General features: G+C 43.3%; 2 protein-coding genes across 3 annotated transcripts; one reads left to right on the top strand and one right to left on the bottom strand.

The window, feature by feature from the left end:
* Positions 1-41632: 41632 nt before the first annotated feature.
* ADRA1A (adrenoceptor alpha 1A) lies at positions 41633-57947 on the top strand. Its single transcript, XM_068421393.1, has 2 exons — positions 41633-42899; positions 55501-57947. Exons 1-2 carry the CDS (start codon positions 42017-42019, stop codon positions 56010-56012), a joined length of 1395 nt encoding a protein of 464 aa, XP_068277494.1. The 5' UTR covers positions 41633-42016; the 3' UTR covers positions 56013-57947.
* Positions 57948-86726: 28779 nt separating this feature from the next.
* DPYSL2 (dihydropyrimidinase like 2) lies at positions 86727-139407 on the bottom strand. Of its 2 annotated transcripts, none has more exons than XM_068421339.1 (14): positions 139042-139407; positions 125588-125676; positions 124060-124244; positions 106495-106659; positions 105341-105402; positions 104271-104351; positions 103336-103404; positions 99183-99303; positions 95537-95693; positions 95233-95374; positions 94850-95020; positions 91854-92033; positions 90245-90410; positions 86727-89575 (listed from the first exon to the last, which is right to left on the bottom strand). In XM_068421339.1, the coding sequence occupies exons 1-14, from the start codon at positions 139390-139392 to the stop codon at positions 89484-89486; spliced, it is 2031 nt and encodes a 676-aa protein (XP_068277440.1). In that variant the 5' UTR covers positions 139393-139407; the 3' UTR covers positions 86727-89483. The 2 variants fall into 2 exon arrangements, with proteins under 2 accessions (XP_068277440.1, XP_068277441.1); XM_068421340.1 differs by lacking the exon at positions 139042-139407 and adding an exon at positions 128822-129169.
* Between the last annotated feature and the right edge of the window lie 4772 nt (positions 139408-144179).

Raw genomic sequence — 144179 nt, 5'->3', positions numbered from 1 at the left:
GCAGGCAATTTCATATACACATATGTGATTAAGCCCTCCCAGTTATTTTTACCTTGTTAGTGTAGGAGGTAAAGGGAAAAAAAATCCTCTTCCGAGGCTCTCTTTGATTACCCACACTCTGAATTTCACGTTCTGTCTTCTAAAGCAATGTCAGAAACAGGCTCCTTACAAGTCATTTTAGTGTGACTTGGCAGAGCACTTCCTCTCATTTGTTGTATATCATGAAAAGCTGATGATAATTTAGCAAGAAGGACTCTGGGAGGAGAAAGACAGAATTAAGTCTCAGGCAAGACACCTGGGAAAACAGTTTGGAGGTGCTGGGGAAGTGAGCAGGCACAGAACTAGTATTTTTTGCCCTTTTGACTCATAGGCTCCTGAGTCACTTCTCTGTCTTGTCACAAACCCTTCTAGTTGACAGCAATAGCCTCTGTGTAATTCACCACCTTTGTTAAAGAATAATTGAGCTGACAGGAGGTAGATACCTAAAACTCAAGCACTAATTTTTCAAAATTCACTTACTGTTTCATGGAAGTTTCTGACTGTTGCCCAGACTGCATTTAAAATTCAAGCTGTGAAAAAATAGTTTCATCTCCCAAGTAGACAGGCACCATGTGAATTTGGATATTAGGCTTCCGAATCTGCATGTCCTGCCAAAAGCCATCCTTCTCTTTGGAGTTCAACAAGACATAACCCTTTTTATTACAGTGATTTGCATCCGTGTGCCTCTAAAATAGTTTTGTGTAGCATCTTGAATATGCAGCCTAGATGACTTGCTCTATAAATTGATACTTCTCAGTGATTATAGGAGTTGATTCACCTTTTCTAACACGTCCCAAAATGTCAAGTTTTGTGATGAAGGGAACTTGCGCGTGCCACTTCGCCTCTTGGTGCACAACTCCGTGTCTGTGTAATGAAGACATTGATTCTGTGCTGCCTCGCAGCAAGGATAAATTTGCTGTGGTGGGTAATCAGGGGAGGACGCCATAAAATCCATCAGTGAAGAGATCTCTATAAGCTACCAAAGGGAGGACTCATAAAATCTGTAAAGAGATCTCCATGTGTCAGAGGCTTGAGGCATTTTATTGGATCCTGGATAGTGTCAGACAGCTCCCTCCCGGTTATGGGAGGATAGAGATCCTAATCATTCGCAACTCATGGTAGTCTTTGTGAGTTTACATGGGATCTTGCCCACTGTTTGCACCTCATTTTTTTCACACTTTGTTCTTCTTTTCTAAAATATACTCCTATTTTCTCCTTTTTATTTTAAAGGTGAGCAGAAATGAAACAAAGACAATCCAAAAAACCCCAATGTTTTCCCAGGAAGAATATTAGTTTTTCTTTTGTTTTGTTTCCCTGTTACATAGTTAATTTATTGAAAGCCTTAAGTTGATGTGACTGCAATAAGCAAGCTTTCCTTTCATTAATTTAAGGCCAATTAAACTAGATAATTATTTCAGAGGGAAGCCTCTATGCTTTAGGAGATCAGAATATAACGGCTGATGCCACCCCTGGGAAGTCATTAAAGGAGAGCAGAGAGCAGTCTCCTTGTGTGAGAGCAGGCGTCAGAGACTCTGGATTGTCTTATTCATTGTAAAACAAACAAGGAATAGAGTATGCAGAGCCCAGTATGCCATTACTGGAAGGAATTTTTCACCTAGTGCTTAGAGCAGACTGTCCAGTTTCTTGTGTGGCTCATACTTTGCCACTTGACATTTAAATACTGTACAATAAAGGGCTTCATTATGTATTAATGCAAGATACAGTCAGGATTTATGATGGCTCCGAAAGGGGCTAACACTCAGACGCTCAAAATCAACAGAAATGAGGTGCCCAAATGCATCTGGAGAATGAGAGCCACGGCCACTTAAAACTTAATTGAAAGTGATGGGGACTACAGCCAGCAAGTAACCACAGAGAATGTCTCTCCTGCATTTAAATATGGCTTAAGTCCAAACCCATCCTTACCCAACTGAACACAAACCCTCACGCACATTGGCATGTCAAACTGGAGGACTTGGTGGACAAGCCTTAACTTTGATTTATCCAGAAATCTCCATTTAGCCCTGATTCATTTCAGATCGCAGCCTGGTTTTACTTCAAACTGCCATTATAAGTTTCAGTTTCTTAAGCATAAATGTAAATTACCAGTTGTCAAGAGCTGAATTATTGAGGTAACTCAGTGAAACAAACTTTCTCTAATAATGTGACAAAAGAACATGAGATGTATCGAAAAATCAAGAACTACTTTATACCAGAAATAAAGTTGTATTAGTGCAAAACACAGGGAGCAAAACTGAGCCAAATACATGCCCAAGAAATTGTTAGTAGCAAAGAAAAAGAATAGCAGCAATAAAAGCTGTTCAAAATATGGTGCAAAAGTACTCTGTCTGCATGGGGTACATGGGTCACAAACAAAGAGGGAGAAACTACAAATTCTTTAATTTCACTGTAAAATATTCTGCTGGAGCAGAAAATATGTGTGCCGCCTCTTCAGCCTCTCTAACTTGACCCAAAACTCAAAAACAAAACCAAAGCATTGAGCTTGCAGTATAAATTTTTTAGTGCATGTAGATGAGCACACAGCATAGTGCATTACCAGAGCTCCCAAACTAATGTTTCCATTGAATTTAAGTGACACATAAAGCCTTGGGCTGGTTTTATCTCCAGAGGTTGAATCCCAGGACATAAAGAAATTATCCAGGGGAAATTCAGCTCAGCTGGGGCACATACCCAGTTCTGGTGCAGAATGTGTTGTTTCTTTATATAAGCCAGAGTAACATGCCTTTCTCTCTAGCACCAATTCTGACCACTGTCTGTAAGTCACAGGGCTACGCTGAAGTCAGTGGAGTTACATCTTTTTGCAGCAGGAGAGGTCTGCTTGGCTGGGCAGAAGCTGTTTTTCTTCTAGAGAATATCCTCTGTTCAGCTTCTTTGGAAGCCCTGTGGGAAAATGATAAGACATCAATGCAAACTGCGTAATTTTATTACCATTGTTATTATTTATATTAAGGCACGTTTATTTGGAAAGCAGAAAATTTCCCCAAAAAAGACACTGCTGTTAAGCAATACATTAAAATAGAAATTCACATAAGAAGTCCAGGGATCCATACAAGCCAGATTAATTTGGTTCCTTCTCTCTTTTCATTGCCTGGATACAGGGCAATGCTGGCTTTGCACAGGCAGTCAAATAAAGTAACTCAGCACTCTTAACTTCCTGCTTGTTCAGCTAAGTTGTTTTGTAAGCATTGCTCCAGAAGAGCATCTGTGATTTGAAGACTATTTAATTTGTACTTACGCTTGGACGTTAAAATAACAGGGTAGTAAAATTACAGCCAAAATTGGGTGACTCATTTAGTTCCTACTCAATGTACGTAGAATGTTGCATTGTAAAGACAGTAGGATGTTCAAAAATGACTAGTAGGGCTTCCTGGAGAAACACGGGGGGAACAATCGTCCATTGTACTACGTACTTTCTTCATAACAACACGGCAGAACAATGAACTTATTTTGGTAGAATGTGGCTTGGCAGTTGGGGGAGGTCTGATGAAGCAGTAGCATCCCATTTTTGTATTTTCAATCTGAAGTATTTTGGAATTTTTGGTTACTTTTGTCATCAGTTAATACATTGCAGTCTTGTACAAAAGAGAAGTTGCAATGAAATGTTTTGAGTGTTTCCACAGACCTTCCAAAGAAAAGATCAAATCAGAACTTTCTCAGTGAGGAAGATCCTGTCTCACTTTGTAGCCAGCAAATAAGACTTGAACTGTGTGTATGGTTTTAAGTTCCATATTTTCCTAGCTAGCTTTTTACTGGTCTGAGTCATATAATAAAGGCTGCTGCACTGAGTTTGGATTCTGTTGTTGATTCTGTTTAGGAAAGAATAAATCTTCTCTGTGTCATCTCTGTGATTTGGGGAGAACAAAGGAAAGGAGGCAGCAATGCGTGTCCGAGTGGGAGGGCTATGGGAGCAGGAAGTGTTCATTATTGTGGTGTTATGATTTTTTTTTTAAAAGAATACATTATCTTCCATCTACCTTAAATCCATTCTGTGCTCTTAGCCTGTATTTTTAAGCCCATTTACTTGTTGTTATGCTTGTCTTTACACAGACTAAGCTGGTAAGTGCCATTTTCAGCTTGCATTTCTCATTATTATCGACCTTTTCTGCCTTTTACAGTTAAATCTTCTTTAGTGTATGCACAGAAACGTGCTTGAAAGAAGGAATGGATTGCTGGTGAGGAAAAGAGCATGTTTTATAACTTGACCTCCTGTGACTTCGACGTAAAACTGCTTGACTCCAGGGACGTGTCTGCTGAAAGCTGCCTGGATGACCTTAGCCAAGATATGTGACATTTCTGTTCTTCACACTTCAGTCAGTGCAACAGGACTGACAGTACTGTTCTTCTCCCTTCCTGCACTTGAACTGTTGAAGCTTTTTTGGAGTGGAAGGGTCTCTTGCTATGTGTTCGTACAGCAGTGGAGCCCCAGTCCTGCCTGGCAGTGCCGCAATACACGTGTTTAGTGCAGGGGAGTTGCAAAGATTCATTATTGCTGCAGGACAGTGCTACTCTTTTTCTCCAACTTACCTTTACACATTGCATCTAACCACACTCAGAAAACATCACTTGTTTTTAGGCACCAGGTTCTCTTCTCCTGCTTGTAGCAGGGAGATGAAAACTGAGGTCCTCGTTGTCAAATGTCTTTATGTTGAGTACCTGAAAAGTTTTTTTCTAAAAAATTTTGTTCTGAAGCATCCTCCTGCTGGCAATGGACCACGTTTCAGGAGTCAGAAACAGACAGATTGCATCCCCCCAAACCTACCCCCAGGCTGCAATGAACTCTGTGAGTAGAGTGAATGTATGAGGTTGGTAAGAGACTCTCAAATTCTTTTTCAATATCCACTAAGGATTCTTCCCCGATAAATGCTATCCATTCCATAAAACTCTTCTTATATGACACAGTTGCATCCAAGGATAGGAAGGATTCTTTTGTGTGACCACGGCACGGTGCTTTGGTATTGAAACATCCTTTCCTAAACTAAATGGAGGTCATGGTCTTCTAGTACATATTGTGAGGTTTGTCTAGTACTTTGTGCAATGGCAGGATCATGGGCTATTTTGGTTGCCCAGATGCTACCATAGTAAAAATAGATAACAACAGCAATTTTTAATGGAAATTATTGGAGGTTAGTTTGTAAAATCTGACCACATTCTTGCCAAAAAACAAAAAACCACCCTTCAAAATCCAATTTGCTGCTCACAGATCCATGAAGAAGTCATTTGCATTGTAAAATCAGACTTAAAGCACAGCATTAGTGTTTACTGCTGACTTCTAATCATGTTAAGCAAGTGGTGTCTTTCAAGACTGTTTGTCACTTCTTCAGTCAGCAGGATCAACCCAATCAACCACAGTGACTAGAGGAAAAGCCTGGACAGTGAACAGAGCCCACCTCCCAGAGCAACACTCCTACAACTGGTTGGTGACTTGGCTTCCCTTGAACTGCTCCTGTGAGGAAGAAATAGAAATCCATTTTATTACTTGTCTGCAAAATCCTTATAACCTCATTCTGAACTATTCTTCTTGATGTATCCCAAGGGCCAAGACAGGTAAAATGAGGCCAAAAATCCCCATCAGGCCCATTTGTCCCACATGTGTTTCCATTCCCACACTAAAGAAAGCTCAGTCTATTTCCTGGTGCACTTTCTGCTTCTTCTCAGTGTGGCTGAAAATTAAATTAGTGACTTTACTCCACCACAAGTATGTGATCTGGTTACAGTATTGGCTCATGTTTACTTTAGCAAGCAAATCACAGAGACACTCTAATCCTTTAGTGCTTCCATCAACATTTTTCATGTCAGAGAAAAAAATGTATCTACAGGCTTTTTAAATGGGTAAATACACATAGTGCACAACATGTGCTGTTCCAAAAGGTTGAAAGCCATATGACTGATAGATAGATAATACTGTTCTTTTCCTGTTCCAGTTCTGTACTATGAAAAACTAAATAAATGTTTGAAAGAGAAGTATTCCTATTTTTAACGCAGTAGCATAGAGTCACCCCAGTCTTTGTTAAACTTAGCTTTCTGAATGTACCTAAGCTGTCTTTGTCCAGCAAAGTACTTACACTTGTGTTTGACTGACTTCCAAATACTTCAAGCCTACTTCACATCTGAATATTTGCCAAAACTACGGCCCAAATGAATAGGCCTGGGATGATCACCAGAATTCATCAGAAGGGAACTATGTTCTCCTTTTTGATTTGCAGATGACAGCTTGCTAGATGTGTAGGAGAGCATCTTTTCCCTTTAAGAATATTGGGCATTAAGAAAAGAACCCTGGTCAAAATCAGAAGAAGAAAATGAAATGTGAAGACTAGGGAAAAATAATACAGATCAATCAAACCATGTTTGCCTTGTAAATGTACTTAACTATACTTACCTTACAATTCTAAAAGAAACACCACTTTGATATTAGTTTTTCATTTCATAATAGAATAGTGAGGCAATGCAGAAAGCTCATTTTGGCAGATTTTTGTGTAAGTAATAGATTATTTTTCTTTCTCAGAATCTTGTGCTGAATATTTCTAGACAATGACTTTTGTTTTGCAAATACAGAGGAAAGCATTTGCTATGCACTGATGGGAATTTCTGCCTTTTCTTCTATTTTCTTCCTGTAATGTGTGTGTCTGCTGATGAAGAGCAAACAGAAATCTGTTTTTGCTCCAGTGCACGCTCACAATTAGAAAGTAAAGCATGTTTCAGGAAACTGAAGAATGAGCACAATCTATAAAACAGACTGCCTTCAATAAAGTCAGTAGTCGTGCCACAAATATCAAATTGAAATTCATCCCACTTAATTTAATTCAGATGAAATATTGTCTTCCTACAGCCGTGCAGCATTTTTATCACTACATATTCTTCTCTTTCTTCTGTCCTTTTGGCCATTTGAAATTGTTAAGAATAAGCCAAAGACGCCTACAGTTCTTGATACCCTTATCTTTCCTCAAAGTCATCAAATTAGCTGAAAAATGAAGGGAGTAATAGTTGGCTAAGCGTGACTTGTATGGTTTGTGTTCAGCAGTAATGTTGCCCTTCTCTGTGGCAAAGTCCTGCCAGCCTTACTGATGCTGTAATTGATTTAATTCTATAGGAAGCCAAATTACCTTCAGGAGCACTTCGAAGGAGTCTGCTGCTCTTTGCTGAGAGTAAAATCTGGGAGCGTATGTTCCCCAGCAGAAGAAAGCTAGGAGGAATTGTCAGTAAAAACAAAATAACACCTTCTCCACGTTGTGTTTCTAGAGTGGTTTCTCTATACCTGCATCCATCGGGAGAGAGGAGATTTATTATAAAACAGGCAGTCTTCCCTGGCTGCACAGGGAGAGCACTGCAGCACCCCAGAATAAGGTAGAAATTTGTATAATAAATATTCTCTACAGGAGCAGGCTGAGCTGGGACAGCTTGTGAAGGCCACCACCAAAGCCTAAGCTGGATTTTAGGTACCTCTGCAGGAGGTATTTGCTTAATCAGAATTTAAGACAAGATATGTGTGATATACACAGCTGATGCCTAGTTGAAAACAGCTGATAGCAATATGCAGAACCCAATATGCCTGCTCTCGTGGGCCAGATTCTGCTCTCAGGATCTCTTGTGAGGTCCATGGAATGAGCTTTGTTGATACTTGTGTGATTGCCGCTGGATCTGGGCCCATGAAAGGCATACTGGATGGAGTTAGAGAAGGGGCTGGTTGGAGATTTTTCTCATGAAATGGGTTTCCGTTGGAAAACGTCAGCTTCTCAAAACCCAAACTTTTCGTGGGAACACATGTACCACATGCAACAAAAATGGTATTCCTGGTCACAGTGGGAGAAAGGGGAAACAAAGAAAAACACAGAAAGGAGGGGAAAAAAAATTCTTCCGTACCCCAGAATTAGAAGTATGAGTGCTAATGATATTTACATGAGATGCTGAAGTGCTGTTCCAGTAGTTATTTTACCGCAAAGAGAAATAACTGATAGGATGCTGTGGTGTGTTTGGAGTATTTAGCAGATGCAAAATGAGCCTCTAGTCCTTGATCAAACTAGGAAAACAAGTTTTCTGTTGATTATATTAATGTTTCTGTGTCATCTTCTCCTCATTGCACATTTTTTTCACAAGCACATCAAACTGCTCTCTTCACCTCTTTCTGCATAGGTTTAGCCAGGCATGAAGTGGTAATAGGAGTGCTGGTATGTATTTTTCAAGCTTAATTAATGGTCGTAAGAAGCTTCAAAATTCTTGACAAGATTGTTTTAGTGCAAGTAAATATTATTGTCTTGTTCGGACTAGAGCCTAAGGATGTGAAGTGGTTTATTTACACTAGCGGCCATGAATTAACTGGATGCTTAATGCCCAGGGCCACAAAGGTATGTAGGAACTTAATTCCTATCTAGGTGTTTAACTCCTAAAATCAGTAGACTTTGTATCTTTATATACTTGCAGGTTTGGACTTAACTTTCTTAGTCTTGATTAATCCCTACCTAAAATATTAGGTGACTTGGTTACAACACATGCAATATGGAATAGGAATGAAAAGAACACGGGTATACGTACAAAAACATCCACCTGCAGCCATTGATTTCATAGGACAACAAGGCTTAAACTGCCTGAAACAAGGGCTCCCCTTAGCGAGGTGAGGCCACCCACATCAGCTGCATATCTCTAGGAGACAGAATGAGCAATTTCAGAAAGGTATTTAAAAGTTACTAGATATTGTATAACGCCAAAACCAAACTGTTTTGAGGAATACTCATAGCTCAGAAAATGCCATCTGGTGGCAGAGCTCCCCAGGGCTTTAAAAATAGCACTGCCTCGTTCGCAGACACAGTTCCTTTCATATTCACATGCTGATTAACCATCTGATTTGTTAGGCATTTAGTTCTGACAGCTGCTCTGCAAAATTTAAGTGTGTGCATTAAGCACTCATAAAAACACTTATGGACAGTATTGTACATTGCACACTGTATGTGCCAGGCAAAAAATTAACATAGCTGGATTGTTATTGTCTCCAAGCAAAAAGTATTATTAGCACAACTGGAACATCTCCAATTCTCTAGCCAATCATGCTCAGTTCCCACTGCTAATAGGATCCTGCTCATTTTAGAATCCAGAAGCAAGACATACCACCACGACAAGAGCATACACATAGGTCTAAATGCTGAGAGAATGGCTTAGCTATATAAATGCCAGATATCAAATCCTTACCATCCCACCGGGATTTGCTAGGAAGTCTTCATCATTCTTGGGTAGATATAACGGAAAAAGAGCAGTAACCAAGACTATCTTGATGACGTTATCCTCCTCAATACGCATTTTTGTGATGTCTCAGTGCTGGTAGCAAGATTTAATCAATTCTCTCTTCTAAAGTATGGGCTGACTTTCACAGAGCCCATTGGAGTAGTACCTGAGGGGTTCATAAAGTACAGACTGGCTTTGCAACATCATTGAGGTCTGCTCTTGCTTTCATGGCCTCTTATGGGATCTGGCAGTGAGGGAGAACATCCATTAATGGCAGTGAGTAAAGCCGCACGGTTGTCATACGCTTCTGAGCAGCTTGGTTCCATGCATCTTGTATGTGTTCATGTCCGAGAATCCTGTTAGAAGACTTCAGAGTGCAGCATTTCTGGGTTTGGAGCAGTACTTCCTCGTATGATCCTGGAAATTCCCCCAAATCTATGTGTCTGACATCACTGAAAAGTGTGGTCTACCCCACTTTTCATTCCTAACAGCCAGAGGCCAGTTGGGCATAGGGTGAAGTGTCCTTTAGTTCAGCACATACCAGCGAGGATATGCCAGCGCATGAGGCACTCACGACAGTTTTGCCTGCAGCTGAAGAATCAGTCTCAAAAAGCCTTTCCTCTTCAATCAAAGACAGCAAGGTCAGCCCAGGGTTTATTGCAATCTTTCAGACAACAGAGGTCAAAAAATAAGGCTGGAGATAGTTAACACCACTGCTCGCATTGCAGTCATGAGTGATTAGTTTGTTGTATTGTCTGGGTCGACACTACATTGTTCAGAGCTATTCACTGTCTCAAGCTGCCATAAACTGGTAGTATATATTACAGGAAGATATATTAATGGATAAACAATTTCAGTGGGAGCAAGTTATGTGTAGAAATTCAGAGGGAGAAGATCAATACTACTTTTAACAAACAGCTTTTTAATAATATTGGTCTGCTTTTCCTTCTTCCCCTCCTTCTCTTCTGCTGTCTGTCTCAGCATGTTTAGTTATAATTTGTACTGGGCAGTAAACCTATGCTGAAGGATGATGTGGAGAATTCTTTAATTACACAGCACAGCAATAACCGTGATCAAAGCATTGCTGTCTCCAAATGTAGACTGAAGATAATACCAATGGCCACCACACCAATACCCTTCCTTCTCTTAAAGCTCTTTACAGCCTCCGAAAAGTCTGCGTGATTTTCTTCATTAGCAGGCTCTAAATTTCTTCGATTTCTTAACCCCTTGTTTTTTGCTTTCCCCTGAGTAGCACAATGAAAAACTTTGTCCTGTCACAGCGTTTTCCTCCTTACTTTTTGCCATGATCTAGCAGCAAACAAGTCATACCATCAAATGTGCAAATGCTTTAGACAAAATATTAATTAATATTGCATTGTTCCTGAAAGTCAGCTGAAATATCAGCGAGGAACGCAGCGGTGAGCACGTTGTGGTTAGCTAAAAGGAATTCCAGGAGCATTTTGAAGGTGCTAGTCTTGGGAATATTGGACTCACTCTCTTTTTCCCTGATTTAATCACACAGTAGAAAGTCACATGTCAATCAGCAAAAAATATAGCTGGCAGTTCCCCACTAGTGCAGTTACAATACACTAGGAAGATAATAAAATGTGGTTAATAAAATGTGGTTCAGAGATGAGCATAATTATAATTCAAAAGACAAAATTCTCCACTCTTACTGACTGTTATTTATAAAGAGCCAAACCGTAAGACTGTGTTTCAATTATCCCTCAGTGCAAATGAGATAGGAAATAAATGAGACTTTATCTTTGCAATGCAGAGTAACAGCAGCATCCATCCCACTGAAATTACTGCTGCAGAAGATGAGCCAGACACTGAAGGATGCACAGCCTGATGCATGAGGCAGGGGAGCTAACCTGGATTTGGGGAAACAGCAGGGTGAGGTGTTCCTGGCCATTCCTCTGTAAATACCGCATGTATCTAGGATGTTTTGGCTCTCATTCCCTCAGGATTAGCTGGGCTGAGGGCAGTGAGGTGAGAAGTTCTGCTTTATCCAGGTTAAAAGTACCAATCTTTACCTGTTCAATGAAACAACATCAATATGTTCATTCCAGGGAACACAGCAGATCACAAGGTACACACCTAAGTAGCTACTCCTAAATACATGTTTGATACTAAGCCTAGAAATTGTTTATATTATTAAGCAGCCTAGCAATAATTTTCTTTCCACCTGTGGTTGGTAGTCTGAGTGACTAACCCTTAGCAGGCCGTTGAACAAAGGAAACCAAAAACATCCTTAGAGTATCTGGGAGTTTTAACCTCTTCCCTCACTTTAAATCCAGTACTCAGTTTTGTTTTACCTTTTATTTTGTTGTTTCTCCAGGCTGCAAGTTAAAGCTCTGAGTTGTGCACTCACAGAATTTCAATCAGACCCGGGACAGGAGGGATTTGGGAATTCAGTTCATGAGGTAGCAGATGCTCTCGGCTAAAGGAGTGGGCAAGCTGGAACAGATGCCACTTTGTTCACAGAGCTGATAGCGTGCTGGCACAAAGCTAGCATTGGGCAAATGTTCCCACCTTCACAGACAATCATAGTAAGTGAAACCTCATCCTACAGAAGTCTGTGGGAATTTTGCCATGGACTTCCGTGAAGTCATGTTTCTTCTCCATGGCACTCTGGTGCTTCGTCATGGGCCCTCTTCTGCATAAAGAGTTCACTCCATCCATTTGCTTTCTATAGACTTTTTATTTAATACAGCAAATGCAGCCAAATATTTATGATGATTTTGCAACGGTAATTGCATAGATTGCTCCTCTGTGGCCTAGGAGGAGTCTGCCAAAATATCATTACTGTTAATTAATCAAGTCTACTTTGAGCCAACTTTGTCTCCCACTGAAATCAATTGCATATATTTCAATGAATTCAGGTTCTTTAGAATTTGGCCGCCTTCACTGCTGAACTCTATATTTCTTTGTTTCATTAAGCTAGGTTGCCTTTCCACTAATTCCTAAGATTTCTGCTTTATTTTAGCAAGTTTCATCAGATCAGCTGCAAAAGTCTGAGGCTAAGTGCAGTGAAGCATGATCAGGTTACTTTGGGGTACCAGATCTAAGGGGTTTCCATAATGTACCAGCCAGAATAGAGTTTTGTTTCATCCATTTTGAACTTGCTAGGGAGAGATACAGACATTAAAAAAAGTGGAATATGCTACACACTTGAGCACCACTCAGTAAAAGAGTTAGGTCTGTTCCTGAATTTGGATAGACTTTGAGGTATAAATACCAACGTTTTGCTCCACGAAGGCCTTTGAGCTATTACTGACTGTTTTGGTCAAATGCTCTCAGTGTCACTACTGAAGAATGTTATTTAAGTCTTGTGAGTGCCACACTGTACCTCGTTTGTAGACAAGCAGAGCATCTGAAACCTCAAAATTCTGGCATCTGGTCAGGCCACGCACAAGCTCTCACAGCAGCTGATCATAGGCAGATCCAAGAAAAGCCACACAAATTCTGTTTCTAGGTACAAATATGCTAAAATTGAAACCCCGAGGAATTAATTTCATTTCCCACCCTTTGTGTGCTGTCTTCTCAGAGCAGAATTCACACTTGATGCAGACAGACTATGCAGCACGTAGCCACCACAGGCTTTGGTAGAAGTGGGTTAATAGAGAGCATCTGCCGTTGGTTTAATAGCCAGCCCAGCCTTAAACTGTGACAAAATGTTACATGTATTAGAAGAATAGCAGACCTCTTCCAGCACAAGCAAATAATGTGGTTGCCAGGTGCCTTGTATTCACAATTCCCAAGGGATTCAAGTGTCCTATTGCTCAAATTACCTGGAATTGAACAGGGAAATCTATCACAGGGAAAAAATTCTGCATTGGTAGACAGACATGTTGCTTTAACGTGTCCTTGGTGTGCTTTTCTCAGTCCTCTGCATACATAACAAGGACAAACCATTTAACAGCCATGCTCTTCCTTTGTCCAGTTGTATAACACGGAAAAGGCTACACACCTTGAGCCTGTGGGGAACAAGTGGGTCTGTGCAGCTCTTTTATCTCTTTTCAAATGACTGTGTACAGGCTTTGATTTTTAGGAATATAGCTACTCTGAAATTATAGATTCATAACCCATTCCTTGAATAAGTCAGCCCTGGCAATTGGCTGGTCACAAACCATTTACTGCAGCCATTGCTTTAAGGCCTTGCTATTCATATCACATGCTTCAGCTCAGAGACCTTTATGGATTGTTTCTGTTGCCTGGATGACCCATGTCCTCGTGGTGATATTAGCACAATGTAGACATACATTCTATATTTAACACTCCCTGTCTCTTTTCCCTTTTTGACAGTAAAAAAAAAAGGGAAGGACACTTCTTGGCAAAACACTTTTGTGCAAATATGTTTGGAAAGCAAATAAAAGCTACTACCAGTTCCATCCAGCCTACCGGCATTTTTCTCTGCCAGTTGTTGCTAATATATTAAGTTTCTTTAGCATTCACGTTGCACACACTACTAGCCTCCCGAAAGCAGCACACACCTAGCTACAACGGATTGAGACAGGTGGTAGGCGTATACAGGGAAAAAGTCACTAAAACTAATAAGGCAAATAGAGTAGAGGATACATTTGGAACCTGGGGGTGCATACTTGCAAAAGAGAGGGGTCATCAGAGGTGTTTAATGCCTTGAGATGAACAGGAATTAGGCACTTCATATGCCAAGGTGATCTTCAAAATCCCCGAGATGCTGATCTTTATCGTCAAAAGCATCCACCTCTCTGTTGCCAGTTAAGTGTCTAAACATAAAACAGAGTTTAAGAACACCACGCACCTGGTTGCTCCTCGGGAAGGAGATCTGGTTTCCACTCCATGTCTCCTGCCTGTCATCCCCTCCCAACGCAGAGAAAATGCTCTTCCCACAACGATGCCACTCCAGCTGTTTGGTGCCTCCACCATGAACTACAGCTGAATATTTAACACAGAGCTGTTTGCAAAATCAGGTTTAAATCGTGGCTATACAATCAGATGAATCAAGACAACTGAAAGTGTGTTATGGAAATGATAATAAATGTGAAACTAGGAACGGGGGAGTCTCTGAAAATGCATTTGCCACAGAAGGAAAGGAAAAGTGCAACCCGAGTGCTACAGTCTTAGAGGTGCTTTGCACCCATCAAGTTGAGCTCTTTTGAAATAAATGTCCTCTTATATTTATAAAGCACCTCTCATCCAGAGAACAGAAAGTGCAAGGAATTACTATTAAATCTTACATTGCAATGCCAAGGCATTCCTAGATCGTACCGAATTATTTTCACATTTCAGTAATTTATTGAAGAAGTTAATTCTTGAGGATTTTACTGTCAAGCAGCCAACAAGACTCATAATTGATGTACAGTTCCCCTGATGCCAAGACAGCCAGGGGAATAGGGGTGTTACATATACTTTCCTCTTGTTTTATGGTAAATAACATAGCTCACATCCCTGTAGGCACTTAGATGGATCTGTCCAAGTAATGTAATATTCTGCAAAGCCAGCAAGGAGAGGTCTGACTGCAAAGGCACAGCTCTGTCAGAAAAGGGAGCATGAAATTGTTAAAAACCCCTACAAATGACAAAAATAGAAACAGTGAAGTTTGCCCATGGTCTCTTGGCTCCAGCAAGCATCCTGTGATGCCAAAGACTTGTCATCAGAACCACCAACAGAACATGGGAAGAGCACGCTGCTCCCCTGCTCTTGCTGCTGCTCAAACTCCCGCTGTTTGTGTCACTAACTTCTCCTGGGAATTTCTACAGATAAGAAAAGCCTTCATGCTGCTGACAGAGTTCAGGAAAGTAAAATAAAATACCTGTTGGTAATATAAAGAGTAGATTTCCTCCACATGAGAAATTACCTGTCAGTGAGTGTTCTCTTTAAGAAACACAGCTGAATATGGTTAAATCATTCAAAAAGGGATTAGTAAATATTTTCAGTTCTCTGTTGTCCATGGAATCACAGGAACCAGTGCCTGAAAGCGCTGGGACAACCGCTAGATAGTTTGTTTTCCTTGTTGCCTTTATGCTTTGCTTTTTGTGAGAATATTTGCACAGCCCCCAGCTGAAGTGGACTTTGACACCAAAGTTTATTTTTCGAGTTTCATCATTTGTCACCGATGCCTTGATTTAGTTCTTATTCTACAACAGTACGATTATCAAAACCCCACTGCAGTCAATGAATTTACATCAATGCAAAGCCAGCAGAACTGAGCTCAGAACCGTATTTTAAGGACTTCACATAGCAGTTGCTGAAGTCAATGGGAAAAGATGGTTGTTAGCTTTGGCATGTTACAGGTCAGCCTCGAAAAAATCAAATCAGGCCTGCCGAGAAGGGGGGTTGGAGGTGGCTCGAGAAGCAATACGCTGCAGTCTGAGAACATTTGAAGAACAAAAGGGGAAATTAGATGAGAATGGATGGGCGACCTTTGTTTGAAGGAGTAGGGAAAAGAGTTGACTTATTTTTCTGTCCATTTGAATGTACTCCATCTCTCCATGCAGCTCTTGCACTTCTTACGTTAAAACCTTTTAAGACACTGTACAATGAAGAGGGCCTGGTTCTCATACTGGCAGTATTAGAGAGCCATAAAGTGCATTTAAGTTTACTTAAACCTCTTCCTACTAAAAAGGCTTCGGTGTAACACAAATATCTCTTCAATAGTTCTTTCTTCTGCTCTTTCAAGTAAAGATCTATTCCATTATTTCACCTCATACAATCCCTGACAGTAGACTCCCAACTCTATTTTATTCAAAGCTATTCTGCTCAGGGGCTTGAGAGAAACAGAGTGCAAGGAACTTTTGAGAACAGTTTACACCTTAGCTATATTAATGGGTCACGCTGTGATGTAGATTGTGAAATATTAGAGACTAAAATAGCTCCTATGATTATCTTTTGTGATGCCTTGAAGTTACTTTGCCATAAACATATGACTCCTCAAATACTATTGGAATAGATTACTGCCAGCTCTCTCTTACTGTCTGTAAATTTTGCATTTTTTGCAGAAAGAAGAGCTTCCATTTTTTCCCCTTTCAACTAGAAGGATTTCTCAACATTGTTTAATTTAAATCCATAGATAAATGATTCCATTTTCAAGTTCAGTCTTCCGCCATTTAAGCCATGACTCTTAAATGATGACAGAAATCTCTTAGACTCATGCCAAAGTGCAGAGGTAGAAGAATGAAGTGAGATAACCAACTAGTTTCGAACCTTCTAATGGATCTCTCAAGACTTCATATTCATCTAGTTGACAATTTCTTCTAAATAACAAGAAAAATTTCCCTGCCAGTTTTCTGTATGAGATACTGCATTTTCCAGACACTGCAGTTCCCAAAGATCAACAGGAATAAACTGCAAATTAATTGGTTCTATCATTGTTCTTGAAATGGGCTTCCTGCACCTCTCTAGAATAGGACAACCTGTAGGATGTCTCAGAGAAGGTGATTAAAGCATCTTCATATGTTTACATTTAGACTTGCCAAATAATTTGTAGAAGGGAAGAAACGTCGCATACGCCCTGGGAGCGATGGAGTAGTTTAATGAGATATTCTTAAAGAGCTGCATAGAGATACAGATGGAACCAGTGAAGTGAGTTACATCAGTGTTTTTTCCCACATCTACAGATATTGCTAACAAAATATAGAAAAAAAAGAGGGTGCAACTCCTACTACTACGGACCATCCATAAGACTGGGCAATATAATGGGAATCTTTGTTAACTTCTCTCTTCTTCTGCCTTGTCTATTTTAAGGTTTTAATCTTGCCAGAGCAAGGAGTCCTTATCATTTGTTGTTAAAATATCTCACACAGGGACAGTACATCTCAAATAATGGTATATTGAGAATCTCTGTTGGTCTCTGTCCTTTAAGATGTCTTTCTGTACTTCATCTCACACTGCAAGGCAACCACAGCCTTTCTGGCCACACACTGCAAGGGCGAGTACTGCTTATTGTAGAACTGCATGCTTGGGGGACCATGTAACCCCTAGGAAGACAGCAAAATAAGGTGACAAGCTTTGTATGAGGCTTTGAATATTTAGCTCCAAAAGACCGCTTACCTGGATTTAAAGAGAACAACATATATTGTAATAAGGGACACTTAACCTGGACACAATGCATCCCATCTGTGTCCCACTCTAATTACAGCAGATGTTTGTACCTCCGAAGAAAACCTCTTTGTTGGTTTTGCGTGCTTTTAGGGTGACAGTGTTTGTTCTGGGAAAGCTCGGAGGATATGAATCATTTGGTTCATACAGCTTGTGGCTCCGCTAGTTTATTAGAATCTAAGCCTCGCAGGTCACACTTCTCATCTAGCACAACCAGCTGTTCACAGCGTGGTATTAGCTGATCAATATGGAGTGACCCAGGAGAGCTGTGGGCATTCACTACTTCACACAGCGGCTGGAAGCATCTGCTTGTCCCATACAAACCATTGTGAAGGCTCTTTCCATAAATAATAGAGACAGGCGTTGTTACGTCTCATTGTTAGCAGCAGCAAAATAAATGCACAGCTCCATCTGGGTTTTGGCATCTTCTCATACAATCAGAAGAGCTGGGAGGTCCCAAAGTACTCCAAAAGATCCCGAGGAACAACATACTGCAGGAATTAAAATGTGGCACTGGGGGTGAAGTGAAATTTCCTTCCTGCTTTGCTGGAGATGACCTGTGGTTGTACAGAAGTTTCTGAGCTATTTCCTCACCTTCAGAAAGCTGCCCGTTTCACAACTCGACCATCAGCCTCTGTCATTTCTGTTATTAATGGCTGATAATCCCTTCTTACACTTGCAGCTCCATGAACGTCTTGCACTGCGCCGTGTTTACTAGCCTGTAACAAATCAACACTGATGTGCTTGTTCTCAAGTTTGTAAGAGGAATTCATTGCAGGATCAAGGCATACGTTATTACTATTTTTAAATGCGATTAAAATGTAAAGTTTAAAACAATATTTTTCAGTAAATGAAATCAAATTTGTGTTATTATTTACATTGTGTATGAATGAGTGTATTTATAGCTTGCCATTAAGTAAATAGCTAATAAAAAAAGAGGGGTTTTTTTGCAATTTAAAATGACCACTAATGTAGAATCGGTTATAGTTGCCTCACTGATTTGCTTCAACATCAAAGGCAAAGTCCACATACACAGACCAACAGAGGACAATTATTCAAATGCAATCACAAGTACTAAGAATAAAACAAAAGCTCATCTGAGTGCAAGCAGCAACTAAATGGAAGAGAATATCATTACATTTTTCAGAAATATTGAAAAACTTTTGTTAAAGGTCAAATCATTTGCTAAAGACTTATTTTATGATTAAATTTGAAAGAATTTCAGTGTTTGCTTTATGATCTTTACTTTCAACCTTTTACTGAGTGCAAATAATTGCACTAGGCTGAACAATTTACATCTGCTTTCAGATACACTTACTTTTCAGTTACTGAGAAATAGTGCAGCACTATATGATACCGAACAGTATTGTTGGCATTTCAAAGCTTATTTTTATTTAACTAACTATATTATTTGGTAAAGCATCCTTTTACTCAAGACCAAGTTTATAACATATTCAGATACGCCAGATTTATAGTTAGGACTGGAAATTCACACGCAGCTTTGTAAAGATGCTACACAGGAGCTAAAACCTTCCTAAATACTTTCCATGAGCAGTAGACAGTGATAGAAGAGCTGTCATCTTTACCAGTATGGATTGGAACTACTCATGTGAGTAGGATAGGCTAAGAAACAGCCCCTTTTTACTAGGTGAACACCACTGGCATGACTTCATCACCCAGGCTCTGTCCTGTGACACCCAGTAGATACACTTTAGGCGTAAGCTTGCTAAGAGGTGCAGGTATCTGCCAGTTTTGACTTCGGTTTGAATGTGGCTGGGGGAATTGTACCATCTGCTGTCTCATAAAACGTTGAAGCAAAAGTTTGGAAAGCACAGAAGAAAATACTAGTTGGTTTCCTATAGTATCTCAAGTTTTCCTGCTGGGGAATCAGAATCAAATTGAATGTCAGTCGTTAACAAAATCTATACTCTTTTATCTGATGCTTCAGGCAAGACCATTATATCCATCTAATTAGTGGAAAGAACATGAGGCCAACAAACTTTCTTAAGAAGTTGGCATTGATGTTGCAAACGAGCTCCACAAAGTTAGCAAAACAAGACGACATCCAGCTATCCTTTTCAATAATCTCCCTGTTACTGGGAGCTCTTTTGCTAGCACAATAAACAAGAGCAGCAGTGCCTCTTTCTATTCAGATAATGGATACAAATTTAAAAAATCATTTCACGGTGGATGAACAGCCAACTTATTTGTAGCTGTGCTATCATGAAGACATTGTAAGCTGTGAATCGAAATGGGGAGAGAAACAAATGAAAGTTTGGGCAGCTTGTGCTTCTGTATTTGTTGCTTCTTCCACAGTCTTTTGCATGACTTTGGGAGCACCCTGCAACGCATGTGCAGGTTATTTCAGTGGCCTATAAATGTTTACCTCAATAAAGGGCAAAGTTAACACTGTGTTCCAGGTTGGTTTCTGACAGGCTTAACCTTTCGGGGGTATAATCCTGTCAGCCTCTCTCTTCATCCACCTGTCTTTAAAACTTAGGGAGAATTATTTTGCTAAGAGTGGGCACTTTGAGGTTTCAAAAATACCCTGCCCCTAATTAAAACTATTTTGCAGACACAACTATACTTAAAGCTCACCTTAAGGTAGAATTAAATAGTGGATTTTGGCTTGTGCATCCTTTGACCTCTTCCTTTATAACAATGTTTTTTTCCACAGATATGAGAATTAGACACTCAAATCCTACTTAACAAGAAACTCTGAGTCAGCTGTTGGCTGCTTATCACTGCCTAGGGAAATATTTTAATCAACATTAAATCTGGTGGTTTTGAAACCACCTTGTCTTAGCACTGCAATGAATTCACATTGAATGGGTTTAATTATTAAAGCCCAGAGGGAGAACTGTTCAGGGTTTTGAGTAGCCATCCAACAGTAATATCTTTGTTTCCAAACTAATAAGGCAACAAAGGGAAAAATATCATAGACTAAATTAATTTCAGTCTGTTACGTTTTTGGGCTGAACACAAACAATTGGCTTTGGGGTCCAGGTATAAGAATCTGAATAGTTATTTATTACTTGTCTGCCTGTTAGCCTTGGTATCTCCATACTTTTGTGCCTTAGCTAATATCTTCCTTCTTGCTTGGCTGCTTAAGGTTCTTCACTGAGGTTTACTTTAGACTGGAATTTGGGAGTAGCAACAAAAATGGGATGATTTATTCTGGAGTGCTAAAACAAAAGGGGTATGCCTAATACAAGGTCATTGAAAGCTCATAAGATTGTGGGATACACTTAGTATTGTCTTCTGGCCTTTGCAAATAGAATATAACCCACTTATGATCTATTTTGCCAAAATAGGTGACCTAGTTCAATATAAATTATTAATAAATATTTTGAGATTGTCCAACCTCAAACCTTTGATTATTAAACCTTGATAATCTTGAGTTTATCAAGATCATTTTATGTAGAGAAGTACCAGCCCTCTCATACTGGAGTGCCACTAGCTCTGTTAATGCTGAAGGTTATTAGCACAGGCTATCACAGAGATTGACATTTGGGATAATTGGATGATTGGGACCACGCCATGCCAGGAAGGGGCTGGAAGCAAGGCTATAAAACACAGTGGCTGTGACAACCTCAGCGAAAGAGTATAGAGGGCTGGGATGGCTGCGTTTCAGCCATTAGTCCAAACTTAGTCACTGTAGCCGTCTACCAGAGCCTTGGGTTTTATGCTGATAAAAGAAATTAATTTCATCCTTATCTGATAGAAAAAAGGCCTTAAGCCTGTCTTATAAATATGAGCTATTTCATGTGATTTGAGATTTAGTTACATATGCAACATAATCTGCCTTCTAGCCATAAAACCATTCGCCTTGATGAGTAGAATGAACTTAGAGAACAGAGGAGTCTGAGGCTTATGATCTAATTACAAGATCACAGATTCATGTCACCTACTGAAGTCACTCAGTCTAGAAGCAGTCACCAAAGGATTCCTTCACAGGCAATGGAGAGTCGGCTGCTTCCAGACATCCCACCAAATCTGGAGATGGCTGTGCGTCCCCATCGCCTGCAGAGGAGGTCCAGGGTGACAGTGCTTCTAACTCGGACAGCTGAGGTTAGAGAGATCCCCCAACGAAGTCCTTCGTGCCTGTACATATGTACAAGGTGTATAACCTTCACTGGCCCATGTGCACCAATACCAAAGAGCAGCAAAGGAGGATTTCTGTTGTCACAACAGCATCAAGGCAATGCAACCTATTTGTTTTAAAACACAACAGCAAATATCTTGTGTTTAGGCAAGCATGCATGACAGTCTGCCAAGATAAGACTGATGTGTCATGATTTGTTAGGCTGATGACATGTAACAGTGACACATCAACCAGAAATACTTATAAAGACGCAGTTGCCTGAAAAACAACGTCATACTTTGGTTGTTAGTGGAATGTAACTCATTAATATGTATATCATGCACCCATGAGTCAATGCAGAGCAGAGCTATTAAGATCTAAATATATTATACTATGAATAGTAGAAGACTGACCCTCATTACAGCAATAGTTTAATATCCTATTCTGGTGGTATATCACTATTTCATGTTGACAGCAGCAGGTGTCTGAGTGATGGATTGAGTTGAGTGGCCATAACTTTTAGTCTTCTCCAGAACTATTAATGAGCTCATTAATATAGTGAAATATAGACAAAAGACTCAGAGTGGAAAACTAACATCAGTGAGTGTTGATTTGTTTTATCAAATAGTTTTCCTTGAATTTATTAGCTTCTAGTAGTGCTGAGCAAGCAAAGTTATCATTTACAGTAACTGACTGCAAAAGGTGACTGGATGAGAAAATTCAGGAAGAAAATATTCCAGCCCACCACAACCAAGCGGGCAGAAAGGCTGGGATCAGATCCTCAGTACTGTACCATGAAAGGCTTTGATTCAAATAGAAAACTGACATTGCAACACATTCAGTAGTGGTGATTTTGAAGCCGTATTTTTCTGGTCATAGTGATGTCTCGACCTCATAACATTACAAGACAAAGAAGAGGAAGAAGGTGATACACCACTTGGCACTTTCTTGCCTGGATTATGAGAACTTTGTACTATTTATACATTTCAAGGGATCAGCAAATGTGTTTCCATTTTATCTAGCTCTGTCGTGTAGTGGGTGCAGCATAAGGGTGGGCACACAGGTTTTATAAAACGATTCAAATTCAGTTTTAACAGTCACAAAACTTCAACTGTGAGAACTGGGACTTGTGAGAGCTTCTCCTCCCCTTAATATCATTTGCTTCCTGTCCTGGTGGTTCTGTCCCCACAATCCCATCTCTGTGAGGTGGTTTCTACGTCCTGTAACTCCACAATATCTGCAGTACTGACAGCTCCAGGTCACAGAAATATAGCTTTGCCTTTTAAAAGAAGGATTGGTCAAGTCAGCATTAACCTTTGCAGATGTTGTGCTATTTTTCTAACTCACAGGTAGAGATCTAATAACCGAAAAATTGATCTGTGGCCTTTGAAGAAGAGGCCTGGTGAGAGAATTAGGTTAAAATAGAACAAAAATGTTTCCATCTTTCCGGTGCTCTGATTGAGGTCACAAGACACAAGTCCCCCAGTCAGGAAACCGTTGTTTTTGCTTAGTTATCTTCCCACAGAGTGGGAGAGAGAATATAAGCTGTAGGACCTTAAATTTGTTGATAAAAATTAGAGTTCTTCACTTTTTGTCTGTGTGTATCTCCGTCTATTGATTATAAAGGCTACCAAAGTAACTAGGTCAGATATGAGCACGTGCATTGCAGAGATAAGCGCAATGACTTAGATGAATATACTAATTTACTTGCCTGGGACAGAATAACTAAAAAGTGGTGCTTATTACCTTTTGTTGAACCAAACATTTTCATGGATTTGCTGACTTAATGTGTTAGCACTTGGAAGCGGCACAGGAAACCAAATAATTTACAGTTTGTTAATAACTTTAAGTACATTCTGTCGTGTGTCTGCTTTCTTTCATGTCCTCAACAGCAGCTTGATTCTGTTGTGAGAGAAGATTACATTTCTCCTGAGTAATTTTCAAACCTCTAGAGCTTTGATAGTGGAGGTCCTCAAATAAGTGTCATTACTGAGGGAAATGGCAGAAGGTCTGTAAGCCTTCTGTCATTTGGTTTTACTACTTCATCCTCTCTGAATGACTGTGCAGCTGTTTGTCATGAACTCAAAAATGGATGTTCTTTCAGAGAAACACACTTAACCAAATTCATTATTCAGCTCAAATGTGGCATTTACTGTATTGTGCCCTAAAGAGTTCCTTGCTGAAACAGCTTAAAGAACCACATAAGAAAGGGTTAAACCACCCACCTAGACATTATCAGTAGCCTCTAAGTGGCAGAATTAATCACTTGCAATAGATTCATTTTTTCCCTGGTTCTTGCATTAAAAAAAAAACCACTTCCTTTGTCATCTCTGATCATCACTGCTGCCTCACAGCTAAATAAAGTGCTGCCTTCTTTTTTGTTGACTCTCAAAAGATATTTTTTCTTTTCTTTCTACAGAAAGTTAGTTGAACAGTCCTCTCCTCCTCTGCACTGACTCATCTCCAGTAGCATTTATTCGTAATATCAGTTATCTCCCTATGTGGTATGGAGTTTTCTGGTAAAAACAAAGAGAAAGCTGAAACTTCAGCTATATCAGAGCAGGTTTTGTAGCAGACAGTTTGTTTCCCATTCAAAACGAACTCAGTTTTCTAAGGCAGGGAGAATTCCAATTACCCCAAGAACATAGCAGAAAATCTACAGTCTCATAACAAAACCACTAAGATTTACACGTACTCTTCAGCATGCTTAGCTGAAATAGAATCTTTTTAGCCCCTGACATTTTTTTCCTACAGTGATTACACCCATCCCTATGAAAGCTAATTGACTGTACAATATGTAAAGTGGCACAGTAGTATCTAAGAGTATGTGTCTGGCATTTAACACATCATTTCCTACTACTTACTTCAGGTTACTGCCTCCTCATTTCATTTCCTTTTCCATATTAGGGGGGTCTAGTGTTCATGGTGATGATAAAATATCTAATCCAAGAGGCTGCCAAGTGAAATTTTAATCAAAGGCCTTTCAGAGCTGAAAGACTGGCTTTGTTAAGTGATCAATATCTATTGATGGGAAGAGCCTAGAAGAAAATTAGTTCTCTTTGCTTTCACAGAGGAAGAAGTTATTACAAGTTATTAGAAACGTGGGCCAATTTGCCCCTCCCACACCTCCTAGGAGTCTGGATCCAACCTTAAATAGACAGAGTGGCTGAAATCACCACGCAGCCATTTTAAGACCTCTTCTAAGCTGTACTGTTAATTAGAACCTGAATATGAACACACTGCTGATATCTGACACCCTGGAAAAGAAAAACCTACTGTAATTATAATTATGTGCACCACAGAATTTGTTCTCTCTCCCAAAGCTGCATTTTTCACTTAGCTATGCAATGGGCTAAAGAAAAAAGGGAGACCAGGCTCAAAATATCTGTGGAAATCTGCCAGACACACAGGGGCAGAATGGTGAAGAACACTAATTAATATGCTTGTTTGGCAGCATAACGATTAGGATGCAAAGACAGGCACCACCAGCAAATAGGGATCTGGAATCAGATCACAACAGAACAGGGAAGGGAGGGATGCTGAGAGCAGGAATGGGCTGTAGAGGATCTTACTGCAGATTACTGAGGGAAGATTCAAAAGGAATGTCCCCTCAATCCTGAAAAAGTGATGTTTTGCAACTTAATTATGTGGGCACAGGTTCCTAACTCCTGCCCCCCTCAAGGATGCCCATTCCAGAAATCCTATTGCTGAGGAAAACACAAAAATTACTGGTTTTGTTTTCCATCAATATCAGTTCAAGTCATTTTCTGAATCAAGGCCTAGTTGACCAGTTAATGCATTTCAGAGCATGTAAGAAATCAGTAAGAGAAATGTAATGGGGCATGTTCTCTTCTGTGCCTCTCTGCCTGTCCAGTCTATTTTTAAGTGGATCAGGGAAGATATAATAGCAAGATTCGTACAAATTTCAAGTACGTACAGTTTCTCCTTCATCAGATTTCTGCTGTCACATGCACATTTACATACATTACACATACAATTAAAACACATTCCCCCTTTCTCAAGGTTATTTTTATCCATTTTCCATCACCATAAATAATTCAGCATGTCTTTCCTGTCCTCCTCTTAAAAATATCGACAATTCATGCTAACGCAGCGTGGTTTTGTTATTTTGAGAGCTCAGGCCTTGTCTGTGCTGTTGAATGGCCATTGCCCAAATCTCACATAGGAAGGTTTTTCTTCCCCTGGGAAAACTATATAAAAGGTTTTTGTTGGCTTTACAGTGAAGCCTCCCCTAGCTATGGGTCTACAACCGATAGTACAGAAATACGGCTCACGGGTTAGCACCACACACGAGTAGTACATCAGAGCACCTAGAATGCACAGGAAAAATCAAGCCAGTCCCAGGAAGATTTAAAAATCTGAGACATGACCCAGCTAGACCTTCCCTTGAGAGCTCACATAAATATTACTCAGGTTTGGAGCTTTTTGTTGGACCCTACTCTAGCAGCACAATCCAATATCCTTCTATTTGTAGTATTTTGGGGGATGGCAGGAATACTTTTCCAGAGCAGCAGGTTGATACACTAGCCAAGTTATTTTACAGAGAACAAAAGTCCAATATTGCTGAAGCTGCATTTGTGTCCTTTGCCAACAAATTAACTAAAGGAAGGATCCTTAGATATAATGAACCTACTATATAAATTTGCTACAAATCATACTGTAGGCAGGAAAGCTTTAGGTTTCCACAACTCTCTCTTTCCCTTAACAGCAACTTCTAAAAACATTAATTCGAACCAGAGAAACAAGCAAGCGATGAGTAGAGTTGCTTTAGAAATCCATAGTTATTTTGTGTAAATTGCTCCTTTGTTTGCAGTCAAGCCTGATCCTCTCCCCCCAGGATTTTCAAGACTGTCTGGATTTTTCCATTTGCTCACAAAACAAAGGCTCTCCTCCTTGCTTCGAGGTAGGCTGGAAGGATCTGGCTGGAGGCAGAGCTGGTCAGCAGTCACTGATACGAGTCTGCTTGTGTAAGCATGGGATTTGTGAGCGTTGCTGCTGCATGGCAATGAGGTTTGCTTTTGGCGAATACTCAGAAAAATTGAATTCACCCAGGGTTAAATCACAGGCACAACTCTTCCAGTTGCCAACTAAACAGTCCTTGCTGACCCTGTGCCCTACTATCCTTTCTTACTCTCTCACATCAATAAAAACCAAACCACTCCCTGGTCCATCCAAGGTGAGAGTCCTCAGGGTAAATGAAACTCAGGCCAGCAATGTATGTCTCAGCTAAACTCTGAACCAGTTATTTTCCCTTAGGTCTAAAAATAGATAACTACAGTTGACTGCATTTTGCTTTGACTATCCACCCTCCCCAGGCCTGTCAGCAGAACTCCATTTTGACTTCAAGGCATCAATCACAGAATGTGTGAGCCTGTCCCAAGTGAGTAGAAATTACCCTTGTTTCATGAGCAAGCTCACTGCTTGCTTTATGGGTTTTCTGGCCAAATCCAGCCCAGGCAGGAGGTATCGATAAGCATCTTGATCATGTGCTTTCCTGGCCTTGATGTTTTGAGTCATGGGCAGATTCTGAGTCAAAGTCAGGAAATATCTTTGAATGCAGAACAAAAAATTGGGACAACCAAAACCCACTGCTTTTCTGGTGAGCCATGCTGATCCGAGTTCACTGCCATGCCTGGCTAACCAGCAAAACCATAATTCCCAAATATGCCAGTGCCCTGAGAGCATCTTTAAAGTAGCAATAAATTCATGAAAATGGAAAATGGATACTACTTTTCTCTCTTATATGCCTCACGGACATCGTTTAATCCATTTCCTACAGCGAAACCTGCATTACAGAACCAGAGGAATTCAAAGCAAATGAATGGATCCAGCCCTCGCTTGGCTGCAGAGCGTTAATAATTTTGCTTAGCTCCCTGCTTAGAATGTTTTTCACCTAAAGAGATATTTACTGTAATATCCAAACACTGTTTCAAAGCAGGCAAGGAGCATTCCTACAGATGAAATGCAATCTTCTAGATCACCAGGAAAGAAGGCAGACTTCCTAAGAAGGAGATTTGCAGTCAAACATGTTACCTTGTTGTGGCAGGCTACATGCCCAGGATGGCTAACGTCCTAGTTGAGAATAAAGAGAAATGTCCTATTTTTGATGGTGAGATTGGCTCCCGGTGGGAGTCGTTGAGCCCCTGGCCTCTTGAGATGTGTTCCAAACATCAGCAAAATAGACAATAAACTGGAAGGAACAATGCTTCAAGCAGGGCTAGGAGATGGTGGTGGTGTTCTCCATCTGTTCTTTTCGTGAACAAAAAAGCTGTACTCTTTTCAATGATGGAGCCATCAGGATGGCTCTTTGGCCAAAAGGACTGTTTTTCCCCAGGTAGTGATTTCAGGCTGCCATTTTCAGCAGGCGTTTGATGGTTTGCAGCAGGAAAGCCAGTTGGGAACACCTGCAGAGCCAGACATCTCCCTCCTGCCCACAGCCAGGCACTACGGTCATCTGGTCACACCAGCAGAGTACAAGAGAACTCAGGAACCAGCAGGAGATCTGATGAATTTTTTCAAGACAGAATTCTCATTTATATCAAATAATAAAAACTAAGGAGAATCTGTAAACCTAAAAGAGCTTGCATTGCTATTTCTCCCCCAACTTCAACACATTGGAAGTATTTTAATTGTTTCGCCTTTTCCATTTCCTAACCACAAATGACCACTTTTTTTAATGTTAAAGCCTTGGAATAGTGTGCCAGCTAAATACGAGAGAGTCTCTGTTTAAAGCAAAGAGATTCCCAATGTACCACTTTGCACATAACAAGTCAGCGTGCTAAAAATACAGACATTTCAGAATTACAGTCGCTTTGTTCCCTGCACCGTAAGCGATTTCCAGCCCTCAGCCTGCCTCACCTTGTGAGCGCGGACCCTCAGATCCAGGCAGCAACTGCTCCTTCGTGGCAGGAGAGCTATAAAAGCAGCTGCTGGGACAGGGGGATGAAGAAGCCAATAACAAGATGGATGATATAAATAACAATAAAGTAGTCCTGAGTATTATATTGTCTGCTTTGTTATGAGAACACCACCACACAGGTACTTAGTCTAGTTTAGGAATGGCCCTAAAGAAAGATAATTTTGTCTCCATTTTACAACCAAAGTAGAGACCTTACTCAAAAGAGAGAGCTTTGCTCTCCCCAGCCCCGTACCTAAACCATAAATCTTTTTCTTCCCATACTGCTGTACTGTTTTTTATCTTGATCTCTAATAAATGTCATGTTTGTGAAATATGTTATAGCATATGGGGAGAAATAAATACAAGTACATATCCAAAGAGTAAGTCTAGCAGCAAGTGCCCCTTATACCTTGCCAGTGTTCCTCAGCACTGAATTTAAAGGCACTACATTTGACTGTGACAAGGCCATTAGTCTGCACAGACCAGCTGCTGTAAGTCTTGCTGAGAGCCCAAAGCAGCAGCAGTTTTATAGATGGCTGCAGATATCTGGCACCAGCAAGAAAGAAAAAGCCACGAGGGTAGAGCAGAAGGTTATTGGGGATGTCTGGGATCAATTCTATGCTCCCAGAAGACATTATTTAATCTCTGTGTCTCAGGTTCCCCCCACCCTATAAAATAACAACACAGGGGCTAGAGCCAGATGGCCAAAAAGCCCAAATTTCAAGTTTGGGGGAATCAATCACAGAAGAAAATAACCACCTGGTATAAGCTGAAACATTTCCTTTCATTATACCAGAAAGTTTCATTTTTATTTTAACCGTACTAACTTCTCTGCTACTTTAAATAGACTCTGCATCCAAGTGGTTTGAAATAACCAGATTTTCCTCCATTTTGAAATTATATCATCTTGATTTTGCTAGCATTATTGTTATTTTAATGTGTCAAACCTGGCAATTTCCATAGAAAACGTCCTTTCCAGTACAAATGTTTGGATCCGTACTGCTGTCTGTACTTTAACCTCACAGCTCAGTGGATTAGGTACTTCCCAGATGACAAGTACAGACTGGTCTGCCCTTAAGAGCTCAATACTCCAGGCATATTGAGTGCCAGTAAACAGGAAAAGTTTTACAGCATGAAAATATGAATCCACTGTTTGCTCAATGAAAGAGGGCATGAAAGCTTAGGATCCATTTGAACATTGACCTAAAGTGAAAGCCGTGGCTGTTGGTTGCAAGCACCCATTTAGCTTGCAGGGGCCAGAAAGTAAATGCTACAGCAGAAGAGCTTTGGTTTGCCTTGTATAGAAGTAAAAGGAGGATGTTTCCCAATGTGGCTGGATTTCTCGCTGGCACAGAAATGGAGGGGCTGGCAAAAAAAAAAGAGGCAACTAAAATCAGATCCGTCTGCTTAGAATTAGCTTCCGAGCTTATGCAATCCGCTGTGCAGCAGTAACACACAAAAGGAGAACGAAACCAGGGGAGTGTGGGTTACAGCTGATCAGAGCATTTTCAGCTCAATGGAATTTTGGAAGTGAATTCTCTTGCAGCGATGTGCTAGTTTTAACAGTTTTTGTCAAGCAGAAGCTCTTGTCCAGAGCTTTTTAGTTGTTCGCTATTTCCGAGCAAGCTGGTGGACCTGCATTAAAGGAGAGGAGCAAGGATAGACCTGCATGAAAACACTCGTGATTTGTAACCCCGAAGCAGACAGACTGACGTCATTCTTTTTTGGAGAAAGATTTTGCTTCTGTTCTAATGCGGGATGAAAATGAAATATGAATGTTCAGTGGTTATAACAAAATGGATTTATCCTCCCCCACTTGGCTCTAATAAGAATATTTTTGGGCAGAGGTCAGGAAGGGGATTACATATGCACACAGGTCCATTTGAAGTCTTTAAAGAGAGAATTCCTGCTTCTTCTGCTATCCATTAGTGACTGCCAGGTCCCAACACAAAGCCCTCAATATTTTAGAACGTACTTTTTGGACAAAAGAAGCTGCTGGAAGTTAGCACAGGTAGTCGATAGCTTTCCTCCTGCGAGAGAGGTCACTGCTCAATGGCCGTGAAGTTAGTGAGGTTTCTCCGATACTGACTCACTGAAGTGTTAACTCGCTCTAGCGAGAGACTTTCTGGCTGAATTTCCCTTGATGTAACGTATGGATGCTACACGTCTTTCCAGTTCATTGACTGATTCCTTTGCTAAGGGCTTCCTGCTTCTCCTGCTTGTCTGTGAAGTGTCTTAAAATACCCTTCATATAGGTTTGGAACTGGCATAATGCAAAAAACTCCTGGTTTTGCTGCCTAGTATTCAATTTTATTTTTTCTTTAAAGACCATGCATCACTCCAGACACTCAATTTCTGAGAGAACTGCTGCACTTCTGGCCAATTCTGATGACCTGAGAGTTTTGTGTTCTGGTGTGCTGTAGAGAGTGGGAGGAAAAAATTACAAGGAAAACCAATTCATTTCTGGTTTCTCCATCACCAAAACATTTAAAGTACAGTTCACTAAGACAGTGTCCCACATCATGCTGAACAAAAGGAGGACTAGTCAGTTATATAGCTCTTTTCATTTAAAGGAAAATGTAGCTTTCACAACTAATTTTTAAGGTGCATTTTTACTGTGGTAGAATAAGAACCCCCTCAAGAAGCAATCAGCCTCAGCTGATACGAGCACAGGAACACTGTTCCAGACTCCGAGGTGGATTATTTAATGTGATTTTTTTTACATAAAAGGTAATACTACTTGATTGTGTTAACACTGGGAAATCAGCATGGTCCTTTTTTTATTATCCTGAGTATTGGTTTTGTAAGGAAGCACATCTGCAGAAAAGCACGCAGAGAGATATTACTGATTCTTTACCTGATTAGCTGAATTAGTGAATAGATTTTTTTTTTTCATTTAACTGCTCCTCCTTTCTCACCTTCATCTCTTTGCTAAAATGAGTCACTGTTTGAGCCCCAGCATGTTCGAGCACTGTGATGATAAGGTTCAGCAACAGCATGCCCCCAGATACTGGGAACTCTATTATTATTACTCTTCTGAGCAAACAAGGGTCAAGTATTGGGCATTAGGCAAGAGGGACATTTTTTTCCCCTCCGAGTCTGCTGAACCAACAGCCAAATAAGCAGCAAAAGGAGCAACACTCCCTATACATACTCACAAAAGCACACACATACTTTCTAAACTCAAATGTCTCCTGGATAATTGTTCTTTGCATGCGATTTTCCAGTCTATGAGACAAGAGCTTAAATTAGTCAGCAGTCAGTCTCCTACTCTAGGTATTTAGGACTGTGAAGTACTTGTGTCTATTGGCTAGAAACAGAGTCAGGCACCCGAAAATAAGTGATGCGACTACTTCTTCCACCTCCCCATGCTGTATTAAGTTTAGGACAAAATTTCATTGCAAAATCCATCACTCAAGACTAGTTTCTCTGACATTGAGTCACAGGAATTCTGTGTATTGTTTGTGTATGGAAAATGTTGGAAGGGAAAATCGTTCTGGTTTGGGTCCATTCTTCAGTATATAAAGAACATCGTGCCCCATCTTTCTGCCAAAAAGCAGCGTGCACTGGCACTCTGACACCAGCCAGCCTGGGAAAAATCTCTGCGTGTTCACTGGGGCCCAGTTTCAAGGTAAGAGAGCAGCCAGAGGAGTCCACACCTTCACATGCTTGAGTTTCGAAGCTCTGAGGAACGGGGATTTTCTAACACGTGGAGGAACACGTCTGCCTTTGTAGCGGTTTTCCCGGTTTACATTAGTCACTAGGGAGAACCAATTCAACTTGAACAGGTACAAAGACACTTGATATTTTGGACATCTGCCCAAGAGCAATGAAGGGCAGTTCCCTAAGTCAGAGTCCACTCTTGCATGAACGCTAACAACCACGTGTCAGCTGAGAAAGGACCGCAGAATGTCTCTACAGATCACTTTGCCACAGGCCAAAACCTGTTCCACACTCTGTACTAAAACTCAGAGATCACTTTATTAAAAAAAACCAAACCTAAAGACTGTGATAAATACAATACGCCATGAGGAGAGGGTAAGAGATATCAAGGGAATTATTAGCGTCTAACGTCTCTGAAATAAGATGGCATTTATTAGGCGATAACAACCATGTAACGCTAAGAAGTGGCGTTTTCAGTAACAATAAATTCCGACTATCTCAAAACATAGGCAACATAAGTGTCAGCTGGAGAACTAAGAACAGAACCAGGAGACAGCTCCTCAGGCTGACTCTCCATTGCCAGATCATACAGCATCACTGCGGGAGCAGCACTGCTCCTTCACATCATTTACATGGCACCAGCAGGCACGAGTGCACAACGCAAATCAGAATACTGTTCCACTGCCCCAACCACAAAGCACTCCACACCTCTAGATAATAACCTGTCCATACACGTGGAATAGTCTGATTCAGTTCACATTCTTAACTGGTATCTAATGCGCAGCCACATTATTCCCTGGAAAGCATCAGTGAGAAAAATACATACTGTCTTGTAGTTGCACTCTTAGTTTCTTGGTTACTACTGCTTGCAGTTATGCTTGGGTCTGGAGAATGACAAACAGCACAACGCATTATTTCTTCTCTATAAAATGGCTTTACAGCGTAATAAACCACCCATTTCTTTTTATTCTGCTTTCACCCACATACTTTGTCATTTCCCATTTTAGTTATTCACTAATTTCCGCTACAATGAAAGATGCCAGAAATAAATCTCTACTCTTTTAAATTTTCATTCATCAGTGTGGAAAAAATAGTTGGGGAACTTTTGCCATAGCCTGCTTTACAAACAGGTACTCCAGGAGGCTCAAACAGCATGGAACAAATTAGGAGCAAGTCCTTTAATTCTCGCTCCATCACCTTCTTCATGTAAGACTATTCCTTGCATGAACATTGAAGAGCTTCTAAGACTAATTCAATAATTTGTCCTGTCTATTTCTACATCACTTTCTATATAACAGTAAAAACAGACATAGAGAACCTTGCAAATCATGCATTTGGGTTCGTATTTTGTTACATGATTGCTGATCCCATATCATCTAGAAATTCTCACTAAAAGCTCAAATTTGTGCTAAATGAGCATACGGCAATTTTACTATTATCCTCCTACATTAAAAATGAACACTGAGTAGTAGAAAAAAGCATTTTAAGAATATAAATATTATCATTTACGGTTCTTCTCCCCCACCCCTGTCTGTGGCTGCCCTCAGAGTTACTCCAAGGCCTCATTCCTCACCTGCCTCGTATCTCCAGGGGTCTGGAGGGCAATAAACAGCATAATGCATCTTTCTTTCCCCTACAGGCTTAGGCCATAGGATAGCAAAGACATTTCTACTTAGCATACAACAGAATCTGAGCATAAATAAAATGTGCAGTACTAATGAATTAAAAGTCCTTAGCATGTAAAAACATTTTGCTTTGCAAATCTAATTACCATTCTTGCCTGTTGGTGTTTTAAGTAGAGTTTTAACATGTCAGGCAGTTGGGAGGGTTTGTTTGGGTTTTTGGACTCTGTGTTGTTTCTTTGTTTTTCGTGAGATGCTAATTTGTGGTAATTGTGTTATGCAGTCATAAGAGCCTGGCTCGGAGGAAGGGAATTATTGGTGTGTGTATTTTAGTAATAACGATTAGAGAGCCAGAAAAAAAAAATGAGAGAGGAGGAAGAGCGTATTACTAAAATGCTCACGTACTTAGGAAGAAAGCTACAGCTTGTTGCTTTAAGGGAGTGAAAATCTGTTTAGTATCTCTCAAATACTTATGTCTACCGGCATGCCGTTGACATATAAACTGTATATGTTTCACAGACAGAATTAATTTGAGGCCATTAACGGAAATAAAAGAAGAAATGGGCAGTGATTTTTGTTGTAGTACTAGGAGCACTGAAGCTGTTAACTCCTTTTGTGATTTGAGGTTTTTAAAAGAAAGACCCATCAGGAGAGGAAAAATAAAGCACAGTTCGTTGTTGGTGTTATAGCAATACCTTGATATCTTAATTAGAAACACAGCGTGCTCTGCTCAGATCTGAACTAAACGGCAGCTCCAACCCCGTGTTGCTTAAGACATAACACAGCAGATGGGTAAAGGAACAAACAGGTGCATCAAGAGAAGGGAGTGAGTTTACCCCAGACAAAAGAAGACATGCATCTGTCTGGCCAAAATCATCAGCTGAGGAGGTAGGCTGGCAGGGAATCAAGTTGGCTTGGAAAAGGTCAAAGTCGTGGCTACAGCGATCTTGCATAGGTATGACGTTGATTGTCTGATCATCTGTAGATTTGTGGACTTACACTACAAACGTCTCTTCCTCGGGAACATCCTGTGCTGGCCACTATATGACAGGCTCCTGAATTAGATGGAGCATTGATTTATTTTGACATGGCAGTTTCTATCCCTAAGACAAAGGGCCCAGTAACCTCTGCAGACAAGTTGCTGGAGCTCCAGCTATTGACTGGGACTTCAGGGGGCTTTGGATCTCATCTCTGCCCACGCCAGCACTGCCATCAAAAAGCTGCTCCCTGTGACACGCTGCCAAAAGCGCTCACCGTTGCCACATTTCTTTTAAAGCTGCTGACTTCTGCTGTCATCAGCTTGGGCCCCTTCCATTTCAAAGGAATCTCAGACAAGACGTGGTGTCAGCAAATAATGGGTAAAATATTGTCTATGAAAAGACTGGTACATCACTAGCATCATATATCCTTGCCCATTCTTTCCCTAAACAGTTTTCTCTAACCTTGCTAGCAAACAATTGCTGCCTGGAGATGGCAGTGGGTGACACGAGCTTTGCATTTGCAATCCCAAAGTACCACACGCTTCTCCTCCATATATCAAATGCAACTTATTGTTGTGCTCTGAGCTGCTTAGAACATTATTTGGACAAAAGCTGCTGTTCGAGCACAGTAGGGAGGTGGAGGCTTAGCAGAGATCACAGAATTATATACAAAGTCACAGGGCAAGAGAAATTTAGCATGGCCATGCAAGATGCCCTAAGCTTGGACAACCAGCCAACACAAGGGGACAAATAAAGCTCACAGTGACTTCCAGCCCCCCTGGAATAAGAGAACATTTCTGAATAAAGACAGAATTTCTTCCCCAGGATTTTTCAGAGCCACACTTCTCTAAAGTAGTCAAGGAATTTGCTGTGCTGTGTGCTTGGGATGGAAAAGAAAGCTTGCAGGCCCTGTAGTGAATGCTGAGGCACAAGACCAGACCTAAATCTAGCTCAGATCTGGGAAAGATAAAGCAGCACACTGGTTTTATTTCTGTCACGGTGATGTTACACGGATTGCAGTGAGGAGAGCTGGATGTGCCACACTGGATGCGCAGTCAGAGCCCTGGCCCTAAGGAGGGTCCTGCCTTGCCAGACAGACGTTGGAAGGAGAAAGGGAGATGAAGGGAGATGCTTTGGGGAGAAAATCAACTCAGTAGCATGAAGGCAGGTGTTTCAGTGCATTGGATCTCATTGTTTCTCACATGTGGGCAGGCAGCAGATAAAACCTTAATGAAGTATTTAAACGAGGCAGTCCTAGATGGGGGTGATTTAGACACACCTTAAATTCCCCCAGATCATTTTACATATTAAAGATTAATGTCAAGCTAAAGCAGAAAAAAGCAGCATGAACTCTCACAAAAGAAAAGCACTAGTAATATAATGGGAAAGGACCCAGCTAGACACAGGAGGTAAACAACAAAGAAGCAGGAGGGATGAAAACTGAAGCAGGCACTCATCTCTGGATAGATTTGTTTCAGCAGTAGGTAAAAATCAATCTTCCTGAGGCTACAAAATAGCACTGTCCTCTGTATGTGGTTAGACTTTATCAGATCATCCAGGTAATAAATCAAACTAGGAAATCCTTCAGGAGTTACATGGAAAAATACATTTAGCAGCATCTCTGTGTAATTAGGCAGCCTTCAGACTTGCAGCTGTACAAAAAATCCAGTGGCCCAAATCTTCATCCATTGTGAATTAAGAAAGTACCCTTAGCTTTAATGAAGCTGTCTTGATTTACACAAAAACATGGATCATGTTTACCCAGCATTAGCCTATGCTTAAGGGATGTAGCAACATTGAAAAAGTCACTATGAAATCCAAGATAGAAAATTTTAGACACTTCTAATACTTGAACATCTCTACTATTAAAGTGAGTATGAAATCAACAGGCAAACCTATCTTGTTTGAAAATTTCAGCCCTTTTTACCCAACACTTTTTTAAACCCACATTTTCAATGCTCACTTTGGGTTCTCCAAATGACTTGGATAATTTTCATCTTTACTTCATTTATCTAGTACCTGTTTCCATCAATATGCCACCTCTAGATTTAAACATTGTACTTACAAATAAGGCTGTTCAAGAAAAGTAAATCATCAGTACTGAATACACCCTGCTGTCTCCCAAGTCTCAGACCACATGTAGCAGCATCCTCCAAGATCCCTATTCTCAGTGCAAACTGATTGTCTTCAGTCTATGAGCAGCTGCAGCCCAAGAGCAGCTATGCTGGGTTGTTTTTTTTCCTCTTTTTTTTCTTTTTAAATACTCAGAAGTTTGCAATTTATCTTCAACTCAGCTGTGCTGTAAGCTTCAGGCTGTCCAAATCTTAAAAGACAGAGGAATGAGTCTACTTCCAGCTTCAAGTTTAATAGAGAACATTTAATATCACTTGCCTTTCGGGGGGATTGATTTCTTACCCAAGCACAAGCTAAGCCCTTACTAAACCCTGAGTCATGATTTCTCAAAGCAGTACTTTTCACTACTTTCTGAAGAGGTGAATAACCGATCATGTCAAAGCCTACAGCACCTCAGAGAAGTTATTCCGCTCCTGGTCCCACACACAGGTTGCCTGCATGGTCTGTCACTGAGCTAAGCAGATTAACGGCAGCACTTTATTAAACGGCATTGGACACACAAGCAACAGGATGCTGGCCCTTTGTGTGCCACACATGCAATGAAAAGACAACACTGGCCAAAAGCCAGGATTTAAGGTTTTGATTTTAACAGAGAGAGCAAATAAGAAAGGGCCAGAGGCTTAGAAACAGCTGAGCAGCTGCGCATTGCCTCGAGCCCTCCCTTGGGGACCCTCCCACGCTAAGAAGTATAATTTACAATGCAGAAAGCATCAGATCTTGTTTGAGTGCTATCTAGACAGAGCACAGAGAACCTCTACTTCAGAAGGATTACAAGCAGACAAGAGAAGGGAGAGAAAAAATCATTATTTCCTCTACTTCACAGATAGGGAAGATATGCTTAGAAATAGACTTGCCAAAGGTCACCAAGGAAGGCTGAGGCAGAAACAAGGACCACATCCAGGACTCTTGTTCCTTCTACTGCTGAACTTGGAGACCTGCCTTTCTCTGCAGATCATAACTGTAGAAAACCATGTTGGGTGGGACACTACAAGCCATTTAATCCTCTCTCAATAGAGAATGAAAGGTAAGTTAAACACTGTGACAGATCTTTGCCTAATCTGTTCTTTAAAACTTCCAGTGATGGATACTCATAACCTGTACAGGCAGTCTTTCCCCTGTCTTCAGAGATGCAAAGTTTGAGATTAACCAGCCCCCCCTTGCCCAGCTTCACAGATCATGTTTTCTAGACTTTTCTCATCCTCACTGCTTTCTCCTGAACTTTCTGATTAGTCCAAAACTTTTAAATTGGACTTGTGCAATCCAGCATATGTCTTGCCAGAGCTAAGTACAAAGATTGCTTCATAAAACTTAGATGTGACAGTAATCCTTCCTTGCCCATCTTTACCTGATAACATACTGTACTTTGTTCAGTGACCCTTCTGACCTTGGACTGTTAGTGGTCTCCAGGTGTAGGAGTTCTTCACGGCAATGCATTAATTCTTCTCTGAGGATTTTAGGGAAAAAAAAAACCTTACTGTCTGGCACTTCCTTCTGCTTCCCTCCAGAAAGCTGTCCTCTAACAAGGGTATTACTCATAGACGAGCTGATACTTTGAGTACAGTGTTAATGACTGAAGCTATGAATATAAATTTATTTCCATTGTGCATTTAAGAGCTTGGAACAAGCCACCGGTATGGAGAGGTCATACATATCAGTAGAAACAAAATCCTGGGTGGGTTCCTCTCTCTTCCCTCCCCCAGAGTCATTTAGACTCATTTTCCAATTGATCCAGTGAAACAGAGTTGCCTCATCCTAAAATAGGCGTCTAAAATAAGTCTGCTGAATCATGGCCTTTAAGGGTCTTTAGTAACTCAAGCTTTCCTTTATTCATTTAGACTTCACTCTCTCCCAACATCTTTTGTCACTCAGGGAAGGACCCTGGTGCAGCCTGACACTCCATTCTGTGCAGGGGCTCTGCCTTAGCTCAAGACCTCTGAGCAGCCTTCAAAAACAAGCGTTGCATCTACAGGGCAAGCAGCACGGGTGCCAGGAAAACTGCAGAGAAGTGGAAGCTGAGCATTTACAAATCACCTCTCGTTTTTGCAGCTTGCAAGGTTCTCAAAATTAGTTTGAATTTTTTTCGCCTCCCATTGTAAAGTTGTTGGAACAGGGATTAAGGCTGCTGACAAGCCCAGCTCTGCATTTGGTGCTCTCCTGGGGAAATCTGAGCATCATTTAAATTTGCCTCTGCTCAGGAACCACGTAAATCCAACAAACAAACTTTCCCTCTCAAAGTTTCTGCCCAGGAGGAGGTGGAGAGTCTGTCATGCAAGAACAGGCACACGGTTCATCTGCTTCCCTGTGGCTATAGGAATTGCTTTCCACGGGCTGTGAATCCCACTCTGTGTTCTGCTCCCCTCCTTTCACTTCAGGACACCACTTTTATATTCACCTGTTCACCATCAGTGACTTGGGGCACTTTTTCAAAAAATGCAGTTGAATGAGCCACGTGAAAAAAAAAAAAAAAATCAACCTCACCTCAACAGCACATTCTGCTCTGGGCATTTCATACTTAACCCCCCATCTCCAGTCAGCTGTGCTGCCTACCCCAGTGCTTGGTCCCAGCACACAGATTGCATTGTCAGTGTGTCTGTCTCTCCTTGTTATTTTCTTTACACTTAATTTGCCTGGAAGGCAATTCTTTTTTTATATCACAAGAATTACTTGTTAGCCTACAAACAGGAGCTTGTTAGCTGGCTTCCACTTTCTGATCTCTGCAGGAACTGGTGGTTTGCAAGGGAAAAAAAAAATAAATTAAAATACCACTTGTCATCAGATGAGGTGCTCTTCCTTTCTGAGCAATACGGGACTGGCAGGGGATTACGGTAATGGCAAGGATACTGCCTGCTACATCAGCAGAGCAGTAAAGTTCCTGCTGCTCCTTGACAGTGTGGAGCTGAGCACTGCAACTGGGGAGGGTGCCTTGAGGGATGCTGGAGTCCAGCCCCTCCCAAGCATTAGGAGGCAGGGAATCAGTGCAACTGTGAGCTGTCAAAGTACTAGTGGGGAAATAAAGGGAGAGAAGCAATGGATTTTCAGGCACAGAGTCCCATCCCTGCATGAAGAGAGGAGCCTGCTGTGTTGTGCTGTGAATCTCCTTTCCAGATGCTCAGAGAAGCTGTGCTGCCTTCTAGAGACTAAAGAGGTGAGTGGGGATTGGGGCAGGCACGACGGTCTAGGGTATGCTCTTCCCCAAACCATCTCTCTCCACAGGCTGAGTATTATCTGGTTGGCTTTGAGCATGAATATCTGTCAGTCCTTTCTGCTGCATTTCCTGGACTTACTGGGAAGTTCTGCTTCATGTACTTAAAAATCAAGTTTGATCATTTCTTAATTTTCTAGTCTGCCATCAACCCGCTAATGGCCACAGTTATAATGGTTAGAGATGCTTGATGCCAGTCACTTTTCATTGATGTGCTTCGTAAAATCTGTCCTTTTCTGTCTTGGAATTATTCTTCAACTTGTTCCCTCTATCAGGAAAGAAAATATAAAGATCCAATTTCTTTTCAGTGCACAGAAGACAAATTCCCACAGTGCACTCCCTCCCCCGTCCTCCCTGCTTGTCAACCGGGAATTTGGGGGGTTCAGAGTAAGAGGAGTTTTAAACATCTTTGCCTGCAGGAAAACTCAGTTTTGAGACTCAGCTGTGACAGTTGTTGCTGCTCAGTGTTTGCGTAAAGTGCGATCTGAGGGACTCATCGGAGAGACGTAATATTAGGACACTTACAGAGTCTTGCCTTATCTCAGCTGTAACAGGAGTAGTCTTAGTGGTGGTTTTTCACATGTCTGATTGATATTTTGGATGGGAACACCGTATCCACATCTAGGTGTTGGGAAAGGCTTTTGAGCCCACACTTGTAGCTTTCACCGTCGTGTCCCCCGTGTCTCAGTTCCCAGGCTTATCCTCACTTTTCCATCTGATGTACCTTTTCTCCATATTTAGTCAGCTAAGGCTGAGCTTGGCTTCCAGACACTCTGAAACGTTGTGTCACTCAGTAGGAAACTTGTTCCTTGCAACATCTTCTGCTTGGCAGGAATTGCTTTTCCCTATAGATTTCTAAAATGGGCAGTTTAGCTGCACTAACGAGCAGTTCAGTGGGTAAAGGAGTCACTTAATAAAGAAATCTTAGACTAAATTTCTGGACTTATAAATCTACTTCACAGTTTGTAGTCCTAATTTGTGTCCAACAGGTTTCTATCTCTCCTAGAACTAGTCTGCAGGTGAACCGATAATTAGGATTGATCACTTTCCCTAAAGGAGAATGGACTGCTACTGAGAATGTGGTGAGAAAACTCAGGCAACAAAATCCACGTTGGTCTCTTAGTTGTTGTTAAACAATACTGGGCTGAAAAAGGTTGGTTCCACTGGCTGGAGCCAGCCTGAGGAAGGCTCCCTAAAATAGCCTCCCTCTCTATTCTTATATGGGAACCACAGCAGTAAGTGAACATTGCTTCCGGGAATCATATTGTTTGTGTCTTTATCTCCTTCAGGGCGGTGATGATCTCCAAAGAGCACAACAGCGTGCATCATTGACTCGGCAAACTTCACTCTCCCCTTCAGACCAAGCCAGAAGCTGATGTAAACACACCTTAATTCACAGACCAGGAGCTCGAGTAACAACTACTCTACAGCGTGGAGAATCTTTGATTGACACTTCAGACCCTGAAGATGGGTAGTGGCAGGTATCTCAAATGACATTGCTGAGGAGACACAGCAGCAGCCTCCAACTAGTCAGGCTTCTTCTAAGCCAGTTGTAAGGCAGAATCAGGACTAACACAAGGTAATTAAAAGCATCAGTGATTTCCTCTTAGGAGAAACCTCAATTTGAGACCCTTTGGAATATTTATGTTACTTAAATACTGAATCTTCCCCAAAAGGCAGAAATGATTTTAACCTGCAGTTCCAATATTTCTCATCATGTAGTCCTGGGAAGTAGGATAAATAGCCTCTGTTTTGTGTAGCCTCACTTCTGCACCCCAAGAAATATGCAAAAGGAGTTAAATTTGACTTGGAAATGGTGGCTATTAACTGTGCTATAACGGTAAAAAACTTAGTGAGAAAAGTAGATTTTCTAACATGTTTCTGGATCCTTCTCATTGTTCCTGGTGCTGCACTTCTAAGATGGTCTTAAAAACTCTCTTCCCCAGCAAAGCCAGGCAAATGTTGCCTGTAGGACCTTCCAAGAACTGATCTCATCACTCTTTCTACCTGAAAAGGGAGTGAAGTACCACAGCCTTGCATGAACACAATCAGCCCCGCACCATGGCTTTCATCCCTGGAAATTCCTCTGACTGCTCCAACTGCACCCACTCTGTGGAGCCTGTGAACATTTCAAAGGCCATTTTACTAGGTGTTATTCTAGGGGGGCTGATAGTTTTTGGGGTTTTGGGTAACATTCTGGTTATCCTCTCTGTAGCCTGCCACAGACATCTTCAGAGTGTTACCCACTATTATATAATTAACCTGGCTGTAGCTGACCTCCTCTTGACTTCCACTGTCCTGCCCTTCTCAGCTACCATGGAGATTTTGGGCTACTGGGCCTTTGGGAGAATCTTCTGCAACATCTGGGCAGCTGTTGATGTCCTTTGCTGCACTGCTTCCATTATGAGCCTCTGTATCATCTCGATAGACAGATACATCGGGGTGAGCTACCCACTGAGATACCCAAGTATAGTGACAGAGAAGAGAGGTCTCCTAGCATTACTGTGCGTTTGGGCATTGTCTCTGGTGATATCGATTGGACCTCTCTTTGGCTGGAAAGAACCAGCACCAGAAGATGAGACCATCTGTCAAATCACTGAGGAGCCTGGCTACGTGTTGTTCTCTGCTCTAGGCTCCTTCTACCTCCCCCTGACTATTATCTTGGTGATGTATTGCCGAGTGTATGTAGTGGCCAAAAGGGAAAACAAAGGTCTGACTTCTGGTCTGAAGACAGAGAGATCTCGTTCCGAAGAAGTCACCCTACGGATCCATCGTAAAAATGCTCCTGAAGCCAGCGGATCAGCATCCAACCCCAAGAGCAAGCACCATTTCTCAGTGCGCCTCCTCAAGTTCTCCAGGCAAAAGAAAGCTGCCAAGACCCTGGGAATAGTTGTCGGATGCTTCGTTCTCTGCTGGCTTCCTTTTTTTGTAGTAATGCCTCTTGGTAAGTAAAGCAAAACCCTCTACCTTTTACAGCACCTTGCCTGGAGGGAGGGATGTGTTTGTGCCTGTGTGCAATAATGCTGATCAGAAAAGCTCTGAGGGAATAATTTTCTATTGGAAAGCTGTCAAAATCAGAACATTCACCATCGCAAAGCAGCGAACGTAGAAAATGAATGTCTGAAATGAAACAAAACATCTCTGGTCCAAAGAGAAGCATAAAATTCTGAAAATAATGGAAAGGATTTAGTACTCCTTTCATACAGCAAATACTCTTTCAGAACTAGGACTGTTATTTCTGACCAACTCTGCTATAGGAACGATATCTTTGGGGTGTGTGTGTGTTTATATCTAAGTTTGCAGCCAGTTCTTAAGGTGATATAAATATGTAAAAGGTCAAGATATAAATGTATTCAGCGTCAAAGTAGCTGTTCACAGACTTGGGGCCAGATCTCCTGGCATGCTCAGCACCTAATAATTCCCACTATAAGGAAAAAAATCAGCTTCCTATCAGGAAGTTCACACTATGAGATACCATACTCCAGATGAAATGAATGTATTTTTTAATTTATCATATGACCAGTCAGAAGACAGCAGTGAGGATCCTTCAAGCTAATTTTATACTTCTCTGGCTTGCATCTATTGTGGAAACCCACTGAGCCCACTGGCCAAACACTGGCTTCAATCATCATGCTGAATATGAATATTTATTCATCAGTTGTAATTCTGAAAGGGAAGAAAGTCAGGGATTTGTTCTGCTTTGCTATCACTGAAATGTAAAGAAGTAATTAGAATTTTAATTAAACTTTGCTCAGTCACCTTTGATGCGATTTCAGGATTTAAAAGCAGAATACTAATTCCGTACCTACATTGAGTGTGATCTATGTGGCACACCACACTGAAGTTTGCTCTGCAACAGCTGTACTAAATATTAGTTTTTGAAATGTGGAACCTTAAATCTGTGACTTGCTCAATTTCAGTGGCTTTTCCTATGGAAAGGGCTTATGCTGTACAGGAAAAATAACATAAGGTTGTGTGGAAGTTTTAGTAATAATGTGTACAATTAAGGAAAAGAAAAACCAGCGTTACCTAAACATGAAAAGAAAGATTAGGGATTTTCTTTTTATTTTTTTTTTTAAAAACCTTACAAAAAGCTGTTCTTTTTCAATTAACCTCTACCGGATTTACCAAGATTACCAGGTTGTTTCATGAAAACGTTTCGCTAACGTTGCCATGTGAAAAATCCAAAAATACAGAATCTTTTCTGTTGGCCAATACTGGGAAGCGCTGGAGTAAGAGATGTAGATGTTTCCTAAGGAGGAGCCCTGAAAGGCCTGGCTGGTGCTGACCAGGATGTCAGCACGTTGGAATGCTGGTTGCCAAGATGTCTGAAACATACCCAAAAAGGGTTTGCAAGAACGCATTAAACACACTTCTTTTCATCTGCAAATGTGGTTGCCCACACAGAGCTGCTAATTAATTTGCTTTGGATTTAAGAAATTTTCTGGATTCAAGAGTGGCTTTGCATCTTTCTTTAATCCCTTATAAGGAAACTTTCTTGAGGTTAGTTTCTCTGTCTTTGTGGGGTTACGATGTTATTTTTAAAGCATATAATAAGTCTTTCAAAACTTATTTGCTAATTTGTTTAAAGACAAAAAAACCTATTAAACAGACAAGTGGTGCAAAAAAACCCACATCTTCAGAAAAGCCAAGGAAAGCTCTTGAGGCAGACTGTCCCACCCAGAGCCAGAGACTCACCCAGAGATGATTACACATGGCGCTCTACACCTGCACCATGCAGAACACTTTCCAAAAGACAGTAATCACTTTCAGATCTATTCTGCAGAGAGATGAAGGCAGGCATAGGGAGGAGAACTGATCCGTCCCGGATCACGCAGGTTAGTGCAGAGGTCAGACTTTTCAGCTAGACAGAGCACTGTTGTCAAACCCAATGGCAGTTGTGGAGTTCACAGCACAGCTGGCTGGGCAACAAGAACTTTGTTGTGCACAAGACCAGCTCTGCAGCTTTGTGGCCATGGGACAGCCCTATAAATGGTCGCATCAGCTGCTGCAGGTCACTTCAGTCATTTGTCAGAGTCATAGCCTTTTAGAAGCAGACCCTCCATGAAGGTTGCCCATGAGACAGACATTCTAAAATTATGCCCCACAAACCACTTCAGACAACTGGCAGGTGCTTGCCACTCTATACAGCAGAAGTTCCCAAAACCTAACTTTGTTTTACTGTTATCTACAGTATCTTCAAGACCCTCACATCTATTAACATCAAGTCTACCAGCCAAGACCAATGTAAAACAAGACACTTCAGGCTTGTTAAAGTGTATAACAAATGGGGGTAGAAACTTTTGGGGTACAGGCAAGGGAAGGGCAAGAGTGATAGAAGGATATCAAGAGGGGGATAAAGGCAGGATATCCATATCAGTAGATGTGGCTGCAAATAACTGGAGAAACAGTTTGAGTATCCCTGTCATAAGACAATATCTTAATTGAAATCAGTGTGTAATGTTGTCAGTTGCCATCTGTGTAAGTAATGTCTGTCTTACCTTCTTAGATTCATTACTTTCATTCCAGGCAAAGGGTTTGTGCAAAGGCTTTCAGTCCAGTAGTCCATACACCTTCTTCGCACTTGGCTTTGATGTTTGTGGAGTAAGCCAGGGAACAATAATCCTGTTGCACGAAAAGAACTGAGGTTACAATTTGTTTTTTCTCTGCATGCATCAGTGCAAACCCACACTTCACAAAACTTCCATAAAATAAAAGTGTGTCAAAACAGATTATTTCCTCTGGAAGAAGTCAGGTTTTCATTTCTGCATGCTCTTCCTCTTTAGAGGTGACCAGTGGATCTGCTCCTATTCCTTTTTTCCTGTAAAAATTTCTTTGAACTCAACATCTCTTCACAAATAAAACATTCCAAGTCAAAGTTCAAGTGTGTCCCAACTGGATCTACAGTCTTTGCATTCCCCTAATTAAATCTCAGTTCCTTTCTAGACACGTAGTACAATGAGAGGTCCTTTTCTATGATAGTTTAGGGAAGGTTTAGACTGACCAAAATGCAGGATAAGAGGTAGCAATCAGCACCTAAATAGGAGTTTAATCTAAGAGCCAGCAAGAACTGTGAGGCCCTTTGTCTATGTCCATTAGCCTCTATGTAAGACATCTATTCTTAGCGAGCTCAAATTATGCCTCTGCTCTGCAGCAGTGGAAGTCTGATGGTGTGAAGTGCTTTTTACTCTGCAAATCTTCCTTTGAATTGTTATTACCCAAAAGAAAGCTGTAAACCTACTGCTGAATTAACTTTGTCAGCGGAATTCTACACAGATTCTTCCTATAAATGTCATTGCCTAAGAGCAATCACGTCCAACACTTTAGCCCTAGTATTAGGCTGTAAAGAAAGAATGATGTCCATGTACAGCTCTTTGCAATTGCTTCCCAAGCAAAAGGTTTTCAGATATGTCCACCAGCCTCTCCTAATTCTACTCTAGGCATCCACCTTTCTATAAGGACAAGAATACAAAGGATGTATTCAAGAGAAGGAAAAGTTAGTCTTATGAATAAGTTACTTCCCTGTTTAGGAGCTCTAAATACTTTCACTAGCTGCCACTTTTTTAGTACAGGCTGACATTTGCTCCAAGCAGACTACAAGAGCATCCTACCCCATCCAGGTAGTCTATTATTCAGCTCTTCAGAGAAGTTAGCTGGAAAGAACATTTCCCTGTCCACTTTAGGGCTATTGCTCTCACATATCTTCTACACCTGATGCATTATTTTCTTTATCTCTTATTTCTCTTCTGCAACACTTAATCACCCTATTCCCAGCTGCTAGCCCCTTATGAGTGACCTGAGCTTCCCCGTTTAACATCTCCTCATGTTAATTCACATGGTGAGAACAGCATTAAAAGCTTTTTAGTGCTGACCTTCACACTTTGGTTACCCCGTGCTTGGCTCCTTTCTCAAAACATAGCTGCACTAAAGCAATCCATTCAAATAGCTAGGGGGAGTGCAAACCAGGTGTCATGAACAGGGGCTTATGCTCCATGCACTCCTTCACCTGAGCAAGAATGCACTGCTTTACTGAAGGAATAAAGGTCTGTGCTCTAGCCAGGAGGACTAGCAGGTGATAGAGCTGCATTTTTGTTTTCTACATTAGCCAAAGCCTTCTTATCACTAAGTTTCTTTTTTCCGAGTAAACTATAAAGTGAAGCCCTACTTCTCTTCCCAAATCTTTTCAAGATCTTCTTTGACTTGTTGCCAAAGTTCTTTAAGATCTTGGGGCAAAACAAACACCCTAAAGTAAGCAATGTTGCTTTTCAAATTGGAACAACCATATTCTCTTAGGCACCAGCAAATAGGGACTACTTGAAGCTGAACTAGGAACCTGAGAACAGGTTATAGGCTCCTAGAGGAATTTGAATGTCAAGGAGCAGCAAGAGCAAGGCTGCTCCATGAGGAAGGACAAACCAGGAACAGAGGTTGACAATAGCACAGGCAAGAGCCATGCCCTCCCCAAAAGCGTGCCCTCACCGTACCTCAGCAGAGGTGGCATCTACAACAGGTTCAGCTGGCAGTCCAGTAATCACCAAAGACAAACACAAACCAACAAAACAGAGCCAGGAAAGAACAAGCCTGAGCTTGCCTACATCCCTCAAAGAGGGTTAAAGAGGGGAGCCTGAGCTTATATGCAGCTCCTGGGCCAATGGGCAGAGGGTTTGTGGATAGAGGCCATAGATGAGGCTCATCTGGGTAATTAAGGCTTGTTGGGCCCTGGCACTTTGCAGTAACAACCTGCCACAAAGCATGTTTCTTCCATTTCTGTTTTTCATCTTCCTCTTGCAATCGCTAAAAAGGGATAGAGACAGATATAGAAAGAAATATCTAGAAGAGTCTGGAAATTCAGTTCTTAAATCTGTCTGGTTGTAGATGTTGCTTTCAGAAGCAGAAAGAAGTAAAAAAGGAAAGTCTGAGCCAGGTTGTCACAGGGGAAAAAATTCAGACTACTAAAGTGGTCAAGGGAGAGGAAGGCTTTTAGCATTTGTCAATCATTCTCATGATGGAGAGAGCAGAAAAGAGGATACGCTGGAGGGTATTTATATTTGTAGTAGAGTAGTAAATTAGTCTGTGAACTGACACAAACACTGTCAAGGGAATCCTCTAATCCTGTCTCCGTGCCTGTCTGCAGCTGGTTTCTAATTACTGTTTTGTGGTTGTTTTTTAAACAGAATCAAAGAGAATGACTCTCTACTTTCACTAGAGGTAAACTAGAAAAAAAAAAAAGCATTTTCCTATCTCTGCCATTGATGTACTATCTCAGGAGGTCACAAGGTGAGGAGTAGGAACATGCACCCACATCTGGAGGTTGGTGGATTTATCCCTGTGTTTTCCTGTGAGGTTTGCATTTGTTGTATGTATCATCTCTTGTTATATGGTTTCATAAGGTGTCTGATTTAGCTATGGCACCTTGCTTGGGCTCCAGAGGCATGAGTTCATACCCAGTCCACTCAGCTGCAAATGGGAAACTTACTTTTGGAAGTCAGAGGTGGCCAGACATCAGGAAAATGCTGCAGCTGTTTGTATGCGCTCAGATACAGGAATTCATTTACCTTAATCACGCTGCTGAGGCACGATTGACTTGTCCTCCTCTGTGTTGCAATAGGGACAACACCAAGCTTCCATTTTGCCTATTAGGGTGCAGTATTTCCCAAAGGCTGTGCTTCAAGGGCCCATCCAATTTTTGATACCAGTGAAAAACATATCAGGTGTAGCTTTATGGCCTCTTGCTCTTGTCAAGATCATCCGAGTCTCGATTCAGTGTGTTCTCCTGCCAGAAAGTCACCAATTTCCTGTAGAATCGAGATAATTTTGATTCATGATACTGAAGTAATGGGCAATATTGTCTTATCCTGTGAAGACAGTGTTAAAGAGAAGGTGTTTACATGTTGGGAGAGTAAATAAGTTTACTGGCAAGGAAAATAAGGAAGAGAAAGCAAAAGTTTTCCTGGGAAGCAGAACTGAGGTGGGTTTTGTGGACTTTTTTTTTTTTTTACTAATCACAAGGGGCATTGTTCATAAACACAGTCTGGAAAGGCTTTGTTGGTCTGGGTTGATAACTCAGCTACACTGAAGCCAATGGCAAAGATCCCACTGACATCCCTGTCGCCAACATTTCTCCACCGTTACCAAGTCCTGAAACGTTGTGTCCCACTGACTCATAACACAGCAAGGCAGGAGCAGGAACTGCCAATATTAATAGCCATTTACACTGAAAACAAGAGAGAGAAAGTGGAGTCAGTTGTGCTGTGTTTTGTGATTCACATCTATGGCTCTCCTGCGTGCACTACCTGTCAGAGAAGGCTTGTCCTTATCTTCAAAACGTTCCTGCTTTGTGTAGTCACCACTTTCAAGTCCCTGGAGTAAACGAACCAAAAATGTAATTTTTCTCAAATGTCATGGTGCAATTTAGAATTTTTTAGTGATTGAAAGGTGATGAGTGATTCTCCCACCCCACCCAGCAAATGTCAGGATTTGTCTTCAATTTGGATACATAAGGGATAGATACTCAGCATTCGCTGAAGAAGGTAATTCCAGCGTTGCTAACCCCAAGGATTCCAAAAATCACAACCGACAGCCACAGAGTGACAAACTCGTGAGACAGGCTGAGATAGACTCATCTTTTCACTATTCCCTGAACCACTCACTTGGGGTTTTTAAAATTTTTTAAGGAAAGTTAACATTTTATTGTAAGTGCATAACTCCGAGAGCGAGGGCTTCGGGATGAATATCAAATATCTTAAAAATGTGAGCAATGAGATCCAGAATGACTCCACTGCAGTAACAGCATGGGAGCTGGAATTTCAGCAACAATAAAATTGATTTGTAAAACAATGTGATTATTTGGGTTTACATGGGTAACAAAACCTCAGTTTACCTTCCCATGGCTTTTTATCAGCTTTCTAAATCTGCAACTGCACACAGCGAATCTGGAAATAGTTGCTTGCTGAGATGTTTGCTCTTTGCCAGAAATATCATCCATCGTAAGTGGGTACAATATGAAATAGAGCATAAATTAGGGCTGAAAAAAATCCAGCTGATCAGAGCACCGTTCCCAGACTGACCCATTCCTCTTGCCTGTCCTTTCCACCTCTCACCTGTGTCTGCACCCTCCTCGTGCCCCAGAGATCTGAATTCAGGCCCCTGTGAAGAGAAACAAACTCTCGCTCCTCCTTCTATATCTGTTTATTATGGGTCAGGGATATCTCGGCACAAAGTCACTCTCATTTCCCCCCTGAATCAGCCACAATATTCCAGGCCCTGGGACAGGCACAGCTGTAAACACGCAAGACTCGCCAGATGCAGGCTTTTACCCTTCCTCACCTCTGTGATCCGCTGTTCTGCATTCATTACGTTAATTTGATTGTACAAAACCCAGAAGCATTTCCTACTGTTCAAGGGTTCTTTGATCCCATTTTTTGTTCCCACAGAAAATACTTTCCATAAGGGAGCAGCAGGGTGAGACGTGCTGGGAGAGCATATATGTTATTTTTATATATATATATATATGTATAAAAATACAGTTTCCAGAGAGTGGTTTGTGTTTGACCTGAGATGCAGTACAGGATGCCAGTCTTATGGAATAAAGTTCAGTGCTAACATTGAGCTTGGGAACGCAAGATGTAACTCATTTATCAATGTTTGTAGAGCAGACTGTCTCACAAGAGATCGAGGGTACCCCTGGTACAGAGCTGATCTACGTGGGGACATCAGTGCTCCGCTGTGCTTCATCCTCTGGGTCTTTAGGGCAATTGCTCTGGAATAGCTGCTGCCCTTTAGCTTGACCCCTTTAGGGCAGATCCCAGGACCTAGTCTGAAGCTTTGCCTCCCTCTAAACCAGACCACCATCCCCGTTTCCAGTGCGCTGTGACTCCAGAGGCGTATTTCCTATACGTCAGAGGCAAGAGGTGCTAGGATTATTATTTGACTTCTGTGCAGGGTTTAAAATGTGTACTCATTGCAAGCTCTGAGTACACGGGCACGGCTGCTTTGTGGGTTATTGCTGATCCCTCATCACGTGTGGGTACAGGCCTGATCTCACCCACACACTGATGTAGCCGTACACCCCTGCCTGCCTTTGCCTGTGCTCTCAGTCACCAGATTTGTGCCAAAAAACATAAAAAGGGAAAAAAAAAGTAGTAAACCTAAACAGAGGTGCAAGATTTAGTAGCAGTGATGGATTTTAACACCACTGTGGGTCCATGGGTCAGAAAAATGTATGGGATCTTATTCCCATGGTGCTAATGGAGATGATACAGAGTAAACAACCCAAGTTTCTGTAGTCTGGCAGCTTCTAAATCCCTGTGTGCTGTCCATCAGCGAAACAACGCTCGACATCGCTGCTGGCTTTTAAACAACCTGTAATCAAGCAGCTCTGTAACTCCTGACAAATGACAAAGTCAAATTACATCTTTGTGCCTGAATTGGCACTTACTCACCAGGAGGTACATGGAAAACTTCTCTCTCATATCTGAAGAAACTTTGAGTTGACAAACAGGAAAATACATGATGAGGGAAAGGAATGCAATCCTGACATTTTCAGGGGTGAGTGATGAAATACTTAATGGCAAAGGAGCTCAGGAGGCTAATAGTACATTTTATTTTATTCAATTTTCATATAACAAGCAATTGAATTGTGCTACTGACACTTGAGAGCCCTGAACCTTTTGAAAACAAAGCAGGAATTCAAGCATCATCTAGTCAATCTACCATTCAAAGGCTTTAAAAGATCCGTTGAAGTTTTCTTTACCCTTCTTCCAGCACCACTGCAGGGAGACAATGAAGATGAAGCCTCTAAACTGTAATCAGTTTTGCCACTATTTACCATTTTATTCCTGACAGTGTACCGGGGAAGAGGCACATTAAGGCCTGCAAATAGGATACAGAAGTAGTTTTAAGAAAGAAAACTTTTTACTTCTCAACTGCTGCTTGCTCTCCAGCTCCATTAGAGGATACCTGGATGGCAGCACTTTATTAATCTATGATTACACCTAGCCCGGAGTGAGAGAATTGGAAAAGGTTGCTCTGGAGAATTAGGTGCTAGAATAATTCTGTTTTCTCAGTCCTGGCTGATGCAGGAAGTGAAATATTTTTTTGCACCCTACACAATAATTCAGTGGCTCAAGGTTTAGATGGGCTGATCTTGATTTATATTGCTCTGGAAGTTGATAAGCTGTTGGCATAAGTAAGAATAGGGTCCAAATTATTTCTGCTTTGATTTTACATCTAGCTCTGTTACATATTGGGTCTATTGACTATGAATTCCAGCCTCAGCCCTTTCAAGATGCTACTGACAATTTTCTTCCTATTGACATTTGTAGTGTTTCATTCACAGGACCACAGACAGTTATAATGAAGCCTGGAGACAGAGCTTTAGCTGGTCTGAACTAACGAAACATCACTGACTGGCACAAGAAAACACACAGCAGAGCAAAGCTACTGTCCTAAAGCCCAAGTTGTATCCACCGGTGGAAAGAAAGTGTTAAAGACAGCGTGTGATGGGGTTTACAGACAGCAAAGTTTGTCTGCTGTTAAAGCTGCTTTGTTTTCTTTTCACTGTGTGTTGTTCCAAAGCAACAAGTCTCTACACTGATGAACCAAACAAGGTTACATTAATAAATTAGCATGCAGATCCCCGCCCCCAAAAAAGAGCAGGAGACAGACTCTGACACTGGCTATTTTCTATTTTTAACAGACTTTGGCAAGGCACTAGCATTCCATTTAGAGCGAGCCAGGAGTTGCAGCAAACAGGAATTGTTATTGTTTACCCATTTTTACACTCGGCCTCACACAGCTGATTCCCTAAACCGAGATTTGTTTCACCTTTTGTCTTAACACAAAATGGGAAAGCATAGATATGCTGCAATTAAATGAGGAAATAAAGAAAAAATTGAGCATGATGTGGGCATTTAGGAGCCTTTAGTTATTTTTCATCTGCCAATGACTTCAGCCAGAAGGTTCTTTGAGAACTTAATTTAGTTGTTTTTCACTAAAGGCAAGCAGCATTAATTTGCTGAGAAAAATTCTAGGTCACGGAAACGCCCGCTCACTCATGCTTAACTGCAAAACAGCGTTTGCTTTCTTTAGCACAACATTTTTGGTCTTAAAAACCAGTTGATATTGAAACGAATAGTGAAACTGCCCTACCTAGCTAGCTTGGAGCAACGCAGAAGCTATCACGGAGGCAGCGAGGCTTGTGCTTGATGCCCAGGTTGTGGCTGGGGTTGGAATCAGAGGTTGAGCTGCTCCAACACAAGGAGCGAGCTCCCGTGGCATGTTCTGCGCTGCCTTTGGGTATTCTGGCTCCGTCGCACTTCTCTGCTGCTCCACCACATGCCAGATGGCCCAAGTCTTAGGGGACCTCTCCCAGGTCAGGGATAACTGGAGGGCTTCTCACCCTGCCACACCTCCTGTGTCTTCATGTCCTCTGGGCCCACCAGCTCCACGCAGAGGGTAGGAGCTGGTGCCACGGCATGAGGACATCACTGTGCATTTCACAGCGGTGTCCAGCAGAATGAGCAAGTCATTAATCACGCTGCACTATTTGTACCTCTGGTTCAAGCAATATTCTGATACATTCTCACACAGGCAAAAAACACCCCGAGAATTCCTCTCTGGCTTTTGCTGCTTGAAAGCATTTGCTGCGCTTGCTGTAGGTTTGTTTGACAAAGATGGGAAGAAAAAGATTCAAACCGAAGTTCGGTAGCTCTCAGAATTAAATTAGAACACCCTCTGATTGCATTATTAGCTTTTCCTAACTCAGGGGAGGTCCAAGGACCAGATCGATCCCTGTAAAGCTCAGGAGCTGCTTACGGACGTAGTTAAACTGCAGAGGATGACAGATGTATCGATGCCTAAATCTTCCACAGTATTTCTTTCAACATGCACACACTTAGGATTTTTTCCAGGGGGAAGCTGGCAGACAAGCATTCGTCAGTGCTAAAAGTTCTGTTTATTATAAACTTGACTATAAAGTCCAGAACAAGCCAACTATGTTTTCTGGGAAATTTTTCCTCCTGTGCTCAAACTAATTACTGACACTGGTATGATAGAACCACTTCTTTTTTTTTTTTTACCTTTCTTTTAAAGGAGGCAAGAAACAGCCTTTCCCCTTGACAACATAAGGCAAATATTTTTCTTTGGCTCTGGTTCTACTTTCATTTTGCAAAATTGGTCTTACAAGTGCTGTTATCACTTATTCCCACCCCAGCATCATACAGAGTTTAGTTTTTTGGCTCAGTCATATTCACACAATATTGTTTCTATTTCTAAGCAAAGAGAAGTACCAAACAAGAGAATTACAGGATCTTGTTACAATGGCCACTTTCCAGTGTCATACAAGAAAAGCAACAAATTTCTAAACAATTCTGCGTAAGAAACAGTGTCGACTCTTTGATATCTTAAATACGTCTCTGTAGCTTTATAATAACATCTGCCCATGAGTAAATCTCTTAAGCATTTACTGACATCCTATTCAAATCAGTTAAAGTTAAAAACTTGCTTATACAAGAAATAAGGAGCTCAAGTTGTAGTTAAACAAAAAAACCCAAAGGTTTTGCATTAGGAAAAATGTTCCCAAGATTTTATATCAGCAGATAACTCATAATTAAAACCTATGTTATCATATATCATCATCTATTTTTTTAAAAAGTATATTAGTAATGCTATTTAATTTTCAATTCACATGGTCACTTGTAGTTGACTGTTGTCATGCCAAGACAGTGAGGACTAATGAAGGCACAATTTATGGCTCTGTCACTGATATGCTGAACAAGCTTCATCAAAAGATTTCGAATTTTTTGAATGTTATCCTGCCTTCTATAGAATAAAAAGTCCCATAGTACTCTCCTCACTAAGCAGCCATCTAAGTTCTTGCTCTTTGAATCATCTCTGGGAGGCAACTTTGCAAGTATCTATCAGTACAGATACCATGGAGACCCTCTCCAGTGTTCATTGACATAAGAAGGAACCTTTCTTTTAACTCTTTTGAGTTTTAGATGCATTCCATGAGACTGAAAAATGTGGAAAGTTATATTTTCTTAAGGTTTCAAGGGAAAATGAGTATCCAATACTTTATCATTTTTAAGACTTTTAGCTGGAATGCAGTCAACTCAGTAATCCTATGTTTCACTTACACTGACTTCTGAAATGGTGTGATTTTCTTGCCATTTGACACCCCTTTTGATGACCTCCTAGATACGACTGTTATTTGGCTAACTAATCTTGAATTAGAAGTCCCAAAGGATGCAATTTTCCTCTACCACTTGATACCAGTTCTCTTGCTTGCCTCCCTGGCTGTAAATGGGAATACAATGCTGGTGTAATAAAGTAGATGTCTTGAATGGATTTCTGATAGAACATCCATGTAATTGTAGGACACCTTATATTCTGAAAGACTTGTTCCTGCAGGAATTGGGCTGCCAGTCATAAGTTTTCCAAGACAGAACAGACTCTTATTTACTTTTTCCAGTGTTTAAGTTTCTTTGGTTACCTGCAATTTCTCACTGCCTCTGCCTTAACACTCTGTGTATTTTCCATTTTAGGTTCTTTCTTTCCTGCAATCAAACCCCCGGACACACTTTTTAAAATAACATTTTGGCTTGGATATTTAAACAGCTGCATCAACCCCATAATCTATCCGTGCTCAAGTCAAGAGTTTAAGAAAGCGTTCCAAAACGTCCTGAGAGCGCAGTGCCTCCCAAGGAAGCAAGCAGCAAAGAAGCAGTCCCCAAGTTTCAACCTCAACCATCCCACTAGCCAAAGCATGGAGAGTGGCAAAGGTGTGGTCCGTATCCCCGTCGGCTCAGGAGAAACCTTCTATAAGATTTCCAAGTCAGATGGGGTCTGCGAATGGAAGATATTCTCCGCTGTGCAAAGCATGCCTGCAAAAAATGCCGTTTCTAAAGACTGTACTGCTGCCAAAGTGAAAAGTAAAGGTTTCCTCCAGGAATGCTGCTGTGCAGGCACTTCAGGGAACCTTGTCCATGAAAACTGTAAAGTTCCAACCATTAAAATACACACCATCTCCCTCAGTGAAAACGGGGAGGACGTCTAAAGGACTGAGTGTGCCCAGCAGCATAGGCTGGCGAACTCGTGGCTCTGCTGATGGGACGTTGCTCTTTTTGTTGGGAAGTGGGAGTAGATGCTACAACAGTTGAAGGGATCCAGGTGAAACAAATGGCATACTGTAAAACAGGGCCAAGGCTTTTGAAGCATGATGTCTTTGAGTGCTGGTAGCCTGAACGAAGCCCCTTAAAGACAGCGAATGGCTTCAGTGGATGGTGAGCACCCTATGGTCTTCCAAGAGACTGGCCTCTGCAAGTCATTTGCCTGACATTTAAAAGCTTTATTTTTCACTGTATTCCCCTGTTTCAAAGTTCCTACTGCTCTAATTTAGGTGCAATAGGAAAGAAAGAGCAAACTACAAGGACCCTGTGCTGATTTCAGCATGGATACTTTCATACAACTCCACATTTAGAGCCATTTTTTGATTCTGCCCCCCCAAAAAAGCTCGATTCAACAGCCAGGAGAGCTGAGGTTGGGAGGCTCAGGTCTTGGGACAGTGTTTACAGATCTCTGCTTACTTTTCATTAAGGGACTGTGGACAAGAATGTTTTCCTACCATGTCTTGCCTCTGTTGTTCATGTCCAGGTCCTGGCTTGGTGAGGTCCTGCACACCTTGTTGAAAGGAACAGGAAGCTCTTTGGATTTGCATCGTCAGCTGGGCAGCCTCACTGGTCCTCATTCCTGGGCTGTACCAGGTGGGGATTTGGTCTTCTGTAAAGCCCAAAAGGCTGCTTGTCCTCAACCTGTCTGGAAAAGCAGTCGCTTCAGCTCACAGGGCATAGCAAAACCACCCTCTTGGCTCTTGCCCTGCTTGGAGTCGCTTTAATTTTCCCTTTGTGCTGTGGATTTCAGTGATTTCCATTGCCAAGGGCAACTTGATCCAAGTGGCTGCACTCCACCTAGCTTCAGAGAACAACCAGAACTTTTCTTTTTTGTACAAGCAACCTCCCAGATCTCCAAACGAAATGAAAATTTGCATGCATCCTAGGTTTGTTTGGAAGGTCTCTGTGCTTTGATGCAGGTCTAATAAAATTCAAAACTAGGTAAGTCATCATCAAACAAGGCTCAAAGAGGTCACTCTCACCCATCCATTTGTTTTCCTTGTTCTGAGTCCAGCAGAAACCTACTTAAAGACTCACTAATTCCTTGCTCAGGTGCTTGCTAGTCACATCAGTGCCACAGACACTGGAAAAGCTGCAGACATTTTGCTGTCTCCATGCCCAGTGTCACACCACATTCCTTTTCTGACTCCTTCAATACCAAGTGCTCTAAGCTTTCTGTGAGATCCTGGGCACCCTGGAGTCAGGAACTTTATCCTCATTCTGGGCAGTGGGAGTGAAGCATGTTAAATGACTTAAGGACATACATCCCCATGAGAAAGGGCCACCCTTTGGGAATTTGGGAGAAAAGCTTTTGAAAGCATGTTATATTTTAATATAGCTAATCCAAATAAATAAATAAATGAGCTGTTCAGCATCTGGAAGAAATAGTGGGAGGAATTCTCTGTACAATATTAGAAATAAGCAGCACTTGACATAACTCCTCCTGAGCCTGCCAAGTAAGAATGCAGCTTCTTGAAACAACACATAAGCCTTTACTCGTGTCTCAATGTCAGCTCCTATGCTGAATATCTACTGGCTTGAAAAGGGAAAGGGCTTAAGATAAGGTTAGCTCTTACAGGACAGGGCCTTGGAAGGACAAACACCTTGATATTATCGATGAGGAATCATTGTTTATTCATCTCTCATTCAGTATTAAGTCCCCAATGTCAAGAGAATTTCAGTCTTCTGTGTCTTTTATTTATGCGTGAATGAGATTTCTTTCCTCCTGCAAACACATATTTGCAGCTAGAATAATTTGTAGAAGTAAAAATCTTATCATTGGAGTTCTTGCAGTACTGTTGCTTTGCACAGTCCTGGAAGCAGAAAGCAACCTCAGAGTGTAAACGCACTTCACAGCTATACATGGCCAGGATGCTAATCGAGCACTGCCACTCTACATAAATGTCAAGCTCAAAGTGAAAGAAGAGAGTAGATGGACCTAAGCCTGTGGTTTGTGTAAGCAATTCACAGAGCCAGAACGAGCCAGCTAATTTTCCCCCTACACTGGGCCCTGTTCTCAATGCATTAAAATTATTGTGTAATATCAGTACAACTAGGAAACCTATTACAAAGTCCCCATTTACAGATCTTGCTGATCTCGCAGATTCAAAAGTAAGATCCATAAAAGTAAGAGTCATGTCTTTGGGCAGATTCACTACAACACCAGCCTGATGGAGCTATGTCAGAAAACAAGAAAGATGTAAAACAGCTGGTAAAGTTGGCACCTTTTTTCTGGTGTAATAAGCAAGAACACTTCAGGTCCCGTGTGTGGCCGTAAACTTTCCTTGCAGCACTTGCTGCCTCAGATATATGTCTTATAGGTGTTTTCAGATGCTAATACATCAAGCTGAGGAGTTGCTTCTCCCAGCCTTCAAACAAATGAGCATGCAGGGATAGGGAAAATCAAACTGACAGTTCTCAACTCAGCCTGCCAGTGGTCCTGAAGACATTGAGAAGCCACTTGAGGCCATTTAGCTTTTGTTGTGTTTGGTGGGCCAGTGAATGGCACTGTCTGCCTCTTCTGATACTTGGAAAATGAAATATTTGGCTTAGCTGATTAGCTGAAGCAAATAGTTATTTGTTCTCCCATGTGAATGCTGCATAAGAAAGATACAGAATGTCCCAAACAGGTTAAAATTAGAGAATTCAAATCAAATCCCTGGACCCAAACCCTTGTTTATTTCCAAAAGCATGCACTCACAGAGAGCAAATCTATAGCATTATCCCATTTTTAGTTTAAATAAGAAACCCACCCCACCCCTTAAAGCTTTTCTTAGGGTTTTTCAATAAAGTCTAGAATTTGAAACTAGAAGTGTTGAAATACCATGAAAAGAATATTCTCATGGTACTTCAAGCCAAGGCCAGAAGCAGAAAAGCTGGAAATCTCATAAGAAAGTCACATGAGACTCGTGGCTGAGGTTTTCAGTCTCAGGGGGTTCAAATACGTGGGACGTTTAGTTGAACAAAACCTGAACTCTGAAATATTTTGAAAAACATCCGTTAAATTGGGCAAGACTAGCAAAGATTTAAAACCTTCACTGCACACACTTGCTGCCCAATGCTTTTTGTATACTTATTTTATAACTTGAACCAATAAGGTCATATGTGCCATCTCTCCTTTGGAGCTGGGAGATTTATACAGGGTCTCTCCGGTAATTTTAGATTTATTGAGGTTTCATGGTGTCAGGCAAGGGGTTGCTGTAGAGATATGCATAGGCTGACACAAGTGGATTGGTCATATCAGTCCAGAGCTATTCTGAAGCAGTAATATAATCTGAATCTATAAGATGGAGATAAATAAGTCACCGTGTTGGTGGCAATATCTGGGTGGATAAGCATGGATTGTAGCACCAGTACTCCTGCCTGTGAGAGACAGAGCTTAGAATAAGGAAGTCTTGGTCTCATCTTCATCCTTTTTTTTCTGTCATCAAACAGATGCTAAAGGACCTCTGTCTGTGCAGTGACTCTGAAAAGCACTCAGACCTCAGCATCAGGCAAGCCTGGTCCCAGCCACACCTCTGCTGCTCTTACCTTTGCCAGCAAAAACAAACACATGATTTGTTTGGCTCACTCAGAGAATTTCTGCATGAAAACTGCCCTGTTCCCTTGTTGCAAGCAGGGTCATAGGCACTTGTCATCTTGATGGACATTTGGACTGACAAGTCTCAAAAACCATAGAAGGAGCTCTAGGAAAAAAAAAAAAAGGAGTGCAGATTTCAGCAGCCCATATTTTTCTGTTATTTAAAGTGAACTTGGCACTGGTAAAAGAGCTGCAGCCAGAGGCTGAATGTATCTGTCTATCTAAAAAGCACCAGCAGAAAAGAGATTTCCCAGTGGCTTGCCATCTATCATCACATGTAAAATCTCTCTAAGATCAGGACTCTGTTGTGTGAAATGCCATAGGAGCACAGACCAGAGAGCAGAAGGTGGTCAGATGGGGAGTAAGAACGCAGTGGAGTGCCCTGATTTACCCCTCAAAGCCACATCCACTGGACCACACTGACCAGTCAGCTGATGTATCCTCTTCGAGGGACACGTATGACATCCCACCATCCTCTCTTTTCAGTATTTTCTGTTAAGGGCAGCAGCCAAGATTTCCATCTTGAGTGGAGCAAATAGTCTCTGCTGCAAAGAGCTGAGAGCTGCCAGCATCATATAGATGACTTTTAATTTACACAGGTTGAGGATAAGCAGATCACCAATCTCTCTTCCTCACAGGGCAGAGAAAGTTCAGTATTCCAGTTTCCACAGTTAATGTTCATTCAGATTTACTGTCTTATGTTTTTAAGGCTTCATGTACTCTGTAAAACTATTCAAATCCCAAATGCTTCACGTCTCCCCACTACCCAAATAAACGTCTCCTCATTATTTTTAAATATTGCTCTGCCAAGTCCAAGGATAAATTATGCATTGTGTAAAAGAGTATTTTCCTTTTCCAGGCTTTAATGTCTTGAAACTCCATGGCATTGAAGAGAAGAAAGATTAAGCTAGGAATATTTCTTGCTTTTCTACTCATCAGACTCAGCAAATGGATTTCACAAAGCTTCTTTGGTCTTACTTGCAAAATTCCCCTACCTGACTTTTTCAATTTTCTGAAAGGTAACAATTACAGACTGGAGTATCGTACACCAGTTGAAGCCAGTTAAAAAAGATCTTATTGCTTTACTGAAATGGAAGTTGCTTAGTTCTAGGTATGCCTGTTAATGCTCATGTTTGAATGGGTTTTTATTAGGAACTCCATTTAAAGATAAAGCTACTGAGGCACAGAGTGACTCAGTGATTCGCTCAAGGAAGATTTCAGCTGCCCCATGTTGAATCCATGCTTGGTAGTTACCTCTGTATCCTAATCAGAGATACCTTCATCCTCTTTCCTGTCTTAATATTGTTTGGATAAGCAAGACAATGCTGAAAACCCTCAACAGGACAGGCTGTTGACACCAGTCATTTCTGTGTGATTGCTTCCAACAACGGAGCCAAAGAGGAAAGGCAATCAGTCTTCAAGATGCTGCACTAAGCTGAAGGCATATCTGGGACCTGCACCACGCAGCGTCACCACTTGCCAGAAAGAAAAGGCAGCTAATAGCTCATGAGAGATGTATCTGCTCTCTGCTTGCTGGGTTGCTCAGACCTACTTCATCATCCTTCTGTGCAGAGCCTTTAAGTTGTTTCCCAACTATCTCTTTCTATGAATGAATCTATCCAATATTTATTCTGTTTCTTGCCTAATTATAATGAGACTCACAGGGAGAAGGTTAGACTGTCTGGCCAGACTAATCCTGTCTTTTCCTAAGTAAACTAAACCTTTTCCATTTGTAAGAGGGAGATAATCCATAAGCATAATCAACTACTTTTTGAAGGTATTCCCAAGATTATTTAATATATGACAGTATTATGAAAATCCAAGGCACTACGGAGATAGTTTGTGGTGCATTAAAATAAAGATCTTCCACCCAGCTTGATAAATGTAGATGATTCATTTATTTCCCAGGAGGAGATTAAGCATTTGTATTAGAGATTTGAGTAAAATGTCATGCCTTCTATGCAGAGCATGCCGCATATTTCTCATACTGACAGAGAAGGAGGAAAATAGCAAGCGTGAGCTAAGGGGAAATGAGTTGCTAAAGAGGAGAGCTATGTATTGCAAGCAACTATCACATGAAAAATAACACATCTTTTAGTTCCACAACATGCTCAAAGATCTAGTTAATGCAGATTGCTGGCTGTTATACTGAGCTCAAACTCAGGCTGAGAAATGTCCTCTCCTTTAGCATCACGATAGCATTAAGATCTTTTTCAGAGTCAAAAAAGCGTTAATACTGAAAAGCAAAAATGATTTTCCTGTACTCCTTGACTCGGACTGAATGACAAGACCTGCTGGTATTGATCCATATTTCTTCTATGATCTGCAAAACCTCGGTCCTTGTAAACCATTTTCTAAAGAAAAGACAAATCTAGCCAGCGTTTCAGCACTTTTCCACTTCAAAAGCAATTCCGCTCAGCTCATGATCACAGCATCATTGTTGTGTGATACAAAACCTTTGCTGAATAGTGCAGAATACTCAGTTCTACTCACTGACATTACAACTGTGGGAATTGTATGCAAGCCCGGTCGGGCTTTTTTTGCTTTGCCAGTCTTTGGTTGCAAAAATGTTTTACTTTTCTTCTGTCTGCTGCAGCTTTTTGCCTGCATGTTGTACAAGTTTGGCTGCCAGTGGTTTTTAAAGACATTTCTTGAAATGGGCACTGCATTTCCTGACCATGGTATTCCGATGTCATTGACTTTTCTACGTGCTGTTTTTAAAGGCCCATTGGTTATCATGCGACATGTTTGAACACTCGTGCTGGTCATTTTCTTGAACAAAACTGAATGTATATGAAACATTGCTAGGTGAACAAATAAATTATTGGGGGAATTGTGCACTTTGTGACATGTGAGCTACAAGTCTGTTTGCTTGTTTGTTTGGTTGGGTTTTTTTCCCTAAAAGTATTTATATAAATGTCACTTCTCTCTTTCAGCAAATATTTCAGGCAAAGGATCAGGTAAAGATTCCGACCAATAGTGCTGATCTCAGTGGGTTTTAGTGGGAGTAAGGTACAAGGAGAATAAAAGAATCAAGCTTGTATTTCTACTGTAAAAAGTTAAAGTTAAGTTTTCAAAGAAATTTGAAAGGAGATTGAAAAGTTCATTTGGGCCCAGGTCCTTACCATGCTTATTCAGTTAGCTTCCAGTAAAACATCACGTCCCAGATGAAATCCAGCCCATTTTGCTGTATTCCTTATAAACAAACACTAAGAGAACAATCCCTGTCAACCCAAGAATGTAAATCCTCTTTGGGAAAGACAGTGCTGAATTATTATTTTCCGTGATTTATAAAGGGAGAACTGAGACACAGAGAAGGAAAGACAGATTTCCAAAGCAGCTGATACACTGGGAACCTGGAAAGCCCAGGCTGAAGCTGTCACTGGTGAAACCCTTGATTTCGTCCTAAGTCTCAGGGAAGCTCTGGAGAAAAACTGTAATTAAAAAAAAAAACAGTTGCCCTCCTGCTTCTTTTACAGGTTTGTTCTTCCTCTGGTTTACAATGTGCATTTACCCTGTATTACTTTGTACTGCAGTAGAGCCTGGGAGCTTCAGCTAAGGACTGAGATTTGGTCCTTAACTGATACAGCCCTTGCTCTAAAGAATACCCTTCTAAACTTACAGAATGGACATGAAAAATGTTGCAATTATACGTAATAAGTTAGAGTGTCAGAATGCCTTTGTGATCACTAGATTTATTGTCAGATAAAAGAAGCAGAGTTATTTTTAATCAATGGTAGGAAATGTGCATTTTTGCTTGGCTTTATAATATAAATCCAGTTCAGTTAAGATTACATAGGACTATGTCAGTCTGTCTTAGTAATGTGGCTATAGGTCCTTCCTCTGTTAGAGGACGTACTCCCTTGCTGTGAACCTGCCAGGTGAGGCAAGGAAGGAGTTACATTTTCTGACATATTGGATGAGGATTTTATTTTCCTAACTGGGTCATGATTTTCTGACCTTAGACAAGTCAATGCATTTACTCTGTGTCTAAACTCCCCTCCGCGCAATGGATGTGATATATCCCAACTGTCCCTGGAATGCTGAGCCTCATAAAATACCATCAATGATTTTGAAAAGCTGACATATGACAGGAAAAAAATAAAACCTGTTGGTGCATTTGTTTCATTTCATTACAAATACATGGATTCGGCAAATTCTGCCTGTGCTTTTTTTGGGATAAACTTCCTACCCCTTTCCGGTTCCTCAGATGCCTTTGCTAGTTTCTCAGGAGCTTCTATCCACTCAGTCTCACCAATAAACTGTCCTCGTTGCACCCTTTTTTGTAATGGCCAAGGTAGGGCAGAGTTCTTGCTGCTCTGCTAGTGGCACAGTGAAGGAGAGCCCTTAGGCTGCTACCTCTGCCTGTCTTAAACGTGAAGGCGAAAGTTACAGCTTTGTACAGCTTTCACTCGTACCCGACCATGGGCCAGTGTAGCTAAATACGTCACTGCCAAGAAGTTCTGCTCAGGGCCACTTCTGAGGCTACTATGGATTATTTCTCTGTCTTCAGCCATCAGGGTGAAACAACACATGCAGGATGCTTCAGGAGGTCCTTGATTTCCTCCAGAATTACATAATTAAGAGAAAAAGCAACACTTCCACTTTCCCCAGCTCTGTTCTACACATTAATTTCAACAATAATGTCTGTGCTCTGCATTATAAATAAGGTTTAAACAAATAATGTAAAACAGTTCTTGGTTTTATATGTGATCCATCAACTTGCTCTGGATTTTCTTACCATTGCAAGATAAAGTGTTATAGATACTACAGGAGTTAAAATATGCTAAACACTATTCATGCAACACTAAACACATTTAGTCAAGTATCTCCAAGTGCTTTTAGAAACATTTCTTAATTAAGCCTTTCCACTTTAGGAACTGATTATACATATTCCCTTAAAGGTTCTCAAGCTGTTTCATAAATTTTAACTTAATGTAACTTTAACCTAACTATATGAAAAGGTAAAGTCATCCTCCACTCTGGTGTGAAAGGAAGCATCCAGTTCAGCATCTGCATTAACACCGCACTACAGCTTTGATAAGGAAACAGTTATTTCTTTCACGAGTGAGAACTTCAAGGAAAATGCAAGTGGCAGAACATTACTGCCCAAATATGGCTTTGGCCAAAGCAACACAGTCAACACAACTGCATTTTTCTGTCTGAATGCAGTATTTAATAACCACGGATGGGTGATGCTAATGGTGCTGCTTCACCTGCCAGAGAAATTCTGCTAATGCTCTCAAGAACTATGGAGGGTTTTTTCATAAAGATTCAGACCCCACAAGAAATTTTATGACAGTTTTAATCATGGTCCCCTGCAGGATAAAAACCTTAGCGCTGCCGCTTTTGTTTTGTTAATCTAGCTGCAGGCAAAGGTCAAAGCAGTCAGGAGCTTTATTGAGGTTCAAACACTTTTACAGCGGTAAGTGACGTTGTGCTGATGATTGCAGGAGAAGCGAGAGCCAGAAAACATCCAGTGTTTCTTTCAGCATGTTATTGGCCTAATGCTATCGTAGTTCTTATGGTAAACTTCTGCTGTTCATAAAGGTGGTAAGTGAGCCAAACAGGTATTTAAACCCCCTAGTTCACGTAATGCAATTACCAGCTGCTGATCTTTATCAGAGAGCTGCAGAATTGACCGAATGGCTTTGGGGAAGTGGCTGTTTTCTCCCCGATATCAAGCCTAACGCGTCCCCCAGATTTGGCCTGGATGTGCAGTCGACATTATCTTTCGTGTGAAGCAAATAGATTTGGAGCAGCTCTATGGACAGGCTACCAGTTATCTGTTGCTGCTGGCTTGGTTTATCACTGTAATGATTAGCTCCATAAGGGACAGATTCCCAGATATAATTAGAAGTGGTCTTGTTGATATAATAGTCCCTCTCCCAAAGCAAGGAGAACCTGCACAAAATGCATCAGAGAGATGGGTAAGAAACTCTGCATAAACATTTCTGAGTTTAACTGAAATCAGGCTTAGGCTTGTACACAGCAGAAGAGATGTAGCAAATGAGGAGTGGGATTGAATTGCAGCTGAGGATCATACCCAGACGCTCTTCCACTCCAGAGCACATCTTTTAGCTTTTTTTAGTTTGTTATAATTGAAGTGCTCTGTTTCATTTTCAAGAAAACACAGTACATGATGGATAGAAGCTTTCGGGGTATGTTTTCTTTTTCTTTTACATTTTCTTCCTGACATATTTTGGCAGAAAAGAGGAAAAAAAAAACCAGAAAAAAATGAATGCCTCCCATATCAAAAAAAATGAAGGGCTGATCCCATTTCCCCTCAACCCAATTAAAAATATATATTGAAGCCAATCCAGCATTCCTTACCCATATCGAGCAGTCAGTCACCAAGGAAGCCCAGTAAGTCCAGAGGACAGCTCGCCAGCGGGTTACCTTTGGCTCCTTCACCTCAGCAGAAGTGTGCCTGGCTGATGCAGACCAAACCTCACAAAAGTGATTACCAGCACGTTAGTATCACAGGCTGAAAGTCGTTCATTCGCTCTTAGACGCAATCCCTGGAGGTAAAGGAGTAGCAATACCAGTTTTTAGAAGGATGAGCAGGAAAAGCTTGCAGGTCCAAGAGCACTGTGAGAGGCAAACTGGTGGTTTTCATCTGTCCCCCCAGCAATACGAGGGGAAAAAGCCCTTTTGTGTAATACCGAGTTGAGGATTACTGACCTGATACTTTTCAGTATAATCTCACCCCTTTCTTCATATGGGGTGTAACATCACCTTCTAGATAAATCCCCGAGACCTTGGCAACAATTAACATCACTGGGACTCCAGTGGATGTAAAACTGAGCATGATTTGACCTAACAAGTAATGAAATTAGCACAGGCAAATCATTCTCCAGACCTGCTCGTTTTATTCCCCACTTGGCTTATGTACAACACAGAAATAAAGGCCTGTGATGTTACTGGTAGTGGCAAGACAGTATTTAAGCTCCCTTTGCATAGTAAATATGTTGGGATATCACTTAAGTTCCCATCCATAGGTCTGCTGACTGAAGGGAGGACACCTCCTTTTCAGCCTGGATATCCAGACTCTAATTGTTGCTTTGCACCTCCAGAGAAAAGAAAACTGTATGATTTAATTGGTGTAGTGAATGGACTGAAAACAACTCAATATCACATTATTGTATGTGTGTATATATGTATTTGTGGGTATATATATATATACACACATACAGATCCTGTCTAACCTTAGCCCAGAGCACCCTATTCAACGTCTGCAGGCATTGTCACAGTTGAGACTGATTGAAAAAATAATGGGTGGAAAAATATAGTCTGCAAGGAGTAGAAATCTATCAGCTGATCTAAAGATTTTTTAGAAACTTGAGCTCTGCATGAGATTTATTTTCAAACAGAAAAACCTGGCCTGAACTTCTTTCACAGAATCACAGAATCACAGAATCAACCAGGTTGGAAGAGACCTCAGGGATCATCGAGTCCAACCGTTGCCCTGACACCACCATGTCAACTAGACCATGGCACTAAGTGCCATGTCCAGGCTTTTCTTAAACCCCTCCAGAGATGGTGATTCCACCACCTCCCTGGGCAGCCCCTTCCAATGGGTAATGACCCTTGCTGAGAAGAAATGCTTCCTAATGTCCAACCTGAACCTCCCCTGGCGAAGCTATAACAAGTGGTCAACAAGTGGTCAACTTGTTGACCACGAGTAAGAGCACATACCTGATTTTGCAGATTCCTAACTTGTGTCTTCACTCCTTCACATATCTATTGCAAAGCAAAGGGAAGAAAGTGTTAAAGGGCCTCATTAAATAGCTCCTTTGTTGTTTGTTTCCTCGCTATGGACAGCCACACACCCACATTTGCACATGGCTCTGCATTTTTCCCTCCCTCACCCCAACACACACCTGATTTTCCTTTCACCAGCTGATCCCTACTGATGGAGCTGGCCAAGGCTGTGGAAAATGGGGCTTTTTGCAGCTGCATCCTGCTTCCTCACTGAGTGACAAGTCCTCTGCTGACTAATGCTGAGGAGACAGCATTTACACTTTTCATTTTTCTTCATCAGTTACACATGCTTAAGCTCACAGAAAGCAGGGTTTGCCAGGAGAGCATCTAGAGCAAGGCAGGCTTAGTTATATGTCACATATATAGTACTGGTCCCAACCTATACAGTGGACAGGGGAGTTGACAGCTGGGAAGTAACAACACATGCTGATGAATGTGGAACCCAGCTCCTGTCCAGTTTTCATGTTAACCTGCCCAGGAGCAATAATTCAGAGGAGTGACGTGTATATGAACACAGCAACGCATTCTCTGGCTAGTACAATACTTCCCTTCCCTCAAACACCTCTCAAATACTCCTGAGTTTTTAACCATAACAGACCAGCTCCTCCGGGGTGAAAACTGGAGAAATTCCTCTTGAACTCAATGAAATCCACGGCAGTATTTCAGCCCAGCTAAAGCTCTGCTATACTGGAGGTTTTTTTGTTTTACTGGTTGTTTTATTTTTTAACCATTAAATAGCCTTTTCTATTAAAATTCACCATCGCAATGTGTGGCTTGGTGTTGACACAAAGCTGAGGAGCTGCTGCCTGTTCCTTTACTGGTCTTTTTTTTCCTCATTACAGCTGCTGAGATGGAGGCAGCTGGCAGCAAATGAAGCCTTCACGACAAATTAGTTTTTTGCTAACACTACCCACCGTCAGTTGTGATGCTTCTTTATCATCAAGTTGCTGCTGGAAATCACACTGAGCTACTTCGAGATGAAACATTTACTATTTACTAGTGAATCAAGTCACAGTATCGGTGTTTATTGGCCCCATGCCTCTTAAACCAAATATCCCCCGTGTCGGCAGCTCCCATGATTTATCCTTGAGAGAGACCGTGCTATCTGAACTCCAGCTCAGGGACTCCAAAATGCTACTTCAGTTTCAGGAATGTTCTGCGTTTCCCTTGAGAGTCATAAAAATCTCAAGCTAATGGTGCTATATCCGGAGATGCAGTGGAGGAGGGGGCAGGCAGGAAGAATATTACCAGGGAGTCTTAGGTTTTAAAAGCATTTCTTCCCTTGAGCACTTGTAAAAGGGAGGAGAAACCAAAGCTGTTGGTTACAGGCAGTGGTGTTAAACGCAGGGGTCACTAATCACCCCTCCAAAAGTTAAAAAAAAAAACAACCCTCCTCACATTTTATTTATTTAGTTTTAATCCTAAGAATATTGCCTGGACCAGCAATATCCCATGCTTGAACTCTAAAGGGGTAACGTAAAGGTGACCCCATGGGGAGCTGCTGCCCCTTCTGAAAACTGGCATTTCTGCAAGAGATGCTCTGGCGTACAGAGAGGAGACAGCTGACACTACAAAGAGCAACCTTGTCCTAAAACACATAAACCCTTCAGATTTTTGTTTGTATTCAAGCTTTTAGGTCTTCACATCCATTGTGGATTTTTTAACACATTGTGCATTTTTTACAGAACCTTTCCATCACATATTATGTTATCCAGTGTGCCAACCGAAGAAACAAGGCTTTCTCAAAAATCCTGAGAGATTCATTTCAGAGATGGATGGGGCTTAGGTTTGGGTATTATTATTATTATTATCATCATCATCATTATCATTATTATCATGATTCCTATTCCATTGGCCTTACACTCTTAGAAAACTGACCCTCTTTTCCAGTTGCAATATTCCTCATTCAGAATCCCATCACAGCATAAGCACAGGGAAAAAGATCTTTTCAGTCTGGTTTTTTTTTAGTACTTAGTTCAGGCACTACTGCATGGTGGCCTGTGTGGAGGCAGTTGCATTTAATCACCAGACTCTGTGTTTCTGCCTGTCTTCCGATCTAGAGTCAATGCTACTACTTATCTACTTCAAGAAAAGCATTTTGCTGCTACCAAATATCACAAAATGTGGCGGCAACAAACTAAAATTGCTGTTTGCTTTAACTCACTTGCTGCTGCTCCCATTAAGGAAAATAATATTTAGAACAGATTCAGTAAAACAAGCAGCTTGTCTGGTCTCAGGAGGTTAAAGCAGAATAGGCTTTGCAGGAAAACTTTGAATACCCAGCCCAGGAGGAATTTCCTTGCAAGGTTAACAGAGAACTTGTGTCAGACAGTTCGAATGGGATAAATTCATGTGCCCAAAAAAAGCCTGTGCATTCCCATCTACTGTCTGAACAGTTATAGGAGAATTTATAAAGTGCATGGCAAATCTGAAAAGCCAAAAACATGCCAATGCAAAGAAAAAGGAACATGTACTTATTTATGAGCACTGAGTCCAGACCCATAAATTGCCTCCTCCTTTTGCCAAAAGAATAGGTTCCATGCGGTTGGTAGCAAGCTATTTTAAGGCACTTTTATGCCTTTCCCTATGTTGTTATATCCAAAGAACATTTGATTGGGAATTCAGTTGTCTAATTCTGAATGCATGACGCATACCCAAAAAGAGGCAGTTAAATTAAATTACAAGGCTTGGTTGGGTTGTTGTTTCATTTGTAACATGCCTGGAGTGTTTGCTGGCTTCACCGGGACACATCTGAATATAAATCTCATCTCAAGCTGTATTTATGTATGGATCAGGGCACGTTGAAAGGCTCCAGAGGACTCATAAGAATCATATGCCCCTTCCTGGTGCTGCAAAGGGATCACGCCTAAATACTCCAGAACCCAGTGTTCACATCACTGGGGACGTTTGTTTTGCTGGAAGCTACATGTAAAAATACAATTCAGTATCTGTCGAAGCAGGTGGCAAAGAGCAGATCGGCCAGTAAACACTGCTTGGAGCCACAGTAGCTGTTCTGGGCATGTTCTGTGCAGCCTTGCCATCTTGTGGTCTGCAAAAGTTGGGGTACAAAGAGGATCTGACAGCACAGTTGGGAAGAGAAAGTGATGCTACTCTAACTCATGAAGATGGAAAAAAATCAGGGGAGATGGGAGATTGCCACCAATCTGTTTGCCCTCCCATTTTACACCAGTATATTGCTCCACTGTCTGCACTGGGGCAACTGATTGTCGTTGGCAGTTCACTGTCAGGTTTTATTTCTGATCCCACAAGCAGTAATGGCAACATACAAGGAGGTAAATCTACCTTCCTACTGCTCGAGGCAGGTATAGGCTAGTATAGGCACCTATAGGCTCGTCCTGAATGGGTACATGCAGTGGGTGACTCTGCAAAGGCGTCGCAGCGGCTGGGGGGATGCTGGAACAAGCAAGGCGGATGTCAGGAGTGGGAAGCAGATTTGGAGAACTTCAGCCTCAGAAACAACAGCAGAAAATTCTTGCAAATAACTGAGAATGCCAAGGAAATGTTAAGATTGACATGGCAAAACTAACCCTTCAGGTGAAACTTTTTGATTGCCGCAGTCAGCTAACAGCGTGGTCTCCTCACCCTTGTTTTGTACAGCCAAGGTCCCCCAGTTCCATTGGGATAAATTTTACTTACTCCAGCAGAGCAAACCCTGCTCATGAGGGTTTTTTGGGGGATTAGGGGGTTGTGAGCAACTTGTCAGCGGGGTACGGGTTCAGCTGCTGTAAACAGGTTAATGCTGGAGACGTGAAAGCCACTAAAGCAATATGTAGCTGGAGGAGTTATGCTCCTTTGCAGTTCTCCTGCCGCCTTCTCCCATGAACTCTGGGAGCTTTAGGAACTTGTTAGCCTAATTGGTGTCATTAATCTAACTGGAATCATATCATCTTAATTTGTATTGAGGTTAATTTTTGTTTAGAAAAAAAATGGCTAGACCTTTGTTTAATGTAGCTATGAATGCCTTTTAACCAGCCATTTTACTCTAAATGATGAATTAGAGGTATAATTTCCTTTCAGGTTTTGAAAATTAACATCTAATTATTCTTAACCTAAGGAATATTAGCACTTCTTATGAAAGCGAATCACAATCTAATCTAAATTTAGAAGAGAGAACTTCTCAGTAAATGGCAAAGTTGGAATTATTGAAAGACAAAAGAATCAAGCCACAGGAAAAAAAATAACATTCAAAAAAAAAATCAAAGTCATTTTTTAAGACAACCATAGAAAAAGGAATCTACCTCTTTCAGATCTGTATTGATAATATTATCCAGCAGCTTCCAACCCTGCAGCTTGAGAACAGCTCAGTATAAGCAGCATGATACAGCAACAGGATTTCCATTCTCTTTGGGACCACGAAGATCTCTGAAGAAACTGAGACTATTTCTATCTTTTTGCTGCATTTTAAAAAGTCAGTGTCTAGAAGAAAAAATAGAAATCGGATACATTTTTGTTATTGGTGAGAGCAAAACACCATCAAGACAGATTACCAAGCAACATGACACATTATCCATCACTGAAAGCCTTTTAATGAGACTAAATGAGCGCCTAAAGAACGTGATAGTTCAGTCTCAAACTCTTGGGCCTGATCTTGGAACAAATCAGGGAATTAACCAAAGAATCATAGGTTAAAAAAAGACTTAATATTTAGGAATCTAAACGTCTTTGACAGCTACAAAACTACAAATGCTTGTCTTCTTTCTAAGTGCACAAAGGCACAGATCATTTTTCTGGCAGATATTTCATTATTTCAGACTTTCTCTTCTAATGAGAAGCAGCATTTTATTTTTCTCTTTATTCTTAAACCGCAGATTGTTACAGAGAGAACTGCAGCAATAAGAAATAGGACTGGATGTAGCCTGACAACTCATTACTTGTACCTGATGAATTAAATCTCTTTGGAGAAGGAAGGCAGCACAAGAAGGGCACTTCCCTGGTGGGATCTCCTTATGCTTTCAGACCAACACTTCCATCCTTGCTGTCTCTATTGAAGGTTCCCCAGCGAAATGTCCTTAGTCTGTATCATGTTGGCGCATTAATTCTGATGTTCAAGCCAGAAAGGAAGCACTTGCCTTCCTCTCTCAGGGCTTTATATGATTTTCTCTTCCCTTTGGATGTCAGGCTGAAGCCATTCTTGCATCCTTCCATCGTGAGTGCTTGTCACTGGGAATACTTTCACACAACACAAAGCCAGTGGGTGAATAATTTCTGGCCCAGAGCAACACAGATCTATGACTATGGCATCTGCAGTTCGCCTTCTTTCTAAATCGAACTCACAGGGCAGGCCTGATGCCAAGAGGTTTTTCTCAAAATAGGAGTTTCCACTCTCCCCTGATACGGGGTAGCAAACTGCACTTCTAAACTGGGAGACGTGCTAATATTATCTTCTCAGATGTTCCTGAGCTTTCTCCTAAGTTCTTTTGGTGCTCAAATGAAGTGGTTGTAGTGTTAGTGTAAGTTTTGGCAGCCCTGAAGACTGAAATAATCTCAACACAAAACAGAGGGTGGCCAGGGTAACCAGCGTGTTTCCAACCCCTTCCCTTTGGTGACCACCATACGTACATTGGCCAGGGGGACCAAGCAGTGCGGAGGCCAGCTGGGCTCACAGGAGAACCTTGTCGAAGCAATGGCTTCGACACAGATCTTTGTGTTAAGAGTTTAGGCACATTCCTTGTTCCTGCTTTCTTGATAAACTGCCAGCAATTCCTCCTCCACCTCCAGACTCCTCCTCACCTCTGCTACAGCTTGGAGATGGTGACTTTCCCTGTGGAAATAAGGTCTTGGTGGTCACCGGGGCTTTTTTGAGCTGTTTTTACACGCTGCTGTAGCATCCTCAAGAACCAGGGTATGAGGAAAGATGTTTTAAAGTCAGTCTAATCTTCCCACGTACGCTTCAGGTCCAATTTTTCTGTGAGCAGTAATGCTGAAGGAGGCAGTTTGTCTTTTCAGCACAGCCACGCTAAGGGAAGGGATAATTACAGGAGTTTATCTTTTTGCTCCACACCGTATTATTCAAAAGGGCAAGATATTTGCCTAGAAACACTGCAGTAGGTGGAAGGGAAAACTTCCAGCAAACACTGTGCACTTCAATAGCGTCTTTCATCAGCGAACGTGAAAGGCCTTTATAAACATTATTGGGGAGATTTTTGTCTAAGTGTTTTGCGTTGGCCAAAGCTCTTCTCCCGCTGAAGGCAATACACAATTCCTGCTGTCCTTCCCTGGTGCAGCCCAAGGAGCTGGGCAGCTTTTGAGATGCTGTCTAAGCCCTATTTAATGTTTTTAATGTCCATTTTTTCAGCTGTAAAATTAGACAGTGTGGCTTTGCCTTGAATCATACAATGGGTCAGCAAAGGATTTAGTGTGTTGAACCCAGGAGCTCTTTATATTCACACTTCTGGCAAATATAGGTTCAGATGTACTCAGACAGAAAAGAGAAAATTTAATCCAGTTCTCCTCGTGCTCCTCCCCAGCTGCGAATGGTGTGGCTGGGGTTTCGTCCATCGCTCCCCTCTGCACGTCTTTGTGACAGGTTACAGGAGCTCTGCGGACAGCATCTGGGCCGGGGTGTGGGATTAGGACTGTGGGTTTTCCTCTGGGAAGCAAAGTAGGATTTCAAACCTCAGGCTTCATCAATTCCCATTGTGGGCAATGAGCTGGTACAATGCCTATAGCCAAGCGCATGCCAACATACTCTCTAAATTATGGCCTGAAACTGTCCTATAGGCACTTACCTTTGAACGTGGGTATTAATGAGCACTGCCAGCCCCATTAAACACCAGGCAGACACAGCTTTTCAAAGAAGATTTAAAACAAAAGTTGCAGGGTTTTGGATAACAACCCCTCTGTTGCTGTGGCTTGTTCATAACATGAGTATTTAAAAAATAAACTTATTATAAATAAAAAGGACCATTTAACATCCAAGTGACAAGTTACAGCAAAACCCAAAGTGTATAAATGCCAGGGGCTTTTTTCAGTTTATAAAACCTTGTTTCTGAGTTTATATAAAACATCTTGCTAGTTTTGTTGGGGTTTTTTTTTTAATACTAAAAGAACTCTAGGACCCAATCCAAAGACCACTGAAGTGGATGGAAATATTCTAATTGATTTAAGTGGGTTTGGATCAGCCTGGTTTTACTCTGACATGGCTGCATGGGGGGAGATCTCTCTAGCCCAGGCTGAGGGACTCTTGCCCTCTGGTGGCTGCTGCTCGCTGGAAATAAACTTCCAGGGAAAATTGCTTTAGAGCTGGATTAGAAAAAATCCCACCAGCCAGCCCCCCCTGCGCTGGGAAGGGTGAAGGCTGCACCAACGGAGGATGAATGTTAACGCCAGAGTAGCCCCACAACAGCAAAAAGGGCAAAAACTGTTTTCTGTTTTTCCCCTCTGATGTTTCCAGATTTTGATCTGTTCAGCAGCACAAAGCGGGGCTGGAGAAGGATTTTTCAGAGCTGTGCTAATGAGTTCTCCGCTGTTCATCAGATCTGAAAGCGGTGCCCAATAAAACTCAGCACCACCCATATGTGTGCATTTAATAAAGACTGATGGCCAGTAAACCACAGAGATGGTTGCCCAAAAGCCCATCGGGCCCCTGTTGCAGCTGGGTTCCTCCCACTGCAGCCCTGGGGTTTGGTCAGGGATGCTCCAAGGGTTTGCTAGACCTTGTCAGGGTTAAGGGACTGCTCAACTCAGTAATTTTTTAATGTTGGTGAAAGGCAGAGCAGTTTGGTTGCGAAGGACACAGTCTTTGTTGTTGAAATCAACACTGGACTGTCAGAAGAGAGAGGAAAATGGATCTGAGCTGAAAAATTTTAAGCCCAAGGTTGTTTTTTTTTTTCGCTTCTGAGAATCTGATTTATTGCTCTGGCATAAGAACAAACCTAAGCACATTTAGTTTAATAATATAGTTTCTGTGTGACAGCTTTCATTGGAAGAACTCCAAGCTGCTTACAAAGGTGGTCAGAATTGTATTTCTGTTTTACAGAAGGTAAACTGCGGCAGGAAGCCAGCCCCAAAACCAGAAGCAGACATGAGCGTGGCACCAATTTCAAGCATCTTCAGTGCAAGCATCCCCAACTGAGTTGGAAGAGTAGAGACTCTCGGTACTCAGTACAGGGAAAGCAGCACTCTTAGCCCTGTTGCAGCTTGTCCTAGGGGAGAAACCTTTCCCTCTTGCCCAATCTGTGAGGGAAAAGGCTTTAAATGATGGTTGAACATGCAGAATCACAAAGCAGCCCTAGGGTTGTATTTGAGCTCTAAGTAGCACCTTTGGGGCTGTTTTCTTTATTCTTTCTATTGAGGTGAGAAGATGCTGGCTAAGTTGTTTGTACAATAATGTGAATGCCAAAATATATTCCTTCCACTCCTACAAATGGAACCTGAAGTGGTCCTACGGGCACTTTAAAATCAGTGCTCGTAAAGCAATGCACAATAAAGGAATGGCCCAAAGCCAGATGTGTGGCTGCAGCGTGGGATGGACTGAAAGCATCTCCTGCAAGAGCTACCAGAGGCCCCTCTGCCGTGGCACGTTGTTGCCCCTCCTGGCAGCCACAGCCTGGCATGTTTCTAAAAGCACCTATGCTGATGCCAATAATAGCTCACCTCCCATCCGGATCCAGCCCTCAGGAAGGCACCGTGTTCTCTCTGCATCAACTGCTGCTTCGTCTGCCGACCCGTGGGGCTGCCAGGCTGCGAGGAACGTGGACTCTCTTGCCTGGGTGAGTCATTGCTGTCCAGTAAAGCAGGTAATGTTCTGGGTGCTAATGTGGAGATGAGAGAAATCTGGAGGAGGGAAAGTGATGATTTTATAAGGGAAAAGATCCATAATTATTCATAAGGATGTCTCTCTCTCTGTCTGCACTGTCTAACTGAAAAAACAAACTGTTCAGAATTATTTTGAGCTGATTTGTTCTAGCTGAAGTTCCCAGCACAATTGTTTTGCCAGAGCTGGAGAGAGAGAGGAGATGCTGTAAGCCAGAATCTGATCTCAATTACCAGCCTATGAAGTTTATTCTAACTCTCTCCATGCCAAGGATGATTTGTACCTTATAACCTCAGATCCAAACCCAGTGTGGGTACACAGGAACATTGTGAAAACAGTAAGAGTCACAACAGTAAAACTGGGATCAGAATCTGACTCCAGAGTAGCTCTTCTAAAATAAAATAGAAATATTTATACAGGTTCAATAGATCTGGACACAGGCCTTTTGGGCCAAAGTGTGTTACAATGCAAAACCTTTCACATCAAAGCAGTTGGGCAAACACATAGATCACACAGTCTGTGCTGGTGCAATCTGGTGATGGTGAGCAAATGCCATAACGACATCCCAAGGACTGGAGAATCTGATACCAGTAACTGTTCCCAGTACTGTATTCACATTTTAAAAAGGGAAGATAAGCCTGCTTTGGGTTTGCCAGCAAGCGTGCTTCCTCAAGTATTGATTCTAGCACTTTGGGGAACAGTGAAGCGATATGTCGTGTCGTGCAAACAAAAGAACAATCTAGAGTCAAACCTCTGCTTTCCCTGAAGGTTTCTCCAGTGAGGGTCAGTCCCCCCAAGGCTGAGCCCCGAGCACAGAGTCAACATTACCAAGCCCCAAGCGTCAGAGCAGTGCACTGGCAAGGGGCAGGTCAGAGTAAACTTTATGCTTATCATGAGTTTTAAAGGACAGTTTCCTGCACAGATGCTTTTATAGTCCCAGTTTTCCTCGACAGGAAAACACTGATGCTCTGTCATCTCTACCTACTACCTTCACCAAGTGGTAGATACTCAGTATTTCTGCAGCATCATTCATGTTAATGTGAATTAGCCCAGTGGGAGCCATGGTTGCCCTGTAGCGCCTCGGGCATGGCTTATCCCATTATCTGCAAATGAATAGGGTTGGAGCTTTAATTCAAGTGTTGATCCAGGTGACTCTGAGCTCAGACCCTGCTCCAGACCTATGCCTGAGCAACAAGATGACAAGGAAGGCAGCAAGGCAGTCCTCGAGGGCCAGCACTCCTGACCCCAGGAGGCCGGGCACTGCTCGAGGATGGCAATGAGAGCACAACGCTGGCAGCATCTGCTGCTTCCAAACACGGGGAACCGGCTTGTGCTGAGACCAGGCAGACAATTCAATATTTACCCAGGATTTCAACAGTAAAAGAATGTTGTTATGCCTTAAAAGCTTTTGGAGGATGAGATCCAAGATGGCACAGCAGGGCCATGGAACAGCTCCAAACTCTATTTCTTTGTGGTGAATTTGTCAAAATGAGGCGTTGACTCTGTAAATCGTTCAGCGAGAAACTGTCGCCCCGTTCACAACGCCAAAGCTCCCAGTAGCCCTCCAACCTCAGGCTGCCCAGCGTGCCTTTGACCTTGTGGTTCAGTGAGGCTCCAGGAGACGAGGCTGAGGAGCCAGGGTCAGGCTGAGGAGCCAGGGTCAGGCTGAGGAGTCAGCCCTAAATGTTGTAGCAGCCGCTAGAGCTGTGCTCTGCAGCCCAGCACTGGGCTGGGGTCGGCAGATGGGCTCATCTCCTGGTTCTGCCACAGAATTCCTGCATAACCTGGGATGGCTCACGTCATCTCTCTGGGCCTCTGTTCTCCACCTTTAAAATGGAAGAGCGTCACAGGCAATAACACACCCCCTTTATCTATCTTTTGTATTAATGCTCTGCACGGTCGTGTTTGCCTCAGACAACGCAGAGCCCCAGTTTTGCCTGGATGCTCCTCTACTACCACTGTGTCATAGTCACAATAGCACGAATTTGTAATAACCAAGTTGTGGTTCTTTACCTACACACACTGCAGGAGCCCCTTTCTCTATTCCAATTTTTGAAGCCAGAGGCAGCTACGCAAAATCTGCACTAGAAGATGATGTATGACAGATCTTTGAAACCCGCCATTAAGCTACTATTGTTCTCACAAATGTGTTTACAGACTTAAAGAGACAAAAACTACTGAAGGGTTTTAATCAGCAGCCAAAACCATGGGAAGCAACGCAGCAGCCAGGGAACTCCCTCTCTTTACCTGGCTCTGCAAGGGAGAAGGTTGGTGATGGCTGGGGCAGAGCACCCTAACTTTGTGTTTGCCATTCCTATGGGTACTCCAAGTGCCAGTTCCTCATGGCAGGGACTCTTTCTTAATCTGGACTTCATGCTGGGCAAATGGGACAGTGGCTCTCATCCTAAATTGCTGCCATCAGAGCAACTAAGCCCAGCACCCTCTCCCTCTCTGAGAAGCTGAACAGGTACATTGCAGCATCCCTCTTCTCCATGCTGCTTGGCTCGTCAGCCGTGTTTGTCCCCTGGCTTTTCTCTCCCCATCCCTCTCCACTTGAATTTTAATCAGAAGCAGCAGCTGAACAGAAGGTGCCATTTCCATAGCTACGGAAGAGGCATCGACAGCGAGAGGTGATGGAGAGGCTTTTACCCAGATGCAGTCATCATTAACATTCACCATAATAACCTCGCCTGCAAGAACAGCCCTACTATGGCAATAAGACGCTTGGGCTGTAAATCCCTGGCCAAGCTCGTCTTTCATCACAGAGAACAATACCTTTTGGGGTCACGTTTCTAATCTGCCAATTAGTCATTGGCAATATTTACATATAAGCAGAGACCACTTTAAACCACGTAGGGCTACGCCAGCAGTTACCTTGGCTGAGGCACGAGTGGACACTAATCACCCTTTCTGAGGTATTATGCATACATGCGTGCACGCAGACGTACACAGCATCAACCATCCGTGTCCTGCCCCTCCCATTGGACTGGTTTATGCCTCTTGAAACAACACTGCCTAACGCAGACAGTCTCTCTGTATTTCTGGCTGTCCCACTGAGTTATTTTGGGATGCTGGGTAGGATCTTTTCACTCCGTTGTCACTGTTTAGCTTGTGTTTTGCATGTCTTAAATCTTCTATCCGTCCTCCTCAAAAGCCTAAACCTCTCTCCAGGATCTTCACAAAACCAATACATTGTTCAGGGGGAAAAACCCATGTCATGCCATGGATTTTCTCAGTGGAGTGTGACTTAGGCCCATTATGGTTTGTATTTCATTTCAGGTACAAAACCTAGTCAGTGGGTGAACCAAGAGACTGTGTAAGGCGTGTGGCATCTTTGGGTGACGTATTACAAGGGGATTGGCTCTGGCATTAGGCTGGGAGTCTCTCTGCAGCACTGGTTGGTGCCTGTTACAGTGGAAATCTCCCCTGCAGAGCTCCAGCCTTGTCCATTTGGAGATTTCTACCCAAGCTTCCCACGTGGCAGCACAGGGTGAGGAACCGGATGAATAAAATTGAATTTGAACATGAGGGAGGGGATGCGGGTGGGAGAAAATAACCCTTTGAGTAATTTATGAGGCACATTTATAGCTGTTATTTATAGATCTCTACGGGGGATTCACATTGTTCTCTGCCATCTGACATTATTTGGCAGTTTAGTGGTGCCTGCAAAAAAAATACCCTAAACCCAAAAACCCCCTCCTCCAATACCACATTTTTGATTAATAATTTGGAAAGCTCAGGGTGTCAGCAAGTCCTCAGAAAGACTGTCCCTGCTTTCCTCTAATAACTTATGGCTTAAAGGTACAAGGGCTTGATTAAAACTCTCATCATAGTAAATCAATGGTAGCTCAGGGAAAAGAGGTCTTTTCCCTCTCCTTTTTCTGATGAAGTTTACTCACTTCTGCTTTTCTGGCATTTGATTTTGCATGCCTGCAAAAATCCTAAATCAGCGCCATCAGTAAAGTGCTCACTGGGGGTGCTTAGTTCTGTCCACATGCTTTTTAATGCACGTGCCTTCAACGTTATTTTTGGAGAGATTAATGAATTCAGATGCAGCAAAAATAGCCTACTGCAAACAAACAAATTCCTCCTTAGCATACTGGAAAGATAAAGAATGACACCTGCATGAGCACAACCTCAGCGACACCCCCAAACTAGGCAAAGCAACCGTACAATTGCTGTGGCTGTTTGGGGCAGTGGGTGTCTTGAATGACCTTGCCTGTTAGGAGCTGTTAACCCTAGCATTTGCCTCGGCTGAGGCAGGAGACACATCTGGAGATGAGCAGAAGAAACCTTCCAGCCCCAGTTATGTCTCTACGTGGGCACAATATGTGGATCTAATTATAGGAGTGATGTTTGCAGGGGGCTGGAAAATTAATGCTGATTCCTCCAAGCCTTCATGCTAGCAGAGTCAGGAAGGGCTCATTTCCATGCCTATGCTGATATCATATGAGAGGGAGAGTTTTTTCACTGTGCTTCTTAAAATATAAAATCTCAGGAGGCTTCGAACTAAGCCCTGAGCCCCCTCAGCCTCTGTAGGGTCTTTCCTGCGCTCAGCCGTGTGGCTGAGGCAGGTTTGTTAAAGGAAAGGACAAAATACAACTGGCTTAAAGCACAAATGTGGGATCATAGTTCAATGCAGAATTGGTCCAGAGCCTGGGAAAGCTTGGTCCTATCACCAGACAAGCTTTAGAGAGTGTAGGATCATCATACTTTGACTGTCTTGTAATAAAAAGGATCTGTAGAAAAAGCCTATGGGTGACTCCGATGGGGCTCTCAGGAAATCACTAGAAAAACTACATCTTTGCTGCAGAATTTTGTGTATGAATTTAAAAATGCAATGAAAAACAGATGATTCCCTATTATACTTACAGCCAATTTTGATTTGGGAAATAAAATAGATTATTTCAGTTGTGTATGAAGCAGCACCTATCTGATCCAGGACAAAGTAAATATGGCAAGTTTAGATGCTGAAAAGCATAATATACAAATGCCAAGGCCTGTGTGCTTTGTATTTAAGCAGGTCCACATCCGTTGTGGAGAAAGTAATTCGATTAAGGGGGAGAAAGAGCTGCATGAAACTAATAGAAATGCAGCTCAACCACGTGTATCTGGTGCCCTCCTGTGGAAACGCTCCACCTCGGAGGAAAGGCACAAGCAGCCGGTGGTTTTCATGAGCAGAAAAGTCTCTGGGGTAGGGATTTTCTTTTTGGACTTAGAATAAGACAAAGAATAGAAATAAAAATTTAAAATTCTAAAAGAAATTTTAAAAGACATTTAACTAATCATTTTCCAAAAAAATCTACTGTGTGATTTTCTGGGCTAACAACTGGGATAGTTTCACATATTATTTGAGTAGCTGTAATAATCACACCCCATTCCTGTGTCACCTAACCCTAGCAAGCAGCAGTTTGTGTTGGAACGCTGTACTCCGCTTGCTCCTATTTTAGAGACTGGCAGAGGACAAGATGTGGCTGTTGCACTAATGAAACTGAAATATAAGTGTGTGAGCTTAAAGTTTCTGAACACTTGTCTCTGAAATCTGAATGAAACAAGGCATTAAAAAGGGTAGTAATCATCATGGTTTGGAATTGAAGTTCAGAAAGGAGAACAAGCTACCATCTGGCAAAGCTGTCTAGGTAACACTGAGCTGTGATCACAGAATCAATGAGGTTGGAAGAGCCCTCTGGGATCATCGAGTCCAACCGTTGCCCTGACACCACCATGTCAACTAGACCAGGGCACTAAGTGCCATGTCCAGTCTTTTCTTAAACCCCTCCAGAGATGGTGACTCCACCACCTCCCTGGGCAGCCCCTTCCAATGGCTAATGACCCTTGCTGAGAAGAAATGCTTCCTAATGTCCAACCTGACCCTCCCCTGGCGAAGCTTGAGGCTGTGTCCTCTTGTCCTATCGCTGGTTGCCTGGGAGAAGAGGCCGACTCCCACTGCGCTCCCACCTCCCTTCAGGTAGTTGTAGACTGCACTAAGGTCACCTCTGAGCCTCCTCTTCTCCAGGCTAAACACCCCCAGCTCCCTCAGCCGTTCCTCGTAGGTCAGACCCTCCAGACCCTTCCCCAGCTTGGTCATCCTCTTCTGGACTCGCTCCAACATTCTTGCATTTGCACTACTTCATATCTTAGGAATGTTTCACATGTCAGACATTAAATGTAAATGCTCTCAATTGCTGTATGGGATCTGGCCTGCCCACCAAAGCATGACTTTCTTGTCATCCTCTACATTCCCATCCTGACAATTCAACACTACTGGTTAAGTGTGGTCACTCTTATACTCACATTTACATGGGGAAAAAGAGCAATTTAACTTTTTTTTTTACCAATAAACATTACTACTTTTCAAATTGCCCTTAGAGGGACCAAATACTGTCCTTATTTGCAACTTAAAAAAAGAACTGCTGCAAAAAGAGGCTCTTCCATGTTCTACATGCACTTATATATACCAGAAGCAGGAATCCACATCCAGAGCCAAAACCTGAAGAACGCAGGCTCGTCGGGTCAGGTCTTCCCCCAGTTTTAGACGGTGTCACGAATCCTCTACAGTAACGCAGCCTTTCATCGGTTTGGGCTAGCTGGACTGTGACTCAGATGAATAGCAAAGGGTCAGCGAGGGGAAGGCATCGCAGCCTTCATCAGCACACATCTGCTGGCTATGCTTATAAATATTCAGCGTGATGCTGGTTGCAGATCTCTCGCTCTCATCAATCCACGGGACACGGTGCGAATGTGCAGCAGGACGTGGTGGGATGTGGGGTGGGAGCCGGCCAGAGCCGCGCGTTGGGCTCAGTGGCTGAGCTACTACCCAAGAGAACAGTCCCACAGGGGTCTTAGAGGGTTCGTTCTGCTGCTGTGGGAAGGCAGAACAAGAACTCCTGGCGAGAAATGAAAGGCCGGCCGATTCAAATCAGAAGCATGGAAAAAAATTAACCATGAAGATGATTAATCCATGGAATAAATAACCAAGGGATTTTCTGCCATTTGAGGCTTCGCAAGTCAGCACTGAAAGGCTCACTGTAAGGCGTCTGCCAAGTTTTATTGGTTAATGGCTGAAAAAAATGCTTGTGGAAAGAACCCCACACTCAAGTTCATGGTGGTAAATCCACAGTTAGAGTGCCAAGGCTGTAAGTCAACCACAGCTTACCGGAGCTGTCAGAGGGCAACTTCTCTGGGGGAAAAAATAGATCATCTCCTCTAATTGTAGAGAAGTCAGTTGGCAAAGTTTGCAGTTTTACAAGAAGAAAGAGGAACAGGAGGAGCCATAGCAAAGAGGGAAGTGATTCTGCTGCAGACACTAGCCAGTAGCTAGCTCTTGGAAAGAGACGGTGGCACTGCTTAGTGCTGAACAGAATTAGCTTTGATTATTTTCAAGAAAGAAAATGATTTGGTTTTCTCTGAGTGGTTTGTTTTGTTTTTTTAATGGAAAACTTTTCCTGCTACTGGAAAAAAAACACAGAGCAAAAAATCTGGCTGTTTTCCAGGTTAGGAAGAAAAAATCATTAGGGGTTTTTTGTACTTCTATTTTTTACTGTTTTCTTAATGAGAAATGAGTAGAACAACTAATATGATAAACTAAACAATGTTTCATTGTTTCCTTCTTATTCCCCCTCCACCAGTATCTTCTTATGCACAAAGCCAAAAGCCAAAGAATTTGTTAACCACAGAAAAGGGGCAGGAAAAGGCAGGGAAGAAACAGAACCAGTTCAGAGGAAGGAAAAACCTGCAATTTCTTCAAATCTACCTTACCTCTGCTCCCAGACATCATGCTTTTGCAGAGAAAAGCCAAAAATCTGTTTAAAAAAAGAATGTTTGTTTTTTTTTTTCCTGTAACTAAATTGATGGATAAAGTTCATGGCTTGCTCTGTATTTTAATATAGGAGAGTGTCTTGTTAGGCTTAAACTATAATAGAATACACTCAGATGATTCATAACTTAACATTGAAATACGATCCAATATATTAATATAATAGAGAGGATATATGTGTATGTCACCTGTCACAGGAATCATAAGCCCTGTGCATGTTCTACATTTATTATATCCTCCATAATTCTTAAAATGATCCATGTGCCTCAAGGGAATTTGTGATTTTTCTTTTTTTTCATGTCCTGCTGCCACCTAATGGCAGTGAGCTCAGCCTTCACCTCTTGTGCTAAAAAAGGGGAGAAAAGCAGTTCTGAAGCTATAGCAGCCTCCATCCGTGTAGAGCAAGCAGCTAACAGTACTAAATGCTTTAATTTTTAGAGCCATAAAACTCTTGGGAAATTTAAGTTAATTAAATTTAGTATTAATGAATAGGATTTTTGTCCTGCACAAGCTATCTAGAGTCATAGACAGCACCTTAGTCAGGGGTGTGACACCACGGTCCCAGCCCATGTGAAGGTGCCAGTCATGGTCACCCACACTAAGGGTTACCCAACAGTGGGGTTTTTTTTGAAGTGCAAAGCAACTAGGGCTATACTGCCAAGGAGCCTTGGGGGCCTACACACCCAGACACCCTCAAATTACTGTGGTGGAAGGTACTAAGCTGCAGAAACACTGCTTTTAGCATGTAGGAAAATAGTGCAAATTAACCTTGACTGCTGCAAAACCGGTTGGGTTGGACAGAGGTACATACATATGCTGATATACATAAAAATATATATACATATATATATATATATAGAATATAGATATAGCTATAGATACGGATGAGCCCTAGGTCAGAGAAGCCTTGGCTTTGAAAATCCTGTGCTAGGTCTTGGCACACGCTGAAGCAGGACAGCTAAGATGCAAGGACTATTGACAATTACTGCTCCCAACGCTCTTCCACTAAGCAATAGATCAAGCCACATTATCCTCAGCTCTGATAACGCACCTCTCCTCACAAGCTGACAGGTTGTGTTCCAGGTCACTGACTCAAATTCATCCTCTACTTTCTTTCTTCTCCTTTTAGCCACAAGATCAGATTAGACCTATATTGGGTCTCACATGCATGGCCGCAGACCTGGCAGTGGGAGGCCTGCAGAGAACCTAATCAGCATAGCTAACGAGCCATGAGCTGGGCCTCGTTGCTGACAGCGTAAGGAATTACCTGGATTAACGGGTTGACAAAATATGGCTATTCCTGTGCTCTTCTGTAAACAAACCAGCACTGCTCCACTGACCTGGATATCCGCCTGAGATTTCTCCCTGGCTTGGTTCCTCAGTACACCTTAGGTTTAGCTCTGGCTGTTGATGACTTCTTCCTGACCTCAAAAGCTTCTATATGCTTCAGTTGATATTTTTTGGCCTGTTCCAACATGGACCAGGTTCACTGAGTCCCTGGAACTGCTTGCCTGGGGAAGAGGTTTGTTTCTTTCCAATTTAGGCGCCGGAAGAAGAAATAACGCTAGAATAAAAACAAATGGGAGCTCTGCAGACGTGTTAACACCACTGCTTTAGGCTAAACGTGTCTTTCACCAGGATATTATTGTTGGGACAAGCTAATAAATCTTATACACAGTGACCCACTAACCCTGCTCTCTGGGATTTGATTGCATATATGCCATTATCTAATTTAAGCTGCCAGCAGCCAAATAACTGCACGTCACTGGTGGCAGAGCCAGGATCCCCCTGTTAACTGTAAGTCTTTTTATTAGTGGATGACCATTGCCCCTTCTGAACAGATAGAAAGGAAACCCTCGTAAAACTTCCCACTGGATAGGGGTGTCAGGCTTAAAGCTGTGTGGAGGAAGCTAATTGCACTTCAAAGAGCACTTGAACATTTTGTTCTGATGAGGAACAAGAGCTAACCATCATTGCAAACTCAGTTGCCAACTCCAGCTGTGCTCAGATTTGGGGGGAGAGCCCCGAGCGAGTTGATCCTGTGGATGCAGGGATGCAGCACGCAGTGGTCGGAGCAGCTGACAGGGACGCTGGCTCCTTCTGAACCCTTCCCACCCTCCGCTGTGATCTCACTCACAGCATCTCTGCGACACAGTAAAAACCCAACCACCACCAGTTTCACTGGCATTTTTCCAGCCAGCTCCAACACTCCCCATTCAGTTATCTGTGTGGGGCTTCTATTTACGGCTGTACTTTCCCTCCCCTCCTCCATCGCTGTTACGAGGGTCCAAGCAGACACACACTGGAGGGCTGAGGGCTATGCCAATAGCTTTAGCTGCTTTTGCTCACAGTTCATCATCGATCTCCGCAATGTGGAGCCAGGAGTTTTCCGGCAAATGTCTCTGTGTTGCCAAATACCACCTCAGACACCTGCCCTGAGAAGAGGGTTGCTTTTCTCTAAGGAAATTACACTGTGGACCATTGCTTCCCCTTTACCATCACCATCTTCCAAGGAACCGTGGCTAGTGCACATCTCACTCCTACGCAGGACTACCATCAACCTACACTGACTCCAGAGCCTGGGCAGTTTTTATCTGTTGAAGGCACCAGCCAAGGTTTGCAGTTACACAAAACATGTTATCGCCTTGAGACACAGATGCACCCAGTGAAACAACAACATTTTGTCTTTATTAGGAGTTCCCATGGTAATATAACACAGAGCTTTTAAAGAATAAAACACAAGACTTGGGGTTGGGGTGGGGTTTTTGCCATTGAGACAATGGTCAAATATCAGTTACTTCTTTTTGTCTACACACATCAGCTTTAGCACTTACAGCTCCTCCACTCATGGTTCACAATCACAAATCCAAGGGTTAAATCCAGCTAGTATTAAATCCTACTTTTTTTTTTTTATTTTTAGAGCTTCAAGTCACTGCGGTTAATTAATTAAGTCATCGTCTTTTTTTTCTTTAAGCATTTACATATGACATTCATTAAACAAGACACAAAGCGAACGAGGAACGAGCTCTCACAGGAAAAAACATGCTTACATAACCTGCAAAAACCTTTTTTTGTGATTTTTTTTTTTTTCCTTTTGAAGAACAAATTGAAAAGTCATCATGAGTCAGTGAAGGAAAAAAAAAGGAAGACTTAAGTGAATACTGAAGAGCCGCAAGTGTTTTGCAGAATTGAAACAGATCTGCAATTCTTTTTTTTTTCTCCCCAACTCATTCAAATTGATTTTAACATACAGGTGGAAAAAAAAATGAAAATAGCTGCAATATATATTAAGTTCACGGATTACTTAACAAACAAAGTGCAAACTCTTTTATGCAAAACTAACAGACCCAAGAGTTAAACCTAAATGCAAAATGCATGGATGAGTATGGCGATGTTTTTGTGTTCAAAGGGGCCTAAAGGAATTAGGTGTGGAAGCTGGGAGGGTTTGGGTACCTACAGAGCTTCCAGATCCTTTGCAAATCCCAGCATTGATACTTCATAACAACAAACTTGGTACTTGTTTCTTAAAAGCCTTCATAACGCTTTGTTTTTTTCCCTAACAGAACGTGTAAACACCTTTTAAGAAAATACAAACATGGAAAAACAAGGTCAATGAAGGTGGCAAAGTACGAACAGTAGAGAAAGCAGAAGATGCAGCCAAGTGCCAGGGCACACAGACAGCGGAGGTAACGCCGTGTGAACTGCGGGTAGAAAAGCTCTCTGTGCTAAGAGACAGGCCGAGTCCTTGGGACAGCCAAGCCCTCCAGCTAAGTTTAAGTGGGAATCTAATGGTGCAGGTTTATTCTCCATGTCCTGAAAATAATCAGCCTCCAATACCAGGGCTAAAAGACCTTCAATCCCAGCAGATACTTGAATGCCCAGATCCCGCTCACTGCCACAGAAGCAGGGGCTCCTAAATTCACTCAAGGACCACTCATGACCTCTGGTTTCTCAAACCTGGGGCAGCAGGCGTCTGAGGAGGGTGGGGAACCACCAGGCTTTCTCGTGAGTATCCGCACAAAGGCAGATTCCTGAAGGAATGAGTGACTGTGAAATTCGCACCGCGTAGGAGAGATTCTCAGCTGCTGTTGACCCATCGAGCTGCTCTGAGGCTCCCAGTTACAACAGCTGGGCATCTGGACTTGAACTGGAATTGCCACAGATGCTCAGGCACACACCCAACTCTCCAGCCTTTCGATGAGAGCTAAAGATAAGCTCTCAAAGTTTTAAATAACCACTCATCGATGGCCAGGAAGGGGGAACATGGCTGCTACACAAATCTTCCAAGCAACATGTTGCTCTTTGCCTATGGCCCCCTGCTTATCAATTTCCACCTCCAGGAACATAAGACAAACTAACTACTAAAAACTTCTCAAGAGACTCCATCCCAGCTCCTCAGCTGCTATCCAGCCCCTTGGCACCAGCTCAAGACCTAGTACGCTGAAGCGAAGGTCATAGCTTATGAACCTGCTCCGCGACCTCCTATTGCAGCTAAGTGGGAAGCGTTGGCTGGAATGATGCAACCTAGAACATCTGAAGTACCAGGGGAGCAGTGGCAGTGACACTGGTGGGAGTCTGTAACTTGTAACTTGAACGAGGTTCAGGAAGGACCGGGAAGAACAGGGAGGTTCTCAGTTCTCAGATAAGGCTTCGTAAACACAATGATACAAACATACTAAAAACATACACACAAACATAAAAAAAAAAAAGTTTCCTCAAGGACCTAATTTGCAGCAAAATCCAGAAGAAAAAAAAAAATGAAAAAACAAACCAACAGAACCAAAGTCCCCAACGATTCTAGCTCACCCGATGGCTGGGTGCGATGCGCTTTGTCAATTCCTAGTGCTGGGTCCTGTTTCTCTCTTTTGGCAGCAGACAGCTATTCAGTGACCTCAAAGGCGGTGCTGGGGAATGGTTACAGACAGGTTGGGATTCATGTCCCTCCGTGCTTGCCTAGCTAGTCTGCTGGAACACAGAACCCTACAGAAAATCCAGTTTAAAACCCTTGAACTACTCTTCTGCTTGACATTTAAAAAAAAACCAAAAAAAACCAAAAAAAGCTATTTTCTACATTTATTATTTACTTATTCCTTTTTTTTGCATGTGTCTTAAAGGCAGCTCCCGGGAAATTCACTTTATCCTTCCTTTATTAAAAGAAAGATGCTGAATGGGACAGAAGCCACATATCTCAAACATCCTCTTTACATTTAACTTTTGCGTGTCAGAGGTGTCTAAACGGGTTTTATTTCTTTAAATGTGTAGGGGCTGAGAGGGGAAGTGAGAGGGGTTGGTGAAGATGAGAGGGGATCTGAGGGGACTGAAAGAGGCGCCTTACTTCAGCCCCCCCCTCACTGGTTGCCCGCAGTAACTGTCACAGGCTCTAAAAGAATCAAGGGTCAGGCGGGCGCAGAAGGGGTCGGTCCTTAGCCCAAGCTGGTGATGTTGGCACGTCCGCCGGGCGGTGCCACGATGCGCTGAGTCGTGCGGCGGGGGATGTTGTCGTCGATCTGTGCCCCTGCGGGAGAGAGAAGCAACGTCAGGTCCCCCGGGCCAGCGAGAGCGGGAGATGAGCGAGCTGCAGGACAAGGGAGAGCACGGCTGCACTGAAACCCACCGAGTCCTCTTAGGCCAGGCTCCAACTGCCTGCACCAAAATGCCTCACCTCTGGAGGAAAAGCCCTTACTGGCCTCCAGTGCCTTAACTCTGCTGGAACCTGTTTGGCGTTAATATTTCCGCACCGAACACCTGAAACACCCAGCCCTGCACAGATAAGAGTTGGCTAAATGGTTTTCCTTCAGCGAGCCTTTTTATTCCTTTTTATAGTTTTCCCTTATTGCACTGAAACAGCCGCTGAGAAATCAAATCTGCCACATACCAGATCCACAGCCGGTCTCTCAGCTGGCAAAGCTCCGCTGAAGCTGGTGCCATCTGCCCTCTTCAGACACCCGGCTGAGGACCGAGCCCAGAACGCAATGGGGTGCTCAGCACACATGCCAGGCATGAAAATAAGCAGGACTTTATGATAACTCCTGTACTGCTGCTCTTCCTTTCTAAAGGGATAACCTCCAAGCTAAAAACACATCACAGTCTCTCTCATTGCCTTCCAATTTCAGCAGAATTAATTCAGAGTATGGGAGCATAAACAAGCCGTGATTAAATAGTTCACCCCCATAAATATATGTACCAGACAAGCTGAATCCAGACTGGTGCAGGTTCCTCACGGGTGGGGCCTGCTGTTTGGCAGGAGACGTCTTAGCTGAAGACGCTGGTGTGACGGTCTTCGGTGTCACTGACACTTCGCAGACGGGTCCATCGTAGAGGCCTCGAGGCACACCCCGCAGCTCGGCCAGCTGCAAAACACAGAAGCAGGCAGCCTTCAGGCTCAAAACAGTCTTCAAAGCAGACCTAAACAGCTGGCCAGATGTTGCTAAGCCAAAGACACACATTTCAAGATTTGTCTTTAGTAAGAGGATTTGAAATCGTACATCATCTCCTCTGTGCTGATCCTCAGGTGGTCGCTGCTCCCTGAAGCAGCACGGATAAAAACAAATGTGCTCTGGACTGCTGTGGCTCCAGCTGCTGTGAGCGGCCTACATGAGACAGCCAGCCTGTCCCCTGCACCCCAATTTCTGTCCTTTAATGACCTTAACCTACCTGCTGTTGTATTAAAGCTCCCGACAACTCCCAAATGAAACTTATTACTCATCCCCAAAAAGCAAACCAATGCTGAGACAGAGGCAGGTCTGCATGAAGAGGAGCCAGGGTAGCTTCCCATCGCCAGCTGGGGAGCTTTAGATTGGGTTAAATGCAATTATTCCAGTTGAGATACTGCCCAATTGGATTTATAGGTCAGACATATTTCTGGGGGAGATCAGAACACAACAGAAATCACGGATCTGTTCTCTGCGGTGCTGAATTATTTGAGGTTGTAATTTTGATAACTTGCAATTTCTTCAGAAGAACAATTAAGAAAAGATCATCTGCAAGAACATGGAATTACCTATGGTCAGTAGAACTAACACAGCTCTGGTTTTGTCCAGGAGAGGGCAACACTGCAAACATCAAAATACTTTTCTCCTCAGAAATCTGACTTCGTCTAGAAATAAACTTCTTAAATTATCAGCAACTAAGTTGCAGCTGAGTTCAGTGTCATCTTCTCTGTCAGTTTTTACCAACTAAAGGCATATCAAAAGGCAGTTTCTGTTTTGTATGGGTGTATTTTACAAAAACTCTCTTTCAACAACTTTAGCCTCTTAAAAATAGAAAATTCTCACTTTTAAACAGTCTGTAGGCTGTGCCTGTGACTCACCAGTCACCAGACAAGAGCATCTGATCGTATCTGACAGAAGGGAAAGCAGCATAACGGATCTATAACAAGAAATAAGAATTCTAAATTGTTGCTGAAAGGTTCGATACATAAATGCTATCAATAACTTCTCTTGGCACTTCTGTGACAGGAGAAGCCTGCCGGGTTATTTGCAGATTGACTCATGTCCATCTGGACAGTTTCTGGCCACACACTCTGTCTGGGTGTCCCAAGACAGAGAAGAATTAAAGAGGAGAAAAGTAAAATGTGCAGAAAACCCAAGCTCAAGCCAAAGCATATTCCTGTAATGACTCAAGTGAATAGCAAAAATGAAAGAGCAATGAGATAAATATGGCTCCTATCCAGGGAACATTTTCTGTTGCAGAAGTGTGTGTCTGCGAGCCAGGGGATAGCATCTGTTTTCCACCCACTTTAACTCAGGAGTTTCGGTGAGAGAACAAATGTGCATCCAAGCATTTATACTCACCCTGCTTCTTGCTTTGATGCGCTTGTACACGAAGTCAGGGAATGGTTTCCTGGGGATGTATCGTCCAGATCCCTCGGTGACATGGAGATTCCCATCCTCCAGCACGATCTTCCCCTGGCTGATAACCACGAGGGGAGACCCACGGCACTCCATGCCTTCAAAGATATTGTACTCCAGAGACTAGAACAAACAAAAAGACAACATGAGGCAAACATATTAATCCCAGCAAAGCCTGCTGTGCTTTAATTAGCAATCACCAGGCATGCTAATTGCCAAAATTTTAAGGACAGATGGAAGCAAACTCAACAGCATTTACCTGAGTTGTGTGTGCTGTGGTTTAATAGAAAGGCTGGTCTTTATCAGCAATCCAAATATACTGAGGATTCACTCATGCAAAATTTCCATCGCAGCAAGAGGAAATACAGTTTCAAATAAGAATACCTCAAATCCTACCTGTCTAAATGCTTTTAGGCACCTATCTCTTCTGAATTACTGGGGATTTAGGAGCCAAATAAAGTTTTATTTGAGTTTCATACTAAAAATAATCATAATTTTGAAAAGCTGTATTTCAAACCAGTGTTTTGATTGATGGGTCAGGGATCAGGACAATCTTGTTTTACTCTAATGGGATTGCTCATCCTCAGTTAACAGGATTGGAAACATTACACCACAGAAAAAAAGACAAGTTTAAAGGAATCACTGGTAAATGTCCCACACCCATGAAGCATCCTGGGATGAGATGCACTACAACCATGTTATTTGGGGACTGTTACTCTAGTGACCATCTCTGAGACAAATCCAGGTCTTTTTTACTGAGTTAATCATGGAGTTTGCTCTTGAAGTGTGTTGTAAGTATGGGTAGGCTTGACTGCAGATTTACAATTAGCCAGAATGGCGGTTAAACCGACAGTGAACCCGGTCCAGTCTGAAAATAAGTGGTGGCAAAGGAGGCGGCTTGGTTAGAAGCTTATGAATTAGGCTGGTTCCAAGAACAACACCGTCTCCCTCTCTAGCTCCTAATGTTTCCTTGCCAGACAGTGGCAAGAGCAGTGTGAATTCTTGGAAAATGTCCGTATGTCGCTCTAGCATTTAAAAATGTAACAATCATCTGATGCCACATAATCACTACGTCTCCTTGTGTCACAGCAACCGCTCTGCCTGACTTTCAAAGGGGCTTTTGTTTTATACTTGACAAAATTAGGATATCTTGCTTCTAAAGGCATCACTCATATCAATTTCTCCTCTAACACAAGGCACACATGCAGCAAGACACAAAAAAACCCAGCGGGTGTAATGCCAGGTATAACAGGAGATGTAATGAGAGAGGGGAAGAGGTTAGAGCTGGACATGTAAGAAAAAAAGCTGCTGTTTCTTAGACAGCCCTTCAAACTCTTAAACCACTTGCAAACAAGAGCCCTTCATCCTCCATAGTTTTGGCACCCTGTTTGATCCTAAAGATGCAGCCTTTGGTAACAGCTGATCATTGAGTGCTGAGGCCTCTTACACGGTGCAAGAGTTTCAGGGGGATCTGCAGTCCTCAGCCTATAAAACGTTTCTGAATGGTCACTCCACAGGGGAACTGGTTCTCCTTCAGCACAGCCCAGATCTATGGCAAAATCATGGAGTGAATCCTGATTGTACTGGACCATAACCACAAAATAAAGTCTCTGAGTTTTGTGTTAGGGAGTCCAACTCATTTCCTAAAGACAACAGCCATTAAATGGCAACGACTTTCAAACACTCCGTCCAACAAGCTACTTCCAGCCCTCTGAGCTATTCATAAGCACAAGCCCAGGTTCAGACCACTAAACTTGGCACCTAATAGCGGTATGTCCCTGGGTTCCCTCCTCCAAGTCATTCCTCTCCAGACTGGAGGGGTGATGAGTCTGGAAGCCCCTCTAAGGTGACTGAAGTGACCAGACTTCTGAGTCTGGATGCCTCTGTTAGAAATCTAAGCACAAGCAGGATGAATCCAGGCCATCTGTGACCAATTCTGACACAGAGCTAAGTCACAGGGAAGTGAACCAAACCTTTAAAAAAAAGTTTCTTTGTGAGTGTGCCCAGGGATCCAAGTGTGGAAGAAAATTTTGCTCCTTCAGCTCCAGAGTGAATGAAAGCATTCAGGGAAAAAAGAACAAGGAGTTTTTTCCAGGGAAACATTCCATAGGTTCATCGCCAGCAGTGAAACAAGTCGTCAACAAATGCAAACAGTGGTTGCTTTCTCTGAGACAGTGCTCAAATGTCACAGGGAGACTCCAACCAGTCCTTTGCACTGGGACCATTCTGCAGTTTCCCACAGGGTGGGACAGCTTTTTTGACTGTAGCAGCCAGGTATAAGCTGTGGGACACAGCTGCAGGCCACAACCACACAGTGCCTCTAACAGTGCCACCCCAAAGAAACCGGAGGAGGGTTTGGCTAATCTGGGAGCTGCCTTGTGCCTCCCTGTGCCAACTAACATTGGGATGATCACCAGTAAAATCATGTCTAAGGATGACTCCACACACACGTGTCAGATCAGGACGTGGTGTAAAACCACTCAGACTCACTGATCCGGATCAGATCTCCAGCTAAGGTGTCCACGAGCTGATAAGCTTCACTGACACCAACTAGAAAAGGGGCAGTTCACATTCCTACCACTAGTGAGCCAGAAGGTCATAAATGACACATTGTGATAAGAGGCCTTTTGATATTTTAAAAGACTTAAAGAGCTTTCTGTGTGCTCAGATCCAAGCATCCAACACTCAGAAAGAGCAGACAGTCTCTGCTCCAAAGGGAACCTCTAGGTATTCATGTGATTTCAGATTTGGACTCAATCGTCCTCCCTTCTACTCACACAGCTGAGCTGTACTGCGTGTAAGACCAGAGAGGGCTTGGGGCATGGAGAAAACAAAGCCCTGGGTTGTCACGAGCTCTAGTTCTTGGCAGCACAGTCTGGCATTGAAGGAAAAGAGGAGGAAATGAGCAGCAGAGCTCACATCGTAGAAAATATCCTTACTATGTTATGAGTCTTGGCGGAGATTGTCTTGACGCTGTCAGGATCCCAGATCACCAGATCAGCATCCGAGCCCACTGCAATACGGCCCTTCCGTGGGTACAGGTTAAAGATTTTAGCTGCATTTGTGCTGGTCACAGCGACAAACTGGTTCTCATCCATCTTGCCAGTCACCTGGGGAAAGACAAAAGGAGTCACTGCATTAGCCAGGTGGGGACCACTCCAAAAAGCAAAGAGCTGACAGCACAGCAGATTCCCAATGATCTCTATAGGGGAAAAACCCTCAAGCAGAAGGACCATAACAAGCGTCTGGGGGGTGATAATAACACACTGCTGCAGCTCTGAATGTCTAGTTGCAGCCCAAGCCTATGACACGTGTGACATACCACAGCCTTATCCCAGATGATGGACATCCTCTCTTCAGTCCCATTGGTTCCTTCAGGGATCAGGGTAAAGTTGTCCTTCCCAACAGCTTTCTGAGCAGTGTTGAAGGTGCAGTGAGCACTGCCAGTAACCTGGAGGTCTCCACTGGAAAAGACAGTGATAGGTATTTAAGATATTTTATTGTCACAGGTTTACTCCTAATGGTAAAACAGCCTTTTGCTTGCTGGCAACAATAGCCATTATTTTTATCATCCACTGGTCTCATGATGAAGCACATGCTGTATGAACACAAAGAGCTCTACTCACCAGGACAGTAGTGAGTTGAGAAAATCAGGAGTGGTTGGGTCAGGACTCAGTGGTGGGGAAGTAACAAAAGCTGCCGCCTTAGCCCAATTCTTGCTCCAATAATGAGATCCATCAGTGCCCAAGCTGGCTGTGATGGGCTCGCCGTACACCACAGTGCCTACAGAACAGGAATAGAGGCAAATCCCCTGTGAGCACCAAGCAACATCCACCTCCAGCCTGGCTTCCAGGCATGAAGCATCCTTCCGAAAAAGGACAGGTTGGGTAAGTTACGCCAGCATCGCACGCTGCAGGGTTTCTTGGTACTTCCTCTTAAGTACGTGATCACAGAGACACAACATTGGACTGAATTCACTGGCCTGCTTAACCAGGTCATCAGACACCATTAACTCCTGGCCAGTTCAATGCTCTTCTGAAACTATATTATGTTACTAAGGGCATGCTGTTACAAGCAAGCTCTTAATTTTATATGCCTACCTTGAGATCTCTAAAGTAGCACTGAGTGTTTTCCAAAAATCAGTCCCTCAGAATAAGTATCCAAACACCTAAACACCGGAGTTAATAATAAAGGTACTGTCACTGATAAGAGCATGAAGCAGCAAAATGTGCACCGTGCCTTTACACAATTGCTAAGGTCAGTGCTGATTAATTGTGCTTGAAAGGGTTAAAGATTCATTGTATTGTATCCTGGGCCAAGAACCTTATGAAAGAGGCTGAGGGGAATACTGTAAGCGTGAGGAGATCCAGTCTGATCCAGAAGAGATGTAAAAGAAAAAGAATGAACAAAAAAGCAATATTTTTATAGATGTGTATGTATTAAAGATCTAACAAGGCTGGGTTTATTGCAGCAGGCCCTGTGTGTAGATCAGATAAGAGAGAACTCCCATCAAGAAAGTGTACTGCCTACAGAGAAAGCCCATCACAGAGGAATATTGGTGTTTCTGGTTCACAAATGCAGCTCAGGGAAACTGAGTGACTCCCCCAAGGGAACACGGAAAATCTGTGGCAGAACTAGGAAATGAAATCAGATCTTCTGACACTCTGTCCAATGCACTAACCACCAGTGTGTCCTTCCTCTTCATTAATGTTTTTGGAACCACATGAAGGAACAGTGGATCCTCAAGGCCACAATGCTTTGCAAGCTGGAATGCACCAGCAACATCTGCACACCAAGCAGATGCAAGATGCTGCAACTTCAAAAGCCATGCAAGCTGGCAGTCCCACCAATCTGCTCACCAAATGAAACCTTCCTGAAATCTCTGTGAAGTGCCTATCCTTCTGGCTTGAGCCCAGACACTTCATGTATTTCTATCTGCCTGCAAAAGACGTGGGTAGTTAAGATACTAACCCTAAATACTTCAATCAGAAAAGCCTGGCAAAGACAACCCCAGAACTGGTCAGCAGGGTCTTGCACACCTCACCATGCAGAGTACAAAAATATGAACTTTTACATATTGTTTGAGCTGTTGTTACGTCTGTAGTCTCTCAAGCTAGCTGGGAAAGAGTGCACTAGCTGAGGCAGAACGATGCATCAACTGGCCTCATGCTGCTTCCAGGACCACACTGAAACAGGAGGTGTAGGAACAGCCTTTGTCAGAGGGGATCCACCAGCAGAGGAAGAGGCCGTCTGACATCACTTGCCACAAATAGGGTTACGAAATCAGAACAAGGCAAAACACACGCTGGCTATTAATGGGAGGCCTGTTGTGGGCCAATACATTGGGAGGATTGTTCTGCAGGGAGCGATGTTTTCTGCTCCCAGATCTGCCAGCGGCAGAGTCTGCAGGGAATCTCCTCCATACAAATGCCACTGGGAACATCTGGCTTTAAATAACATTCATTCTTCTCCATTTAGCAAATCAATTCCGTTTTGTTTCTGCCTTGGATAGTCTTCAGTTATGTTTCCTCTGTTGCTTGGGAGGGCAAGGCTAGTGTGTGTGGCCCTCCTGGGTTACCCAGTTGGGTAACTGCACACCATTTAAATTGAATTATTTAAATAAAGGAACAGAGAATGGTGTGCCATTTATACCCCAAATTCTCCTTATAAGGAGAAAATGCAATCTGAATGAAAACTGCGTATACTGGAGTTGACTCAGGAGTAAAGTGAAGTGAGTTCTGTGGATCACTCATCTGGGGCAATCCCAGCACCTTTCACAGGCAGTGTACATCCACCCAGGTCAGGTTGTGTTTTATGGCTTCTGCGATGTAAGTGGATGGTCCCTCATCCCAATGCTCCCATCTACTTGCCAGCTAGTGGTCGCAAGGGACAGCGAGCATAGCAAGAGGGTGTTTTTGTTGATGCTGCACCTCTGCGGTGCATATGTCTGCAGTACTTTACCTAGAGAAAGGCAGGGATGCTCCCCTGGCTTATAGGACTGAGCTGTGTGGCCACATCAAGTTGTTTTCTGGGGTAACGTAATGCGCAGCCGCTTTTGCATGTCAACGCATCTCCTCATTTCAGCATGATCTCCACTAATGGAGCTAGGAGTGGAAGGTTTATCCCAAATAGCTTGAGCTGCTTCCACGACACGAACAGAAAGAGATGACTCGGAAACCAGTCCTCCTCACCAACTCTGAACTCATTTAACAGGAACCATGGGACCAAAATACTTCTGAGCCAATACACAAACACCAAGCTGTTTGCTGTGGGAGGAAATTAGCTCTTCTCGCACCAAACACCCAGATGGAAAGTGATGTCATTTGTATATCCATTCGGGCTTATTTAGACTGCACAAATTAAATCCAACCCTTCTGAGTAAAGAAGGGGGAAAATCATCCCTCCTGCTTACTCACCCACCCAGAGCTGCTTTAAATAGAAATTAAGGGTTTAGTCACAGAATAAAGCAGAGAGACAGGCACTCACTGTGCTTCGGAACACTTGCTCCTTGGGAGCAAAACTGCAGGGTTAGGACTTGGGAGAAGCTACTGTCATCACTCAGAGCAGCTCAGCTCCCTCAGAGACTTCGGTTACAGAGAGGTGACACAAGGCAGCAGCATCCATGGCTGGTCTGAGTCTTGCTTCTTGCAACATCCTCAGAGTTATATCAGAGGTGACTGTAATTCCCAGCCTAACCCAGACTACTGATCCCGGTTCCTGTTGGGATGCCAGGCTGTGAGTTACAGCACATGAGGAGTATCTATTTCACAAGCAAGGAGCACAGTGGACAGCTGGATTCGGTAACCTCTTTGGCTACTCCAACTAAATCCAACAGGGCTTGTGAGTCAAGACCTCCAGCAGGACTCTTGGAATCACTTCTGACCCCAGGAAGCAGCTCAGCAGAAAGCACCAAGGAAAGACCACAGCAGCTGGAAGGAGGACACAGCTTGCAGTCTCCAGGGGTATTCATTAAATGGAGACAGCATGGAATTACTCTGTGATAACGTGAAGGCGCGTGACTCGATGTGGCAGGATGAGTGAGGAGAGAGAGGTTCTAGGCTGAACAGAAGAAACTGATCCTGGCACTGATACTGCCCCTGAATACTTGTCTGTGGGAGATGAGACAGATGCAGTTGCTTAGGACCTTTTAAAAAAGAGCCTGGACAATAACACTGGAAAAAGAAACCTTTCCTGCAGGGATGAAACTTATGCTGGCAAGGAGTTGAACTGCATGAGCTAATAGGGTGCTTCCATCCAAGGGAAATAACTTACCCTTTTTCCTGGCTTGAGCAATGACATCAGCTGCACTTTTGCTCATCACCTTGGTGATATAGAGGGGGCAGTTGGTTTGGTTGGCGATGGTTATTGCCCGGTTCACAGCCTCCGCCTCCACCTGAGAAACGAAGTCAGCAGCAAGTTAACGGTATCCCCATGTTAGCATATCCCAGTCACCCTCAGAGGGTCAAAGCCTCTGCTTTCACAGGAAAACAGGGTGTGCAGGGCCGAGACGAGACCTTCCACCTCTCCGATTCTGAGCCAGAAGTATGTACAGTGTAATCAGGATAATTAAAATGACATCAAGCTGTAGTACCCTCTCCTTACTACCTTTTCTCCCAAAGTTTCTCTGCAAGCAGACCACATCCTAAAATAACACTCCAGGTGCCCAAGGAATGATTAAGAATGGAATTAAGGAATCAGAATGATTAAGCCCCTTCTCTAACCTTGACAAAAATAAGCAACTAAATGTTGAAGCAACAGAACTATTCATGTTCCAGCCCACGTGGAAGAGAGATGCTGTAGCCACATACTCTGGTAAGCCACGTTTGCAAACAAGCCTCCTAAATTGTACCCTCCACTCCAATATCTGGCTTGGGATCTGACAGAGGGTGAACCACCTCATAAATCAACTACTTTTTCTTGCATGTGTAGAGAGATAACCTCAGCAAGACTGAGGGTCACTTTATAACTACAGCCTTAGAATGAACGTCATCACCCTGTGACAGATCACACATCCTAATCAAAGCTCTCCAGATGACAGATTTAACAACAGGGTAACGCTCAGTGCCTACTACCATGGAGAACTGAGCCTGCAACACCACAGACATTTTCCAAGCAAACAACAGAGGAAACTGAAACCCAGAGCAACCAGACACCTGATTCCCAAATGCAAGAGGCCACCAGCACCTCCCGTGGACTCCAGTGGGATTGGCACGTGCTCAGCACTTCTGAAAATCTGTTCTACAGTGACTTATCACAGGCCAAGTGCCACAAGGGTTAAAGCCCCAGCCTGTCACCACTCCAGGGCTTGTGACTAGTCCTCCCTGCAAGGGAGCTCTCTCACTGCAACACTTGCAAGTCATGTTTCCATGCTGTGCCTCAGTTTCCCCACTTGCAAAGCAGGGATAAAACACACATCTCCGGACTTTGGACTAAAAGGCATTTGAGCAACTGCTAAGCAGGAGGAGAATATTTTCTGCACAGCAGAGAACAAGGCTGCTGAATTCATGCCTTGTGCCCAGATGCTATGGTGACAGGCACATAACAATAACCCAAGGACTAGTCCAAAGGGGAATGTTTGCAATTACCAGTATGCATTAGAAGCCCTAGCACAGCAGTTCTCTTGGAAAAAAAGACAGATATTTCCTGGAGCACTTGGACTTCTTGTGCTTTCAGCGTTTTTGTGGCTAAAATAAAAACAAAAAATGATGGATCGCTCCGAAAAGTCATCACAGCATGATCTGAGCTATGAGGGGGAGAGTTTTGCAGAAAGTGATGGGTGATGCTGACTTGGGATGGTGGTGTCTTAATTAAGGCTCCCTTTGCTGGCTGGAACAACATGCTGAATACCGTCACCTTGGCTCAACCCAGGTTACTGAGGTGAGCAAGCTGAATCCTTGAGTCAGCAGTGAAACTTAAGCCTTAATTCATGCCTTCTGCTCAACCTGGGAATTCACAAGATGTGTACGCTCCAAGAAACACACAAACGCACATGGCCAGACCCTGAATGCTTCACTCTGACGTAAGTCTCACTGAATTGAGTGGGAGTTTTGATTGAATAAATATTTCAGACTTGTTCAACAACTCCTGCTAGCTTGCTGTAGATGGAGGTCTGAATTAAGCAGCTCTTCAGTAAGATGACAACTGTCATAAAGTCCTTAGGACAGGCTTTACACTCTGCAGCGTGAAAAGCCAATTCTAGTGTTAAGAGCACCGCAGAGGGAAACCAAGAAACATCCACTCATCAACAGGAATTATGATTTGCTGCCACTCTCAGAATCTGGCCTTTATCACCAGCCAGCTTAAAGGGAGTCGTATGTTTTTAAAAACACAAAGTTACTCCTGCGTTGGAGAAAAGGAGGGGAGGGAACCAGATGACATCGTTTCCTGCTCTGTTTCCTAAGACTTTCAAGGAGGAGGTTTTTGGACCAAGTGTTTCCACTCTGGGCAGACAGCAGAGTTCAGCTGCACAGAGGCTGCCCCGTGACATCAGGAAGAGGCTTTACTGATCCTCATTTGAAGCAGCCACGTGTCCTCAGGCAGCCTTCCTTGCTATACCGAGAAAGAACACATTTCTGCACAGCTGTAACAAACCAACCAAGCCAGGGAACCACACAGTTCACACTTTAAAGCTCCTGCTCCATTAAGGATGAGCTTTGAAGTAGCCACACAAGACTTGGCTAGTTTGATGGCCAGATACTTTAAGGTAAGGAACAGCCTTCCTTTGAAGTCAACACAAGTTTAGGGGTGCTCCACAGATGAGCCCCAAGTGTCACGTCGGCATCTGTTCCCGCTCTCCTGATGCAAGCCAAAAAATATGTAAAAAAAAAAAAAAATGCAGCGGTGGGTGGGTGGGTGGGTGGAAAGCTCAGTGCGAGTGTTTGCTCACAACTTTCAGGAAGTCAAAAATCCCAGCTCCTGGAGCCAAACACAAATTCTGTGAAGATTCACATACTGCCCAAGTCGAGCATTTTTTTTTCCCCTTCTGCATGAAGCAACTGAATGATTTATATTCCTACTGAAATCTCTCTGGATGCAGCTTGTCTGAACCAAGGGGAGGAAATAAAGAGGGAGCATGAGGGGCACGTGTGGATGATCTCACACACCCAGCTTCCAGCTGCCACATCTGGCAGTCAGCAAAGCCCCAATATCTTGGAGGAACAAAAAGAACTGCCTGTACACCACAGATGGACTTCACAAACCCCGAATGCCATTCCGAGGTGTCTAACTGAGAGATACTGAAAGACTGGAAATGAAGAATGCAATGGGAACCAACCTGAAAAACAAAGCTTTAAGGTTCTTTCTTACTCTTGAGATTTATTTTAAAGACTTAGAGGGAGTGAGAGGGATTGGGGTGCTTGACCCTAGAGAAATCAACGGGCAAGTATGGATGTTAACTATGTTAAAGTGCTGGGCTAAGATGTGAGCATTAGCTCCCCTCTCTGGTACATACTTTCTGTGCCTTCAGCAAACCACTTAGTCCCTTGGTGTAAAAAATCCACCATGGGTAAAATTAAATGATCATTAAATGATCAAATATTATGGTAATGGAAGTTATGCAAGTGCCTAAGACAGCAGGTCAGGATTTGAGCACGTATTAAAAATTTCTGCTGATTCAGAGGAAGTCTTGCTAAAATAAGGACCAAGAGAGAAGCCCAAGAGATGAGATCTAGAAAAGTCAGTGGCAGAATCCTGCCTACATAAAACCAAATTCTGAAGTCGTTACTCACACAGAACTCAACTGAAAGCGATGGGAAACTACAAGAACTTCAGGGTCTAGCTCTGTAAAGACCAACATCATCAATCAGAACACATAATTCTTCAGGGACTCCATCTTAAAGTGTTCCTGTGCAATGGCTGGATCAAGGAATTAGTGATTCAGGTAGACTGTGCTCTACCTGTGCTTCAGGTTCAACATTTTCTACATCTCCTAATGTAGGATTCCAGTTTGGACTACCAAAAGGCTGAACTGAAGATGTGCTAAGTACCAACAGCTCTCTATCTTGAGCTTCTCATGGGCTCTGTGGTTCAAACACATCTCACCTCACTTTAGACACCTGATGAGTGAGCAGAGCCTTCACAGACTCTCTCTGACAATTAACAGAAAGAGATGAGCTTTTCCACAGGGTGAATAAAATCTTAGGCTGGATTAATTACTCCCTGGAGATGTCCCCTTCTCCAGTACAGAAGCTGAAGGGGCTCCTCAATTCCTCCTAAGTACCCATTGCAGTTAGTCTCCAGAAGGGACTAGTTACTAGTTAGTCCCTAGAAGCATCTTAGCCTCTTCCCTTGCCCCACGCAGCAATAATGTTTACAGCCAGGCTGAAACTGTGTTTCTGGCCACATTCATCCCAATACGAAATACTTAATGTCAATGCAGAAACGTTATAAATTGGGAGAGTAAATGCAAAGGCGGTAAAGTCCTCACCTCTTCAGGTCTGCTCAACACATGCCCCTCAGGGCCTGTGATCCCCAGTTCCAGGATCCTTTGTTGCTCCTAAGGCAGAGAGAAAAAAGAGCAGGAAAAAGATTTAAAGCAACATGCATTTTTTTCTTGCAGCAAACACAGCTGTTTGAAAGAGATACAAGTGAGATCCTAGGCATCTGTGCTAGCTAATAATCACATGGGGGTTTACATAAGGGCCTTACAACCAGAGTCCTGTCCAACTTCCCCTCTTGAGAATAAGCAGAGCTCACAAAACCCTTGCTGATTTGTTCACAGGAGGTCAGGGAAAACTTCACACGGGGTTCATAGCCCCTCGACTTTCACTACTCATTTGCATCTATAAAATAATCTCTAAGATGTAGAAAACAGTTCCTCATGAAAAAATCATCCTGCAACTGCAGGCGACTGGGCTCAAAGCCTCAGGTGGGTTCTTCCCCAGTCAAACAATACAGAAATCCTCTGCAACACCCAGTTTTGCATGCTTGAGACATAATGTATGAGTTGATCTGGAGATCAGATTAAATCCAAATACATTATTAACATTTCCTCTTTGTTGCTGTTCAAAGGATGAACAGACCCCAAACATCAGCATCCCAGGTACTGAATGAAGCTATTTCCCTTCCCACTCCCCCAGTCTTAGTTACTGCAGTGACAGTCACACCCAGTGTCCTCCACTTATGGGGAGAAAGTCAGAGATGGCCGATATCCACCACGAACTGAAAGCTGCCACGAAAACCTGCTTTATCAGTGGCAATGAAGGGGATAAGATTTGATGCACAGCTCTGCTTGCATCCTTGATACAGCTATGCCATGCTTTTAAAAGCCTTGGTGATTTTCTGTTTGCAAAGGGGGAATCAAGAGTTTAAATCCCTCCCAGCATTTTGAAGTTAATAATTCACAGAACAAACATCACATACCTCAGCAATGATGTCACCATTCTCAGCATGCACTTGAGCTGTTGCACCGATATCCCGGATTACACTCAGGACCTCATAGATCTGGAAGACAGAAAACACACATTACAATATACCCTGAGTGTACACTCGGGTACACACCTATTATAAAGGGTATGCTCCAGACTCCTTCAGCATACGGAATTTCACAGAACAGAAAAGAGAAAGAGAAGCATTAAGAAATAGAAGATGTGGTTTGCTGGATAGATATGATCCGTTTTCCTGCCTATAACTGAATTTCCCAATCTGTACAGTCATGAAAAAAACACCTTTACATTCCATTTTCACAGAGAACCTGCACCCACCGCTCTCTGCCTGGGACAGAAGCAGTGGGATTTCCCACTCCAGCAACCAGCTTGAGAGGGCTCAGGTTGAGTAACCCACAACCGACGCTGGCTCTGTCAATGGTCACTCATTAAAATGCTTACAGAGTCATTAGAGATAACTGTCATACACCACTGCCTCCCCTGCTGTTCCAAGTGACTCCCAGGCATTCCTCTCCTCCCACCACATTTAGAAATATAAACTGCCCATCCCAACAATTAAATGTACCCAAACGTATCCACCAGAATAGCAAATGGGAGGGCAATTCCTTCTTAAGGTCCCAGCAATTCTAACGCTAAAGCCAGAAACCCACTTCTGGCCCAGGATCAGTTTCAGCTTATAAACACACAGAGCAGTTACGCCAGAGATCTCGCTGTCCTGCCCTGCGCCTAGGCATAAAGCAGCAATTTATAAAACTGCCACTGCTTCCACACCAAAGGAGCTGGAATAGAACCTTAGATCTCTCAAAATGAGGGTTTTGCCATTGCATTCCCCAGCCAAGCCTTTCAGGGTTTGTTGTTGGTTGTTTTTTTTTTATTATTAAAAAAAATAATCTTCAAACCAGAGCTCTGGGTACTGTTGCAAATCTTCTGTACTGTTACGCATACAAAGATTGAAATCAGAAGAGAGTGTCAGATCGCACTGTATTGAATTTAAACCCTTTTATGTGACTAATGCACAGCTTGCATGTGAACATTAAGCCTTCCTACCTGTGAATCAGTCAGCTGAAAGCGATCTTTGAAAGCCATGTAAACCAAGAAGGAGTTCACACCTGGTAGAAAGAGAGCAAAGGAATTATCTTTAACATACATATTGCAGGCATAGATAAAGCTAGAGAGAAGACGCCCCCCTCAATCAGCCCCCCAGCAAGCAGTAATGATGGGCGGACAAATAAATGAGTTTAATCTGCTGTGAAACGTGTACACACATGTGCACGCACACGGACACAGGCACTCCCCACAGATCACAGCGTCAAGCCAGGATCTCCTCAGCCATGTGGCATTTATTAACACAACTGATGAGAATGGAGGAGCCTGCACTCCAGCCGTGGGGACAGCTAAACCCCCAGGCTTCCACTTAACATGGAAATAAGAATAATTCTGTGGATTCAGCACTGCAGGAGGTTGAGTAAAAAAATAAGCAAAATGCATCACACACAAAAGCAGAGCCTGGGCCTGGCTGCCTGATCCCCCACTCCCTCCTGCGAGAGCGATGGGAAATCTGTGGCTCTGAGCATGTTCATACTGACCAAGGCACAGGGAGTGCTCCTAAGTCGCCTTCCCCTCTCCTGCCTTCTGAACCAGTAAAAGCTTTTACCCAGCACGTGTGGGAAAGCACTTATTAGGATGGAAAAGGGTGGGTTTTTAACATACAAACAGGATGGAAAATTACTCTAGCCTAAGGATGAAACGTCAAGGAAATTAAAGAGGGGAAAAACTTATGAGGTCATTTTATTCAGCTCTTCTCCACTTTTAGCAACCAGTGCTGGATTGCTCCTCCTAGGCCTGATTCTCCCCTTGTTTACAACAGTTTAATGGCCAAACCTATCACCTACGTGCATTAATGAAAATCAAAGCACCGCCACTGAACAAAGGTGCTCCTCTGCAGGGCAGCAGCAAGAGATTCACCCCTCCAAAATCAGTGCTAACACACTGCAGCGGCTCCGGTGTGCAGCATCCCCCTGAGCCCTCTACAACAGTGACTGTCCAAACCTCCACGAGAAGCCAGAATGGGCCAAGTTAATGTCAGGGCCCAAAACAGCTTTATTGGGATCCAAGAGTAAAATATTTCACAAGCAACAGTCCTAAAAACCAGGGGAGCCAGTCCTAAAAAACAAGGAGGGGAAAGGCTTCCCTGAACTTACCATGATCTTTAACCAGAGCTTCCATCTCCTCCTGGACACCTTTATGCCACTCGGTGATATCCACATGCAGAGAGTAGTCGCAGCAGGATTTGCTGTCTGCCCATTCTCGCCACTGGTCGAACGCAGTCAGCAAACTGGTCCCTGGCTCAGGAACCACGTGGTCAACTGGGAATGACAACCAAAGCATTGGTAAATGGCTGGCGCAGTAGCTTTCCTGGATGTCCAAGATAGAAAGCATGCTTTGCAGAGGTTGCTGCAAAAACAAGACATCCTCTTCCCCTTAAAACATCCGAGTTTGAAAGACCTGGTTTCTAAAGCCCCACATGTGAGAACGCAGCCAGAGCCAAAACTGAAGGAAATAGTTCAATTACTACAGCCTGTTTACTGCAATTGTTTATGAATGGAGCAAATGAAATCCCAGGGCAGCAAACACAAAGCACTGCAGAGAGCTCTGTAAACACCGCTCCCCTGTTTGGTGACAAATAAACAACGACACAGGGAAGATCCCCTGTGAGCATCAGTCAGCAGCTTTCAGTACTCAGCACCTCCTGTTCAAGCTGTGCCTTGGTCCGTGCCTCCAGACATGCTAGAAAAGATGTCCAAAGAGGGCAAAGACGTATTACTGGTGTATTACTGCACCAGAGATGCAGAGCAGCTTCAAGGGTAACAAAAGAGATTGGATCTGAAGGTTAGTGTTCCTCCCAGTGATCTGAACAGCATTCAAGTTTTTATTTGAACACACGGGATCTCTAAGATCTTCACTAGACACAGTGAAATGAAAGAAGCGAGCCAGCATCTCAGAAACTGAACTGCTGCTGAGAGAGTAGGAAAAGCCTGTGGGACTTCAGGGGTCACAAACTGGGCAGGCACTGTTGGGGAGGAGGAGAGAGTCCTGGCTTGATTTTACATCAAATCACACAAAGAAATAAAAAGTTGCTTCAATTATCAGCAGAGAAATTCAAGCAGTTTATTTTTAACTTCACTGGTGAGTATCTGGGCTGCCACCAGCTCAGCAGTTAGCTCTAAATCACAACTGGGATAAGACACAAAGTCCTTGGGCCCTGCTCGCTCTCAGTGAAGTACAAAGCTTTGCTTCGCCCCCCACGCAGACACATCAGCCTAGATTTACTGTTTTTGCACTGCCTTAAGAACTGTATTTACACTGGGAGCTCTCGACCCACTGCAAAAGGAGGACAAGAGGACATAGCCTCAAGCTTCGCCAGGGGAGGTTCAGGTTGGACATTAGGAAGCATTTCTTCTCAGCAAGGGTCATTAGCCATTGGAAGGGGCTGCCCATGGAGGTGGTGGAGTCCCCATCTCTGAAGGGGTTTACGAAAAGACTGGACATGGCACTCAGTGCCCTGGTCTAGTTGCCATGGTGGTGTCAGGGCAATGGTTGGACTCGATGAGCCCAGAGGGCTCTTCCAACCTTATTGATTCTGTGATTCTGAGGATTGCCCAAAACAGCCACCCTTCCCGCAAAGCTCTGCCCACCCTCTCTCCCTTTGGCAAAGGTGACTATGTGACACGTAGCAAAACGGCAACTAAAATATTTGTGCTTTTCCAAGAGCCTTGTGTTTGCCCTTCGAAGTACCACGCCAGCCTGCAAAGGGAAGGATGTGACGTACAGCTCTTTGCCCATACATCGGTAGTACAGCTGCAGCTTTGATCAGCACTGGCTTAGGGGTTCAGGAGTGGCTGGTGGCCGGTGTCCTGCCCATCAGAGAAATCTATGCTAGGAGTGAAAGCTCTGAAATTTGCTTGGTGACTGGCATCAGATAAAGGATATGCTTTTCACCACTCTCGGGAAAAGCAACCCAAATTTAACCAGGCAATAAACTGTCCTGTGCTTAAAAAAAAAAAAATCATCCAATTTCTGTTCCGTGATCTCCTCCTCCCCAGTGGTCAGAAACCTTCCACTAGCTTCCAGACCGAACTGTTTCTTGGCCAGTACGTAGCCCCTTGACACTCTGCCAAAGTTAATCTTTAGCTTAAGTAGTACGAACAACAAGGAGAAAAATAACATTCTCGCTGCGTTACCAATGGGATACAGAGAAAACCCAGGTTTTCACAAAAGGCCAGTGCCTCAACACAAGAGCTGTCTTCCTCAGCCCACTGACTAATTAAAAAGCCCCAAAAGCCCATTTAATCTCTAACACATCACAGTAATAAATCCGTCTCTACTGAAGGTGAAAGGTGCTCTAAGAACTCTGTCAACCCCAAGATGATACACGGCTTATGGGCATCAGAAAATTCTGCCTGGGGGCACCAAGGGGTTAACACAGTGGAGTCTTCCCAGCCCAGCATGGAGCCCCCAGGAATGACTCTGGTGTCTAGGATCAGAGCTTTATCACCATCTTATTTCATATGCTGCCCAAGTATGACTAATGGGAGTTTGTGGAGGGAGTGGGAGAGGGGGTAAGGGAGCTCTATCAGATCCTTGACAAAGTCAAACCACAGCTGGTTACAATAAGGCTAAGGGATGGAGGTAGTGGTGCATGCGTGCATGGAAGTCAGCTCTGGGGACTGGGAATATCTCATATGGAAGCTGCGCTGCTGACACATCTCATAGCAGGTCCCTTGAGCTCACAGATAGCCAAATCACCCATCATCCCTATCAAAACTGAATGCAGTTTGTTTCCATAGCAGCTTTCTGCCAGGCAAATATACTGATCGACCACTTCGCAATATTCACGTGGAAGAAGTCAGCAAGAAGGCGGCCTGAACGCGCAAGGTAAGCCAACAGCCTTCAGAAGCCTGTGATTTAACTAGTCCAGAGAGACTCGACGAAGGAGCAACATGGTAGAGCATCCATAGAGCATACATGGCACCCTGGAGCAGGAAGGAAGCTATGGTGCCACAGGTGAGGCAGCAGAAGCAGTAGATGCTGCACGTAAGACATGAGCAAGGTGGATGTAACCCTAAGTGCTAGTCTAGAGGTAATTCAGACACAAATGCAAATGTCTCCTCGATTTTACCATCCCTTGTTACAATGGAAAGGGCCAAGTACAATGCATGATCATGGCCTACATCCCTACCTGCTAGGGCTCATGAAAGGGTTGGGGTTTTGGTGGAGTTTTGTTGTTATTGGGGTTTTTAAAGTAAAAACATAATAGCTAGAGCCCAAATAAGCAAGAATGAGCATAGATCCTTTACAGGAGAAGAGTCAAGATTGATTCTTCACCTGCTGTTAAAAGAACTGAGCATTGCAACTACTTCTGCCTATTGGTATGGATAGGAATCACCCACACACAGCTCAGAGGAAGTTCTGCTTCCAGTCCTCAGGCACAGCTTAAGAGCTCAGAATAAAACAAAAAGCTTTTTCTTTAAGGTCCCTGTGCTTCAGATCACTACAAAGCAGCTGATCAAAGCTCCATCCGCTGCGTTCCCACAGCCCTAGGTTCCCAAGATGACCCTTGGGTATGATCCGCCACAGGACCAGGGACACAAGGTCTTCTGACCCACCAAAGCACGCAGCAAACCCAGCCGTGGAGGTTACCCTGGAGGCTTCCCATGCGAAAAGCAGTGTGCTGTCCTGACCTCCCTGAACCGCCTCTCTCTAGGGAACCCGACAGCTTGCTGCCCCATCTTTCACTCTTTCATCTCGGAAAGCAGGAAAGCAGGAGTGGCCTCACGTCTGCAGGACGCACTCCAGGCAAACTGTTGCAACACAGACTGTTGTCACCCCTTTATTCTCTAGACCACTACAGCCTTGATCTCTTCTTGCTTCCAAGCCCAGATGTTTTCTTCCTGTTGTTGATTATTGCTGTACAAATGATGTCAGCTGCTGAGGTCTGAAAAGGAAGTTGCCAGCGCAATTTAAGCTCAAAGCTTGCTCCAAAAACAGAAACAAAAGAAAAAAAAAAAAAGGGAAAGATCATTTAAGCATCACTTCATCAGTACTGAAACCTTCAAAGGAGGAATTAAATAGCTTGTGGTCCTTGCAGTGGCTCCCTCAAACAGGGCGAATTTCAGACCTAATCCTAGTGTTTCTCTTTATTTAACATACACTCTCAGCAAGTTAAATGGCAAAGTCAAGGTTAGGATTACAGTGGTTTCTCAGCTACGAACAGAAAACATTGTGTAGATTTATCTCTTAACCTTCTGAGATAGAGAATCCCAAAACGCAACAGCCGATGGCTTAGAAGCAAGCAAGCTGGTTTACATCAGCAAAGTTAACTGCTTTAAAAAAAAAAAAATGAAAAAAAGGATCTGTATTTTACAAATCAGCTAATTTTTCCCTTGGTAAGATACTGACAAGATTCCAAAATTACTACATAGTCTGTTTATCTTCTTCCTAGACAAACCAAGCGTTCACCTCCCTTCGGAAGGCAGTGGGATTTGAGCACCTGCGTACCCAACATGCCGTGACTGTTCCAGCCACAATCACCAAGACTCTTAATTACCTCGCCGACATGCCTGGTTTTGCTCTCCCGTCATTACATACAGTTTCGCATCGCTTACAAGGTGCATCTGCTCTGACTTCGAAGTATTTCAGCTCCCACCCACCCATCATCCATGGCTGTTTTTCTGCCTGTCTCGCTCATGATCCTTCAACTCCTCCTTGGACAGATTAATCGGCTCAAGATTAAAGGCAGACAATGAGCTGAAGTGAGACAACACCACTAACCACTGTTAGCTTATCTGTGTGGCTTTAATATACCAGAGCTGGCCTTCAGCCACGCTGAAATGTTATGTGTCCTGGGAGCCAAAATGCTTGAACGCTGTGGGGGAGAGATAACAACCACCAGTGCATCAGGCACTCAGTGTTAATTAAAAGGGGAAGGCCAAAACTTAGAGGAATTGATTTAAGGGGAATTTTCCAAGTATGGGGGAAGATAAAGTAGTATTGTTTTAACATAAGCATAAAAAAATCTGAGTAGGGCAGGAGAAGTGACAGCATCAGTTTATAAAGCACTGGCATTTACTAATCACATCGCTGGTCAGTGTGTGTATTACGGGTTGGCTTTAAGCACACCTTTGTTCTTCGTTCAGCTGCTGTATCTCCTCGCTTACTTTAAAACCATACGGGCCCAGCAGTGTGCACAGCACGCTTAAAATGGCGCCCACCTCAGCTTTAAACAGTGGCTTTTTAAAGGGCTGCATCGCATCTTGGCTTCCTCTCACAAACTCGGCTACACTGCGGCTTTCTGGTCCTTAAGAGCTTTTCTGCAGCAGGGGGTATCTGCAGCTCTCGCTCAGGCCCTGAACAAGTGCCCAGTCTGAGAGCGGAGGTGGCTGTTCAGCGCAGGCACGAGGGATCACACACAGGACTGGGGATTTTAACCAACAGCCTACAGGATGCTTTGAGACTGAAGCCATAAAAAATCCCATATAATCTGTCTCTGGCACTTTGAAGCTCTCAAAAAAATGCAGTTTAAGAGCCGTGCCTTTGTATTTTTGACCCCTCACTAAGCTCAAGAGAAATTATGGCTTCAGTGGGAGAGCTGCATTCAGCTGTTAGCCTTGCCTTGAAAACAAAACTGTACTTTTTGGATGGATGTCCTCATGGGTGGGGATTAATGGGTTTTATAGTTTCCTGGTATTGTGGCCTGTTCAATTTTTTTCTTTTTTGCATCCTGCCCCATTTGAGCAGGCCTTGGCTTGCTAACAGCCCCTTCCTGGGGTTTCTATTAATAGTTCTTGGTTCCAGCTTTCCCCTGTAAAGGTTTTTTTCAGCTGGTTTAATTACGTGTCATCTAAACCACGCATGAAATTCTTCTTGGTCTTAAGTCTTCTTCTTGAACTCCACTACGGAAAGAGAGAAACTATTTGATATGGACAATATGAACATGAATTAGGGTCAGATGTTACAAAAATTGTGTTTGTAATAAAACCATGCGTGCAGGGCTCCAGTTGCTATTATAAACTGCAGTTTTATATATTATTTCCTGCTCCTACTAGCATTAAATATGCCTATTGTTTAAGAGGAGTTTATAAGGTGAAAATCCCTAACATCTAAGCTTCACTGTTAGCAGGCAGATTTCCCCTACCCAAAACTTTAAATAGCAGCTTGATCACTATAAACACATCTGCCTGTTTAATACTACTTAATCTTCACAGTAACTGCATGCGATGAAATCTGGTGAATTTATTGAGTTGTACATTCTGTCACAAACCATTTTATTGAGAGGTTGTAATTAAATTCAGCCCTGGTAATTGCACAGCTCCCTGCTTAGAAGGCTGGAGCTGTTGCTAGTCTATGGCTGCAGCAGTATTCTCCTGGCACTGGTATGAACTGGGAGTAATGCTGTGAAAGGGAGTGGAATAAAATCAATACATGTGAACTAGAAGTCAGGCCCTTGACTGACCCCAGAAGTTTCACAGAAGCTTATCCCATAATCACAGACCTTATTTCATCCAGAGACTTCGAACTCTCAGCTAGTAAAATACCACAATCCCTTCTACTATTAGTTACTTATCATGACCTTTTTACGTGACAAGAAATTGAGCTACCAAAAGCTGCCTTGTCCAGTAACACAGCTGTTCAGAAGTCAAGCCTCCCAGCATCAAGACTTCTGCTTGAAGTATTGAAATGCAATTGCCAGGTCACCGGCTCTGCATCAGCTTAGGCTAGAAAGAGACCTCAGCATTTCTTCTGAGCTCAAGAATCCCAAATCAAGTAACCTAAAAGAGCCTCACATCTCCTATGTTCTGATTTCATACCCAGTTCTTCCTCTGAACCACACTCCAGGTCATGTTTTTGATCTAGGACAAGAAAGGATAGTGACAAGATCGCTTTTAAGGTTACCGTTTCACGTATTGGCCTACCTAAGCTGACACACTTGTAGGTAATGAGGAGTCAAACGAAGAATTTTCTTAACATCCTGGATCCAGCACTCAGATTTTAGCTTTGCACATTGTGGGGATTTATTCCCGCATTATTTTATTGTCATTTGCTTTTTTCCCCCCCAAGAAAAGACACTGAAATAAAGAGATTATTCTGAAGAGTAACAACACTCTGCACAGAAGAGCATTTACCGGGCTAACACAACTACACGAGGACTGTTCACTTGTCTGTCTGCCAAACGAACAGAAGAAAAGGCAGGCTAAATGGCATCGCATGTTGTTTTCTGTCAGTTTAGATCCAGTTTATTAGACTCCATGCAGAGAATCAGGAGCTGGACCAGGCTCAGAAGAATTAGACATATCCGTGCTACACTGATTACATTTTCAGACTGCAATGTTCTGTTATTCCCTCACTGATGTCATACAGATATTTCACTTGTCCTTTTAGCTGATGAGATCCAAAATATGATTAATAATTTAATGCCAGCTGGACACAAACGTAAAGAATAGGGGTCTGTAATGTCCAAACAGCAATTAATAACCCTCTGCAACAGCTGGAACGACTACGTATTTAGATCAGATCAAAAAAGGCTCCATTTCTTTACAGTACAGGTTTATTGTACATCCAAGCTATGCTTGTACCTCAGGAGGTCACCATGAGAGAGGAGGCGGGAAGCCAAGTTCAAAAGTTAAGTGATTCCAAGATTTATTCTTTCTTTTAGGCATACTCCACACTTGAAGCCCATCAAAAAAAGTACACAGGACTTCAAAGACTTCCATATAAACTGGCCTGTAAACCTTGAGGGAATGGGATTGAGAAAACCTCTGTTTGTAGCCATGGATTTCAAGTCAAGACAAAACAGAACAACAGATCCAAGGGGCAAAAGTTTGATCAGAAACAAGAGGACAAAAGATCGTGTGCGGTAAGCCAGTTCTGTCCATCTCAGGTCAGTGGAGATATACCCTGCCCCCCAGGCTTTTTCCACTAGCCGGGAAGCTGGAACAATTCTGGATTTGCATCATTGTCGCCAAGACCAGATTTTGGCTTGTCAGCTTCACTTCATTGTCCATGGTTGTCTCAGGGGGGCATTGGAGATGAAGAGGAACACAACTGCAGCATGGGAATTTTTACAATGGACATTTGTGATGGTTCTGAGAGGGCTTTATGCTTTCAGGACTAGAAAGATGAATTTTTTCCCTAACAAAATAAACTAAATGCAAGAGTTCTGATCCTAGAGAATAACTTTTTTTTTTTTTTTGACAGCTTGTGAAGGAAATAGTGGCGGGGAAGACCTGCTTTGTGAACGTGTCCTTTACCTCTGTGTATTTGCCATATAAACATCTCCCCTCACTGGACAAGGACTAGACACTTCCTCTTCTCATGGCTGTGATGAAGAGACATCATGCTTTGCGGAAGAGGTTTTCATCAATCACCATCATGCCACATCCACTTCTGGAAAGACACCAGGAGTCCCCATTCTGTTGTCAGTTAAACCACTGACTTTGATGACTGTCAAACAGATCTATAGACAAGGAAGCGAGGACTGAATCAGACCCAAATGTCCATGTGTCCCTAGAGAAAACTGTGGTGGGATCTGATGGAGAGGTGCAGCAGAAGCTATTTTCTAACAAACTTATTGTAGGACACAGATCAAGCAGCACATTCACACTGCACACATCAATTTTCTGACTACACCTAGCCATCTGCTAAGGCTAATATTGCCTGAAAAAATAGTTATTGAGAGTGCTGTGATAATAACCTGTAGGAGGCTCTAACAGAGCATCCTTAGTTTAAACAGGAATTCTGTTACAGTCCCCAACTGCCAAATTTCCTTCCTCCAGGTCTGAAATAGCCCTGTCCAGCCTCTGCACCAGTCTGGTATCTTCCCAGGCCTATGAAACCCCGCCTTGTTTGGGAGCACAAAGCACCATGTTTGAGGGAGAAAAGGATGCGCTCCTGGGCATCACCTGATCTGGCCAGCCAAAGATGGACACTGCCTTTTATTTTTTCCATGCACTAAGCTTCTACAGGCACCTCTTACATTCTAGACTTAAGAACATCCTGCACAACTACATTTTTCTCCAACTACCGTTGTGCCACAAAGACTTTACAAAACTTTTTCAATTCACAATGGATATAGAGCCTTTGCACATGAGTCTGAAAAGTACATTGTACCCCATCACTAACTGAACTCTTCTCTTCGGACACCAACATAAATCCTGAGAAATCTTATCTGAAATAAAGAAAAGTCTATTGGGAAGTATCATTAACTGACACGCATTTCTGGAATGAGATTTTTGAAGCTATATTGGGTTACACTATCTCTTGCTGTGCTATGCTTTGGGAGCTTTCTCCCTCCTTCTCCTTTGCACAAAAGCAATGCTGTGTACGAGATCCATCGTTCTCAAGGAACTCCTGCACCAGCTCATGTGCCTGTAGGCTGTGCCGGGGAATTTCATTCATATGTAAAACAACACAGAGTCCCCCAGATTCCAAAAATATACACACTGCATATGTAACTGCTTCCAGGAACAAAGCAATCTGGTGAAAATATGCCCTAGAAGTGGTCAGGAAGGGGAACTTCCAAAAGCACAGTCCTTTCTGATGGGCTTTAAACATTCACTGAGACATTTTCCAGTGAACATTTGCATGTTAAAGTCTAACGGTTCCTCCTAGTACTTAAAATAGGCTTTCAGGATCCAGGAAGCCAAAAGCACTTTATACACACAGGGCCCACCGCGTCTCTCCCTCACACAGGGTTGTTCCTTTTGTTTGTATCCTGACAGTAACCAGAGCTGGGTGTCTGCATCTCCAGGGACTGGGTGTCTGCATCCGCACGGATCCCACCTGGGAGGGACAGGGATCCCATTGCTAGGCGGCATCCAGCGTTTCACACGTTGGGCTCTCACGCAGCTCTACATAAAAATAATCACTTTGTACTTGCACTATGAGGGTCTAGGTGAACTTAACTAATTTCAATTAAAGCTTACAAGTCCTCAGCAACAAAGCCACCTCCCATTGTGGACAGCTAGCAACTAGCATGGAGAAATTAAATGACATACCCATCGTCACAGAGGTTGTCCTAACACTAACTGTAGTTTATGAAGGGAAGAAAAGCGTTTTCCCAGAAGCCATAACTCTTAAGTGCCCATCGCCACATTCCTTTCAAATGCACATGGCTTCCATGGGAGTTAGGGTTGTGCAAAGATGCAGGCACAGCCCCAAGCTGGTAACAACTGGCAATTTATAAGCATGATTAAAGTATGCTAGACAGGAGGAGCTGATTTGTATTCCTTAAACATTTCTCCCTCTCACCAGAAAGATTAAAAAAAAATCCAGTTTCTAAGAAACAGACGGGATCTATGAACAGAAGGCACAGTGGCTGAAGGAAAGATGGAAAAAGACTCTGCTGACCCAAGACGTCAAATTCCACTCTACAGACAGCACTCACCCAAATCCACCCCAAGTTAAAATACTGCATTTAGTTCTCGCCATCACTTCTTTCAGGCATCACTTGCTTCCTTCTCCTGACACGCAAAGCTAATTCCCAATGCGGAAAGTTAAAAGCTCCTGTCTGACAAGGATGGTTTCTGCTGAGTCAAGCTCACGGGAAGGTAAAAGCAGCCAAAGGATTGAACACGGGTAAGAAGGCAAAAATCCATGCCCAGAAAAACAAGCCAAGAAAAGAGCTTGAGGCACCATTTCCTCCTGTTTCTTTTAAGACCTTGTCTCAACTTGAAGGTGATTAAGACAGGTTATCTAGCAAGATTTAACACACATGCCCTGAAAACCTATCACAGACAGCTAATGATGTTACATTAACAGAGGTGGATAATTGTATTTTATTTTTTTAAGATTGCTTTTCAATCTACGGTAGACAGGCTTTAGCTGGAGGACCCAACTTTTACACCTGCACCCTTCAAAGCATCACATGCGTTTCCCACTGATGTAAGGGGCTATGTAAGACACAACACATTGGTGATATCCCTTAGCTCTTTACTTCTCCTGTGTGTCATCCATAAGGGATGAGAGCACTGGAGACGTGAAAGCAAGAAAAGCATTTTAAAAACAGCCCTTCAAACAAAAGAGCATGAACTCTTCTCCATGCAGTGGGAAAGCAGCGCTACTGATCCCAACCACTACATGGAGTAAGAGGTACAAAGTGCTATTGCATAAACAGACAACAGTGGTTATTTCTCCTGAGTGAGTGCCAAATCCCTCTTTTTGGATGCATGGAAAAATCTAGGTCAGTCACATCTGCAGGAAGACGGCTGCACCGTCAGTGGTGTTGCCATTTCAACATTCATTTGTTCACACTACATCAGTCTCTGGGCTCCGGCACGTGTGGGACAGCCTCCATCCGCTCCTTCCTCCGCAGTGACGGGGTGGAGGGTCCAGAGCAGAATGGGGCAAAACAGAAATGAAGCAAGGGCCCCTCTCACCTGCTCTTTACAAAAAATCAGTGTTGCCAAAGAGGCAGAAGGCTGGGAGAGAAGCGAGGGCCAGGACTCAGAGCAGCTCTGGGGAACACAGAAGATGGGAAAATAGGAAAAATCTACTGATGAACTTACAAACAAGCCGCACTGGACTGCAGTGGTTTCACAGGACTCCAGCCCAAAACCAGACACTGCTGATCTCACCTTTCAGCACTAAGAAGGAAAGATGGCCCAGCTGGTAGGCAGAGGCATTAGCCTGACTCTCTGACAGCCAGGGTTAAAGACACTATCACCATAACCTCAGGCAAAGCTACACAGCTCCTACAGCCCTCGTCTGCTCCTCACAGGAGCCTGTTCTCTCAGCAGCAAAGAGATGACAAACAATAGCTGCAGCCCAAAGGGGAAAAAAAAATGCACACAATAACACACAACGTAGGCTGAGGACTGAACAGCTGTTTCCGTCTGTGCGAACTGGCAAGAGACATCAAGGGCTTGGCAGAGCCGTTTCGTTCACTTCCAACGAGACCCCTTTGGAAACCCCACCAGAACAATAGAAGAGATCCCATCCCGCAGCACGGCAGCATCGCAGGGATGGCTGGAAGCAGAGCCGGCCCCAGCAAGGCAGGCTGGCAGCCGTACAGGAGCTGCACACCCTACTGCAGGCAGAGGTGCCTAATGGACTTAGAGGGGTTTAAAAGCTTGAGAAGAGCAGCTCCCAACGGGGGAGCGCCCACCCCTGTTTACAGACCAACTTTCTCATTAATGATTTTAAGCCCGTTCTGAATGAAAGCAACAAACCCATCAGCAGGAAGCTGGGAGTCAGTGAAGCGAACAAGATTTAGCATGAATCAGTGCAGAGGCTGAAGAGTGTAGGGGTATAAAAAGCATGGAGGGGAGCTGGGGAGAGGAGAGAAAGGGCCGGAGGGACTCTGCGCTCCTGTGTGGTAATGTCATTATCCTAATAACAGAGTTCAAGGAAGCCTCTACCCATATAAATCACCAATAATCTTTTATACAAGCAAGCAGACATTTTCATTAAATTTCTAGAGAATTAAACATTTCTTTGCTGCAGAAGAACAACCTCCAGCTGCTAGAAAGTGAAACAAGTCATACACCCCAACGCAGCCCGTCTGAAGTGCTAGTCCCCAGCTGCACAGTTCCTCTTTTATCTCTGCTACTGGGTGCAAAAAGGAACAAAATTCGGGCTGGTGTCTGCGGAACAATGCAGTGCTGTGTACACACAGCCACAGAGACTTGGTGAGACACTGCAGCTCTGTGGTCACTGCCCTTGGACTCAAAACACTTGGTTTTATACTTCCAGCTCGGCCGCAAGTTACTCCACAACCACCACTGTGCCACCTCCTTCTGTGTCTGTGTTTCCATCCTCCTCCTTTGCCCACCATTTGGACTCTTGCTCTCTACCAGGATAGGACTAACCTTGATAATACAGAATAGCAGCACCCAATAGGGTAGAATATGATCTAGTCTTCACTAGTGGGTCTAAATACTATCCCACGCCAAGTTGCCCATGCTCTTTTCTAAACCATATTCTAAGCTCACATTATTGCAGTTTTAGACTCTGATCTCCTTTGAGGCAGCTCCATTCTCTCAAGTCATGCTCAGTTCAAAAACCGAGAGGTGGGGAAGCATGCTAGACTGGAAACATTGCCTTCTAGCAAGGTGGTGATCTTCAGGATGACCTGGGAGACCTGGTGTCAACTCACTACAAATGTGATTGTAGCTGAGCAGCTAACGCCCTCCTGAAAACCTCGGCCATCCTGCACACGAGCTCTCTCTTTAATAGCAGGGTAAAGCATTAGGAAGCCGTTTGCAGCCCATGTAAAGTTCCCCTTCGTTTTCTGAACCTCCCAAGATACAAAGGCTCATATCCCTAGTGTACATTCTCCATGTTATTAGGATAACTGCTAGTCAAGTTCAAAAGGCAGCTGGCTTCCAAGTCACCAAGCCAGAAAGAGCTATAATTTCTCTCACTGTAATTTCTCTCTATGATTATAACAGTGGTTGACTGAGTCAACACAGGCAATGTCAGCAAGCGATTTCACTCAAGGACAGCAGATACCCAGGAAGAAGCACAGTCTTTGGGAGGGGGGGTGAAATGTGTGTGGGAGCTGGCCTGGATAGATGCAGTTCTCACTAGGACATTAAACAGGCTAGAGGATCAGAGAGCCAGTAAATACACACAGCTTAGCTTCATCCTTTCTGAAGGGTTAGGAGCAGAGAAAGGCAATCCTGCCTCTACTGAAATCAGGGGAAGTTTTACCATTGATTTTGATACGGATTTCACCCATCACAGTTAATAAGCGACCAAACCATCACAAGACTTGGAGAGGCCACCCTGTTCTTAGCAGTGATATCTAATAGCTCCAGGGACTGTTTTATACGCTAGAGCATCAACCTGTCTCAAGTTGGGATGACCGGGGCTCAAAAATGCCATCTTTAGCTCAACAAAAGTGTGGCTCCACAGGCTCCACGGATGAGAAACAGCTTCTTGTAAAGGGCAACTTTGGACAGAGTCCTTTTCCATAACAACTCCAGGAGGACTGTCCTCTTTCCATGGAATACAGGGGAGCTTAGGGAAGCTACCCTGAACGAGCTAGAGCCTATCTAATACTCCTCTCTCCTCCAAAGTCTTCTGCAGATCATCCTGGAATCCTCCCTTCAACTTAATACCCAAACACTGCATTCTGACATTTTAAAAGGGCAACAATCCAAGTTTTTTCCAGAGTAACGTTATCCTAAACCATGCGCAGTGCTCTTCACCCTCGCCTGACACACCCACACTGATATTGTTTTAAGGCAGGGACGGAGAAAGGACCATGCAAATTGCCATTTCAGAAAACAATCGTATCACAGTACGTCATTTCACCTCTCAGCAGCTCTGCACAGCAAAACCAACTGTTTTTTTTTCTTACATTAGCAAAGTCAGCTGGAGTCTTGCCTTTGGCACTGAAGAGGGTAGAGACAGAAGGATCATAGCTGGGATTCCTGTACAGATGGCCTCCGTGGAACGAGTAGCTAGAAGAAGAAATTGGCCCTAACTCCTGAGCGAAGCACCCTCGACTGGAGAGCCCTGGGGGAAGGCAGGTGAAGTGGAGCAGAAAAGGGCTAATGCAGACCATCACCGCCAGCCACTCTGCCTCATTCCAGCTGACTAGGGGATGAGGAGTTGGGAAGCACTGGTTGGAACCAGATCTGCTTCCCAGCAGGATAAATCTCCACTGGTCCTACACAGAAAATGGGGCTGCTCTGCTTGATACCAGTTGATACCAGTTGAGAGTTGGATTCTCCTCTCTCTGATGCTGTAGTAATGAATTTACTTTAAAGGGGAACGGAAGTAAATGAGAACAGGGCTTGGAAACAATAGGTTACATTCTTGAACTCCCGTGTGCTTCCCTTGGATGTGTTTGCCGTGAGAATTAAAGGAACAACATTGAATTTGATCTGAGCTGAAAATGAAGTTCACCGAAACCAAACCAGACATACAGGGTGAATTCCTGGCACTGCCAGGATTTCACCCACAGTTTTTATAAAACCAACGATCACTAGAAAGCTATCCAAGACTCTTGTTTTAATTTCCCTGAAAAATGTACATAAAACAAATATTTCCCTACAGTGATTGTAAAGTAAACAGCCTTAAAGCACCTTCCTGCATGAAAATGGGAAACAAATTGAAGCATGAAGCTGACTAACCTGTTTTCTTGCCCAAAATGAGGGCTATGTATAAAAGAGAAAAGCAGATGGAGTAAAAGTATTTGTAAATAAATAATACAAAGTGTGCTTAAAGCACAAAGAAACATGGGTGTTTTTTTCCACAAGGCTCACATCCGTGAGGCGAGCTTTTCCAAAAAAGCCCGAAGAACAGAGGCACACTGCTAGACACGTTTCCACGAGAGGAGCATATTTTTGTTTGAAAAGTTCCAGGCACAGTATTTAAAATATACAATGACATAAATGCTAGCATGTCATTTTCAGGCTGCCATTTGTTTGTGATATTATGAATCTAGTTCACTAAACATTGTTCTATTTATCATCAAAGAAAAAATGCTGCAATCAACCACAACTCCCACCTGCTTTGGGAAAAACCAAAGGCCACCCACCAAGAGCATGTTCACAAGGGCAGTTCTGCGTGATTCCTTGTGGAAAAACATTTTTGCAAATGGTATAATTTTGCTAAGAAGAGAACAGCTGAGCTGACACAGAGCAGAGGCTCCAAAGCTTTGAAGTCGAGTTGGATTATTTATCCTGCTTTCCACTATTCAGCTCCAGTTGCTGATATCCGCCCATCAGAAATGTCTCTCCATCATCCTGAGCAGTTCAGTTACGGTCCTTGCTGCTATGCTTCAGGAAGATGGTTTTTGTTCAGAGATGATTGTGTATTTTGGTATCCTAATCCCACTCAGGAAGGCAGCAAGGTCAAGTTTAGCCGCCAGCCTCCTCTAGATGGTTTGCCCATGCTCATAATCTACTTTGTGCTAATTTTTCACAGCTGTAAAATGAGAAGTTATAAAATGGGGGACTCTCCTCCAATTTCCCTAACTCAGAGATGTGCTATGAACACCATTAGTGAGATACTCAGATACTACAGCCTAAGCAACTTCTGCTTAAAACGTTTTAAAAAGTGCCATTGGGGGAGATAATGCTGGTAAAAGCTCAGATGCAGATAACAGAGAAAGTTATTTTGATCTAATTCAACTTAACAAGGAAGAACAAAATGATAATTCAAGTGAGAACCAGGTGTACTAATAACAAAGGAACAACCAATGAAACAAAGCCAATGAACTGAAGCTGAAAAGAAAATACCATTTCAGTGTTATTAATTTAAATTGACAGCAAAGATTTGAAGAAAAAATGGGTATTAGTATGCACAATGAGACCATCCACGCTACACTCCCACTTCACATTCTCTGTATGTGAGGTTATCTTCACGCACAAACTTCATACTCTACAGTGATAACATTATGAAAAATAATTTCCCAGGTCATTTTAAGGTTATTTATTTGAAGCATTAGACCAAGTTCATAGGCCAGACACGACCTCTTTGCAAGGTCCAGACCCAGAAAAAGCTTTGTTTCTGAAACACAGACAATCCAGCTGTGTTTGGACCACTGGCTCCTACTCCCAAGCCTCCACGTCAATCAATCCGAGTTCGCCCACCAGGCCAGCATCAAAGATTGCTCAAAACCATCCTCTAAGAGATGAGGATGTTCTAGTCCATAAGGAGCTAGGTTTGAACTGAGGAGAGTTAGGCTGATTCCTGGCTGTGCCTAAGATCTCTTTATATCCGTGGATCGGACAATAGACACCAGTACCTGTTCTGAGCCACGCTCTTTTATTTCTCTATACCTTAACTCCCCTCCTGTGAAATGGCAGCACCTCACAGTACATGGAAGAATGCAAGATGCTCAGATATTGTGTCACTTTACACCTTTACCCTTGATTCCCATATGCGGCAACAGACTCCAGGACGCCGTGTCACAGTTTACACGTGACCAGCTGCACTGCAACGAAGGGTTTTATTTTTTTCTCTAGCTCAAACAAGGTTAACAACAACTCACGGAGTTTTAAGATCTGGCTCTGACAAGCCAAGCATCTGTAGCCAACGCAAGCAGGGACAGATAGCCTGGAAGTCATTCATGAGGCATTTCAGAGCCAGAGGGGAACACCATGAGTGTCTAATCCTGGTGTCAGCAGAACACTCAGTCTGTCTGTCTTTTTATTTTGAGATATTTTCACTTCCCAATTTCTCTCTTCCTCCAAAAGAGGATATGAGCACAAAAGCAACAATGCTAGCAAAAATCCTGGTGCTAAAGTTACACACATAAGCGGGCATGTGCAAATCCTTAAATAAGTGGCCCAATTTTCAAAGACATATAGTACACTGGCATCAGGCTTCTGGGTGTGAACCATATGATGGACATCTACCCATAGACATCATGGAGACAGGAACTGAGGCACAGCAATGTGAAGAATCTTCTACTCATACTGGAGCCAGAGGTCAAAGTGACACTGGTTTCAGTAGGAACAGACCCAAGAATCTAGCAAAGTCACACAAGCAGCAAGGTAAACCCTGCCAACAGAGAAGACATGAGTGAAATGACTGACAGCTGCAAGATGTGGAAATCCTGGGGTCTTGCTTTTCCACCCCTTTTCGCACTCCTACACAAGCTTTTCTCAGCAACCGAAAACAGGCATCAGAAATCCCCGGCTGCTGGTACCTGGTCCAAAATATCACGTGACTTCTACATGCCACAGTTTCTGTGCTTATCTGAGAAAGAGAAAAGTAAAGCTTTCTTGGAAGAGAAAAAACAGCCAGCTTACTGATCATGGTGGTGCCCCCAGCCAGTGCAGCCTTGGTCCCTTGGAAGAAGTCATCAGCAGATGTCATCCCTTGTTCCGGCATCTGGAAGCGGGTGTGAACGTCAATCCCTCCAGGAATCACCATCCTGCCATGGGCTTCAATAGTTTTCACTCCTCCTGGCACGATCAGATTCTCTCCTATTTGCCTGGGTAAACAGGTTTCAAACAGCAAGTCAGTCACAAACAAGGCAAAGAGCCTGTAAACATACACCCTTGTGCTACTTAACCTGGCGAGTGTTTTCTTTTTCCATATCAAGCAACACACAGGATCAGCACACATAGCTGACAATATTTTGTTCTTTCCCTTGAAGCAGTTGCATAATTGAGAGCAAAGTGTGCAATTACTTCGGGACCTTGGGGCAATATTAGACTTAACAGGAAGGAAAAGAAGGAGCCACACTGGCAGGCAGCTGGAGAAGGGACCATGCAGATAATCAGATGATCGCTGCAGCAAACATAGCAAGAGCCTTGTGAGCAGCTTTACTGGGACTGGACTGGGGTTGCCCAGTGGCAGTTCAACACTTGACTCTCGCTATCTAACAGCAATTTAGATGTTTGTATTGTTTTGGGAGCACTGGAAGGATTTTTGCCTCTATATTGCCTGCTTTCCTTTTATGCACAAATATTATGTAGTCCCTGCACAAATACAAACCCATGCAGATACCGGTTACCAAATTCCAGATGAGACCCTCAAAGGTCTCTCCAGTCTAGGTCTTCACAGACATATTTTTAAAAGTGCAATAGTGGATGACACAATGCAATTAATTAGCTGTCTTTGGCTGGCTCCTTTAACTTTTAACCTTGATTAACAAAGCACATGTGCTGACCATTTAGCCAGGACAGGAAAATTCCTTGTTTGTAACCTCTGGCTTGTCCATTTTTTCCTAAGAGTAATTTTCCAAAGAAATCTGTAATATATTTAACGTGCCAGAAACGCCTGTTTCAGGACTGAAAACACTGAAGCATGCTGCAAAGAGGTCTGAACCTCAATCCTTAAACTACAGGATCATTTTTAACGTTAAGGGGGTTTGGATTGATCCTTGCATCATAGAAACATAGAAGACAGGGCTGCACGAGACCCGAAGAGGTCACCTAAGTCCAGCCCCCTACCCTAAAACAGAATTAACTGTATTAGGATGATGAACTTCGGATTCAAAATATCTTAAGTCATAACTCAGTAAAACGTTACAACACAGATAATTTCAAACATATGTGTCATCTCAGCATGGGGCTATTCAGATGGCTAAAATTAAGCACATGTAAGTACCTCCTTTGACCCACACTTTAATAACAGTGTGGTTTGGGCCCATTTGTTTATTTAACTCAACACCTTGTTTTTAAAGTTCCTCCATCAAACACCAGGGTCTATGTGAAATAGTCATTTTTTCATTGCAATTTAATATAGCTCACTGAGACTAAGTTATTCCTTGCTAACCTGCAGTACATTTCTGTATGTTTCAATCACAACACGGTATCAGGCTTCACTTACTTTATCAACCCATCTTCCATGTAAATGTCTGCATAGAAAGACTGGTCATCGTTAACTATTTTACCACCTTTGATCAGAAGACGATCACTCTGCAACAGAGAAGCATACAACAACACATATAATTATTCTGTGAGAAAGCTGACAGTCTGCAGTGTCGCTTCGGAGATAAAAGAGTAGAGACAGAAACAACCTCTGCATTATTCAAAAGTGCATGTCAAAACACCAGTCAGTTGCTGCACTTTCAACTGGAAAGATAAAATATTTTATTTCATCTGCAAGTCCTTTCATCACACTAATGATCCAAAAAAATCAGAAGGGAAAAGGAGTTGGGTTCCAGTGGGCTTGTCTACTTGGCAGCTTCACTCGTACCTGCAGTCTGCCACCATCACCTACAGCAAAAGCATTAAATAATACTTTGAGGGATGCGTAAGAGCCACATCTCTGTTTTTTCTGCCTTGGTCGTATGCAAAATTTCCTATATGCACCCACACACTGGAGTCACCACTTGGCTAACTGTGAGTCAACTGCTGTCAGGGGAATGGACCAAAAGTCTGTTGCCACGGGTTACACAACACAAACAAACTCATTTTGTCCAACTTCGTGATGTTTCGATGCAGTGGATACTTTTACTGCCTTTCCAGAGCACTACTGCATAATCAGATGGAAATAAGCACGTATTAGCAAATGAAGTTAAGGAGAAGGATTTAAAAAACAGTTATTAAAATTCCCTCCAATTAGAAGACCGTTGGGCAGGAACAGAAAGGTAATTATGACGAGGCGGCTATCAGGCAACATGCTTTTATCGCAGTCCAGGTTCCATTTCGCTTTTGCGAGACTTCAGGTCAAAACCAAATTTATCTGTTTTTGCGGCACTCATAAACAAGAGTGAAACACACTCTGAGAGCTCTGAATGGGGAGGAAAGTTAGAAGTGACTGCTACGTTCCTTCGTTCCCTACATTACAGATCCATGTATTTAAAGCAAAGCACATACACATCACACAGCGTTCAGTTTAAACTACACCTCGACCTTATATCTGCAGTTGGACTTACTCTGATTCTCTTTCCTCCTCCCAAAAATGTCTTTGTAAGAGAACAAAGCTATCCAAAGACTGGTGAAGCCAAAAGCTGACTTCTAGAAGGGGCAGAAAGCACAAATTTAACTTGGTGGTGCCTTGAACTTACAGCAAATACATCTAAGACAGCGACAGTGGTGTTCAGGGCCCTTATTTCGAGCCTGGACTCCGCTGGTCAAAAGGAAGAAAAGAATCCGGCATTTTCCCAAAGAGCTTACAATAAAACTGAAGACTTGGAGCACCAGGTTCTCAACTGACACAAGCTGACATGGCTCTTAACACCAAAAGGGCTACATGAATTGCACCAGCTATTGATTTATACCATTATATCCATCTTTTATATAACTGCTAAACATCTATGAGCTGTTAAGTGTCTCTCCTTCCCGTCCCTTTTTTTCCTCCTCCTTCCTCCTACTGCTGCAACGAAGAGTTTCCCCAAATAACACCACCAATTCCAAAAACAAAGAAAGAAAACCCCAAGATTTAAATTTTGGATCTGCTGTGAATGCCAATAAGCCTGAATGAATTAACTTGGGGCGTGAAAAACCCACTTGTCTTTCAACGCCAGCCTCTACAGCAAACTGTCCTGCGTGTTTACCATTTCCAGAAACACTGCAGTATTTATGCCCACCTCTAGTGCAGACTCCTCGTGCTATTAAAAAGGCTGGCTACTAATGAAATCAGCTAGTTTGGCCATTGATGTCACTGACAGCCCAAGTCCTAATGCATCAATTAGGAAAGAAAAAAAAATATATATATAGTGACCAACAAAAACGCAGCCTAGACCATTTTAACGACGCTCTAAATGCTTCTGCTAGGAAACAGGTCTCCTGCTGCGGCTGCACGGTAGGCTGTGAAATCAGCGCGAATCCTTCTGCTCGTTTCAACCACCTTGGAGACAAAAGCGCACGCAGTTTGCAACCGTGGGAGGGCCTGCCACTAAATCTGTATCTATCTACCCTACTGATGCAGTCAAAACAGGACGGCTAGACACCGATTATCCTCCTTCTTCAAGCATTAGTCTCCGTAGATCAATTCCAGGTTTATACAACAGCAAGTAAGACCAGAATCTGATTTTTTCTATCCCTTATCTTTACAGGAGAATTGCATCGGGTGCACACCACATAAATCTGATCATTCAGTCATAAGAAAAATGCGTCACACTACTTTTGGCCCGTGACAGCAATTCAGCAGCAACCTTATCATTATTTAAACACAGGCATCTTTTTAAGCTCTCTACCCTTGGACTCTTGGAGGGAAACTATTCCCCCCCCCCTCAAAAAAAAAAAAAAAGAGGATGCTCAATTTATCACATAACGATTTTGTGCGTCCCCTGCATTTCCTAATCATCATTTAAAACCTAACTGTACAGCCCAACGGCTCCCGCACAACCGTCACACTTCAAAGCTCCATTTCAGAGCTCACTTCTCTGCCTCCGAGGCTGAGGCAGGAGGACGGGGATGGGTGTGTCCGCGGGGCTGGGAGCAGGAGCCGCTGCGCTGCTGCCAATAATGAACAACTCTGTGTCAAAAAAAAAAGATAAATGGCTGTACCAGCCCGTTAGATGCGAATATCTTGCCTTACGTAACGAAAAGTTAGTATCCTCGGGGCTGCAATACCTGCCCTACATCGGCTCCCACGACAACGGAATCAAGGGAGGGGTTTATATAACGGCTCCTTCCCTTTTCCCCCAGGACTGCATCGGGGAGTGGACCGAAACGTCTGCCTTGCGAGAAGCTTCTCGGGGAAGAAAAGGAAACCCTGCTCCAGCGCCAGCGCCTGCCCGCCGGGGCAGGGGGCTCCGGCCGACCCCCCCGCGCCCCGGAGCCGCCCTGGGGGTCCATCCCCATCCGCCCCGCAGCCCCCCCGGCGGAGGTGCCGCTGGCCCCGCTGCTCTCCCGGCTGCAGGCGCTACCGCGGCTCGGCTCCGCGGGCGATGCTGCTCAAACCCCGCTCAGCACCCCGCGGCTCTCCCGGCCCGCACCCCCTCCCCTCTCCCCCGTGCCCCCAGCCGCGCTGCAGCACAGGAAGCGCCGCATTAGACCCTGATCTTATTATCCTGCCACAAACCCCTGCCATCGCCCTGCGAACACACAAAGGGCTTAATCCCCGCGCACCCCTCCCCCTTCCCCGCTTTTATTCCCGAGCACTTCAACTCACCGTGATCCGTGGAATATTTTTCTTCCCCTGATAAGACATCTTGGGAAATCACTCCCCAATTTATTTATTTAATTTTTTTTTTTTTTTTTTTTTGCGGGGAGAGGCGGGGCGGCTGCTGTATCGCTATTGTCTCTTGTGCAGCAACTGCTCCCCGACCTCCCCTCCAGCGGAAAAAAAAAAAAATAGTAATAATAAAATAGAACAAAAATCAATCCCCCAATCCCAAATCAATGCGATCACAAGGAAGGGGAGCGGAGGGTCCGCCGGGGAGGGCGCGGCGCGACGGGGAGGCGAGCCCTGCTCTCCGCAATGGCAGGAAGGGGAGAAGCAGCCACCCCTGCGCGTCTCCCTTTCTTCCCTCTGCCCGGAGCCCAGCCCAGCCCCGCTCAGCTCAGCCCAGCCCAGCCCAGCCCAGCCCAGCCCTGGCCACGCTGGGAGGGGGCGAGCGCCGCCAGCAACAACAGCGGCGGCGGAGCGCGGCGGCAGCGGCGCATGCGCCTCGGCCGCTCCCGTCCCTCTGCCCGGCAGGGGGGGACGCGCAGCTCAGGGCTCCATTGGCTGAGCGCATAGAGGGGATGCAAATGAGCGGCGGCCGCCGTGCAATGGGGAGAGGAGAAAGCGCCGATATGCAAAGTGGCGCAGTTGAGACGTCACTGCGGCGGCGGGTCCTGCAGCGCGGGGCGGGGGAGGGCGGGAAGCGGGCGCCGCCGCCGGCCCGCCGCACCCGCCCCGCGGCGGGGCCGGGCTGCTGCAGAGCGGCGGCTCCGCGGAGCTGCCGGGGCGGGAGGGGGGACGCGGCGGCTGCCGGCCGCGCCCCGCAGCGGGCCCAGGACCTGCGGCGCGGCCGCGGAAGGAGCCCCCGCTCCGGGTCTGCGGCCACCCTCCTGCTACCCCCGCCGGGGCTGCGAGCCCAGCGGGAGGAGAGGAGGCTGCCCGGGGAGCTGGAAACCGCGCTGCCCTCCATCTTCTTTGTCCCACCCCGCCCTTCTTGGCGCTACCGGAGCACAAAGCTGTTCGGAAGCATTAGCAAATTGTGGGGGGGAAAAAAAAATAAGATTTGAAGCCGTTCCCGGCCCTTTGCTTTCCGAGCCTGGCAGCCGTGCTTTCTAAACGCCATCTCCCACACCTCCTCGTCCAGAAAATACAGCCCAGATTCAGGTCCCCCCTCCTGTGGTCACTAATCTGAAGCTTTAGTGCCAGGGAAATGTGGGGTCAGAGCTACGCGCACAGGCATGGCGGTCCCCTCCAGCCACGCTGGCCATTCCTCACTATTCCAGTGCTGCAAACTCCATGTTCAATGTTCAGTCACACTTGGAGTCTTACATTTCTCAGTCCCTGAACTCCATAAGCTGGTACTTCAAGGAAAGAAATGCATTAAATGGCATAAATATTTCCTTGTTATTTACAGCGCACTTGCTCCAGTACAACAGAGAGAGAAGGGATTCACGGCCAGAGTGTGGGCTAACCATTCAAAATACATCTGTTTGCACCAGTTCCTCTTACAGGGGTTGCTCTGGAGGAATGTACAAGACACCTTTTGCAGAACTCATAAACACCACAAATCCACTTCTGTCTGAAGGTTACAACAGACAATTAATGACTGACAAAAGACTTACCTTCTTCCCTCAATCACAGGTCAACATCATGTCACCCAAAGCAAACTGCAAGCTTCTCCTATCACAAAACATACTGATCTTTACATACCCAAATGGTGCTGTAAAACAACGTGCGCAACCCATGAGAAATTAAACCCTTTGGTATATTACTCCAGTAAATCATTATAAAGGCAACATCTGTTCAAACAGATGACTATTGGGACCATTTATGTACATTAGTGCACAGGAAGCTATAAGGAAAAGAGTAAAAGAGCTTTTCCTGAGTAAAGGTAGGGCATCAGGCAACACTTAAGTAGCTAATATGCCAATCAGTTAATATCCAATTAGTAGTAAATGAAAAAGTGGCTCATGACAGTAGCAAAATGATTAATTTGTTAGCCTGCAGGGTTTTACTTTGATTTAATGACTAGAATAGACAATACTAAATGAGTTATCCTGCCCTGCTCTGATCTGTGATGGAAGAAGTTTTGAAACCTCAGCATATTTTTGCTCAGAACACAGAAGAAGGCATCTACATCAGATTTCTAAATTTAGACAGCACAACTGTTCCTTTTTCCTCTTTAATGCTAGCTTTCCTCCTCAATTTTACATCTGAATGGTTTCTTGCCTTTGCTTGCCAGGTAAAAGAGTGTCTTCAGCTATCAAAGAGGAAGCAAATATTGCGTAAGGGTTTGAGAGAGAGCATCAAGGCCCTTGAGCAGCTGAGATGTGCTCAGTCCAGCCACCATTTCAAGATCCTGCCCTGGCAGCAGCGTGATTGCAGAGGAACGACCACAAATATGGGCGCAGGAAACCATTCACCTCCAGCACTGACTCGCATCCCTGACCTTGGGCAGGTGATTTCTCCACATTATGATAAAAGTTGTGGAACAGCAGTCCTGGCAGAAGAAATAGATGCACCTTCTAAGGGGATGATGTAATCAGCAGGCTAATATTTCTAAAGCTATTCTCATCTGCTCAAAGATAGCTATGTAAAGTATTTTTTTAAAAAGGCAATCCTTACTGCACATGGGCCTCATTCAGAACAGCAGTTCTTGAATTTTCAATACACTCTGTAACTTGAATCCAGTAGTGACTAGGTTCAGAAATTAATAACGAATCTTCAGATGACACTTAGCTTTTCTTTCCCATCACCATGTTGCAAGAACCTAAGTAGTACAGAATAAAATAAATGAAGAGATTAAAGGGCTGAAAGACATGGTCGGTCAATATTCAGCATCTACACAATGCCAAATTTTGAAAAGTTCCATATGATTTAGCGTGTACCCAAAGGCCCAGAACTGAGCTCCCAGGTGTATCTTCTACCTCCATTATACCAACTGCCAATACAAACCAATTTTCTTTCCTTTTAGCTATGAGCTAAAAGGTTGTCAAAATAAATAATTTAAAAATTATTAATGTAGTTGCCAACTGGCTTATTTAGGCTTGCTAAACAAAGGCGAGGAATGGATATTATCTGTTGTATAAACACACGTGAGGGGAGGTGATCAGGAGGGAATCTATTGAAGCCAAAGGACAATGTTGGAATGAGGACAAGCAGGGAACAGAGTCAGAAAATACCAAGATGTACATCTGCTTTTAAAAATTTTTAAGTTAAATGAAGATAACTACTTATGAAATGTCAGGGGCAGGAGTCAGGTCCTAGGTTAAACGAAGAGAGTTGAACTTGCTTCTTAAATCCTTGCAGGTCCGTACCCAGTCCAGCTGTCGTACAGTGGTGCTGTTACCTGCCAAGGCATTGCAGGAAGTGATGGGATTTCTAGATAATGTTGATGCACTTTGTCTTCCATAGATCTATTAATGCACACAGCAGGCTGAGCACACTAAAATTAGAAGGTGCTATAGAGAACAAGCGCTGCCAAATCTTCCTTGCCAAACGTTAATGAAGGAAAGCGATGAAGGATGGCTGGCCAGCCCAGCCCAGCTCCCTGACTGCAGCCGCTACGACAGGACCAGCAAGGTTGCTGCAGCCAAGTCACATCAGTGGTAGAGGAAAAGCAAAAAGAACATAAATATCTTCAATTACACTACATCAGCACTTCTGAGAGCCCTGACAAATGCCCCAAATGGCAGAACGGGGGAGGAAATGCACCAAACTGAGCATTATGGCCACATTTGCACTGCCAGCCCCTACCCCGGCCACATACAGAGCTGTGCTCTGCACTGGCTGAGTGTCTCTGGCCTCTTAAGCTTAGAGTAGTTGGGGGGTCTTTTGGCCAGTGGATACACAAGGTTGCTGTCAGCCATTTCTGCACAGATATCAGCCCGTGTAGCACACTTGTGCAGGCTCTTTGCAGCAGAAACATTTCATGTTAAAGGAACGTCTATGTCTAAATTTGTCTTCTGGAAAGGTCTAGAGGGAATATGGCACAAGAATATGAGAATCTCTGTACAGCGATAATCTATGCTAAAATAAATCATCAAGGCTTCAGTGGAAATCAATTTACATCAGCTCTGAATCTTAACTTTACCAATTCTGTGAACTACCATAATGCACTTAGCAGGGAGTTTTACTCCCACTGTGGAGTTACTGGATGGTTGGGAAAAAAGCTATCGAAAGAGCCTCTTTCTCTGTGGAATTTTAGTGTAATTGCAATAAACCCCACAGAATTTCTGCAACATCCGATTGCTTTTACTCCTACTAAATTCTTCAAGGTTTATCCACAAGGACATTTTGCTATGAAATTATAAAACCTGCAAATGGAAATACACATTTTAAAATGTAATGAAAAGAGGGGTCAGAGATGATTTAAAGCATTCTTGGAAGTATCTGAAATTCTAGCACTACAGCATCAACAAGCTCTAGATTTCCCTTTAGGCTTGTTAGATGCTAATAATCCCCACTCCCTATTGAGGAATCACCCCCTGCCAAAGTCAGCAAGGCTCTTGGTATTGCGATCAGAGGCAGCAGGACTGGCCCAAAAGAGCTGTCACGAGTTCACCGATCAGGCCCTAATTTTCTGTCATGATTCTGCCCATGCCAATTGCTGCATCAGCTCCGAGTCTCAGTGACTTGAAAGGAGTTTCCCATGGATCCAGCAACACCGTGCATCTTATGAAGTGTTGGGAGGATTAAATACAGGCTGATACATGGCAGAAGGAGCACATCTGTCCTTCCAAGAAGATGATGAAAGAACTATCCATTATTAGTCACTATAAATTAAATAATAGAGGGGAATTATACTTGCCAATGAGCATCTTTGGTTTGTTTTATTATCTTACAGGAGAAAATTAAAATTAAGTGTCATGATACGTGTGACCTCTGTAGTCATTTCTATGCTACTATGAGGAGGTAAAATCATACAACTTCTCAGAGAAATAGCCTAATTCTTTTGAATACAGATTGAGATTGCGAGGGGGGAGATTCACTTTCTAGCTACACAAACGGGTCGATAAAAATGTACATTCGATCTGCAAATTTAAATTAATCTTCCAATTGATTTTGTTTCCTTTACAATCCCAGGAAACCTTGAGAAGGTTCAGAAATAGCCTTCTAAGAAGACGATTACTGTTATAGTGTGTTTCTTAGAGGAAATGTCCTGAGCTTTTCAGGTGCCCTGCAATCTTAATTGTCCTTAAACAAGCCCAAGCTGCTGCTCCACAGTTAATTTACTGTCACGTCATGTTATCGGGACAGAGACAGCCCTCTTCAGGGTTCCAGACAGAGGTTGCTCTGTCATGGGTAGTACAATACATCACAAAAATGTGCTCTCCTCTTTAAACAGCTTACAGCCTACACTCATGCTGTGACCTTCACTGTAGTTAAATACAGCATTTCTAGAACAATGGCATGGGACATTTGGGCATCCTTGTCATTGCTCCTCCCTTTCATCCAGTGGAGAGAGTTTAGCATCTCCAGGCCCATGGGAACCATGGGTAGGGTGTAAGAAATGGCTATTTTCACAGTGATTTGCACTGTTTCTTAACATTATAATCCCTTCTCCTTCCGCCTTCTACAGGGCAAAGCGTCAGGCTCTCAGCAATTGCTGTCATTCCTTGTGTCAGCCAGCTTTGCCTGTCTCTGATGTACAGGACATGCATTACTCCAGACAATGAGAAAATGAAATTCAGATTCTATTCTCCCACCCTGAGATCATTTCCGATCTCTGGGAGGTGACCAAAGAACAGGACATTACTGTAAGATTCACACAGAACTGCAAAGAGGTTTGATTTTGGGTAGATTTCCTACAGCTCTGCTCCCAGATGCCATCCCTTTTTAGGGTAAGAGAGTTCATGGAGAACACACACATCAACTTTGCGAGGGATCTAAGAAGTTAAGAGGAATTCAGCATTTGTGCTCATTGTTGTTAGTTTCTCTATGAGTTTTTTTTTTCAGTAGTCAAACTATTGTGATCCAATTGGAAGAACATGCAAGTCATCCTCCTGTATGATTATTTTGCAAGCAATGATTGTTGAAACAAGGCTAGAAAAATTACAGGCATTGTAACAAATTAAACTCAGAACTGCATTTCCAGCTGTCTGGAACAGCTTCTTTGTTTTACACAACAGTTCTATTAATGTTCCAGAGTCTATGATTATTTGAGCTCTCAACAACACCCTGTTATTCATTATTTGTCTCGAGGAATGAACAACCACGATCCTGAGAGCTTTGAGATTTTAGCAAAAAAGTCACGTCAAAAGCTTCATTAAACTGTGTTTTGGAAGTGGTTCCTCTCCTGTCAATTCTAAAATAAAAATATTTTCCTAGTCTCTGTTTATTCATTATTGTTACTTATCTTATTACAATAGGACATAGCTTTGTTGTTTTAGACCAGTAGTTTATACTCAGTGCTCTGCACTTCCCAAAGATCCATGAACTGTTTCTAAGGGATGCAAAAAAGGTACATAAAAGGTGACTGTTGCACAGGGGAACCACCTGAATCACTGGAGTAATGACAAGATGGCAACGGGAACTTTAGCTAGCAAGTTAAGAAGAGACCTGGGATCCCAGGGCTTGTACTTCTGTTGAAGTGTCTTAGCACCTACTCAGGCTCTCTATGCAAACCAGATTAAAGCAAGCCCCAGCTTGCTGATCCCTTTTGCAATCAAACCTTGCTTTTCCCTATAGATGTTCCCTAAAAGACCGTCTCTGTCCCCAAGAATCTCAACAGATGAGCAAGACAGAAGGAATACCCCTTATACACCTGGGAAATCTGGGAAATACTCACAGAAATTACCCAGGTCAAGCAAGCAATGGTTTTTCAAAACCCAGATGAATCCATTTGTCTCAAGACTGCTCATCTAAGGATTAGACGACTAATGCCCCGGGAAGCCATTTTATCAGTCCCCCTGCTCTGAGACAAGGGAGTTTGCAGCTTCTGCACTGACTACTACAAAGCAGCGCTGTGAGTCCCAGCCCTGATGCTATCTGAATACCAAATCCCACTGTAGGAAACAGGCTTGTACGTGTATAGCAATTCATGAAAGCCAGGCCAAGGGTTTATTGTGTCATTAACGAAATCCCGGGTTTGAACATGACACTCTTGTTAGACTGCAGCGATGGCCCAGCTGAGGTCAGGGCCTCAGAGCACTAAGCACTGCTCAGACATGGAACAAGGAGTTGCAGGACCAGGCAGTGACAGTCTAAACAGGGAAGATGACAAAGTTTAAGATGGGAAATAGAAGCACAGTTAATTCTCCAAGGCCTGACAGCTGGGAAGCAGCAGAGCTTGCCTCAGATCTGCTGAGTTGCAGACCTGTTGAATAGGTCACACTGCCTCCAGAGGCCTAACTGTAAAGAGCTGCTTAAACTAAGATAGAGAGCCTTCCTGATGCCTCTAGAGATGATCTTAACCCTGAATTATGAGGCAGCATGGCCCAGAGGCAATAAAGCGAGGCCATGATAGATGCCTATAGAATACCCTAGACAGGACAGACACAAAGAGATTTGATTACCTTTATCTTTGCCTGCAGAACAATATATTGCAATTTAATGTGGAATAATTACATTCCTTTTTTTATCCTCTGGACACTTAAGTCCTCCAAAAAAACAATAGCTTGTCCATCTTGCTTTGTTAATTATTTCAGTGGAGATTAATACAAGATCTTTCTACACAGTGACAGAAAGGATGACTGTGTTTTAAACCCACTTTGGATCCAGTCACTGGCTAAAATACTTCCACCTATCTCCATTGCCTCCAGATGATCGGCACCCATTCCCATCAGCTCACGATACGGTCCTTTCGTTGCTGAAACAGAGCATGGACCATCCTGTATGTTGATTGTTACATGAACTGACAAAAATTGCAACTATTGTCTGCCTCAAGCTAAAGAAAAAGCAGCAGTAAGATTTCTAGCCTATTGTGAAATAGTTTATGCAAGTTATAAATTCAAGATTCTATAAATTAGCATACTGTTCCTTTCCATTATAATTTAGATTCCTATCACATGGAAATAGTGTACAGTCTATCCAGGGAGAACCTATTTCAGATGTGTTATTAAATGCTTAAGACAGAGGTTTGAAAATAATGGGCCAAATTCAGTTGCAAGACTTCAGAAGCTTTTTAACTCCTATTGGAAATTATTTTAACGCGCTGTTTCCTTTAACGCCACTTCCTGCAATGTTGTTTTTCTTTACCTTTTTTTAATATGTTGAGCTTTGGTTACCATCATAAGCACACTTCTATTAACTGCACCAAAGTAAAGCCAGTTTTATCTGCTGAGGATCTAACCATTGATTCAAGCTATAGATGCAGTCAGCTGGAAAACCACCAAAGCTAAAACACTCCTGCAATTAAGTGCCAATCCATAGCAAGACATTTATAATAAAAGACTGCACTTACCCAAATGCTCGCAACTCCTCACAACATAATCCATTGGCATCAGTCTTATGTAAAGCTAATGAGAAACAACTCAAATGTTTTGCACTGTCCCATTATTTCATACCCTCAGTTAACATTTATACAACAATCATCAAAAATAGAACCAAAACCCACACTTTAAAAAAAATTTGATTAATATTCTGAGTGGACTTCTGATTTTTCACCATATTGTACTTATAGGTTTTATTATACTGGTACCCTTCAATCACAAAGTAATTTTTCTTTTCAGAATTAATATATCACTGCATCAAATTGTCCGAAATTAGTTTCAAAAATGTCCTTAATTGCAAAACCTTTGACTCCCTAAGCTGAAAAGGTGTATGCCCTTTACTCCTGAGATGCACTTTGGTTAGTCCAACAAGTCTAATTAAGTTACTCAGTAGGCATTTCAACACGGTCAAATCAAACCATAGGCATTTGTAGTGGCAAACTTTTGTTTAGGTTGGCAAATCAGGTTTGAAGCAGCATGAAGTACAGCCCACTCCTAATTTAAGGGTGGTGTGTAGCACTTCTGCAAATCAGGGCCTACCTTTGTGATCTCCCCGTACATGGCAGTTGTTCACACGTGCAAATATGGCTTGATGGAGCCCTTAGGTTACTGTAGTACGAAGAAGCAAAGTAGGGTCTGCTTGTGGGAGGATGAGCCCCCAATAATACTCCTAGTAATATTTCACATTTCTGAAAGCAGGAGAAAGTGGCAAACCAGCCCATATTTTAAATTCCAGGCAGACTTCTGCCCTGTATAGACAATCCATACTACTAATAAAAATCAGGAGGCACATCCTAGAAACAGTTTCCAGAGGGACGGACTGCTCCGTAAACACGCTGGGGGACTAGTCACAGAAACTCTTTCCCAGTATGCCAGAAGTTTATCAGTTTGCTGGTTGGTGCTTCATTCATTTCTGCTCTCCCAGCCTATGCATAGGAGCCAGCATTGTCAGAGGAACGCACAGAATATTTCATGGTTCAGATCTGAATAAAGCTTGCTTCAATCTATTTATCGAGGAAAATAACTGTGCATGGTCAGCTAGACCTGTGGGTTGAATGGGTTTTGCCTCAGGACCAGGACAGGCTTTATTATACCATGACACATACTGAAAGTGAGAAAATAGCTTCAGGAGTCTTAAAAGACTGGGAGGAGTTCAGTGGGTTTCTAAGAGAACGCCACATTCCTGTGAAAGTCCCAGATCTTCCTGAGGCAAAAATTCCCACTGCAGCCAAAGGCCTTGATCAAAATTGGTATTGAAATACAGCTCCCAGGGGTCACTCTGGTCTGTCCTCCCCTGGGAGGAAGGGGTAGGAGTTTCCCTGGAAGAAGCCTGCAGGGATTTGATCCCTGTAGGTGGAGGCTCATTGATGCTCTTTTGCTAACAATTGCATTTCTGTTCCGTGAGCTGCATTCGCTAGCTGGGTGGGGCATTTTGCTACCATTGTGCTGGGGGGGGGAAATCGCCTAAAAACCAAAAAAAGTCCATCTCTATCACCAAATAGGAAAGCAGGGTGGGGAAAGGGAGGGTATCTGCGAGTGCAGGGGCTCCTTTCTTCTTCTGCCCTCCTCCCTGTGCACATACACACACACCTGCAGAGAGCACATGGATAACATTAGAGGTTTGGCAGGAAGGCTCTAGTAGAGATGCTGCTTCTTCGAGGAAGACAGTGACGGCCACGTACATGCAAGAGACATAAAAGCAAGAAACTGCAGGGAGGAAAGGATACATCCCTTCTGCCTATCGCTGTTCAAGTTGCATCTGTCACACACACACACGTATATATATGTACCCACCTTGTCATTCAGGTTCTGCAGCGCCTCCTTCCCAGTAGCACTCCGGATCTCCACCTTTCTCCCGAAATCAACAGATGGTTCCCCTCCCTTCCCGCTCTGCCTGGAATAGACGGGCTGAGCATCCGGACCCAGGTGGGCAACATCCTTCTGCTTTGCCACGACTTTGTTAGATCCACGGCCCACCGAGAGGGAGTCGAAGTCGATAGTCTTGTTCTCCAGGGATCCTTCCACTGGGCAGAACATGCCACAGAATTTCTGCCGGGGCTTGGGACTGCCCGAGCCCAGGTTTTTGAAGAAGGCTGGCACTTCTTCTTCCTCGCCTTGCCGACCAGACTGCTTCCTCTCAGCCATGGCTTGTGTGGTCTCCCTGCTAAGGGAAAATAATAACAGCGATAACCAGGAGGATCCTTCACACACACAAGCACACACACGAAAAGAGGAGAGGGGTGGGGGGGGGGGGGGGGGGAAAGAAAGAGATCGTTCTGGGTCCTAGAGATACGGCAACATCAGTTGCAAAGGGCTGTGCCTGGCAGATCCCCTGCCCCCATCGGTACCATACAGCCTGTGGCTTGCTCTGTTTTCTTTGATGCAGTGCAAAGTTAAGGGATGGCTGGGGCAGATCCTGCTGCAATCAAGGGAGGAGGTTTCAAGTTCCCAGCATCCAGATGGGGAGGGAGGGAAAAGGAGAGGAGAAGAAAAAAAAAAAAAAAATCCTCACTCTGCAGCAGAAACTAAGGACTGATCCGGAAGTGATGCCACTGGTGAATTGGCAAATGGATTCGATCAGGTTGGAGCAACGGCCCCCATCACACACACCCTTTCCCCCCTCCCCTTCCCCAGCATGCTGCTATTGCTACAAGTTGCACAGAGGCTGATGGGGACCGAGCACCCCCTTCACCTCCAGCTGCTCTGGAGGCGTGTTCCCAAGGCAGGGGAGCAAGGAGCTCTTCCTTCCTCCCCCCACCCTCTCCTCTTCCTCCCCTGGCCCCGAAATGGTGGAGTCAGGGAGTGCGCCGGCAATCCTATTGTTCCTCACTTTTCTCAAAGCAGCGGAGCCGGAGGGCGGGGAGCAGATGAGATCGCGGTTGGGTTAGTGGGAGGCAAAACGCTGACTCATCTTTCTGGGTTTTGGGGCATCGCTGGTGCCGTGACTCGGGTAGAACCTCTCCGCGGGGGGAACGGGTTGATGGATGGCACTGGAGAGAGAATGAGAAAGAGAGACAGATGGGAGAGGGGTGTGAGAACCAAGGGAGAGAGGAAAATGAGCCGTTAACCAGGACTTACCTCCAGGAGCCGAAATTAGTGACCTGGCTAGTCAATTAAGCCTCTGCAATGCCAGAAGCCCCCAGTCCCTCCCTGCGGGGGATCAGGGGAGGCAGCCAAAGGCGGCTCCGGCTGAATGCAGGTTTCTAGAGGAGGAGACAGAGCAGCAGCCCCTTGCCTCCCCGCTCTTGCCCGTTCTGACAGTGTCCCTGCGATGGGAGACGGAGGCAAGGCGGCGGAGACAGCGAGGGGCCGGGGAGCCGGGGGGGCCCCCCCGGGCCGGGCCGGGCCGGGCCGCGCCGCCGGCGCTGTCCCTTCAGCACCACCCGCCCGGCCCCGACAGCCGGCCCCGGGGGGGCTCCGGGCCAGCCTCAGCCCCGGGGGTCTCGGGGCCAGCCCTAGCCCCGGGGAGGGGCGGTGGCTCAGGGCCACGTCCAGGCACTCACACCCCCCCCAGCCCCCTTCCGCCACGCAGCGCCTTGCATGAGCTGCTGGGCTCTAACACAGCCTCCTGCTCATGGCTGGTACAGCTGCATGGGTCAGGGATCCTTTTTTTACTTATTCTGTCGGGTTTGTACCTAAATAGACTGCTCCGGTGGCTGGCGATGCAGAGGCAGGGTCGCCTTAGTCATTTCCGAAGGGCTTGTTTCAGCAGAGTACAGCGAATGGCTCTGCGGGTCGGGCTGGGGCTGTGTACGTGGGAGGAGAGACATTTTTATCGCCAAGGTAAGTGGTGCAGCACACAATAGGTTTAGCTCGGCTGGCTCCACCTGATACATGTTATTAACACCGCTGATCTGGGTCCTTAAGGCTAATCCATATGCAATCTCGCTCTGAACCAAGAGCCCAATCACCAAGCTGTTTATTACTATGCATTATTCATTGATATGCATCTTTGCACATGCATACATTAAATGTTAATTTAGAGGCATCTGTGTCCAAATGGCTACCAAGCACCTTCCCAAGATTCAAAAAAAAACCCCACTAAAGGCATAAAATAAATAAATAATAAAAAAATCTCAGAGCCCTCTCTCCTTGCAAACCACACCTAAATCAATGCATTTTTACTAAAAGGTGGAAAATACCCAAAACCAAGGTCATAACCAAGTGAAGCCTTGTAATAAATGCACAGCACAGTGATAAAAGACTCCAGACTAAAGGGAAAGAAAGAAGCCTGCAGCTTGGCCCTGAAGGATGAAGATGATGTGCTCTGGTAACTAATGAAGGAGGGAGAAATCCAAAGACAGAGGCCCTCCAGGGGAAAAGCTCCACCTCCTTCCCCTTCTGGGACCATAACAGTGGATCAGCCAGGGTTGTAGCCACACTGATCTCAGGTGCTTTGCTGGGGATTGGAGGCCAACATATGGTCTCTCAGGTACACTGAAGTCCTGTATTATTTAAGGTTTATAAATATTAATAGTTATAGCATTGCTGATCAGGCAGTCCACAGAGCTGCAGAGTGCTGAGAGGCTCCAGCAAGCTGAAAGCCTTGAAGAGATTGTGTTGACACGTTCTGCAGTTTGCCGAAATGCATGCAGTGGCTTTCAGGGATAGCCTTAAATAAAGCTCATTCATCACTTGGCACATCCTTGAAAGATGCTCAGATGGGCACGGACACAGGCCTTTGCAGAGGGAGAATGACCTGCCACTAAGCTAGCCCAGGGGCTGTCAAGTGACTGAGACAAGAATGAAATCCTGCAGACAAGACTGCAACTTCCAATCGTTTCAGACCTAATAAGGGTCGCTCCTAAAAGCTGAGGTTTCCTACCTTACAGATCTGACAATCTTTTCCAATAAACCCTCAAAACACAGACAACAATCACTTATTGAACAGCCAGCTCCAAGTATTTCCCCTTTCCACAGGCATTTGAGGACACACTCAGCAGTGTCTTCAGTTATGTTGTGTTTGTATTTCCAGTTGTGCTCACGGGAAGTCTATCAAAGACACCTTACTCATTGCTGGCATGAGTTCAGTTGAGCCTCTATTATGTCTGACACACAGGTCTTGTCTGAGATCCCAGAATTCCCAGCCAGATATACCAGATTCTTCACCAACTTTGTTATCATAAAAAGAGCATCAGCTGATGCAACCTACATTTCAGTTTGAGTTTGTTTACAGCTAGTTAGCATGGCACAACTGCTGAGTGGTAATATATGAAACCAGCAACTGGACACACCCATGCTCTAAGCATGGAAATAACCAAATTTTGCTGAAAAGTCACCAGACACTGATAATCCGTGTGCTTAATAATCCCCTGGGGTGTCTATGTTCACTCTGAACCACATAAATTACTTTGAAACTGACACTGACCCTCATCTGAATTTCATAAACCCAGCATCAACAAGAAAAATTCCTCAGATAACAGCTCATACTTATCCCTACTGACAACAAACGTGGAGAAACACTGAAGTTACATAAATACAACCTGAGAAATGAATCAGGCTGGAGTTACACCGGTAGCCTTCTGGTCTCCATGCAGCAGATTTCATATCCCAATCCTGTAATGAGTATTAATTGGTCCTTGCAATATCACAGTGAGACAGGTATGCAGAGCAGAATAAGCAACTTGAACACTTATTTGCAGATAAACTATTTAGCAATACATGAAAAATTAGTTAATTTTATCAGTTAATATTATCCACACACCATATATAAAAGGAACAAAAGAGGGAAACAGTGGAATCACAGTATCGGGTTTTTTTAACATCATAACACTCTGGACACTTCTGGGGAGTGACTTCTAGTAGCAGTATCTCAACACTGCAAATAAGGAAAGTGATGAATAGAGAGCTTGCACAGCCTGCCTGGAACTGCAGAGGAAAGCAGTGGCAGAACTGGCTTAATTTAAGGTTCTTTTATGCTAGCGCACAAAAGTCCTACGTGACACAAGTACTCGCTACCTTAAGCACTGCAGTACCCCATGACAAAAGACAATCCCTACCTGGGGATTTGCCCTGGCAAAGAAAAAGCACCGCATGAAGAGCATGAGGATTTCACAAGGATTCTTTTGCAAAAAAATTCTACATTGATACCGAGGGGAAAATGTGAGCACAAAGATATGAAGTAGGCAGGCTCCTCACCAAACAAGTGGAAAATGAGGTCTCTCTACTTACATACTAACACTCCCTCCATGCTACAGTGCTCTGGCATCTGTGGCCTGCCTAGAAAAACTCAGGAGCATAAAACTCCTTCACTAACCTGCGCTGCATCGATGGCTCTAGAGATTTCTGATCTCCTATTCTGTCTGGCCAAGACAGGCCAACTTACTTCTCATGCATACAATGACGAACGATGCTTTATTACATCTCATTGCCATAGTTACTTACACATGCAGGGTAAGCCTAAACAATCAAACTTGATTTGAATTAGAAACAACGCAATCTAAGTTCTAAGTTGCTTTATTTGCCTGCCATCCTAAGGCGAGTCAATTGCTGCAAACCCAGACTTTTCTTCATTATTTAAAGATTAAGAACCCGGCCAGAAATTACAGCAGTATATTCTGCCATTAAATTGCCATTATTAAAATAAGTGACAGCAACTACTTCCAAATCTGGGGCTCTCCCTATTGCAAATAATTAATTATTAATACTTCCAGTGGGTGCAAAATTCATCATGCAAGGCAGAATCCTGAAATCACAGGCTTATGCTAGCTGAAGCACAGCTGACATTCTCACTCAGGAGCGACCTCAAGCGCAATACTAGATATTTTTATACTAGCAAGTGATTTTCAAAGAGAAGCTGAACAAAGCTTGAATATAAATCCACAACCAAATTTCAAGGATGCTCAGAGCAAGGGCTGGGGATAGCCTGTGCTGACCTCTGCAACCATCATTGCTTACAAAATTATGCAGCCCTTAAAAATACCAACTTGTTG

This window comes from Nyctibius grandis, chromosome 33 (genome assembly GCF_013368605.1).
Source record: "Nyctibius grandis isolate bNycGra1 chromosome 33, bNycGra1.pri, whole genome shotgun sequence".
In the NCBI taxonomy this organism is placed as follows: Eukaryota; Metazoa; Chordata; class Aves; order Nyctibiiformes; family Nyctibiidae; genus Nyctibius; species Nyctibius grandis.
Note: the sequence above shows the minus strand (reverse complement) of the source record. Positions and strands in the feature narration are given on the sequence as shown.

Coding starts and splice junctions, on each gene's coding strand:
- ADRA1A (XM_068421393.1), top strand. CDS start 42,017: ATGGCTTTCATCCCTGGAAATTCCTCTGACTGCTCCAACTGCACCCAC. Junction 42,900..55,500: donor TTTTGTAGTAATGCCTCTTG/GTAAGTAAAGCA, acceptor TTTCCATTTTAG/GTTCTTTCTTTCCTGCAATC.
- DPYSL2 (XM_068421339.1), bottom strand. CDS start 139,392: ATGGCTGAGAGGAAGCAGTCTGGTCGGCAAGGCGAGGAAGAAGAAGTG. Junction 95,375..95,536: donor CTCAACTCACTACTGTCCTG/GTGAGTAGAGCT, acceptor TGTCTTTTCCAG/TGGAGACCTCCAGGTTACTG. Junction 90,411..91,853: donor GCATCAAAGCAAGAAGCAGG/GTGAGTATAAAT, acceptor TGTGTTTTGCAG/CTGGCCGAGCTGCGGGGTGT.